The 144,179-nt window shown below is 41.7% G+C and overlaps 3 protein-coding genes across 6 annotated transcripts in view; 1 reads left to right on the top strand and 2 right to left on the bottom strand.

Annotated features, from left to right (window-relative positions):
* LOC128698332 (protein bric-a-brac 2) overlaps positions 1–25,719 on the bottom strand; it is a 38,480-nt gene extending 12,761 nt beyond the window's left edge. Inside the window, exons 1-5 of one of the 4 annotated variants that reach the window (XM_070104464.1) lie at positions 25,605–25,719; positions 21,570–21,763; positions 10,965–11,039; positions 9,194–9,321; positions 6,706–6,833 (exon numbers count right to left, since the gene is read on the bottom strand). In XM_070104464.1, the coding sequence (XP_069960565.1) occupies positions 6,706–6,833; positions 9,194–9,321; positions 10,965–11,039; positions 21,570–21,657 (419 nt within the window). In that variant the 5' untranslated portion in view covers positions 21,658–21,763; positions 25,605–25,719. Of the gene's footprint in view, positions 1–6,705; positions 6,834–9,193; positions 9,322–10,964; positions 11,040–21,569; positions 21,764–25,296; positions 25,583–25,604 lie in introns of those variants that run through there. The other 3 variants (XM_053790533.2, XM_070104466.1, XM_053790534.2) reach the window with 3 other exon arrangements.
* A 35,498-nt stretch (positions 25,720–61,217) lies between these two features.
* LOC128698333 (neurochondrin homolog) lies at positions 61,218–122,743 on the top strand. The gene is made up of 6 exons (XM_070104524.1): positions 61,218–61,358; positions 84,814–87,145; positions 98,881–99,064; positions 100,699–100,815; positions 108,255–108,391; positions 120,850–122,743. Exons 2-6 carry the CDS (start codon positions 84,848–84,850, stop codon positions 121,060–121,062), a joined length of 2,949 nt encoding a protein of 982 aa, XP_069960625.1. The 5' UTR covers positions 61,218–61,358; positions 84,814–84,847; the 3' UTR covers positions 121,063–122,743.
* Positions 122,744–122,996: 253 nt separating this feature from the next.
* LOC128698331 (uncharacterized) lies at positions 122,997–143,192 on the bottom strand. The gene is made up of 7 exons (XM_053790528.2): positions 142,923–143,192; positions 140,651–140,901; positions 139,430–139,559; positions 135,615–135,721; positions 133,751–133,897; positions 130,091–130,245; positions 122,997–123,359 (listed from the first exon to the last, which is right to left on the bottom strand). Exons 1-7 carry the CDS (start codon positions 143,094–143,096, stop codon positions 123,319–123,321), a joined length of 1,005 nt encoding a protein of 334 aa, XP_053646503.2. The 5' UTR covers positions 143,097–143,192; the 3' UTR covers positions 122,997–123,318.
* Positions 143,193–144,179: the final 987 nt, after the last annotated feature.

The following is a 144,179-nucleotide window of genomic DNA, read 5'->3' as shown; positions in this document are numbered from 1 at the left end:
GAGTTGTCACAGCTGCTTTTTTTTTGATGACATTCCCCTTTTGGGAATTCTCTGGGAGAATTTAAAATTTGGATAAATTTTTAGGGGGAAAAGAAAAAAATTTAAAAAGGTGAATAAGGAAAGGGGGTTATGAGGATAACAAAAGATTATGGATAAAAGATTGAACTTTGGGATTGGGGGGGAGAGAGGGGGGAGGAGGTGAAGATTTGATTTTTTGGGAGGCCCACAGGGAGGGGCAGAAAAAAGAGGTGTCATAAATTGATGGGGGAAAAGAGTGAGTGGTGAATTTAGAGTCTGGGAGACAAAGAATTTTGTCCTTGGAGGAAAAGGGGGGAAATGTATGAGAGAATTTTACCAACCCCTTAAGGGGAAAGGGTGGTGATAAATTTTCAGGGGGGAGAAGGAAGGAGGAGATGCCATGTCTGAGGGCAATGTGGGGGGAATATAATGCAGAAAATTTTATTTGAATTTGGGAGGGGGGGCGGGATTACCAAAACTGTTGTCCGGGAGGGCTGGAGGGGGTTGAGGTGGTTCGAAGTAAGAGAGAATGGAGGAAAACAGAATGACTTAAAGAGGTATCGTCTGAATGGGGAAGGCGGGGGGGTGGGCCCGGGAAGGGGGCTGGAGGGAGGGGTGGAGGTTTTGTGTGCGAGGGGCTTGACCCAGCAGGCATGCATGAGCTTTTTTTGATAGGGGAAGGGAGAAAAATGGTTTTAATTTGACGGGCTGTTGGAGGTGAGCAAAGTAAAATTTATGGGGTTTCGGGGAAAAGGGGCGGGCCCGGGACAAACCTGGAGAGGGGGGAAAAGGGCCGGGGCACCGAAGGAGGGGTGTTAATGTTGCTTTTTAAAAAACTGGTGAAAAGCAATTTTTCGGGCAAAAATTTTGATGGAGGGGAATGATGGTAAAATTTTTTCCGGGGCCCAACCCGCCTTTGGGGGAATCGGGGGTTAATAAAAAAAAAATAAAAATATCCTGAAGCTGGACTGGTAGGCACTAAAAGACAAACACAGGTCTGTGTTTCATCCCCAGTACAAAAGTAAAACAAAATGTGTTTTAAACCCCCCCGGTCCATGTTCATCCAGCAAAAATACAACCTAGGTTTTCCCAAACTTGTGTGGATTGCATCCGGGGGACAAAATTCACCTAATTTCCCAAAAAATGCCTGCATAAAAAAAGGCTTTTAAAGTACGCCACTGATGTCAGTTTGGTCTGTATACATTGTACAGTATTTAAAAAGTAAAACATTATTTTTAAATTTTTTTCAAAAAAAACCCAGTATCCTACCAAGGGGTGACCCAAAAAAGAAAACGAAAGTTTTTTTTTAAATTTGGGTAATTTTAGGGAGAAGGACAGCCCTTGCCCCCGGGGCATTTTAGTCCCCTTTAAAAAATGGCTTTTTGGGGGGAAGAATTCTTTTCCCATTTCATGGAGATAAGAGGAAAAAAAAAGAACAAGAATAAAAAAGAAAATAAGAAAACCCAGAGGGTGGGGATACGCTTGTACACCAAGGGTGGGACCTAAGGGGTAAGTAGAAGTGGAAGATGTACCTGAAATTTTTCATGTTTATGAGACAGAAAAAGAACACCAGCAATCCTACCATCATGTAAAAAAAACAGGCTTTCGCTTTTCACTACTTGGCAGGGCGGTAGTTCTCCTGGGGGGTTTCCATTTAACCCAAATTTCTACCTATAATTTTAATTATTATTGTTTTTAAAACCTGGGATATAATTTTTGGTGAATTTTAAAAACACAAGCAAACATCTGAGGATATGTTATTGGGACTTTGTTTACCCAGGGGGTCCAGTGGTTGGGTTGATGGCTATGGGGGAAAAGTAGACCAGGTTTTACATTTTATTTCCCCAGGAGCAAATGCCCAAAATAAAAAAGTCCTAAGGGATGCTCAATTTCCCAATACAAAATTATCTATAGTCTTTCCTGCATTATTTTACTGAGACCTGGTTAAAAGGGGCAAATAGATATCTACCCCCCCACCAGTTCCCCCAAATGCAGACCATACCGTTGGGGGGGTAGCAAATATTACTCTAACCAATATCTTGTATTAAACCCAATTTTCCTTTTGTGATGAATTTTGGGGGGGAATTTTCTTTTTCTAATTTTTCTGTAAAACCCAAGACGCTTTTAAAACCGGGGGCCATTTTTCTGGATACCCTACACAAACATCCCAAACCTTATAGAAATTAAAGGGACAAAACAAAAAGGGAAAAAGAAAAACACCACCTTTTTCTTAGCTGGAGATTTCCCAAAACAACCCTTTGGGCCCACTTTGATGGCCCAACTGATTTTATAAAAAATAAAAAAACTTCCCCATACCCAACAACAACTAAACCAACCAGGCCACTGAAACAAGTAACCCATACGGGGACATATGGGCCAAAACCCAGCCCCCAAATCAGGGGTAATCCCGATAGCACTACAGACCACTACCCTACCTTCCTCTTTTACAAACATTAAAAACCACCATTTTAATACAAAAAAGTCCCATTTAGACCCCCCATGATGGGGGGCCCCAATTTAAGGGAAATTCAAGCTGACCAGACTGGGTTTACTGGCCCCAGAAATTTTGGCCAATGGTACTGATGACTTACAGACATTTTTTTTAAAATTTTTTTGGGCTTTTACAACAAAAATTGTCCCATAAAAAATAAAAGATCAAAACAAATGGGGTTGGCTGCCCATGGGAAAACCCGCACCATTCTGAAATCCATTGATAAGAAACAACCAAATGAAAAGCAATATGGAAAATATTTTTTCAAAAAATATTCTTAAAAACCATTCATCAGTCCTCACCAAAGAAAAAAAGCCCAAAAAACTATACTACTCCAGTAGATTCAATTTACAACAAGAGGAGATATAAAAAGACCTGGAAAACACCTTCAGATTTTAGGGGCCCACAAACTGAAAAAAAACCAAGAATATTGTCCTAACTAAACCTAATGGAAACACCAATTTTCAAAACCCCCCCGACACAAACTTTAAAAAGATAAACCCCCCCTTTTCCCCAAACCAAAGGTTTTAACTGCCAATAAAAACCCATTTTTTCAATGCCCATGCCGGAGACTACCTTAGATGGGGAAATTTCCCCCAAAATTTCCCTTTTATCTTGCTCCAATGAGCCCATTTAAGTCACCGGGTTATAAAGTCCCTTAAAAAAAACTTCCAGGGGAAACTATCCCATGTCCCACCATTATTGACAAGAGGGGGGCCCATGTCCCTCACATATTATTTTTCATTATTTTTTAAAAAGTCACTAGAAACTAGCACCTTCCCAAATTATCAAGACGGAAGGGTTACAACAAACATAAAGGTAAAGGGCTCACAGATTTAAACAACTATAGGGCCCAAATAACTTACCATTGCTATCCCAAAAAACTTTGAGAAACTCCACAGGAAAAACGATTCATTTATAACGCTACAAAACATACCAACTCCCCAACAATTTGGGTTCCCGGAAAATAGGAAAAAGATAATCATAAAAAGCTAGATCTGCTTTACACAGCATTGGAAAAAAAAAGGGGGAAATCCACTAGGGAATTTTTTTTGACCCCAAGAAAAGCTTTTGACACAGTAGACCATGGATCCACTCCACAAACTTGACCATCATGGTATAAGAGGCCTCGCTTTAATTTAAATCTTACCTTATTTATAGGATCATGTTACCATTAACCCTTTGACTGTCGGGGCCGATATACACGGGGGAGGGGGCCGTGGGTTTGGGCGGGTATATACCATAAATTTAAAAGGGTTTAAATTAGGAGGAAATTTTAAACCAAAATGTGGGGAATGGGTCTGAGGGATGTGCACCCATAAAAAACCTGGGGCACGGGGTGCATAATGAGAAAAAAAAAAACCGGGGCTGCTTTTTAATTTAAAAAGTCACTTTGGGGGTCTATTTTCGATAGTATTTGTGGTTGTATTTCGTTTTCATGGTCTCATTTTTATAGGGAAAGGAAAAAATATTTATAGAAATGGAGGTGATTTTGATTAATTTTTCTATAAAAAAAAACTCTGGAAATGGAGGAAAAAAGTCAGGAAATGTTTGATTTTTCGATGTTTTTAAAAATAAACAAATGGGTGCCCTTGTCCAATAAACCAAAAGGGCCCTTCTAATACGAATATGAATGGGTTGATTTAATTTTTCAAGTTAAGTATTGCAAATCTGCATAAAGTAAAATTCTATTTTTTTTTGAAAAAATTTCAAAATAAAAAGCAAAAGTAATATCAAAGGGGCCTGGGGACATGACTGATGAACAAAGAAAATCTTAAGAGCCAGAATGTTTTGCATTTTTCTTCGGGCCTTATTTTGAAAAATTTTCGTATTTTTTTAATTTTTTGTGAAATTGGGCCCAAAATTTCAAAATTTTTGACCAATGTTATTGCAGTTGAAATCGTAAATGGGCAAATTTTTTTGTCAATCGAAAAAAAAATAGAGTTTTAAGAAATAGTTATGAGTTTGCTGATTTAAAACGGAATTAGCCAAAAAAAGGGCCTAAAGTGGGAATTGTGATTTTTTTAAAAATCGGTCCAACCCCAGAGCGTAATTCCGCCCGTTTTCCATCAAAGGTTTTTTTTGGGTTTTACAATCGGGGGAAAAAATTTCTTAACCTGAACTTCAGCACCTATATCCAACACATAACCAAAAAAGTATCCAAAACGGTTGGGATCCTCTCCAAGATACGATACTACGTGCCGCAAACTGCCCTTCTCACACTATACCATTCACTTATATATCCATACCTCACCTATGCTATCTGTGCTTGGGGTTCAACTGCAGCAACACACCTAAAGCCAATAATAACCCAACAAAAAGCCGCAGTAAGAATAATCACTAAATCCCATCCCTGGCAACACACCCCCCCACTCTTCATAGATCTAAACTTACTCCCTGTTCAGTACATCCACACTTACTACTGTGCAATCTACATCTACAGGACCTTAAATTCCAATATTAACCTTGACCTAAAACGCTTTCTTGATAGTTGTGACAGAACCCACAGGCACAACACCAGACACAAACATCTCTATGACATTCCTCGTGTCCGACTAAACCTTTACAAAAATTCAATGTATGTCAAAGGCCCTAAAATCTGGAACACCCTACCTGAAAATTCCAAAACTGCAGACACATTCATCACCTTCAAAACTACCATCAGAAAACATCTTATCTCCCTGATACACCCTGTCAACTAATAATACGAATACCACCTGGTGGTTCATACTTACACTCACTCACCCATTTGACCATAAACAGAAATATCAATCTCAATCTCAAAATAATGAATCTTAACTAGTCATAAGTTGGCCTGTGATACTCCAATACTAAAACTATGTATAGTGCCAAAACGAAAGCATTCACACTGCTAAACTCACAACTAGTATTTAGTCACTTAGCCATAATACCAACTTACCTCATAATTTTGTAATATTTTAAACTTAAGATTTAATATAAGTCTGCCCGAAATGCCTAGCCATGCTAGGTGTTCTAGTGGTACACTCTGTAATTATTATTTTACTACATGTAAACCACACAATAACCAAATTCTGTAAACTCAGCATTGTAATCCTTATAGAGAATAAACTTTGAATTGAATTGAATTGAATTGAATCAAGGTAATGTGAATTTATGAATAGGAGAGCCTGTATATACACCACCTATTTTTGGTGTTCCACATTTTTGCTGGCTTGAAAGTGAGCCATTGTTCATTTTGTTCCACCTGGTGGTGACTATGCTGTTCATTTTGTTCCACCTGGTGGTGACTATGCTGTTCATTTTGTTCCACCTGGTGGTGACTATGCTGTTCATTTTGTTCCACCTGGTGGTGACTATGCTGTTCATTTTGTTCCACCTGGTGGTGACTATGCTGTTCATTTTGTTCCACCTGGTGGTGACTATGCTGTTCATTTTGTTCCACCTGGTGGTGACTATGCTGTTCATTATGTTCCACCTGGTGGTGACTATGCTGTACATTATGTTCCACCTGGTGGTGACTATGCTGTTCATTTTGTTCCACCTGGTGGTGACTATGCTGTTCATTTTGTTCCACCTGGTGGTGACTATGCTGTTCATTTTGTTCCACCTGGTGGTGACTATGCTGTTCATTTTGTTCCACCTGGTGGTGACTATGCTGTTCATTTTGTTCCACCTGGTGGTGACTATGCTGTACATTATGTTCCACCTGGTGGTGACTATGCTGTTCATTATGTTCCACCTGGTGGTGACTATGCTGTACATTATGTTCCACCTGGTGGTGACTATGCTGTTCATTTTGTTCCACCTGGTGGTGACTATGCTGTTCATTATGTTCCACCTGGTGGTGACTATGCTGTTCATTTTGTTCCACCTGGTGGTGACTATGCTGTTCATTATGTTCCACTTGCTGGTGACTATATTATTCAATATGTTTCACCCGCTGGCGACTATACTGTTCATTATGGCTTCATCAGTCCAATACAAAGAATAATGGTGAAGATCAAAAGGAGTTGAGGTAATCAGTCTCTCAGCCTGGAGTCGACATAATCAGTCCTTCAAGACCGATGGACTGTATTGGACTGATGAAGCTACTGTGTGGCAAAACGTTTCCACAATAAAGATACCCAAGTGTTGCACATGTGACTTAATTTATCAACTTGTCAGTTCTCTGAACCATTTATCTTACAAAATACGTGCTGTATACAAATACTTGCGTATAAATGAAGCGAATAATGTTGCGCAGCTCGGAAAACTTCACGTTTCCCAAAAGGACTACACAATGCATGTTCAATTCTCGGCTCAGAACCTGGCAGAAATATGGGCTGGCCAAGCACAAGACAACCTGTTGAGAGAAATGAAGGTGTTTATTTCCTTGCAGAACTTACAATGTGTGGTACACATATTACAAAATATTAATTACAAAGAAAGCCACTAGCACGCCTAGGCATTTCAGGCATATAATTACAGCATAGAATTTCTTTCAATAGCCCTTTGATATACCTTTGAAGAATTTCGAGAGTTTATCTACTCTCTGAGCTCGGCCATGGGCCAGGCTCATCTGGTAGGTATTTCCTGCTTAGGCAGGCTGATCAATGATGCCAGTGAGGGGCTCACAGATAGGCCCGGTGGCCTGGTGGCTAAAGCTCCCGCTTCACACACGGAGGGCCCGGGTTCGATTCCCGGCGGGTGGAAACATTCGACACGTTTCCTTACACCTGTTGTCCTGTTCACCTAGCAGCAAATAGGTACCTGGGTGTTAGTCGACTGGTGTGGGTCGCATCCTGGGGGACAAGATTAAGGACCCCAATGGAAATAAGTTAGACAGTCCTCGATGACGCACTGACTTTCTTGGGTTATCCTGGGTGGCTAACCCTCCGGGGTTAAAAATCCGAACGAAATCTTATCTTATCTTATCTTAAGGTTTGGTCAGGAAACAGGATAAGTATTTCCTGATGCTGGTCTTAGTTATACGATGACCCGCAGCTGGAGCTTTTGGTCATCTGACCGAGACCTTCCACTGGTTTACCACTCCAACACTTTTAAAAATTGTGGTTATGATTATAACCATTTCATAGGTTGAGGGGCTCTTGATTCAGGGAATTGGACTTATTTTCCCCTTTGATTGAACCTGACTGCCTTCCATCTCTCCCCAGGACTGTATGACCCCTACCGGTTTAGCACCTTCATTGACTGTAACAGTAACAATACTCACTCTAAACAAATAATTTGCACCTAGGAGAATGAATCTTTTGAAGACATTTTGGTCCAACTTGCGTCATTAACTAGTCACACAAAAGCACAAAGGGTAGAGAGCCAGTATACTATATTTTGTGGCTTATTAGATACCGAGCCATTGAAACAAAAACATGTCTTATAAACCGCATCTTATAAGGCACAAAATACAGTATATACTGGCTCCCTTTCCTTCATATTTCTGTTTGATTAGTCTTTGATCCAAGTACAGTAGAACCTCCATATTCATGGGTCCAATATCCATTTTTTCAGTTATCTGCAGTTTACCATGGCCCAAAAATAACCTTTAATTTTGTTTAACCCTTTCAGGGTTTCCGACGTACTAGTACAGCTTATGCACCAGGGTTATTGACGTACTAGTACGCCTAAATTCTAGCACCTTCAAATCTAGCAAGAGAAAGCTGGTAGGCCTACATATGAAAGAATGGGTCTATGTGGTCAGTGTGCACAGTATAAAAAAATCCTGTATACTTGTGCTAGAAGTGAAAATACTACAAATACATAATTTTAAAAGAAACTCTACTGAAGAAATATATTTAGAGATGAATGTAGAAAGGAAAGTATGTATATATATATGTAGAGTACAGTGGACCCCCGCATAACGATTACCTCCGAATGCGACCAATTATGTAAGTGTATTTATGTAAGTGCGTTTGTACGTGTATGTTCGGGGGTCTGAAATGGACTAATCTACTTCACAATATTCCTTATGGGAATAAATTCGGTCAGTACTGGCACCTGAACATACTTACGGAGTGAAAAAATATCGTTAACCGGGGGTCCACTGTATTTTGGAATGGGTGTACAATATACATATATCAGCAGATCAGGTAGACTGTGGATGTGTAGGCCAGAGAGTCACTATCAACAACAGCTTGGTCGACCAGACTATCAGCAAGAAGCCTGGTTGACCAGGCTATCAGCAAGAAAGCCTAGGTGACCAGGCTATCAGCAAGAAAGCCTGGTTCACCAGGTAATCACCATGAAAGTCTGGGTGACCAGGCTATCAGCAAGAAAGCTTGGTGGCCAGGCTATCAGCAAGAAAGCCTAGATGACCAGGCTATCAGCAAGAAAGCCTGGGTGACCAGGCAATCAGCAAGAAAGCCTGGGTGACCAGGCTATCAGCAAGAAAGCCTGGGTGACCAGGCAATCAGCAAGAAAGCCTGGGTGACCAGGCTATCAGCAAGAAAGCCTGGGTGACCAGGCTATCAGCAAGAAAGCCTGGGTGACCAGGCTATCAGCAAGAAAGCCTGGGTGACCAGGCTATCAGCAAGAAAGTCTAGATGACCAGGCTATCAGCAAGAAAGCCTAGATGACCAGGTTATCAGCAAGAAAGCCTGGGTGACCACTCAATCAACAAGAAACGTGGCCTTTCACTGTGATGTGAAGGGTCAAAAGAATCCCTGAAGTCACAGATTTAACATACAAAGGTACAAAACTTAAACTAACCCTGTGTGCCTTTAGACTCTGACCCTCAGCTGTGAGGGTCACGTCTGTATAAGTGTCATCTCTCAGCAGTTGGTCCAACACTGTTATACAATGAGTTTCCTTCTTCAAAAGATAAGGTCCGACCAAACCTGAAATTTGGTATCATTGTCAGTTTTAATAAGCACAAAATATGCAGTGAAAATAGTTTACACCGAGACTCACAAAAACATAATAACACGATTGTAAACAAACCATGCAATGGCTGGCGTTCGAACCCATGGCGAGTGAATTTTAAGACTTATCATGGGTTCAAACCCCGACCTGCTCCATGGTTTATTTACATCAACTTACAACTGGCAACTCTCTTACAAAGCTCCTCTTTATAGAACAATTTTCTGTAAAGTCTATGGAAAAAAGTACATTGAAAATCGAACACCACACACGGAGATCTTCATTGTAAGTGCTATTAAATTTTGCCCCCTCAAGGGATGCTGGTGAGGGGCTCTTGATCTAGGGAATTGAATCTGTGCTCCAGTTCCCTGAATTAAGCCTGAATATCTGGGAGAGAGTGTTCCTGGAGAGAGTTCCAGGGGTCAACACCCCCGCGGCCCGGTCTGTGACTAGGCCTCATGGTGGATCAGCGCCTGATCAACCAGGCTGTTACTGCTGGTTGCACGCAATCCAACGTACGAGCCACAGCCCGGCTGGTCAGGTACCGACTTTAGTTGCTCGTCCAGTGCCTGCTTGAAGACAGCCAAGGGTCTATTGGTAATCCCCCTTATGTATGCTGGTACCTTCCATCCCCTGCATATGCACTGTATAATCCTATGGGTTTAGTGCTCCCCATGATTATAATATTAAATTTTGGATGAACTTTCTAAATCACATTCACTAAAAATCATACTATATAGAAGAACTTTTTAATTGAGATATTTTAAAATCCAAATGGGTTTCAAGCCTAAAACTTGCATATTATTAAACAGTCTTGCAGATAAATAATGACTGCAATTATTGTTCTTAATAATAAACTGATAATGTTTTAACACATCGGCCATATCCCACTGAGGCTGGGAGACCAAAACAGAAAACGAAAATTTATATGGGAGAAAGGGTTACTAGCCTTTTGCTGCCAGTATTTAATAAGGAGAGCCTCCTTCCCTTTGCTGTGTGACCTGAGGGAGAGTAATTTTTGTGTGGTGAAACTCTCCCTTGTATTACCACCATTGTAAAGATGATTCCCACAGAGGAACAAGGTGTGGTATGACCCATAGGGGTCACACTACACCTTGGGAATAGGAAGTAATCATGTGTGATCCAAAGAAGGGAGTTCTTCACCAGCATCAAGGAACTTCGGCGATGGAATGCACAATGAAGAAAGAAACTATGGTGTGTAGAAATATACCCATGTTTGATGAATCTTAATGTAGACAGCTGGCAAAGTGGTTTACGCACAGGCCTGAAGTTTTACAAATTACTCGCCATGGGTTCGATCCACACCCGTTCAGTGGTTTGATGCAATCGTGTTATTGTGATTTTGAGTCGCAATCCTAAGAGAGTCACGAACTAGAGATGGTAACAATACACAAATAACCCGTACATAGGAAAGAGAGAAGCTTATGACATTTTGGTTGCCTATAAATACTGGCTGCCTCACTCTCATGTGTTAGTATCATTTCGTAAATGGTCCGAGTTGGACCAAAACATTGTCGTGAGCTTCTCCTATGTGTGAGTTATTTGTGTATTGTTCCAGTCATGATATTGTGCCTTTTGTTCTTTAGAGAGTGTAACATACCTGTGACGTTCATCGAAGATGGGGTAGTCCTCTCGCTCTTGACTGTGCACCCCATTGAGCTGACATTCATGCCACCTGGTGAGACAAAAACCAAGCAGGTTGTTTTTGAAGGTCAAGTTATACCTGTGACCAGTGCTGGACCAGGTATACTCCAGGTATACCTGGAGGGTACTCCAGGGGTTAATGCCCCCATGGCCTGGTTCATGACCAGTCCCCATGATGGATCAGGACCTGATCAACCAGGTTATTACTGCTGGCTGCAAGTAATCCAACACACAAACCACAGCCTGGCTGGATGGTCAGGTACTGATTTTAGGTGACTGTCTAGCTCTCTCTTGTCTTGAAGACAGCCAGGGGTCTTGGAAACAGCTAGGGGTCTTGAGGACAGCCAGGAGTCTTGAAGAAAGCCAGGGGTCTTGAAGACAGCCAGAGGTTCCAAAGACAACCAGAGGTCTATTGGTAATCCTCCTCATGTATGATGGGAGGCAGTTGAATGGTTTTAAAAATATCTTCTGCTCCTACAGCCTGGCTCCCTGTCCCCAAGATTCCTAGCTGTTTCCAAGACCCCTGGCTGTCTTCAAGACCCCTGGCTGTCCCCAAGACCCCTAGCTGTTTCCAAGACCCCTGGTTGTCTTCAAGACCCCTGGCTGTCCCCAAGACCCCTAGCAGTTTCCAAGACCCCTGGCTGTCTTCAAGACCCTTAGCTGTTTCCAAGATCCCTGGCTGTCCCCAAGATCCCTAGCTGTTTCCAAGACCCCTGGCTGTCTTCAAGACCCCTGGCTGTCTTCAAGACCCCTGGCTGTTTCCAAGACCCCTGGCTGTCTTCAAGACCCCTGGCTGTCTTCAAGACCCCTGGCTGTCCCCAAGACCCCTAGCTGTTTCCAAGACCCCTGGCTGTCTTCAAGACCCCTGGCTGTCTTCAAGACCCCTGGCTGTTTCCAAGACCCCTGGCTGTCTTCAAGACCCCTGGCTGTCCCCAAGACCCCTAGCTGTTTCCAAGACCCCTGGCTGTCTTCAAGACCCCTGGCTGTCTTCAAGACCCCTGGCTGTCCCCAAGACCCCTGGCTGTTTCCAAGACCCCTGGCTGTCTTCAAGACCCCTGGCTGTCCCCAAGATCCCTAGCTGTTTCCAAGACCCCTGGCTGTCTTCAAGACCCCTGGCTGTCTTCAAGACCCCTGGCTGTTTCCAAGACCCCTGGCCGTTTCCAAGACCCCTGGCTGTCTTCAAGACCCCTGGCTGTCCCCAAGACCCCTAGCTGTTTCCAAGACCCCTGGCTGTCCCCAAGACCCCTAGCAGTTTCCAAGACCCCTGGCTGTCCCCATCAGGATAACTTGTTGAGAGACGGATGCTTCTTGTATGGGATGATGAAGTGAAGATGACTTCATACCTCTCCTTCCTCTCTCAGGGTAAACACAACGCTGCGATCCCACCGCTGCCACCAATATAACGAAAAAAGATTATTTGGTATTTGGTAGCGGGGTGTGAATGATACGTCTTCGGAGGCTTCTTTGTTTATTAATAATGTCATAGTGGGTACACAGGCTTGTGTTGTGCCCATGGCCCGGGAGGGCCATGCCCACGAGAGAGAGCTGGGAAGGTACTTGTGTCTTGCTGCTAGGCCGCTGTGAGAGTGAGGGTGAGGCAAGTCTGGGCATACTGAAGTGGCAAGGCCTATAGATGGCAGCACCTGAGTGGCGCGAAATATGAACTAAGCTGGCAGACAGCATGGGCTGTCTGTGCAGACAGTACAGGCTGTCTACACCAAGACCCCTAGCAGTTTCCAAGACCCCTGGCTGTCGGTAAGACCCCTGGCTGTAACCAAGACCCCTAGCAGTTTTCAAGACCCCTGGCTGTCTTCAAGACCCCTGGCTGTCCCCAAGACCCCTAGCAGTTTCCAAGACCCCTGGCTGTCCCTAAGACCCCTAGCAGTTTCCAAGACCCCTGGCTGTCTTCAAGACCCCTGGCTGTCCCCAAGACCCCTAGCTGTTTCCAAGACCCCTGGCTGTCTTCAAGACCCCTGGCTGTCCCCAAGACCCCTAGCTGTTTCCAAGACCCCTGGCTGTCTTCAAGACCCCTGGCTGTCCCCAAGACCCCTAGCTGTTTCCAAGACCCTTGGCTGTTTCCAAGACCCATGGCTGTTTCCAAGACCCCTGGCTGTCTTCAAGACAAGAGGGAGTTAGACAGTCACTTAAAATCAGTACCTGACCAGCCAGCCAGGCTGTGGTTTGTATGTTAGATTATGTGTAAAGTAAAAGGACACAAGTGCAACTAATGTGACATTTATTGTGGCAACGTTTCGCTCTCCAGGAGCTTTATCAAGCCATTACAAACAATACATGGACACAGAGGGTATATAAAGGCTCAGAGTGAGGTGAATACTAGTGAGGTACCATATCGATGTTCACTAGTGGTAGTAGTAGTAGTAGTAGTAGTGGTAGTGACAAAAGTAATACAATATGGTAGAGTAATTAATTCGTACATGAGTAAAAGGATATAAAAGCTATTACTTGGGTAACATAAAAATAGGTTGGACAAATATAGACTGGAATGAGGCAGCTTGTTTCAGTGTTCACTCTCTGTTCTTTGTGTAGTATAACAGGAGAGACTATGTGATGGCAGGGTTTACTGTTTTCAGGAGGATTCTTGCTAAGAATCCTCGACACCCGCCTCAATGAACACATATACGCATGTAGAAACGACAACTTAAACAACGCCTGTGTACAACACCGAAATTCCACCAATCATCTTATGAAATTCAGAGACGCCCAATTAGTGATAAAAGAAACTAATTTCCGCACACGCAAGTGCCTTGAATCAGCACTGATAGCTGTTTCGAATACAATTAAACAAAACAACGGCAGCTTCACCATCTCCGAAGTCTTAGCAAGAATCCTCCTGAAAACAGTAAACCCTGCCATCACATAGTCTCTCCTGTTATACTACACAAAGAACAGAGAGTGAACACTGAAACAAGCTGCCTCATTCCAGTCTATATTTGTCCAACCTATTTTTATGTTACCCAAGTAATAGCTTTTATATCCTTTTACTCATGTACGAATTAATTGCTCTACCATATTGTATTACTTTTGTCACTACCACTACTACTACTACTACTACTACTACTACCACTAGTGAACATCGATATGGTACCTCACTAGTATTCACCTCACTCTGAGCCTTTATATACCCTCTGTGTCCATGTATTGTTTGTAATGGCTTGATAAAGCTCCTGGAGAGCGAAACGTTGCCACAATAAATGTCACATTAGTTGCACTTGTGTCCTTTTACTTTACACATTGTCGGTAGTTCTACCAACTTTATTACTATGTTGGATTACTTGCAGCCAGCAGTAACAACCTGGTTGATCAGGTCCTGATCCACCATGAGGCCTGGTCATGAACCAAGCCATGGGGGCATTGACCCCTGGAACACCCTCCAGGTATACCTGGAGTATACCTGGTCTAGCACTGGTCACAGGTATAACTTGACCAGACTCCTCACAGGCGACCTGCTCACCCAGACCAGACTTCACTCTTGACTGCTGTTCAATCAGGCTCTCACTGCCATTGGCCTGTAGGTCATATGTAGTTACATCCTTTCATACACAGCAGCATATGTGTAGATTATCATACACAGCAGCATATGTGTAGATTATCATACACAGCAGCATATGTGTAGATTAACCCATAAACAGTCCAAACGTATACAGTGGACCCCCGCATAACGATCACCTCCGAATGCGACCAATTATGTAAGTGTATTTATGTAAGTGCGTTTGTACGTGTATGTTTGGGGGTCTGAAATGGACTAATCTACTTCACAATATTCCTTATGGGAACAAATTCGGTCAGTACTGGCACCTGAACATACTTCTGGAGTGAAAAAATATCGTTAACCGGGGGTCCACTGTACGTTTTTTCAACATTTGAAAGTATGTAAAAAAAGTAGATCTTTTTGTTTTTCTACATTTGAAAATGTGTAAAAAACCTTTGATCTACTTTTTTTTTTTGTTATACAGTGGACCCCCGCATAACGATATTATTTCAATCCAGAAGTCTGTTTGAGTGCCGTTATAGACCGAATTTGTTCCCATAAGAAATATTGTGAATTAGATTAGTCCGTTTCAGACCCCGAAAAATACACCTACAAAAGCACTTACAAAAATACACTTACATAATTGGTCGAGTTGGGAGCTGATCGTTAGTCGGGGGTCCACTGTACTTGAAAATATGTAAAAAAAACTTAGATCTACTTTTGTAGAACTACACATGTGAACGTAGATCTACTTTTGTAGCACTACACATGTGAACGTAGATCTACTTTTGTAGCACTACACATGTGAACGTAGATCTGCTTGGACCGTTTACGGGTTAACAAGGTTAACCCAAAATAAGTCAGACAAAGGTACTGGGTTCTTGAACTGAACTATGATTTTTTTACCCTATCAGAATTGTAAATGCAAAACTACTTAATATTAGTGTAAAAAAGGATTTTATTCCAAGGGAAAAATATCTACACAGAACAGGAGGACCTTCCTTATACAGCAGGTTATGCTCCAGGTTATACTTATGGTTATGTAACTGCTGAGGACCCTCCTTATACAGCAGGTTATGCTCCAGGTTACTGCTGTAAAGGAGGACCTTCCTTATACAGCAGGTTATGCTCCAGGATACTGCTGTAAAGGAGGACCCTCCTTATACAGCAGGTTATGCTCCAGGTTACTGCTGTAAAGGACCCTCCTTATACAGCAGGTTATGCTCCAGGTTACTGCTGTAAAGGAGGACCTTCCTTATACAGCAGGTTATGCTCCAGGATACTGCTGTAAAGGAGGACCCTCCTTATACAGCAGGTTATGCTCCAGGTTACCGCTGTAAAGGAGGACCCTCCTTATACAGCAGGTTATGCTCCAGGTTACTGCTGTAAAGGAGGACCTTCCTTATACAGCAGGTTATGCTCCAGGTTACTGCTGTAAAGGAGGACCCTCCTTATACAACAGGTTATGCTCCAGGTTACTGCTGTAAAGGAGGACCCTCCTTATACAGCAGGTTATGCTCCAGGTTACTGCTGTAAAGGAGGACCCTGCTTATACAGCAGGTTAGGTTCCAGGTTACTGCTGTAAAGGAGGACCCTGCTTATACAGCAGGTTAGGTTCCAGGTTACTGCTGTAAAGGAGGGCCCTGCTTATACAGCAGGTTATGCTCCAGGTTACTGCTGTAAAGGAGGACCCTCCTTATACAGCAGGTTATGCTCCAGGTTACTGCTGTAAAGGAGGACCCTGCTTATACAGCAGGTTAGGTTCCAGGTTACTGCTGTAAAGGAGGACCCTGCTTATACAGCAGGTTAGGTTCCAGGTTACTGCTGTAAAGGAGGACCTTCCTTATACAGCAGGTTATGCTCCAGGTTACTGCTGTAAAGGAGGGCCCTGCTTATACAGCAGGTTAGGTTCCAAGTTACTGCTGTAAAGGAGGGCCCTGCTTATACATGCTCCAGGTTACTGCTGTAAAGGAGGGCCCTGTTATGCTCCAGGTTACTGCTGTAAAGGAGGGCCCTGCTTATACAGCAGGTTATGCTCCAGGTTACTGCTGTAAAGGAGGGCCCTGCTTATACAGCAGGTTAGGTTCCAGGTTACTGCTGTAAAGGAGGGCCCTGCTTATACAGCAGGTTATGCTCCAGGTTACTGCTGTAAAGGAGGGCCCTGCTTATACAGGTTAGCAGGTATACAGCAGGTTCCAGGTTACTGCTGTAAAGGAGGGCCCTGCTTATACAGGTTATGCTCCAGGTTACTGCTGTAAAGGAGGGCCCTGCTTATACAGCAGGTTAGGCAGGTTACTGCTGTAAAGGAGGGCCCTGCTTATGCTCCAGGTTACTGCTGTAAAGGAGGGCCCTGCTTATACAGCAGGTTATGCTCCAGGTTACTGCTGTAAAGGAGGGCCCTGCTTATACAGCCAGGTTACTGCTGTAAAGGAGGGCCCTGCTTATACAGCAGGTTATGCTCCAGGTTACTGCTGTAAAGGAGGGCCCTGCTTATAGGTTCCAGGTTACTGCTGTAAAGGAGGGCCCTGCTTTAGGTTATGCTCCAGGTTACTGCTGTAAAGGAGGACCCTGCTTATACAGCAGGTTATGCTCCAGGTTACTGCTGTAAAGGAGGACCCTCCTTATACAGCAGGTTATGCTCCAGGTTACTGCTGTAAAGGAGGGCCCTGCTTATACAGCAGGTTAGGTTCCAGGTTACTGCTGTAAAGGAGGGCCCTGCTTATACAGCAGGTTATGCTCCAGGTTACTGCTGTAAAGGAGGGCCCTGCTTATACAGCAGGTTATGCTCCAGGTTACTGCTGTAAAGGAGGGCCCTGCTTATACAGCAGGTCAGGTTCCAGGTTACTGCTGTAAAGGAGGGCCCTGCTTATACAGCAGGTTATGCTCCAGGTTACTGCTGTAAAGGAGGGCCCTGCTTATACAGCAGGTTATGCTCCAGGTTACTGCTGTAAAGGAGGGCCCTGCTTATACAGCAGGTTAGGTTCCAGGTTACTGCTGTAAAGGAGGGCCCTGCTTATACAGCAGGTTATGCTCCAGGTTACTGCTGTAAAGGAGGGCCCTGCTTATACAGCAGGTTATGCTCCAGGTTACTGCTGTAAAGGAGGGCCCTGCTTATACAGCAGGTCAGGTTCCAGGTTACTGCTGTAAAGGAGGGCCCTGCTTATACAGCAGGTCAGGTTCCAGGTTACTGCTGTAAAGTGAAACATGTTTACACTATCATATACTAAGTGTTTGATACAGCTAGGTCTAAAAAACTGGATATACAATACACACATTACTTACCTTAAAATGTTTTCATCCTTGGCTTACAGTGAGTGGTGAACATATTTACTGTGGGAAACCTGTATGAGCAAGACCCCACCTGGGGTTGGAAAACATTTCTCACTCAACTGCATGTTGAACATACCAGACTATGTTTACCGCTGTGTTAATGTATAGATCTAAAGATCTTAAAAAAAATAAAATTATTATAAGCTTAACCCTTAAACTGTCCAAAGAGATCTACGTTCACATGCGTAGTGCTCCAAGAGTAGATCTACGTTTTTTTACAAATTTTCAAATACAAAAAAAATGTAGATCAATGTTTTTTTACATGTTATCAAATGTAAAAAAAAAAAACAGAAGATCTACGTTTTTTACATACTTTTAAATGTTGAAAAAAAAAACGCTGATCTACGTTTGGACAGTTTAAGGGTTAAACACTTGGGGCTATAATTACCCTTTTACTAGCTTGCCACTATACCATTTTCTAAAGTGCATTCTTCCTTTACAAACTGAATTTTATAAATTTATGAGGAGAGTTCATAGTTACAAAAATCAATTTATTCTCGTAATGATAAGCACTTTTGAGAACATGTCACTCAGAACAAGGAGTGGTGAAGGTTTGTTCCATAATTTTTAAAGTGGTGGAGCGGGTAAACCAGTGGAAGGCCTTGGTCAAATGTCCAAAAGCTCCAGCTGTGGGTCATCGTATGACTAAAACCAGCGTCAGAAAAAACCTGTCATGTTCCCTGACAAATCTTACCCAATTTTCATCCCACATCAATTTCTGCAAAACAGTAAATGTCTGATTTTTCTGGATTATCCTGGTGGGTAATTTAAACTATGTATGATAACTGTACAGTGGACCCTCAACCAGCGATATTAATCCGTTCCTGAGAGCTCATCGTTAATCGAAATAATCGTTAGTCAAGTTAATTTTCCCCATAAGAAATAATGGAAATCAAATTAATCCGTGCAAGACACCCCAAAGTATTGAAAAAAAAATTTTACCACATGAAATATTAATTTTAATACACACAAACTGAAGAAGACATGCACAGTTACATGACACTTACCTTTATTGAAGATCTGGTGATGATTGATGGGATGGGAGGAGGGGAGACCATTGATCTTCTTAGTGTTTAGAAGGGGAATCCCCTTCCATTAGGACTTGAGGTAGCAACTCTTTTTCTGGGGTTACTTCCCTCGTTCTTTTAATGCCACTAGGACCAGCTTCAGAGTCACTGGACTTCTGTCGCACAACATATCTGTCCATAGATTCCTGTACCTCTCGTTCCTTTATGACTTTCCTAAAGTGGTTCACAATATTGTCAGTGTACAGGCTGCCAACACAGCTTGCAGTAGCTGTGTCAGGGTGATTTTCATCAAAAAAGGTTTGCACTTCAAGCCACTTTGCACACATTTCCTTAATCTTAGAAGTAGGCAACTTCTTCAATTTATCTATCCCCTCCTCCGAAGCAGTTTCCTCAGGTGTGGCCTCTTGCTGTTGAAGATGATCTAGCAGCTCATCAGTGGTTAGTTCTTCATTGTCCTCCTCCACCAGCTCTTCCACATCCTCCCCACTAACCTCCAACCCCAAGGACTTCCCCAATGCCACAGTGGATTCCTCAACTGGCATAGGATTCTCAGGGTTAGCCTCAAACCCTTCAGAATCCCTTTTGTCTACACATTCTGGCCACAGTTTTTTTCCAAGCAGAGTTCAAGGTCCTCTTAGTCACTTCCTCCCAAGCCTTACCTATAATGTTTACAAAATTGAGGATGGTAAAATGATCTTTCCAAAACTCTCTTAGAGTCAGTTGAGTTTCTGAGGTCACTACAAAGCACCTTTCAAACATAGCTTTTGTGTACAGTTTCTTGAAGTTGGAAATGACCTTCTGGTCCATGGGCTGCAGGAGAGGAGTGGTATTAGGAGGCAAAAGCTTCACCTTAATGAAGCTCATGTCCCTAGAAAGTCGCTCTGCCAAGTCTGAAGGATGACCAGGAGCATTGTCTAATACCAGGAGGCACTTAAGGTCTAATTTCTTTTCAATTAGGTAATTTTTCACATTGGGGGCAAATGCATGGTGTAACCAATCATAGAAGAAGTCCCTAATGACCCATGCCTTACTGTTTGCCCTCCACATAACACACAAATTAGCCTTGACGACATTGTTTTTCCTGAACACTCTGGGAGTTTCAGAGTGATACACCAATAAAGGCTTCACTTTGCAATCACCACTAGCATTGGCACACATCAACAGAGTAAGCCTGTCTTTCATAGGCTTATGTCCTGGGAGTGCCTTTTCCTCCTGAGTAATGTACGTCCTGCTTGGCATTTTCTTCCAAAACAGGCCTGTTTCGTCACAATTAAACACTTGTTCAGGTTTCAGTCCTTCACTGTCTATGTACTCCTTGAATTCCTGCACATATTTTTCAGCCGCTTTGTGGTCCGAACTGGCAGCCTCACCCTGCCTTATCACGCTATGAATGCCACTACGCTTCTTAAATCTCTCAAACCAACCTTTGCTGGCCTTAAATTCACTCACATCACTAGTTGCTGGCATTTTTTAATTAAATCGTCATGCAACTTCCTAGCCTTTTCACATATGATCACTTGAGAGATGCCTTCTCCTGCTATCTGTTTCTCATTTATCCACACCAATAACAGTCTCTCAACATCTTCTACCGCTTGCGATCTCAGTTTCGGAAACATAGTTGCACCTTTGGCAAGAACAGCTTCCTTGATTGACGTTTTCTTGTCCACAATAGTAGCGATGGTTGATTGGGGTTTATTATACAACCTGACCAGCTCAGAGACACGCACTCCACTTTCATACTTAGCAATGATCTCTTTCTTCATCTCCCTAGTAATTCTCACCCTTTTTGCTGTAGGGTTGGCACTAGAAGCTTTCTTGGGGCCCATGGTGACTTATTTTGCAGGTGCAATCACTGCAAAGGCTGTGATAATATGAAATGCTCCAGTTGTATGTTTGGAAGCGACCGCGGTGGCTGGCTGCTGGCTTGTAAACACTGGCACCCACGGGACAAGTGAGCCGCACTCAGGCCAAAGTGGACGCGTCTCATACAGAATGAATAGCGCTGGTCGGGTTTTTAAGCGCTAGTCGAGGCAAAATTTTTGCGTTAAAATGTATCGCTAGTCAAATTTATCGTTAATCGATGTCATCGCTGGTTGAGGGTCCACTGTACATATCTGTAGCTATGCTTCAATAAACTTACTAGTGTTCTACAAACTATACTCACCGAGTTGTATTATCATCAGCTCATAAACGAACAACTACGATTCTAAACACACCAGCAGTAACAGCCTGGATGATCAGGCCCTGATCCACCACAAGCCCTGTTCATGGACCGGGCTGCGGGAGTATTGATCCCCAGTACACCCTCCAGGTATACTCCAACACAAGTAAGAAATATTTCCATGAATGGATACAGATGATTTACACTATTCAGAACCTACAGGAAGTTTTTAAATGGACATAGATAAGTATTTTAAGTTTAAAGTCACTGAGTAGAGAAATTCCCAAACTACCGCTCAAAATATATATAAAAAATTGTCAAAATACAGTGGACCCTCGACCAACGATGGCATCGTATAACGTTAAACTCGACTAGCGATACATTTTAACGCTAACATTTTGCCTCGACTAACGCTAAAATAACTCGACTAACGATATTCGGTCTCGGGTACCAATTAATATCGTTAGTCTAGGGTCCACTGTATATTATGTCCCTAAAATACCATAACAACCAAGAATCACAAACAATATTACTACTCATATAAAAATATACTTGGATTGATTTGAAAGACATCATTGACTTCTTTCAGCTGATTAACATCGCGGTGGCGGTTCTTAGCTCGGAGTTTGGCCATGTCCATATCTAGGTTGTGGTTATGGATGAGGTTCTTTTTGGTGATCAACAAAGTATCCAACTTGTAGCTGTACGAAGCTGTGATGAAGAACTGACAACCACAAGGCAGGTACCTGCAAAACAAAGGGTACCATAAGCAAAAAAATGACTCGGAAGTAACTTTACGGACAGGCCTTGCTTAAACAGCAGGTTAGGTTCTGGGCTACTGTTATAAAGCAAAAAAAATCACTGTAAAGCGAAACGTAGCCTTTTTTTACTTTCAAATGCATATAAAAGCCCGATATCATATACAGTGGACCCCCGGTTAACGAACTTTTTTCATTCCAGTAGTATGTTCAGGTGCCAGTACTGACCGAATTTTTTCCCATAAGGAATATTGTGAAGTAGATTAGTCCATTTCAGACCCCCAAACATACACGTACAAACGCACTTACATAAATACACTTACATAATTGGTCGCATTTGGAGGTGATCGTTAAGCGGGGGTCCACTGTATTAAGCAATAGAGTTAGGCTTTAAAAATGCATATACAGTGCACACATTATTTACACTTAAAATATTTTCATCTTTAGCTTATAGTGAGTGGTGAATACATGTATATTTAGTGCAGGAATTCTGAATAAATGAAGAATGGGGATAATTGAAAAGTGCTGTATCAGCGAAATGCCATAAAGCAAAACGCTGTAAAGTGGGGGCCTACCGTACTTAGGTACACATAAGTACAATTATTATATATAGTTTAACCCTTCCACTGTCCAAACGTAGATCTACGTTTTCGCACATAGTGCTCCGACCTTAATTTTCTCCATTTGAAAGCATGTAAAAAAAATGTAGATCTACGTTTGGAGTGCTACGCGAGCGAACGTAGATCTATGTTTGGACAGTTAACATATGTGTAAATTATTCACCAGGATAACCCAAAAAAAAAGTCAAAGTGATTTATTTCCATTGGGGTCCTTCCTTGTAATATCTTAATATTTAAATCCTAGATGTAAGGAGGGATGTTAATGTTGCAGTTTTATAACTGTACTGTCAGCATGCCTCTGACATGACAGTGATTGAGTGAATGATGATGAAAATTTTTCTTTTTCGGACCACCCTACCTTGGTGGGAAACAGCCGATAAGCTAATACAAAAAATGTAATAAGCAATAGAAATTAGTCATGATTATAACCTTCAAACTTAAAACAGCTAAGTTACAGTTAAGTTGCAGGAAATCCTCTGCCTAACCAGGGACTTTCTATTTAATATATCACTGATGTCTGCTATGGTCTGCATAAGTTTTATCATGTTCCTTGTAAATATAAAGATTATTATTATAATTATTATCATGGTATATAATTAAAATGAGTATCAATATAGTCTGAATAATTCATTACAATCACAAATACAATGAGAGAGGTTGTAAATGATGAATTGGTCGATTACACATAAATTACTTTAGTTAAAAATTACATTAGATAAATGGTACAATACTAAGTGAGTTTTAGACAATATTATATTGTGCTAATTGTTATAAATGGCATTTTTTAGTAAAGTGAATATAGAAAAAAAATCGAATTTTCAGGAAAAAGAACCTGATTTAACCTTAAAGAATTGAGAAACTGACCTAACCCAAGCTAACATAATCTAACCTAATCTGACAATCAAACAATGCAACCCATCCCAACCTAACCTAACCCAACTACACCAAGAGCAGGGACTGAACTCGCAGCGAATGAGTCACAAAATTGGAGTTTTACGACTTACTCGCCACGAGTTCAATCCCCACCCGTGGTATGGTTTGTTTGCAATTATGTCATTATGATTTTGAGTCAACCTATGTTAACCTCACCTATCCTAACCTAATCCAACCTAATGTACTTTAACCTAAGTTAACCTAACCTAAGCTAACCTAATGTAACCTAACCTAACCTAAGCTAACCTAATGTAACCTAACCTAAGCTAACCTAACCTAACCTAAGCTAACCTAAGCTAACCTAACCTAAGCTAACCTAACCTAAGCTAACCTAATGTAACCTAACCTAAGCTAAGCTAACCTAACCTAAGCTAACCTAATGTAACCTAACCTAAGCTAACCTAACCTAAGCTAACCTAACCTAAGCTAACCTAACCTAAGCTAACCTAACCTAAGCTAACCTAACCTAACCTAACCTAAGCTAACCTAACCTAAGCTAACCTAACCTAAGCTAACCTAATGTAATCTAACCTAAGCTAACCTAACCTAATGTAACATAACCTAAGCTAACCTAACCTAAGCTAACCTAATGTAACATAACCTAACCTAACCTAAGCTAACCTAACCTAACCTAACCTAAGCTAACCTAACCTAACCTAAGCTAACCTAACCTAAGCTAACCTAACCTAAGCTAACCTAAGCTAACCTAATGTAACATAACCTAACCTAACCTAACCTAAGCTAAGCTAAGCTAAGCTAACCTAAGCTAACATAACGTAAGCTAACCTAACCTAAGCTAACCTAACGTAAGCTAACCTAACCTAACCTAATGTAACCTAACCTAAGCTAACCTAACCTAAGCTAACCTAACCTAACCTAAGCTAACCTAACCTAAGCTAACCTAACCTAAGCTAACCTAATGTAACATAACCTAAGCTAACCTAACCTAAGCTAACCTAACCTAAGCCAACCTAACCTAAGCTAACCTAAGCTAACCTAATGTAACATAACCTAACCTAACCTAAGCTAACCTAACCTAATGTAACATAACCTAACCTAAGCTAACCTAACCTAAGCTAAGCTAACCTAACCTAAGCTAACCTAAGCTAACCTAACCTAAGCTAACCTAACCTAAGCTAACCTAACCTAAACTAACCTAACCTAAGCTAACCTAACCTAACCTAAGCTAACCTAACCTAAGCTAACCTAACCTAAGCTAACCTAAGCTAACCTAACCTAAGCTAACCTAACCTAAGCTAACCTAACCTAAGCTAACCTAACCTAAGCTAACCTAACCTAAGCTAACCTAACCTAAGCTAACCTAAGCTAACCTAACCTAAGCTAACCTAACCTAAGCTAACCTAACCTAAGCTAACCTAACCTAACCTAACTTAACCCAACCTAAGCTAACCTAACTTAACCCAACCTAAGCTAACCTAACTTAACCCAACCTAAGCTAACCTAACTTAACCCAACCTAAGCTAACCTAACTTAACCCAACCTAAGCTAACCTAACTTAACCCAACCTAAGCTAACCTAACTTAACCCAACCTAAGCTAACCTAGCCCTCAACTATAACTTATTAAACTAAGTAAGCCCACACAACACAGTCATCTACTGGCTATAATAGTTACTATTATTATTATCAATACTAAGAGCTAAACCCACAAGGGTCATAAGTGTATAACAGCTATACTTCTGTTTAAATCTGAGACCCTTAGACCTGATCTCAGCCTCGTCACATTAAATACATTTGATATAATATTCATTTATATATATTAATATTAGAGGTGACCCTTGACTAAAGACCATATTTACCTCAGGTCTGAGACCCCGTGGACTTGGTCTTAGACCTGAAATTATACCTGTTCTCAGCCTCATCAAAAGGAATACATTTGATATCTTTATGTCTATTAATATCCTCGTATCTATTATTAGCTGTAACCCTTGACTAAAGACCATATATACCTCTGCTTAGGTCTGAGACCCTTAGACCTGATCTTAGGCTGGCCAAAGTGAATACAACAGTAAGTAATACTGCTATATTGCATACGGTCTGGCACTGTAGTTTTCCTTCTCTTGTTATCTTTAGCTACAGAAGAGGAGTTCTTCACCCTCAGGATGCTTCCTGAAACCTCCTGGAACCTGCACAGGTCTTCCTGGAAGGCCTGGAAGCAGTCATACTGAGCAGCAGGACCAAATATATCTGTAAAACACTGAGATAGATCTGTGTACTCCATCTTGCGTTCTAATACTGTAGTCTCCCCTTAACTCACCCCTTAATTAACCCCCTAAGGGGCTCTTCATTCAGGGAATTGGAGGTCCCCTTCCTTGGATTGGATCTGATTGCTTCCAATGCCCCATGACTCGTACGGATTTAGCTCTTCCCTTGAAATTTATAATCATATATAATCTGACCTTTTCGGGGCTATCTAAAGTAAATTACACATAAGTTACTATGTATGATAATTCATATAACTGTATCTATGTATACCTCTACTTAAATATACTTTAGGGAAATGTCTGACTGACTTTTTTAGGTAATCATAGGTAATTTATACATATATTATTATATAAGACAATACTAAATCATCTGATGATTGTGTAATTATATCTGAATAAAGTGTTCTTATTATTGTTGCTATTATTATTATTATTATTATTATTATTATTATTATTATTATTATTATTATTATTATTATTATTATTATTATTATTGTTGTTATTATTATTATTATTGTTATTATTATTATTATTATTATTATTATTATTATTATTATTATTATTATTATTATTATTATTATGATTGTTGTTGTTATTATTATTACTATTATTATTATTATTATTATTATTATTATTATTATTATTGTTATTATTATTATTATTATTATTATTATTATTATTATTATTATTATTATTATTATTATTTTTGTTGTTCTTATTATTATTATTATTTTTGTTGTTATTATTATTATTATTATTATTATTATTATTATTATTATTGTTGTTGTTATTATTATTATTTTTTTTTCAACAAGTCGGGTTGGCCTGTACATTGCAGAGTCACTTGTTTGCACAGAACTGCTTAATGCCTCAAATGACGTAGTGGAAGTTTTAGCAGTAAAGGTCGAGAACCAAAACCTAGTCATTGTGGTAGTCTACAAGCCTCCGGATGCAACATCCCAGCAATTCCAGGAACAGCTGTTAAAAATTGACCACTGTCTGGAAAATCTTCCAGCTCCTGCACCCAACATCTTGCTCCTGGGGGATTTCAACTTAAGGCACCTAAAATGGAGGAATATAGCAAATAATATTGTTGCAGAAATAACACCAGGAGGCAGCTCTGATGAAAACTCACACTCACACGAGCTTTTAAATCTCTGCACAAAATTCAATTTAAACCAGCAAATAATAGAGCCTACAAGACTGGAGAATACACTAGACCTCATCTTCACTAACAATGATGATCTGATAAGAAATGTCACCATATCAAAAACAATATACTCAGATCACAACATAATTGAGGTTCAGACATGTATGCATGGAGCCCCAGACCGACAAAATGAGACTAGTCATGAGGGAGCATTCACCAAATTCAACTTCAATAACAAAAACATAAAGTGGGACCAAGTAAACCAAGTCCTAACCGATATAAGCTGGGAAGATATACTAAGCAACACAGACCCAAACTTATGCCTAGAACAGATTAACTCGGTGGCACTCGATGTATGCACAAGGCTTATTCCTCTAAGAAAAAGGAGGAGTAGATGTAAAATAGAAAGAGACAGGCGCTCCCTTTACAGGCGACGGAAAAGAATAACAGAGCGGCTAAAAGAGGTCAATATATCTGAAATGCGCAGGGAGACACTGGTCAGAGAAATAGCAAGCATCGAACTTAAGCTAAAAGAATCCTTTAGGAGTCAGGAATCGCGGGAAGAACTAAAAGCCATAAATGAAATCGAAAGAAACCCAAAGTATTTCTTCTCCTATGCCAAATCAAAATCGAGAACAACGTCCAGTATTGGGCCCCTACTTAAACAAGATGGGTCCTACACAGATGACAGCAAGGAAATGAGTGAGCTACTCAAGTCCCAATATGACTCAGTTTTTAGCAAGCCGCTAACCAGACTGAGAGTCGAAGACCAAAATGAATTTTTTATGAGAGAGCCACAAAATTTGACTAACACAAGCCTATCCGATGTTATCCTGACGCCAAATGACTTCGAACAGGCGATAAATGACATGCCCATGCACTCTGCCCCAGGGCCAGACTCATGGAACTCTGTGTTCATCAAGAACTGCAAGAAGCCCCTATCACGAGCCTTTTCCATCCTATGGAGAGGGAGCATGGACACGGGGGTCGTCCCTCAGTTACTAAAAACAACAGACATAGCCCCACTCCACAAAGGGGGCAGTAAAGCAACAGCAAAGAACTACAGACCAATAGCACTAACATCCCATATCATAAAAATCTTTGAAAGGGTCCTAAGAAGCAAGATCACCACCCATCTAGAAACCCATCAGTTACACAACCCAGGGCAACATGGGTTTAGAACAGGTCGCTCCTGTCTGTCTCAACTACTGGATCACTACGACAAGGTCCTAAATGCACTAGAAGACAAAAAGAATGCAGATGTAATATATACAGACTTTGCAAAAGCCTTCGACAAGTGTGACCATGGCGTAATAGCGCACAAAATGCGCGCTAAAGGAATAACAGGAAAAGTCGGTCGATGGATCTATAATTTCCTCACTAACAGAACACAGAGAGTAGTCGTCAACAGAGTAAAGTCCGAGGCAGCTACGGTGAAAAGCTCTGTCCCACAAGGCACAGTACTAGCTCCCATCTTGTTCCTCATCCTCATATCCGACATAGACAAGGATGTCAGCCACAGCACCGTGTCTTCCTTTGCAGATGACACCCGAATCTGCATGACAGTGTCTTCCATTGCAGACACTGCAAGGCTCCAGGCGGACATCAACCAAATCTTTCAGTGGGCTGCAGAAAACAATATGAAGTTCAACGATGAGAAATTTCAATTACTCAGATATGGTAAACATGAGGAAATTAAATCTTCATCAGAGTACAAAACAAATTCTGGCCACAAAATAGAGCGAAACACCAACGTCAAAGACCTAGGAGTGATTATGTCGGAGGATCTCACCTTCAAGGACCATAACATTGTATCAATCGCATCTGCTAGAAAAATGACAGGATGGATAATGAGAACCTTCAAAACTAGGGAGGCCAAGCCCATGATGACACTCTTCAGGTCACTTGTTCTATCTAGGCTGGAATATTGCTGCACTCTAACAGCACCTTTCAAGGCAGGTGAAATTGCCGACCTAGAAAATGTACAGAGAACTTTCACGGCGCGCATAACGGAGATAAAACACCTCAATTACTGGGAGCGCTTGAGGTTTCTAAACCTGTATTCCCTGGAACGCAGGAGGGAGAGATACATGATTATATACACCTGGAAAATCCTAGAGGGACTAGTACCAAACTTGCACACGAAAATCACTCACTACGAAAGCAAAAGACTTGGCAGACGATGCACCATCCCCCCAATGAAAAGCAGGGGTGTCACTAGCACGTTAAGAGACCATACAATAAGTGTCAGGGGCCCGAGACTGTTCAACTGCCTCCCAGCACACATAAGGGGGATTACCAACAGACCCCTGGCAGTCTTCAAGCTGGCACTGGACAAGCACCTAAAGACAGTTCCTGATCAGCCGGGCTGTGGCTCGTACGTTGGTTTGCGTGCAGCCAGCAGCAACAGCCTGGTTGATCAGGCGCTGATCCACCAGGAGGCCTGGTCACAGACCGGGCCGCGGGGGCGTTGACCCCCGAAACTCTCTCCAGGTAAACTCCAGGTAAACGTCTCCCACCGAGGCAGTGACCCACCGAGGCAGGGTGACCCACCGAGGCAGGGTGACCCACCGAGGCAGAGTGACCCACCGAGGCAGGGTGACCCACCGAGGCAGGGTGACCCACCGAGGCAGAGTGACCCACCGAGGCAGGGTGACCCACCGAGGCAGAGTGACCCACCGAGGCAGGGTGACCCACCGAGGCAGAGTGACCCACCGAGGCAGGGTGACCCACCGAGGCAGGGTGACCCACCGAGGCAGGGTGACCCACCGAGGCAGGGTGACCCACCGAGGCAGGGTGACCCACCGAGGCAGGGTGACCCACCGAGGCAGGGTGACCCACCGAGGCAGGGTGACCCACCGAGGCAGAGTGACCCACCGAGGCAGGGTGACCCACCGAGGCAGGGTGACCCACCGACGCAGGGTGACCCACCGAGGCAGGGTGACCCACCGAGGCAGTGTGACCCACCGAGGCAGTGTGACCCACCGAGGCAGGGTGACCCACCGAGGCAGGGTGACCCACCGAGGCAGGGTGACCCACCGAGGCAGGGTGACCCACCGAGGCAGTGTGACCCACCGAGGCAGTGTGACCCACCGAGGCAGGGTGACCCACCGAGGCAGGGTGACCCACCGAGGCAGGGTGACCCACCGAGGCAGAGTGACCCACCGAGGCAGAGTGACCCACCGAGGCAGGGTGACCCACCGAGGCAGGGTGACCCACCGAGGCAGAGTGACCCACCGAGGCAGGGTGACCCACCGAGGCAGGGTGACCCACCGAGGCAGGGTGACCCACCGAGGCAGGGTGACCCACCGAGGCAGGGTGACCCACCGAGGCAGAGTGACCCACCGAGGCAGGGTGACCCACCGAGGCAGGGTGACCCACCGAGGCAGGGTGACCCACCGAGGCAGGGTGACCCACCGAGGCAGTGTGACCCACCGAGGCAGGGTGACCCACCGAGGCAGGGTGACCCACCGAGGCAGGGTGACCCACCGAGGCAGGGTGACCCACCGAGGCAGGGTGACCCACCGAGGCAGGGTGACCCACCGAGGCAGGGTGACCCACCGAGGCAGTGTGACCCACCGAGGCAGTGTGACCCACCGAGGCAGGGTGACCCACCGAGGCAGGGTGACCCACCGAGGCAGGGTGACCCACCGAGGCAGAGTGACCCACCGAGGCAGAGTGACCCACCGAGGCAGGGTGACCCACCGAGGCAGGGTGACCCACCGAGGCAGAGTGACCCACCGAGGCAGGGTGACCCACCGAGGCAGGGTGACCCACCGAGGCAGGGTGACCCACCGAGGCAGGGTGACCCACCGAGGCAGGGTGACCCACCGAGGCAGGGTGACCTACCGAGGCAGTGTGACCCACCGAGGCAGTGTGACCCACCGAGGCAGGGTGACCCACCGAGGCAGGGTGACCAACCGAGGCAGGGTGACCCACCGAGGCACGGTGACCCACCGAGGCAGGGTGACCCACCGAGGCAGGGTGACCCACCGAGGCAGGGTGACCCACCGAGGCAGTGTGACCCACCGAGGCAGGGTGACCCACCGAGGCAGGGTGACCCACCGAGGCAGGGTGACCCACCGAGGCAGGGTGACCCACCGAGGCAGGGTGACCCACCGAGGCAGGGTAACCCACCGAGGCAGGGTAACCCACCGAGGCAGTGTGACCCACCGAGGCAGGGTGACCCACCGAGGCAGGGTGACCCACCGAGGTAGGGTGACCCACCGAGGCAGGGTGACCCACCGAGGCAGGATGACCCACCGAGGCAGGGTGACCCACCGAGACAGGGTGACCCACCGAGGCAGGGTGACCCACCGAGGCAGGGTGACCCACCGAGGCGGAGTGACCCACCGAAGCAGGGTGACCCACCGAGGCAGGGTGACCCACCGAGGCAGGGTGACCCACCGAGGCAGGGTGACCCACCGAGGCAGGGTGACCCACCGAGGCAGGGTGACCCACAGAGGCAGGGTGACCCACCGAGGCGGGGTGACCCACCGAAGCAGGGTGACCCACCGAGGCAGGGTGACCCACCGAGGCAGGGTGACCCACCGAGGCAGGGTGACCCACCGAGGCAGGGTGACCCACCGAGGCAGGGTGACCCACCGAGGCGGAGTGACCCACCGAAGCAGGGTGACCCACCGAGGCAGGGTGACCCACCGAGGCAGGGTGACCCACCGAGGCAGGGTGACCCACCGAGGCAGGGTGACCCAAAAAGAAAGAAAATCCCCAAAAAGAAAATACTTTCATCATCATTCAACACTTTCACCACACTCACACATTATCACTGTTTTTGCAGAGGTGCTCAGAATACAACAGTTTAGAAGTATATACGTATAAAGATACACAACATATCCCTCCAAACTGCCAATATCCCGAACACCTCCTTTAAAGTGCAGGCATTGTACTTCCCATTGTACTTCCCATTGTACTTCCCATTTCCAGGACTCAAGTCCGACTATATGAAAATAACCGGTTTCCCTGAATCCCTTCACTAAATATTACCCTGCTCACACTCCAACAGCTCGTCAGGTCCCAAACACCATTCGTCTCCATTCACTCCCATCTAACATGCTCACTCACGCTTGCTGGAAGTCCAAGCCCCTCGCCCGCAAAACCGCCTTTACCCTCTCTTTCCAAACTTTTCGAGGACGACCCCTACCCCGCCTTCCTTCCCCTATAGATTTAAATGCTATCCATGTACTCACCTAGTTGAGGTTGCAGGGGTCGAGTCCAAGCTCCTGGCCCTGCCTCTTCACTGGTCGCTACTAGGTCACTCTCCCTGAACCGTGAGCTTTATCATACCTCTGCTTAAAGCTATGTATGGATCCTGCCTCTACTACATCGCTTCCCAAACTATTCCACTTCTTGACTACTCTGTGACTGAAGAAATACTTCCTAACATCCCTGTGATTCATCTGTGTCTTCAGCTTCCAACTGTGTCCCCTTGTTGCTCTGTCCCATCTCTGGAACATCCTGTCTTTGTCCACCTTATCAATTCCACTCAGTATTTTGTATGTCGTTATCATGTCCTCCCTATCTCTCCAGTCCTCCAGTGTCGTCAGTGTCGTCTCTCTAAATGACCAAATCTCAACAACCCCTCTTCAGCCCTCTGACTAATACTTTTAACTCCACACCTTCTCCTAATTTCCACACTCCGAATTTTCTGCATAATATTTGCACCACACATTGCCCTTAGACAGGACATCTCCACTGCCTCCAATCGCCTTCTCGCTGCAGCATTTACAACCCAAGCTTCACACCCATGTAAGATTGCTGGTACTACTATACTTTCATACATTCCCATTTTTGCCTCCATAGTTAACTTTTCTTTGTCTCCAAATATACCTCAATGCACCACTCGCCTTTCTTCCTTCATCAATTCTATGATTAACCTCATCCTTCATAAATCCATCTGCTGACATGTCAACTCACAAATATCTGAAAACATTCACTTCTTCCATACTCCTCCTCCCCAATTTGATACCCTCATCACCTTACTCTTTTCTATGTTCACTTTCAACTTTCTACCTTTATACTCACTCCCAAACTCGTCTACTAACCTTTGCAATTTTTCTTTAGAATCTCCCATAAGCACAGTATCATCAGCAAAAAGTAACTGTGTCAATTCCCATTTTGTATTTGATTCCCCATAATTTAATCCCACCCCTCTCCCGAACACCCTAGCATTTACTTCTTTTACAACCCCATCTATAAATATATTAAACAACCATGGTGACATTACACATCCCTGTCTAAGACCTAGTTTTACCGCGAAGTAGTCTCCCTCTCTTCTACACACCCTAACCTGTGCCTCACTATCCTCATAAAAACTCTTTACAGCATTTAGTAACTTACCACTTATTCCATACACTTGCAACATCTGCCACATTGCAATAAAAACTTCCCTACCTTTATCTAAATACTGTTCACATATATGCTTCAAAGTAAATACCTGATCTACACATCCCCTACCCACTCTAAAGCCTCCTTGCTCATCTGCAATCCTACATTCTGTCTTACCTCTAACTCTTTCAATTATAACCCTAATGTACACTTTTCCTGGTATACTCAGTAAATTTATTCCTCTATAATTTTTACAATCTCTTTTGTCCCCCTTCCCTTTATATAAAGGGACTATACATGCTCTCCGCCAATCCCTAGGCACCTTCCCCTCTTTCATACATTTATTAAACAAAAATACCAACTACTCTAACACTATATCCCCCCTGCTTTTAACATTTCTGTCATGATCCCATCAGTTCCAGCTGCTTTACCCCCTTTCATTCTACGTAATGCCTCACGTACCTCCCCCACACTCACATCCTGCTCTTCTTCACTCCTAAAAGATGGTATACCTCCCTGGCCAGTGCATGAAATTACCGCCTCCCTTTCTTCGTCAACATTTAAAAGTTCCTCAAAAGAATCCTTTAGGAGTCAGGAATCGCGGGAAGAACTAAAAGCTATAAAAGAAATCGAAAGAAACCCAAAGTATTTCTTCTCCTATGCCAAATCAAAATCTAGAACAACGCCCAGTATTGGGCCCCTACTTAAACAAGATGGGTCCTACACAGATGACAGCAAGGAAATGAGTGAGCTACTCAAGTCCCAATATGACTCAGTTTTTAGCAAGCCGCTAACCAGACTGAGATTCGAAGATCAAAATGAATTTTTTATGAGAGAGCCACAAAATTTGATTAACACAAGCCTATCCGATGTTATCCTGACGCCAAATGACTTCGAACAGGCGATAAATGACATGCCCATGCACTCTGCCCCAGGGCCAGACTCATGGAACTCTGTGTTCATCAAGAACTGCAAGAAGCCCCTATCACGAGCCTTTTCCATCCTATGGAGAGGGAGCATGGACACGGGGGTCGTCCCTCAGTTACTAAAAACAACAGACATAGCCCCACTCCACAAAGGGGGCAGTAAAGCAACAGCAAAGAACTACAGACCAATAGCACTAACATCCCATATCATAAAAATCTTTGAAAGGGTCCTAAGAAGCAAGATCACCACCCATCTAGAAACCCATCAGTTACACAACCCAGGGCAACATGGGTTTAGAACAGGTCGCTCCTGTCTGTCTCAACTATTGGATCACTACGACAAGGTCCTAAATGCACTAGAAGACAAAAAGAATGCAGATGTAATATATACAGACTTTGCAAAAGCCTTCGACAAGTGTGACCATGGCGTAATAGCGCACAAAATGCGCGCTAAAGGAATAACAGGAAAAGTCGGTCGATGGATCTATAATTTCCTCACTAACAGAACACAGAGAGTAGTCGTCAACAGAGTAAAGTCCGAGGCAGCTACGGTGAAAAGCTCTGTTCCACAAGGCACAGTACTAGCTCCCATCTTGTTCCTCATCCTCATATCCAACATAGACAAGGATGTCAGCCACAGCACCGTGTCTTCCTTTGCAGATGACACCCGAATCTGCATGACAGTGTCTTCCATTGCAGACACTGCAAGGCTCCAGGCGGACATCAACCAAATCTTTCAGTGGGCTGCAGAAAACAATATGAAGTTCAACGATGAGAAATTTCAATTACTCAGATATGGTAAACATGAGGAAATTAAATCTTCATCAGAGTACAAAACAAATTCTGGCCACAAAATAGAGCGAAACACCAACGTCAAAGACCTGGGAGTGATTATGTCGGAGGATCTCACCTTCAAGGACCATAACATTGTATCAATCACATCTGCTAGAAAAATGACAGGATGGATAATGAGAACCTTCAAAACTAGGGAGGCCAAGCCCATGATGACACTCTTCAGGTCACTTGTTCTATCTAGGCTGGAATATTGCTGCACTCTAACAGCACCTTTCAAGGCAGGTGAAATTGCCGACCTAGAAAATGTACAGAGAACTTTCACGGCGCGCATAACAGAGATAAAACACCTCAATTACTGGGAGCGCTTGAGGTTTCTAAACCTGTATTCCCTGGAACGCAGGAGGGAGAGATACATGATTATATACACCTGGAAAATCCTAGAGGGACTAGTACCGAACTTGCACACGAAAATCACTCACTACGAAAGCAAAAGACTTGGCAGACGATGCACCATCCCCCCAATGAAAAGCAGGGGTGTCACTAGCACGTTAAGAGACCATACAATAAGTGTCAGGGGCCCGAGACTGTTCAACTGCCTCCCAGCACACATAAGGGGGATTACCAACAGACCCCTGGCAGTCTTCAAGCTGGCACTGGACAAGCACCTAAAGTCAGTTCCTGATCAGCCGGGCTGTGGCTCGTACGTTGGTTTGCGTGCAGCCAGCAGCAACAGCCTGGTTGATCAGGCGCTGATCCACCAGGAGGCCTGGTCACAGACCGGGCCGCGGGGGCGTTGACCCCCGAAACTCTCTCCAGGTAGTAGTATTCTCACCATCTACCCGGTACCTCCATCTTCCCATCTACTAACTCCCCTACTCTATTTTTAACTGACAAATCCATACTTTCCCTAGGCTTTCTTAACTTATTTAACTCACTCCAAATTTTTTTCTTATTTTCATTAAAATTTCTTGACAGTGCCTCTCCCACTCTTTCATCTGCTCTCCTTTTGCACTCTCTCACCACTCTCTTCACATTTCTTTTACTCTCCATATACTCTGCTCTTCTTATAACACTTCTGCTTTGTAAAAACCTCTCATAAGCTAACTTTTTCTCTTTTATCACACCCTTTACTTCATCATTCCACCAATCACTCCTCTTTCCTCCTGCCCCCACCCTCCTATAACCACAAACTTCTGCCCCACATTCTAATACTGCATTTTTAAAACTATTCCAACCCTCTTCAACCCCCCCCCCCCACTACTCATCTTTGCACTAGCCCACCTTTCTGCCAATAGTCGCTTATATCTCACCCGAACTTCCTCCTCCCTTAGTTTATACACTTTCACCTCCCTCTTACTTGTTGTTGCCGTTTTCCTCTTGTCCCATCTACCTCTTACTCTAACTGTAGCTACAATTAAATAATGGTCCGATATAACAGTTGCCCCTCTATAAACGTGTACATCCTGGAGCCTACCCATCAACCTTTTATCCACCAATACATAATCTAATAAGCTACTTTCATTATGTGCTATATCATACCTTGTATATTTATTTATCCTCTTTTTCACAAAATATGTATTACTTATTACCAAATCTCTTTCTACACATAGCTCAATTAAAGGCTTCCCATTTTCATTTACCCCTGGCACCCCAAATTTACCTACTACTCCCTCCACAACATTTTTACCCACTTTAGCATTAAGATCCCCCACCACAAGTACTCTCATACTTGGTTCAAAACTCCCCACGCACTCACTCAACATTTCCCAAAATCTTTCTCTCTCTCTCTCTCTCCTTTACACTTCTCTCTTCTCCAGGTGCATAAACACTTTCTATAACCCACTTATCACATCTAACCCTTATTTTACACCACATAATCCTTGAATTAATACATTTATAGTCCCTCTTTTCCTGCCATAGCTTATCCTTCAACATTATTGCTACTCCTTCTTTAGCTCTAACTATATTTGAGACCCCTGATCTAATCCCATTTATTCCTCTCCACTGAAACTTTCCCACCCCCTTCATCTTTGTTTCACTTAAAGCCAGGACATTCAGCTTCTTCTCATTCATAACATCCACAATCATCTCTTTCTTGTCATTCGCACAACATCCACACACATTCAGACTTCCCACTTTGACAATTTTCTTCTTATTCTTTTCATTAATTATTACAGGAAAAGGGGTTACCAGCCCATTGTTCCAGGCATTTTAGTTGACTTTTACAACACGCATGGCTTACGGAGGAAAGATTCTTATTCCACTTCCCCATGGATATAAAAGGAAAGTAATAAGAACAAGAACTATTAAGATAAAATCAAAGAAAACTCAGATGAGTGTGTATAAATAAACGTGTACATGTATGTGTAGTGTGACCTAAGTGTAAGTAGAAGTAGCAAGACGTACCTGTAATCTTGCATATTTATGAGACAGACAAAAGACATCAGCAATCCTACCATCATGTAAAACAATTACAGGCTTTTGTTTTACACTCACTTGGCAGGACGGTAGTACCTCCCTGGGTAGTTGCTGTCTACCAACCTACTACCACAGGATGGTAGTACCTCCCTGGGTGGTTGTTGTCTACCAACCTACTACCACAGGACGGTAGTACCTCCCTGGGTGGTTGCTGTCTACCAACCTACTACCACTGGACGGTAGTACCTCCCTGGGTGGTTGCTGTCTACCAACCTACTACCACAGGACGGTAGTACCTCCCTGGGTGGTTGCTGTCTACAACCTATTACCACAGGACGGTAGTACCTCCCTGGGTAGTTGTTGTCTACCATCCTACTACCACAGGATGGTAGTACCTCCCTGGGTGGTTGTTGTCTACCAACCTACTACCACAGGACGGTAGTACCTCCCTGGGTGGTTGCTGTCTACCAACCTACTACCACAGGACGGTAGTACCTCCCTGGGTGGTTGCTGTCTACCAACCTACTACCACAGGACGGTAGTACCTCCCTGGGTGGTTGTTGTCTACCAACCTACTACCACAGGATGGTAGTACCTCCCTGGGTGGTTGCTGTCTACCAACCTACTACCACAGGACGGTAGTACCTCCCTGGGTGGTTGCTGTCTACCAACCTACTACCACAGGACGGTAGTACCTCCCTGGGTGGTTGCTGTCTACCAACCTACTACCACAGGATGGTAGTACCTCCCTGGGTGGTTGTCTACCAACCTACTACCACAAGACGGTAGTACCTCCCTGGGTGGTTGCTGTCTACCAACCTACTACCACAGGATGGTAGTACCTCCCTGGGTGGCTGTTGTCTACCAACCTACTACCACAGGATGGTAGTACCTCCCTGGGTGGTTGCTGTCTACCAACCTGGAAACATGAACACATATGCAGTTTAATGTGATCCTTTATTGACAACGTTTCGCCCACACAGAAGGCTTTTTCAAGTCACAAGCAGATCTTTGTAGATGAATGGTTCAGAGAACCGACATGTTGATAAATTAGACACATGTGCAACTCTTGGGTATCTTTATTGAGGAAACGTTTCGCCACACAGTGGCTTCATCAGTCCATACAAAGGAGAATCTTGAAGAACAGGAGGAGAATGAGGTAATCAGTCCCTCAACCTTGAGTCGATGTGGTCAGTCCATCAATCTTGAATAGAATACGGCCTACGTGTTGAGAAGGAGCTTATAAACCGTTGGCAGGAGAGGTGCAGAAGTCATAGGTCGTGTAACATTTGTTCAATGTCGAAGTAGGTCGTGCCCAAGAATTAGGCAAGCGAAGAATTCCCAAGTATTAAGATCCCAAGAAGTTGCAGTGTCTGACAGGTTTGTAGATGAATGGTTCAGAGAACCGACATGTGTCTAATTTATCAACATGTCGGTTCTCTGAACCATTCATCTACAAACCTGTCAGACACTGCAACTTCTTGGGATCTTAATACTTGGGAATTCTTCGCTTGCCTAATTCTTGGGCACGACCTACTTCGACATTGAACAAATGTTACACGACCTATGACTTCTGCACCTCTCCTGCCAACGGTTTATAAGCTCCTTCTCAACACGTATGCCGTATTCTATTCAAGATTGATGGACTGACCACATCGACTCAAGGTTGAGGGACTGATTACCTCATTCTCCTCCTGTTCTTCAAGATTCTCCTTTGTATGGACTGATGAAGCCACTGTGTGGCGAAACGTTTCCTCAATAAAGATACCCAAGAGTTGCACATGTGTCTAATTTATCACAAACAGATCTACCTGGGGTGGAAGGTACGGGAGTATTTATAGTCAGGTTCAGAATGTTGAGGTCAGGTGGAGAATGCTGCAGTAGAAATGGATCCTTCACACAGAGAATACCTACACTGTCTACCAACCTACTGTTAATTATTATATAAATTGGTGCACCTCTGGTAAGACAGTGATAGAGTGAGTGATGGTTACAATGTTTCTTCTCTTTCAGGTCACACTAACTCGGTGGTAGATAGCCAGTATGTTACAAAAATTTATTCATCTAAAAAGAATGCGAGTCTGGTTTGGATATTTTCAGCGCGTTATCTTTATCCCCTGATAAATTAGACACATGTGCAACTCTTGGGTATCTTTATTGAGGAAACGTTTCGCCACACAGTGGCTTCATCAGTCCATACATAGGAGAAACTTGAAGAACAGGAGGAGAATGAGGTAATCAGTCCCTCAACCTTGAGTCGATGTGTTCAGTCCATCAATCTTGAGTAGATTGATGGACTGAACACATGTGTCTAATTTATCAACATGTCGGTTCTCTGAACCATTCATCTACAAATCTTTATCCCCTGTTATTAATGACAGCCCTAACATATCTTCTTGGGAAATAAAGTTATCTATGTTATCAGTTACGTGAAGTTATCTATATCAGTTATGTGAAGTTATCTTGTCTTTGTTTCCTATCAGATGAATGTTGATCAGCCAACTATAGCTACACAACAGACCGTCTAGTGAAGGTAAGAATGGTGCTATATTTGTGGATTTTAACCCAATCAGTCTAGGTGATCAGGTCCTGATCCACCATGAAGCCTGGTCATAGACCGGGCCGCGGGGGCGTTGACCCCCGGAACTCTCTCCAGGTATATAATTAGATGAACATTGAGTGGGACTTGCACATGAGTAAATAGAATTATCAAAGTTTATTGCTTGAGTTGGGCAAATATTCTGTTAGTGGGATGGATTGTGAAGGACCTGCCTAGTATGGGCCAGTAGGCCTACTGCGGTGTTCCACCTTTATGTTCCTATAACATAACGAACTCTCTAGTAAACGTACGAATGTTGTTATATTTGGGATATTTTCAGATTAGATTTGTGAACAGGGTTCCCTCATTATTATTACAATAAAAAAAGCGCTAAACCACAAGGGCCATACAGTGCTGTGGGTTTCCCTCAAGGGAGGTTCCTTGACGTTCAAATTCAAATTCAAAGTTTATTCTCTGTAAAGATTACAATCTTGAATTTACAGAATTTGGTTACTGTGTGGTTTACATGACGTTGGTGAGGGGCTCTTGATCTAGGGTACTGGATCTGTGCTCCAGTTCCCTGAATTAAGCCTGAATACCCTCCATCCCCCCCCCCCCACAGGCGCTACATAATCCTATGGGTTTAGCGTTCCTCCATGGCTGTAATAATAATATGAACAGCGTTTCTAGTAAGAGAGATAGGAAGGTGTGAGAGAGGCAGAGCTGTCCTGGTGCTGGGATGGGGATAGCGTTAATAGATTTCTTTGTAAATGAAACACCATAATGGCTACCTGGAGTTTACCTGGAGAGAGTTCCTTGTTTGCACAGAACTGCTTAATGCCTCAAATGACGTAGTGGAAGTTTTAGCAGTAAAGGTCGAGAACCAAAACCTAGTCATTGTGATAGTCTACAAGCCTCCGGATGCAACATCCCAGCAATTCCAGGAACAGCTGTTAAAAATTGACCACTGTCTGGAAAATCTTCCAGCTCCTGCACCCAACATCTTGCTCCTGGGGGATTTTAACTTAAGGCACCTAAAATGGAGGAATATAGCAAATAATATTGTTGCAGTAATAACACCAGGAGGCAGCTCTGATGAAAACTCACACTCACACGAGCTTTTAAATCTCTGCACAAAATTCAATTTAAACCAGCAAATAATAGAGCCTACTAGACTGGAGAATACACTAGACCTCATACTCACTAACAATGATGATCTGATAAGAAATGTCACCATATCAAAAACAATATACTCAGATCACAACATAATTGAGGTTCAGACATGTATGCAAGGAGCCCCAGACCGACAAAATGAGACTAGTCACGAGGGAGCATTCACCAAATTCAACTTCAATAACAAAAACATAAAGTGGGACCAAGTAAACCAAGTCCTAACCGATATAAGCTGGGAAGATATACTAAGCAACACAGACCCAAACTTATGCCTAGAACAGATTAACTCGGTGGCACTCGATGTATGCACAAGGCTTATTCCTCTAAGAAAAAGGAGGAGTAGATGTAAAATAGAAAGAGACAGGCGCTCCCTTTACAGGCGACGGAAAAGAATAACAGAGCGGCTAAAAGAGGTCAATATATCTGAAATGCGCAGGGAGACACTGGTCAGAGAAATAGCAAGCATCGAACTTAAGCTAAAAGAATCCTTTAGGAGTCAGGAATCGCGGGAAGAACTAAAAGCTATAAATGAAATCGAAAGAAACCCAAAGTATTTCTTCTCCTATGCCAAATCAAAATCGAGAACAACGCCCAGTATTGGGCCCCTACTTAAACAAGATGGGTCCTACACAGATGACAGCAAGGAAATGAGTGAGCTACTCAAGTCCCAATATGACTCAGTTTTTAGCAAGCCGCTAACCAGACTGAGAGTCGAAGATCAAAATGAATTTTTTATGAGAGAGCCACAAAATTTGATTAACACAAGTCTATCCGATGTTATCCTGACGCCAAATGACTTCGAACAGGCGATAAATGACATGCCCATGCACTCTGCCCCAGGGCCAGACTCATGGAACTCTGTGTTCATCAAGAACTGCAAGAAGCCCCTATCACGAGCCTTTTCCATCCTATGGAGAGGGAGCATGGACACGGGGGTCGTCCCTCAGTTACTAAAAACAACAGACATAGCCCCACTCCACAAAGGGGGCAGTAAAGCAACAGCAAAGAACTACAGACCAATAGCACTAACATCCCATATCATAAAAATCTTTGAAAGGGTCCTAAGAAGCAAGACCACCACCCATCTAGAAACCCATCAGTTACACAACCCAGGGCAACATGGGTTTAGAACAGGTCGCTCCTGTCTGTCTCAGCTACTGGATCACTACGACAAGGTCCTAAATGCACTAGAAGACAAAAAGAATGCAGATGTAATATATACAGACTTTGCAAAAGCCTTCGACAAGTGTGACCATGGCGTAATAGCGCACAAAATGCGCGCTAAAGGAATAACAGGAAAAGTCGGTCGATGGATCTATAATTTCCTCACTAACAGAACACAGAGAGTAGTCGTCAACAGAGTAAAGTCCGAGGCAGCTACGGTGAAAAGCTCTGTTCCACAAGGCACAGTACTAGCTCCCATCTTGTTCCTCATCCTCATATCTGACATAGACAAGGATGTCAGCCACAGCACCGTGTCTTCCTTTGCAGATGACACCCGAATCTGCATGACAGTGTCTTCCATTGCAGACACCGCAAGGCTCCAGGCGGACATCAACCAAATCTTTCAGTGGGCTGCAGAAAACAATATGAAGTTCAACGATGAGAAATTTCAATTACTCAGATATGGTAAACATGAGGAAATTAAATCTTCATCAGAGTACAAAACAAATTCTGGCCACGAAATAGAGCGAAACACCAACGTCAAAGACCTGGGAGTGATTATGTCGGAGGATCTCACCTTCAAGGACCATAACATTGTATCAATCGCATCTGCTAGAAAAATGACAGGATGGATAATGAGAACCTTCAAAACTAGGGAGGCCAAGCCCATGATGACACTCTTCAGGTCACTTGTTCTATCTAGGCTGGAATATTGCTGCACACTAACAGCACCTTTCAAGGCAGGTGAAATTGCCGACCTAGAAAATGTACAGAGAACTTTCACGGCGCGCATAACGGAGATAAAACACCTCAATTACTGGGAGCGCTTGAGGTTTCTAAACCTGTATTCCCTGGAACGCAGGAGGGAGAGATACATGATTATATACACCTGGAAAATCCTAGAGGGACTAGTACCGAACTTGCACACGAAAATCACTCACTACGAAAGCAAAAGACTTGGCAGACGATGCACCATCCCCCCAATGAAAAGCAGGGGTGTCACTAGCACGTTAAGAGACCATACAATAAGTGTCAGGGGCCCGAGACTGTTCAACTGCCTCCCAGCACACATAAGGGGGATTACCAACAGACCCCTGGCAGTCTTCAAGCTGGCACTGGACAACCACCTAAAGTCAGTTCCTGATCAGCCGGGCTGTGGCTCGTACGTTGGTTTGCGTGCAGCCAGCAGCAACAGCCTGGTTGATCAGGCGCTGATCCACCAGGAGGCCTGGTCACAGACCGGGCCGCGGGGGCGTTGACCCCCGAAACTCTCTCCAGGTAAACTCCAGGTCAACGCCCCCGCGGCCCGGTCTGTGACCAGGCCTCCTGGTGGATCAGAGCCTGATCAACCAGGCTGTTGCTGCTGGCTGCACGCAAACCAACGTACGAGCCACAGCCCGGCTGGTCAGGAACCGACTTTAGGTGCTTGTCCAGTGCCAGCTTGAAGACTGCCAGGGGTCTGTTGGTAATCCCCCTTATGTGTGCTGGGAGGCAGTTGAACAGTCTCGGGCCCCTGACACTTATTGTATTGTCTCTTAACGTGCTAGTGACACCCCTGCTTTTCATTGGGGGATGTTGCATCGTCTGCCAAGTCTTTTGCTTTCGTAGTGAGTGATTTTCGTGTGCAAGTTCGGTACTGTCTGCCTCAGTTACATAAGAAAGAAGGAGCACTGCAGCAGGCCTACTGGCCCATACGAGGCCACTAGACATTTTTTTAAGCTGAGGCATGAAAATGGAGACTTGTATACAGCCAAGGGTGAGGCACAAAAAAGTGAGCCTACTAATAAGAGTAAGAACGTATTTTTTTTTTTTTTTAAGATTCACCGGTATTCTCCCGGCCCGGGCCTTTTCCTGGTGGTGGCCCGGCCTTGACTCTCTGTCTAGGGAGTGTCTGAGACCTAAGTCTCCCATGGGAGGAGGCACAAGTACCTCCTCATTTTGGGACCAACTGTCCCCAGGCCTAGACACATTCCCCGCCCTCACGGAGCTCGTAGGGAGAAACTAGGCCTCTCTGGTCTGCCATCCCCGCCCCAAAGGGGCTAATGGGAATGACAGTCTTGCGAGCTGCAAGCTTCGGCTCAGGCACCTACCCTGCCCTAGAAGAGCTGGGCATGGTGTCAATGAGCAGTAGGAATGTAATAACTGAGAGGCAGGTAGTAAGCCTAGTGGCGGACCTTCATTTTTGGGTGTAAATTAGACATGTGCAATGTGGGTATCTTTATTGTAGACATTTCGCCAACCAGTTACTGTATAGTTCTACTGTCTTCCAATTATGTCCTTAAATTTGTATCGATCAAGTCACTGGAGGGCGAAACATCTACAGTGAAGATACCCACACATTACACATGTCTAATTTACATCTTGTCGGTATTGTCCACTATTCATGTACTATATTTTTGGGGCCCTGAAAGATATTAAACTAAAGTGTGTGTGTGTGTGTGTGTGTGTGTGTACTCACCTATTTGTACTCACCTATTTGTGGTTGCAGGGGTCGAGTCCTAGCTCCTGGCCCCGCCTCTTCACCGGTTGCTACTAGACCCTCTCTCTCCCCGCTCCATGAGCTTTATCAAACCTCGTCTTAAAACTGTGTATGGTTCCTGCCTCCACTACGTCATTTTCTAGGCTATTCCACTGCCTTACAACTCTATGACTGAAGAAATACTTCCTACTATCTCTCTGACTCATTTGTGTCTGTGTGTGTGTGTGTGTGTGTGTGTGTGTGTGTGTGTGTGTGTAGTGTGTGTGTGACTCAACAATCAATATTTACACCAATAACTCATTACAGTTGTGACCGGGTGTGGAAGTGTGAATTGCTCATTACTCTATAATTTGTTCATGATTGTAGCCAAAGTATAAACGTAAGTAACCATTCTACAGAATTCATTACCTTTGTAACTTGTGAGCTCATTACCTTTGTACCTAGTTCAGCTATCAAAACTTTGGGGGCCCAGTCCCTGGACCCATTACGTACCTCTGTAATCTGTAAATACCTTTGTAACTTGTCATGATTGTGACCAGACTTACCTGGAGTTCATTACCTTTGTAAATTGTGAGTTCATTACCTTTGTAAATTGTGAGTTCATTACCTTTGTAAATTGTGAGTTCATTACCTCTGTAACTTGCTCAGCTATCAAAACTTTGGAGTCCAGTCCCTGGACCAATTATGTACCTCTGTAATCTTTTGACTACCGCCCACAGGATGGGTATGGGGTGCATAATAAACATATTAAACTAACTAACTAAACTGTGGCCCCTCCGGGATTAGGGGCCCTGAAACTTAAGCTTTTAGTGTCATGGTAGATGGGCCCCTGATTAACCCTACACTGTCATGTGTATCTTATTCTTCAACTTGTCACTGGATAGGCACCCAAGTCGGGACCTAATCAGCCGGGCTGTGGTTCCTACGTCGGTTTGCGTGCGGCCAACAGTAATAGCCTGGTTGATCAGGCCCTGATCCACTATGAGGCATGGTCATATACGGGGCCGCGGGGGCGTTGACCCCGAAATTCTCTCCAGATATATAATCTCCAAAATTTATACCCGTGCTTCGAAGATATGAATAGTATACTCATAATTTAGGAAGTGCCGAACTGGTAAGCCAGTGGAAGGCCTCGGTCAGACTACCAGAAGCTCCAGCTGCGGGTCATATGACTAAGACCAGCGTCAGGAAACACATAAGAAAGAAGGAGCACTGCAGCAGGTCTACTGGCCCATGCTAGGCAGGCCCAAGGCACTTACCGGCCTAAGCTACTTGCCTAACCTAGGGAGGTCCAAGTCACATCCACTTAAGAAGCACTGCACGAGACCTACTAGCACAAGCTAGTCAGGTCCAACTCGCACCCACTCATGTACTTTACTTTGTATCAAGAAATATAAATAACAGAAGTCCTCAGGTTGTTCAACTCAGTATATCGTTGGTTAGGCCTCATTTAGATTATTCTGCACACTTAAGTTTATTCAGGTATACAGTTATTGATTATCATACATAACAGAATGTGCGTACAGAACCCAAGATAACCCAAAAAAGTCGAAGTGACTTACTTCCATTCTCTAGAAAGGCGTAGAATTAGGGAAAATGATTATTTCTTTGCTTCTGGCTTACTGGAAGCTGAGAGGAATAGATAAGTTTCTTCAGGTACAAGTATATATAAATATAGTTACATAAATTTTAATAAGTAAATCAGAAAGAAGGTAAATAGTGTAATAAAGTTGGTAGAATTACCGACAATATGTAAAGTAAAAGGACACAAGTGCAACTAATGTGACATTTATTGTAGCAACGTTTCGCTCTCCAGGAGCTTTATCAAGCCATTACCAGAAGGTAAATAACCATGTCACATAAACTAAACAGATCTTTATGAAAGTTAAGACACTTGTGCAACATCTGGTTATCTTTATTGTAGACGTTTCGCCCTCCAGTGACTTTATCAATACAGATCCTTGGACATAAGAAAACAGAAGAACTATATACAAAAGATGAGGTAATCAGTCCCTCAGCCTTGGAGGTGGTGTTTAGAGCACCGTGGTTGTAGAGATTCTGAAGCAGAGGCCCTGGCCTCTGATCTTGATATTACTGATTGCGAAAAGGATTTAAGAGTTCTGGTTAACAGTAACCTTAAACAAAGACAACAGTGCATTAGTGTCCGCAATAAAGCTAACAGAATTCTTGGCTTCATATCTAGAAGCATAAGTAATAGAAGTCCTCAGGTTGTTCAACTATATCCTTGGTTAGTATTGCAACCCAGGATTTCAAATGACCTGTTATCCTGGGTGTAAAGGGAGCAAAATAAGCAGAAAAACTTTTGACTTATATTATCCTTCACCAATTTAGAACAGAAGTATGTACACTATACACCATGTACAGCGATAGGTATTAGTGCCCTCCACGGTAAGCAAGGCAGAATAGAAGCCACTAGAGAGCAGACTGTGCTTCAACCAGCTCTAGAATGGGAATGACAAGGGCAGACAGGAGAGTGGTACCCACATAACCTCTGCGATTGCCAAAACCATCTTATTGGCTGGAACCTGAGTACTGGTTGAACGACGGGGCCCCATCGTCAATGCTCAGTCACCTGGTTCGCTGGTTGGGAGAGATAGCCTGTGAATGAGGGTGTGTACATGCACCGAATAAAGGTTAAGTACCCTTTGCATGCCACACCCCCACCTCGAGAAGGCTCAGGATTAGGCTGCCACCTCCCAGTGGTAACAGTGCCGCCATGGCACAAAATAATGGGACTGCGTTTCCTCTCAACCATCCAACTCTTAGATAGAGCTCAGCTTCTCGTGACAAAAAGTCAAACCCTAAACTCAGATCGAGACAGCAGACAGTCGGGCTAACAGAGGTTAAAGATACAGGCAGACTGTAGCCCCCATCCCCTCACTAACCCCCCCCACCACACCAGGGGATTAAAAAAAATGCTTTGAAGGGGTTACCACAAGTAACCGAACACATCCTAACCTAATATATAATTAAATATTGTTAGACTAGATAAAGAGTGCCAACATATTGTCTTTGCCTGCAATATATTTAATTCTGAGAGAGCCCCAGACCGACAAAATGAGACTAGTCACGAGGGAGCATTCACCAAATTCAACTTCAATAACAAAAACATAAAGTGGGACCAAGTAAACCAAGTCCTAACCGATATAAGCTGGGAAGATATACTAAGCAACACAGACCCAAACTTATGCCTAGAACAGATTAACTCGGTGGCACTCGATGTATGCACAAGGCTTATTCCTCTAAGAAAAAGGAGGAGTAGATGTAAAATAGAAAGAGACAGGCGCTCCCTTTACAGGCGACGGAAAAGAATAACAGAGCGGCTAAAAGAGGTCAATATATCTGAAATGCGCAGGGAGACACTGGTCAGAGAAATAGCAAGCATCGAACTTAAGCTAAAAGAATCCTTTAGGAGTCAGGAATCGCGGGAAGAACTAAAAGCCATAAATGAAATCGAAAGAAACCCAAAGTATTTCTTCTCCTATGCCAAATCAAAATCGAGAACAACGTCCAGTATTGGGCCCCTACTTAAACAAGATGGGTCCTACACAGATGACAGCAAGGAAATGAGTGAGCTACTCAAGTCCCAATATGACTCAGTTTTTAGCAAGCCGCTAACCAGACTGAGAGTCGAAGATCAAAATGAATTTTTTATGAGAGAGCCACAAAATTTGATTAACACAAGCCTATCCGATGTTATCCTGACGCCAAATGACTTCGAACAGGCGATAAATGACATGCCCATGCACTCTGCCCCAGGGCCAGACTCATGGAACTCTGTGTTCATCAAGAACTGCAAGAAGCCCCTATCACGAGCCTTTTCCATCCTATGGAGAGGGAGCATGGACACGGGGGTCGTCCCACAGTTACTAAAAACAACAGACATAGCCCCACTCCACAAAGGGGGCAGTAAAGCAACAGCAAAGAACTACAGACCAATAGCACTAACATCCCATATCATAAAAATCTTTGAAAGGGTCCTAAGAAGCAAGATCACCACGCATCTAGAAACCCATCAGTTACACAACCCAGGGCAACATGGGTTTAGAACAGGTCGCTCCTGTCTGTCTCAACTATTGGACCACTACGACAAGGTCCTAAATGCACTAGAAGACAAAAAGAATGCAGATGTAATATATACAGACTTTGCAAAAGCCTTCGACAAGTGTGACCATGGCGTAATAGCGCACAAAATGCGTGCTAAAGGAATAACAGGAAAAGTCGGTCGATGGATCTATAATTTCCTCACTAACAGAACACAGAGAGTAGTCGTCAACAGAGTAAAGTCCGAGGCAGCTACGGTGAAAAGCTCTGTTCCACAAGGCACAGTACTCGCTCCCATCTTGTTCCTCATCCTTATATCCGACATAGACAAGGATGTCAGCCACAGCACCGTGTCTTCCTTTGCAGATGACACCCGAATCTGCATGACAGTGTCTTCCATTGCAGACACTGCAAAGCTCCAGGCAGACATCAACCAAATCTTTCAGTGGGCTGCAGAAAACAATATGAAGTTCAACGATGAGAAATTTCAATTACTCAGATATGGTAAACATGAGGAAATTAAATCGTCATCAGAGTACAAAACAAATTCTGGCCACAAAATAGAGCGAAACACCAACGTCAAAGACCTGGGAGTGATCATGTCGGAGGATCTCACCTTCAAGGACCATAACATTGTATCAATCGCATCTGCTAGAAAAATGACAGGATGGATAATGAGAACCTTCAAAACTAGGGAGGCCAAGCCCATGATGACACTCTTCAGGTCACTTGTTCTATCTAGGCTGGAATATTGCTGCACACTAACAGCACCTTTCAAGGCAGGTGAAATTGCCGACCTAGAAAATGTACAGAGAACTTTCACGGCACGCATAACGGAGATAAAACACCTCAATTATTGGGAGCGCTTGAGGTTCCTAAACCTGTATTCCCTGGAACGCAGGAGGGAGAGATACATGATTATATACACCTGGAAAATCCTAGAGGGACTAGTACCGAACTTGCACACGAAAATCACTCATTACGAAAGCAAAAGACTTGGCAGACGATGCACCATCCCCCCAATGAAAAGCAGGGGTGTCACTAGCACGTTAAGAGACCATACAATAAGTGTCAGGGGCCCGAGACTGTTCAACTGCCTCCCAGCACACATAAGGGGGATTACCAACAGACCCCTGGCAGTCTTCAAGCTGGCACTGGACAAGCACCTAAAGTCAGTTCCGGATCAGCCGGGCTGTAGCTCGTATGTTGGTTTGCGTGCAGCCAGCAGCAACAGCCTGGTTGATCAGGCTGTGATCCACCAGGAGGCCTGGTCTCAGACCGGGCCGCGGGGGCGTTGACCCCCGGAACTCTCTCCAGGTAAACTCCAGGTAAACTCCAGTAGGGTTGTAGTCTGAGCGTCCACCTCATGAGCCTTGTATTGTGGTTCTTCATGGCTTGGAGATACACTAGAGGATTGTGATCACTGTAGACTGTGACCACCTGCGATGTCTGGCCCACAAACATCGAAATGCTCCAAAGCCAGTACCAGCACGAGGGCTTTTTTAATGGTAAAGCCCTCTGATGCAGCTGGAATTTGGCAGAGAAGGCTACAGGCTGCAACCCCTCGCTCCCGTTTTGCAATAGTACTGCCCCAACCCCAGACTCACAAGCATCAACCTGTAATGAGAAAGGTTTGGAGAAGTTTGGAGACAAAAGAATGAGTGCAGTACACAATATTTTTGCTTTGTCAAAAGCATCCTGAGCAACTGAAGTCCAGTTAAAGCTAACTGACTGGTAAGAGGGGCTACAATATCTGAAAAATTCTTACAGAATCTTCTGTAAAATCCTATCATGCCTAGGAAACGTTGAAGAGATTTCCTGTCATGAGGAACTGGATAATCTTTAATGGCAAGAACTTTAGCAAGTTTAGGAGCACCTTTACAACTACCTACTTCATGGCCTAGAAAAGTAATAGTGGCCTGGCCAAAGGAAGACAGAAATTAACAGTTAAATGGAAACTCTGAAAGGTCTCAAAAAGAGCCTTAAGCCTAAATAGGTATTGATCCCAAATATCAGACAATATCCAGGTACGCTGCCGAGCCTTCAAGTTCTTTAACCCTTAAACGGTCCAAACAGATCGACGTTCAAATTCATAGTGCTACAAAAGTAGATCTACTTATTTTTACATATTTTCAAATATAACAAAAAATGTAGATAAAAGTTTTTTTTACACGTTTTCAAATGTAAAACAAAAAAGATCTACATTTTTTTACATACTTTCAGATGTTGAAAAAACACGTTTGGACCATTTAAGGGATAATAGCCTGATGGATAAGTTTCTGGAATGAAGTGGGGAAGTTTTTCATTCCAAAGGGGGTAACTATATTGATAATGATCTCCTGGAATTACGAAGGCAGAGATTTCCTTCGCCTTATGCGTTAAAGGTACCCGATAGTAGCCTTTAAGGAGATTAACTTTGACACAAAATTAGCCTTACCCACGAAGTCGATTACATCATCCAGACGAGGAAGAGGGTAAGCATCTGTGATTGTGACCTCGTTCACCTTACGGTAGTCTGTACACATACGAAACCCTCCATCAGGTTTTTTAACAAGGATGCACGGTGAAGCCCATGGACTACATGACTGCTCCACTAACCCATGCTCTAACAGAAATTCTACTTCCTGCTGAAGTAGCCTCTGCTTTTCAGGATTAGCTCTGTAGGGGGAGAGTTTAATAGGTTTAGAGTTTCCCCACATCTACACCATAACCTAACATTTTTTCGGCACATCCGAAAAAATATCAGGGTTTGACTGTAGAGGCGCAGTTAAACTTGTTGCTGGAGTTTCAGACAGCCCCTACATTAAAGGGTTAGGGTCCTTGAGGAGGACAGTTTGAAAGTTTAACATTAAACTTCATGAATAGAGTGCAAAGAATCAGTCGTCCTCAGAGGTAGAGGACAGTCATTACTGGGACTATCTGGTGTATGAAAAAATTTTAACTGATTAATGTGGTAAGTTTTAGTTTGAGGTCTTATCAATGGGAGCTACCACAATTTACATCAGATAATTTACTTACAATGTGCATAGGTCCCGTAAATCTAGCTTTCAAGGTGTGGCCAGGTATAGGTTCCTGCACCAACACCTTGTCTCTTGGATGGAAGGAGCGGAATTGTGCATTTCTCTCATACCTCTGTTTCATCTTACTTTGAGCTGTCTTTAGGTTAGCCTTGGCTAACTGACGTGCCACCTACAACCTTGAAGACGGATTGTAGAGTGTTGAGCTAACGTCTTCTCCCATCCATCCTTCTTTGAGCACCCGAAGAGGACCTTGTACATTGTGCCCAAAGATCAGCTCAAACAGACTATACCCGGTAGACTTGCACAGTTTCACGTACTGAGAACAGCAACAAAGGTAGTGATTCATCCCAGTCTGTAGGAAAATGTATGTAAAAAGTTAATGATTTTTAACGTCTGATGGAATCTTTCCAAGGCGCCTTGGGACTGAGGATGATAGGCAGTGGATAAGTTGTGGATTATCCCTAACCTAGTTAATGCTTCCCTAAATGCTTTGGCAGTGAAGTTAGTACCTTGATCACTTTGAATAGTTTTAGGAATGCCAAAACAAGAAATAAATCTAATCAAAGCTTTAATAATTGCTTTAGTATTAATACTGTGCATGGGAATTGCTTCAGGGTATCTAGTTACTCTATCCATAATAGTAAATACTGATTTCCCGACTTCAATCTAGGTAGTGGACCTACACAATCTATAATTAAATCTGCAAAAGGTTTTCCATCAGCAGGTATAGGTTGGGGAGGTGCAGGTTTAATGGAATGTCCAGGTTTCCCTACTTTTCAACATTCTCGGCAACACCGGATATGGTTCTTCACATCCTGCTTTAATTTTGGCCAATAAACTTCTTGTGATTCTATACAAGGTTTTAGTAATTCTTAAGTGACCTAATGAAGTATTATTAGCTATATTCAATATTTGAGGTCTAAACTTTGTTGGAACTACTAACCTGTCAGACAATTGCCAGCCCTCTATCTCCTTACCAGTCTCTGTGCAGATAAAATAATCGTTTTTAAGTTCATACTTGACCGGATGATCCAAAGAGGATTTACCCATGGCTGCCTGAAAAGCGAAATTTAAAGAAGGGTCCTTTCGTTGTTCCTCCCGGAAGGGCAGTCCCTCGGGCATGGAAACATACCTGGAGTTTACCTGGAGAGAGTTCCGGGGGTCAACGCCCCTGCGGCCCGGTCTGTGACCAGGCCTCCTGGTGGATCAGAGCCTGATCAACCAGGCTGTTGCTGCTGGCTGCACGCAAACCAACGTACGAGCCACAGCCCGGCTGGTCAGGTACTGAGTTTAGGTGCTTGTCCAGTGCCAGCTTGAAGACTGCCAGGGGTCTGTTGGTAATCCCCCTTATGTATGCTGGGAGGCAGATGAACAGTCTCGGGCCCCTGGCACTTATTGTATGGTCTCTTAACGCGCTAGTGACACCCCTGCTTTTCATTGGGGGGATGTTGCATCGTCTGCCAAGTCTTTTGCTTTCGTAGTGAGTGATTTTCGTGTGCAAGTTCGGTACTAGTCCCTCTAGGATTTTCCAGGTGTATATAATCATGTATCTCTCCCGCCTGCATTCCAGGGAATACAGGTTTAGGAACCTCAAGCGCTCCCAGTAATTGAGGTGTTTTATCTCCGTTATGCGCGCCATGAAGGTTCTCTCTACATTTTCTAGGTCAGCAATTTCACCTGCCTTGAAAGGTGCTGTTAGTGTGCAGCAATATTCCAGCCTAGATAGAACAAGTAACCTGAAGAGTGTCATCATGGGCTTGGCATCCCTGGTTTTGAAGGTTCTCATTATCCATCCTGTCATTTTTCTAGCAGATGCGATTGATACAATGTTATGGTCCTTGAAGGTGAGATCCTCCGACATGATCACTCCCAGGTCTTTGACGTTGGTGTTTCGCTCTATTTTGTGGCCAGAATTTGTTTTGTACTCTGATGAAGATTTAATTTCCTCGTGTTTACCATATCTGAGTAATTGAAATTTCTCATCGTTGAACTTCATATTGTTTTCTGCAGCCCACTGAAAGATTTGGTTGATGTCCGCCTGGAGCCTTGCAGTGTCTGCAATGGAAGACACTATCATGCAGATTCGGGTGTCATCTGCAAAGGAAGACACGGTGCTGTGGCTGACCAAATTTCTGTAAACTCAGCATTGTAATCCTTATAGAGAATAAACTTTGAATTTGAATTTGAATTTGACATCCTTGTCTATGTCAGATATGAGGATGAGGAACAAGATGGGAGCGAGTACTGTGCCTTGTGGAACAGAGCTTTTCACCGTAGCTGCCTCGGACTTTACTCTGTTGACTACTACTCTCTGTGTTCTGTTAGTGAGGAAATTATAGATCCATCGACCGACTTTTCCTGTTATTCCTTTAGCACGCATTTTGTGCGCTATTAAGCCATGGTCACACTTGTCGAAGGCTTTTGCAAAGTCTGTATATATTACATCTGCATTCTTTTTGTCTTCTAGTGCATCTAGGACCTTGTCGTAGTGATCCAATAGTTGAGACAGACAGGAGCGACCTGTTCTAAACCCATGTTGCCCTGGGTTGTGTAACTGATGGGTTTCTAGATGGGTGGTGATCTTGCTTCTTAGGACCCTTTCAAAGATTTTTATGATATGGGATGTTAGTGCTATCGGTCTGTAGTTCTTTGCTGTTGCTTTACTGCCCCCTTTGTGGAGTGGGGCTATGTCTGTTGTTTTTAGTAACTGTGGGACGACCCCCGTGTCCATGCTCCCTCTCCATAGGATGGTAAAGGCTCGTGATAGGGGCTTCTTGCAGTTCTTGATGAACACGGAGTTCCATGAGTCTGGCCCTGGGGCAGAGTGCATGGGCATGTCATTTATCGCCTGTTCGAAGTCATTTGGCGTCAGGATAACATCAGATAGGCTTGTGTTAACCAAATTCTGTGGCTCTCTCATAAAAAATTCACTTTTATCTTCGACTCTCAGTCTGGTTAGCGGCTTGCTAAAAACTGAGTCATATTGGGATTTGAGTAGCTCACTCATTCCTTTGCTGTCATCTGTGTAGGACCCATCTTGTTTAAGTAGGGGCTCAATACTGGACGTTGTTCTCGACTTTGATTTGGCATAGAAGAAATACTTTGGGTTTCTTTCTATTTCATTTATGGCTTTTAGTTCTTCCCGCGATTCCTGACTCCTATAAGATTCCTTTAGCTTAAGTTCGATGCTTGCTATTTCTCTGACCAGTGACTCCTTACGCATTTCAGATATATTGACCTCTTTAGCCGCTCTGTTATTCTTTTCCGTCGCCTGTAAAGGGAGCGCCTGTCTCTTTCTATTTTACATCTACTCTTCCTTTTTCTTAGAGGATTAAGCCTTGAGCATACATCGAGTGCCACTAAGTTAATCTGTTCTAGGCATAAGTTGGGGTCTGTGTTGCTTAGTATATCTTCCCAGCTTATATCGGTTAGGACTTGGTTTACTTGGTCCCACTTTATGTTCTTGTTATTGAAGCTGAATTTGGTGAATGCTCCCTCGTGACTAGTCTCATTATGTCGGTCTGGGGCTCCGCGCATACATATCTGAACCTCAGTAATGTTGTGATCTGAGTATATTGTTTTTGATATGGTGACATTTCTTATCAGATTATCATTGTTAGTGAAGATGAGGTCTAGTGTATTCTCCAGTCTAGTAGGCTCTATTATTTGCTGGTTTAAATTGAATTTTGTGCAGAGATTTAAAAGCTCGTGTGAGTGTGAGTTTTCATCAGAGCTGCCTCCTGGTGTTATTACTGCAACAATATTATTTGCTATTTTCCTCCATTTTAGGTGCCTTAAGTTGAAATCCCCCAGGAGCAAGATGTTGGGTGCAGGAGCTGGAAGATTTTCCAGACAGTGGTCAATTTTTAACAGCTGTTCCTGGAATTGCTGGGATGTTGCATCCGGAGGCATGTAGACTACCACAATGACTAGGTTTTGGTTCTCGACCTTTACTGCTAAAACTTCCACTACATCATTTGAGGCATTAAGCAGTTCTGTGCAAACAAGTGACTCTGCAATGTACAGGCCAACCCCCTCCCTTTGCCTGCTCACTCTGTCACATCTGTATAGGTTGTAACCTGGGATCCATATTTCGTTGTCCAAGTGATCCTTTATGTGGGTCTCAGTGAAAGCCGCAAACATTGCCTTTGCCTCTGCAAGCAGTCCACGGATGAAAGGTATTTTGTTGTTTGTTGCTGGCTTTAGACCCTGTATATTTGCAAAGAAGAATGTCATCGTACTGGTGGTATTGTTGGTACTGGGGGGGATTTTTTCCGTTTTTTCTGTTGGTTTGGAGTGGAGGCCATCGACTGTGGTTCCACTCCAGGAATGACTGGATTTGGTGTACGATTTCTGCCATTTCCTGCCAGTTTTTTTTCCTTCCTGGCACTAAAAAACCTCTCCCTCTTGAGTGGCTGTGGCTACCCAGGTTTTCCCATGGCCTGGATGTTTTGTATCTTTTTGTCCCCTTTAGATGGTGTGCCTGGCAATTTAAGTTATAGCACAATCTTTCCTGTACTGAAGAGGTACACATTTCAGGGTGAAAAAGCTTACAGGAAGGGAGTTTGCATTTTCCTGTTGTCATATGTGCATGGTATTTTCTAGGGTGGTCATAGTTACACGTCCCGTCTGTTTTTCCAGATTTCCCATGTCTGCAGATACCAAGTGCATAGTATGTGCACAGGCTTGGTTTCCGTTTGCCTTGGGTTTCTGTGACTGTATTCCCTGTTGGTGCATGTTTCCCTGTCTTATTCCTATCCTCCCTAGCACCAACAATGGAGCTCCCACCAGTTGTTTTTGGTAATATATCCTCACTATTGCTAGTGGAGTCCTCTTGTTTGCTATTTCCTGTGGTATTTCTAGTTTGCAATATTGGTTTTATCTTATCTTTGACTACAAAAAGAATGCAGATGTAATATATACAGACTTTGCAAAAGCCTTCGACAAGTGTGACCATGGCGTAATAGCGCACAAAATGCGTGCTAAAGGAATAACAGGAAAAGTCGGTCGATGGATCTATAATTTCCTCACTAACAGAACACAGAGAGTAGTCGTCAACAGAGTAAAGTCCGAGGCAGCTACGGTGAAAAGCTCTGTTCCACAAGGCACAGTACTCGCTCCCATCTTGTTCCTCATCCTTATATCCGACATAGACAAGGATGTCAGCCACAGCACCGTGTCTTCCTTTGCAGATGACACCCGAATCTGCATGACAGTGTCTTCCATTGCAGACACTGCAAAGCTCCAGGCAGACATCAACCAAATCTTTCAGTGGGCTGCAGAAAACAATATGAAGTTCAACGATGAGAAATTTCAATTACTCAGATATGGTAAACATGAGGAAATTAAATCTTCATCAGAGTACAAAACAAATTCTGGCCACAAAATAGAGCGAAACACCAACGTCAAAGACCTGGGAGTGATCATGTCGGAGGATCTCACCTTCAAGGACCATAACATTGTATCAATCGCATCTGCTAGAAAAATGACAGGATGGATAATGAGAACCTTCAAAACTAGGGAGGCCAAGCCCATGATGACACTCTTCAGGTCACTTGTTCTATCTAGGCTGGAATATTGCTGCACACTAACAGCACCTTTCAAGGCAGGTGAAATTGCCGACCTAGAAAATGTACAGAGAACTTTCACGGCGCGCATAACGGAGATAAAACACCTCAATTATTGGGAGCGCTTGAGGTTCCTAAACCTGTATTCCCTGGAACGCAGGAGGGAGAGATACATGATTATATACACCTGGAAAATCCTAGAGGGACTAGTACCGAACTTGCACACGAAAATCACTCACTACGAAAGCAAAAGACTTGGCAGACGATGCACCATCCCCCCAATGAAAAGCAGGGGTGTCACTAGCACGTTAAGAGACCATACAATAAGTGTCAGGGGCCCGAGACTGTTCAACTGCCTCCCAGCACACATAAGGGGGATTACCAACAGACCCCTGGCAGTCTTCAAGCTGGCACTGGACAAGCACCTAAAGTCAGTTCCGGATCAGCCGGGCTGTGGCTCGTATGTTGGTTTGCGTGCAGCCAGCAGCAACAGCCTGGTTCATCAGGCTCTGATCCACCAGGAGGCCTGGTCTCAGACCGGGCCGCGGGGGCGTTGACCCCCGGAACTCTCTCCAGGTAAACTCCAGGTAAACACTTGTTTCCCCACTACGGCTCCTGTCCCCTATGAGGTCATTTATATGTATTCCTTCCTGCGTATAGTTCCCGACTACCTGGACAAAATCTCCAATCTGGCAATCCTGCAACCTGGGAATAGGAAGGCTTGATCGGGGTCTGTTCACTTGGTTTACGAGGCTCCGGCTGGTGTGCCTTTTAAAACAATGTGGCTATTCAGAGATCAGAGTCGTCCAAGGATAGGTCAACATTCTCGCCAGACAACCCTCGGGATGTTGCCAGAGTTATGGCCAACACCGGAGAAGAATTAATCATTATGGGTTTAAGACACTAGCAGTGGTAATTTTATTGCCCAGTAATAAAATGGTATCGTTCATGGGGAATCCTTCGGATACACCCACAGTCAAGTATCCAGTGTAATATTTGCACTGTACAGAAATTTTATGGAAAGGGACAATATATAGCTCTTCCAAATGCTTCCAATAAAACAGGAATTCAAGGAAGTTTTTCTTTGAAAGGGGTAATATTCCCTCTTATAAGCAAGCAATATGCTTCAGTATCTCTGGAGGTTTTGACTCCAGTTGTTTCGAGAGTTTCCCTGAAGGGAAATAAGACTTACAATAATAAGGGGCTATTCCTTTTTCTACTTCTCTCAGAGACATGTTACTAGGGATATTAGATTTTCCCAATGGGTTGGGGGTTTATGGGGGCAGTTGGGACGGATGCGACCTACTTTATTACAGAGGAAACAGACTACAGGCTTGCCCTTTACTCCCTGCTGACGTTGCAACTGGTGTTGCTCTGGCTGGTGTCTCTGGATACTGTTGTAGAGATGCACTATGTTGAGTAGTTTGTCTCTCACCAGGTGGGCCATAAGTTGAGAAGCGTAGCTCACCAGGTGACTTAGTTGGCTGACGTAGACGTTCTCCCTCCGGCTGGCACTTCATTCTCCAAGGTTGACGATCTCTGCTCATGCCAGGCTGTTGAAAAAGAGACGGGACCGCTCGGACAAGGAGCGGTTAGTTTCAAAAGTATCAGCCAACCTGGCTGCCTCCAATGCAGTGGTTAAGTCACGATCCTGCAGAAAGACTAATTTCTGGTCCCACAGACTCCAGCAGGTTGTCAATCAGAATAAGCTGCACAAGATCATCGAAGGTAGCAACACCACTTGCTTTATACCAGCTGGTAAAAGCTTTGGTCTGCTGTGGCAGACAATCAACCAGGGATTGACCAAGCTGTCGCCTGCTTAATTTAAACTTCCGATACTTAGCTGGGATACAAGTATATGTTCCCAACACTGGTCTTCACTACTTTATAATCGGAAAATTCAGTGTCATTTAACACTGACGTAAATTCCTGTGCCTTACCAAACAATGCTGTGTGAACCAACGATGTCCAATGCTGTTCCGGCCACCTCAAGGCTCGAGCCTGATCTTCGAAAGCTTCGAAAAAATTTTCTGGTTCGGCCTCATTGAAGCGGGGAACAAGCTGTACTGCTTTCTATAAACTAAAGTCTTTTACAGAATGCGAAAACTGCCTCCTTTCTTTTTCTCTATCAAATTCTTTTGCAAATGGTCTGTTCCCTAGTCTGCTCAAGATTGATTTTTGCCAGCTCAAGTGCCAACGCCGCTGATTCACCTTGAGACAACCCTGCTGCACTATACTGACGATTTTGCTCCGTTGATATATCATCTTCCTCCTGCGAGAACATAGGAGTTTTGTTCCTAGCTCCCGTAGAGGGAGGAGTCTGATGTGCCATTTCTTCTCTAAGTTTGTCAGTGATCAGTGAACGCAGTTGCGCAGCTGTGAAAATGCGTTCGTAATCATTGCCAATGGAACGAGCAATTTGCCAACAACGCTGTAGGGACAATTTAGGTAGGTTAAACAAAGTATATGCCGACACCAGTCTTCTGACTCGTCTAGGCGGCATACCACAATGTAAAAGTTATTTGTTATGCGCAGTAAGATTGCATAATACCCCAACGTAACACGTTATTTGCAGAACACTCTTAGCTATGCACAGTACGATTGCAGAATACGCATACAAGGTGGATACGCAATAGCAAAGCTGACTGCAAAATCTTCACATCGAACAGGCTAGTAGCGAGCTGTTGAACGATCACACAATAGGAAGGCTGACCATAGCAAAGCAATTGACACGCAAAGTTTGTAAAGCGTTGGCAAAGCTAATACAATGCCAGACAGCAAGCTACACTGTACAAAGGAGGATGACAAAGATGATCCCATGTATCAGAAATCTTCCCTATGAGGATAGACTGAGGCCCTGAATCTGCACTCTCTAGAAAGGCGTAGAATTAGGGGTGATATGATCGAGATGTATAAATGGAAAACAGAAATAAATAAAGGGGATGTAAATAGTGTTAGTTTAATATGTTTATTATGCACCCCATACCCATCCTGTGGGCGGTAGTCAAAAGATTACAGAGATACATAATGGGTCCAGGGACCGGGCCTCAAAGTTTTGATAGCTGAGCAAGTTACAGAGGTAATGAATTCACAATTTACAAAGGTTATGAACTCACAATTTACAAAGGTAATGAACTCCAGGTAGGTCTAGTCACAATCATGACAAGTTACGAAGGTATTTACAGATTACAGAGGTACATAATGGGTCCAGGGACTGGGCCCCAAAGTTTTGAACTATTTCCAGCCAAGACAGGACTCGTAGCAATGGTTTTAAGTTAGAAAAATTCAGATTCAGGAAGGATATAGGAAAGTACTGGTTTGGTAATAGAGTTGTAGATGAGTGGAACAAACTTCCGAGTACAGTTATAGAGGTTAAAACGTTGTGTAGTTTTAAAAATAGGTTAGATAAATACATGAGTGGGTGAGGGTGGGTGTGAGTTGGACCTGACTAGCTTGTGCAACTAGGTCAGATACCGTGCTCCTTCCTTAAGTGAATGTGACCTGACCTAACTAGGTTAGGGCATTGGCTTAAGCCGGGGAGTTAGTTAGTTTAATATGTTTACTATGCACCCCATACCCATCCTGTGGGCGGTAGTCAAAAGATTACAGAGGTACATAATTGGTCCAGGGACTGGACTCCAAAGTTTTGATAGCTGAGCAAGTTACAGAGGTTAAGCCGGGGAGAGACTTGGACCTGCCTCGCATGGGCCAGTAGGCCTGCTGCAGTGTTCCTTCTTATGGTCCTTGTAATACCTTATTATTAAAATATTAAAAGGAGATATATTAGGAATAAGGTAAACTGAGTTATTTACATAAACATCAACAAGAGGATGTAAGAATTACAATGCAAATATAAGTATTTAAGTCTTAAATAATAATATACTACAAGGACTCCAATGGAAATAAGTCACTTTGACTTTTTTGGGTTATTCTATGTAATTTATGCTATGTATGATAATTGTAATCATATGTATCTATGCCTAAATAAAGTTACTAAGTTACATACTAGAAAATAACTAAGTTAGAGGTTAAAATAGAGAAAATAGAAGACGTTCCTGGAGGACCTGAGAGGCTCAGCTGATGCTGTTTGCTGCTCATTTACACTGCTTTTCCTGAGCTGTGAGACACATCCCTGCTGTTTAACACCGCTGCTGTGCCACACTGGGGTATGCTGTGCCACCTGGGTGATGTTATATTAAAGGAATTTCAGTAATATGGATTTTTGGGGGGGTTATTTAGGGCAGGTTTGGGGGTCTGGGGATGACCATGCTGGCGGTCGTATGATACTCACATTTCTTTACTGTTTTTTCACTTTATTTTACATTATTTGTATTAAAATCACATGGATTGGTAGCCTGGGAAATGGTTTTTGAGATGGGGTAAGTGGGGGAGAAATGGGGAATGGGATAATGGGTTAAATAAAGGGGAACGTTGGTAAAGGTGACGCAAACGCAGTTACCTTGAGTAAGTGTCCCGTTGTAAGTGGTGTAAGTTATAAGTAGGTTTATGGTCAGTACTCAGTGTTGTGTACTCTAGTGCACAGTGTTCTGTACTCTAGTGCACAGTGTTGTGTACTCTAGTGCACAGTGGTTACTCTCAGTGATGGACCACACCAGTGTAAGGACCATCACCACCATACTTTTTGACCTTGATAATACATTACTCTACACAAGGGAACTCGATTGTGCAACTTGTACTGAGGTAGGTACATAATTACTTGTACTGAGGTAGGTACATAATTATTGTACTGAGGTAGGTACATAATTACTTGTACTGAGGTAGGTCCATAATTATTGTACTGAGGTAGGTACATAATTATTGTACTGAGGTAGGTACATAATTACTTGTACTGAGGTAGGTACATAATTATTGTACTGAGGTAGGTACATATTTACTTGTACTGAGGTAGGTACATATTTACTTGTACTGAGGTAGGTACATAATTACTTGTACTGAGGTAGGTACATAATTACTTGTACTGAGGTAGGTACATAATTACTTGTACTGAGGTAGGTACATAATTATTGTACTGAGGTAGGTACATAATTACTTGTACTGAGGTAGGTACATAATTATTGTACTGAGGTAGGTACATAATTACTTGTACTGAGGTAGGTACTGAGGTAGGTACATAACTTGTACTTAGGTACATAATTACTTGTACTGAGGTAGGTACATAATTACTTGTACTGAGGTAGGTACATAATTATTGTACTGAGGTAGGTCCATAATTACTTGTACTGAGGTAGGTACATAATTATTGTACTGAGGTAGGTACATAATTACTTGTACTGAGGTAGGTACATAATTACTTGTACTGAGGTAGGTACATAATTACTTGTACTGAGATAGGTACATAATTACTTGTACTGAGGTAGGTACATAATTACTTGTACTGAGATAGGTACATAATTACTTGTACTGAGGTAGGTACATAATTACTTGTACTGAGGTAGGTACATAATTACTTGTACTGAGGTAGGTATATAATTACTTGTACTGAGGTAGGTACATAATTATTGTACTGAGGTAGGTACATAATTATTGTACTGAGGTAGGTACATAATTATTGTACTGAGGTAGGTACATAATTACTTGTACTGAGGTAGGTACATAATTATTGTACTGAGGTAGGTACATAATTACTTGTACTGAGGTAGGTACATAATTACTTGTACTGAGGTAGGTACATAATTACTTGTACTGAGATAGGTACATAATTACTTGTACTGAGATAGGTACATAATTACTTGTACTGAGGTAGGTACATAATTACTTGTACTGAGGTAGGTACATAATTACTTGTACTGAGGTAGGTACATAATTACTTGTACTGAGGTAGGTACATAATTACTTGTACTGAGGTAGGTACATAATTACTTGTACTGAGGTAGGTACATAATTACTTGTACTGAGGTAGGTACATAATTACTTGTACTGAGGTAGGTACATAATTACTTGTACTGAGGTAGGTACATAATTACTTGTACTGAGGTAGGTACATAATTACTTGTACTGAGGTAGGTACATAATTACTTGTACTGAGGTAGGTACATAATTACTTGTACTGAGGTAGGTACATAATTACTTGTACTGAGGTAGGTACATAATTACTTGTACTGAGGTAGGTACATAATTACTTGTACTGAGGTAGGTACATAATTACTTGTACTGAGGTAGGTACATAATTACTTGTACTGAGGTAGGTACATAATTACTTGTACTGAGGTAGGAACATATTTACTTGTACTGAGGTAGGAACATATTTACTTGTACTGAGGTAGGAACATATTCACTTAACTTGTACTGAGGTAGGAACATATTTACTTGTACTGAGGTAGGAACATATTTACTTGTACTGAGGTAGGAACATATTTACTTGTACTGAGGTAGGAACATATTTACTTAACTTGTACTGAGGTAGGTACATAATTACTTGTACTGAGGTAGGTACATAATTACTTGTACTGAGGTAGGAACATAATTACTTGTACTGAGGTAGGAACATATTTACTTGTACTGAGGTAGGAACATATTTACTTATACTGAGGTAGGAACATATTTACTTAACTTGTACTGAGGTAGGAACATATTTACTTAACTTGATTTAGGCACAAGTACATATAAGTATAGTTATATCTGGAGTTTACCTGGAGAGAGTTCTGGGGGTCAACGCCCCCGTGGCCCAGTCTGTGACCAGGCCTCCTGGTGGATCAGAGCCTGATCAACCAGGCTGTTACTGCTGGCTGCACGCAAACCAACGTACGAGCCACAGCCCAGCTGATCAGGAACCGACTTTAGGTGCTTGTCCAGTGCCAGCTTGAAGACTGCCAGGGGTCTGTTGGTAATCCCCCTTATGTGTGCTGGTAATATATCTGTAAATTATCCAGGATAACACAGAAATATCTGGAAAAGTTATTTCTGTTGGGATCCTTGAGTTATTTCCATTGGGACTCTTGAATTATTTCCATTGGGATCCTTGAATTATTTCCATTGGGGATCCTTGAATTTTCCACTGGGATCCTTGAATTATTTCCATTGGGGTTCCTACCACCAATGGAAATAAGTCTGACCTTTTTTTGTGTGTTATCCTGGGTAATTTACAAATATGTTACAAGGTATAATTGTACTTGTGCCTAATTAAATTCACCACCTTATTTGCTTTTAGTATCAGCTAAAAAACTGCAGTAAGTTATATTTGTTCAAGTTATAGGAATGTAAGAACAAAGGAACACTGAATAGGCCTACTGGCCCATAATAGGCCTACTGGGCCATAATAGGCCTAATGGCTGGTGACTTTCTTTGTGCTTTAAAAATACTTAATGACATGTAAACTACAGTTTGTGTACTACACAAAGAAAAAAAATTGATTTTAATTACAAGGAGCCCAGTGGAAATAAGTCACTTTGACTTTTTTGGGCTATCCTGGTGGGCAATTTACACATTTTTATGTATGATAATTGTAATTACCCAAATTTGTGTAACTATACTTGTGTACCTGAGCCTAAATAAACTTCTAGCTTCTATTTGGCAAATTGTTACAGTTGCTTATGGCATTTTTATTTCTAATCTGATACTTTCCTATATCCTTTCTAAATTTAAATTCCTGAACTTAATTTATTGTTTACAATTCTTATATAGTAATCCCCCTGTATCCGTGGGGATACATTCCAAAACCTAACATGGATACCCAAAACAACGGATAGCGGGAAACCCTATACATATACAGTGGACCCCCGGTTAACGATATTTTTTCACTCCAGAAGTATGTTCAGGTGCCAGTACTGACCGAATTTGTTCCCATAAGGAATATTGTGAAGTAGATTAGTCCATTTCAGACCCCCAAACATACACGTACAAACGCACTTACATAAATACACTTACATAACTGGTCGCATTCGGAGGTGATCGTTATGCGGGGGTCCACTGTATATCATTTTTTGTTTAAATACATATCTTTGATGAAATGAATTAAAATTGAGACATGAGCAACATCTGGGTATCTTTATTATAGACATTTCGCCATCCAGTGGCTTTATCAGTACAGATTCTAGGAGATTACTTGAAGACAGTAGAACTATGTACAAAAGATGAAGTAATCAGTCCCTCAGTATTGGGGTTGGTGTGAAGAGTAAGTTTGTTCAAGTATACACAAATACAATCACATAGATTATTATACATAGCAGCATATGTGTAGAGAACCTGGGATAACAAAAAAAAAAGTCAGATAAAGTGATTTATTTCCATTGGGGTCCTTTGAGCACCGTAGTCATGAAGATTCTGGAGCAGAGGCAAGGTGGCTGGCGCTTATACGTATATACTAGCATCAGGTGGAAAGGGATGGGTAGCAGACAAGGGCATAGTCACACACACCTATGATAAAGTTAATTAATATATTACGCACAATAAGTCGAGAATTAGCAATTTTTCACCGATGAGAAGCACTTCACTGTTTCTTGTAGGCTTTTAAAAACTGCCGCTATCACTACTTTTACAGTTTGGGGTCGCTAGTAAGAAAAATTAAGGGTTATTCTTGGGCCACAGTAAGCTGTGGATAACTGAAACTACGGAAACCGAATCTCCAGATACGGGTTCTACTGTACGGACTTTGTTATATATCTTCTTGTACATTTCAATTGTATCTCCTTGCATGCTTTGTCTTTAAAGAGAGTGTAAGTTTAAGGTTCTCATTCTATATATTCACCAAAAACCCACACTTAGAATTACTTGTAATAATGTTGGTAGAATTACCAACAATATGTTAGGTAAAAGGACACAAGTGCAACTGTGACATTTTATTGTGGCAACGTTTCGCTCTCCAGGAGCTTTGTCAAGTTATGGCTTGAGCAAAATGTTGCCACAGTACAATGTCATATTAATTCCACTTGTGTCCTTTTATCTAACTTAGAATGGCATTTTGGGACATCCTGGATTGAAATGCCATCCTAATGTTCCTCTCCAAGGTGTGAATTTCTGGTGAATTGTTTCAGCTATGGTATTGTGACTTTTTATTCTTTCTAATCTATAAATGAAAACTGACGGATGATACAGTAAATTAATTCTTATCTTGAGATTGTCAAAAGCCTCGCTGAGGTCCAGGTAGGTGATGTATTCTTTATCTCCAAGGCCACATATTCTTTATTGTATTGTGAAGGTGAACATATTCATTATTGTGGAGGCAGCATATTCTTTATCATTGAGGTATCATATTTTTTATCGTGGCGGTGATATTTTTTAATAGTGGAGGCGACATTCTTTATCATGGAGGTGACATATTCTTTAATGTAGAGGTGATGCATTTTTTATCGTGGAGGTGGCATATTCTTTATCATGGACTATTGCCTCAAATACTTTACTTGTGAAAGTCACTAAGTTTGTTGGTGAAGAACAGGCGCTTGTGAATTCACGTGGAAACTCATGGAATACAGCGCATTATGCAGTTAGGGTGATTGACATACAGTTTACCCCCGGTTTACGATCAGCTCCCAATGCAACCATTTATGTAAGTGTATTTATGTAAGTGCATTTATGTAAGTGCATTTGTATGTGTGTGTATGGGGGTCTGAAATGGACTAATCTAATTCATAATATTCCTTATGGGAACAAATTCGGGCAGTACTGGCACCTGAACATACTTCTGGAATGAAATAATATCGTAAACCGGGGGTCCACTGTATATCATGACTATAGAAAGCCTTTTAATATGTGAAGAATTTGGGCAGTTGAAAGAGAAGGTAATGCTACAATTAGTGGAAATTAGAAGAAATTATACAATTACTATATTAATGAAGACTGGACAACATAAGCATAGTTTAGCTGTTGTAGCATCAAATACAGGATGAAAAATAGGAAATTCCATGACTTGGCAAATGTATGCTGACCTATATCCTTTGAGAGTAGAGCATACTGTATACACAAGACATTTGTGTCCTGGTATATTTACTGTGTGATTACTTTTGTATTGTAGGAATTAAAATTCAGTATTTTTTTTTTTTTTATGTTTTATTTAAAAAAACACAGTATACATGTATGTTATACATAATTGACTTAAAACGCAGTATACATGTGTGGTATACAAAATTGATTTTAAAACAAGAACCGTGAAAACTTTATGTAAGACAACAACAATATATATAACTAAACAGAGAACTACCGGAACATACCTTAAACACCAAATAAATATATAACCAAACCTGACAGTCTTATTCATATTGTGTATGAAATTTTATATACAAAAGAATGTCATATAAACTAATGCATTGCGCATTCAATGGTACTATGGATATATAAAAATTTTATATACAAAAACAATATCATATAAACTAATAGATTGTACACTCAATGGTACTATGGTTATATAAAATAACTATCAGAAACCCACCTGACTCTTGAAATTGAAACCTGGTGTTCTTTATTTTTGGTTTTGCATGTATTGAAAAAGGAATCAAAATATGCAAAAAGCCTTTAATAATTAACATAAGACTTTTACAGATCTAACATGTATAATTACATATGAGGAAACACTAAGACACCTAATACCCCGACCAGCCCCCTATTTAGTTTCTCAAACTAATTATAAACCCACAAAAAAAAAAATACCTTGTATACAGTGATTAAAGGTGCTTATTTGAACATCAGCTGACTATATGCACCATAAATTATAAAAAAAAAAAAATACGTGTGATATCACTGGGTGTCAGAACAATATATCCCACAAAAGCTGCTGCCCAAGGAACTTAAATGCCCAAAGATTACAATATATATAGGACATTATACATCTCAACCCCCCCCCCTCACATAGGTGACCGCTACTACATATACAAACACAATCTTAGGCCAATGAAACTTTTTGCCCTTCATCAAAAGTTTACAACCATCACCAAAGTTCTGCTTATGAACATTCCCCTTAAAGGCCAGTATAACGTTGTACTTTTAGCGGTGATATCAGCGAGGCTTCCACTTACAAATAACTAAACTAAACCTAACGGGAATCCCAGGAAAGACCCAACATACTTCACCAAGCCCCGGCCATAGTCGGGAACCGGTTCAGCCTTGCAGAGGCTGGAACATATACTGAAATATTGCTTTTTATCTGTATTATCAAGATGCATGACCATATTAGGATTAATCCAAGATCTCAGTGCCACACAACGCCACAACCATACACACACAGACGCACGGAACCATTCATAATACATACACGTCACTCCCCAAAACCCGCCCTCTACCCTGAAGTCCCGAACCCACCGCTTGGTGCTACCACGGGGGGAGTCCAGCCCCCCGTTGCCTTACCCCACCCCCAGTTGCAGCAACCTTTGAACAGTAAGACTTCGATAGTTTGCAGGAAAACTATTATCCCAACTTCTACCATATATGAGTTTATTTCTGCAATACGTTCTGTAGATACCTGCCGCAATTGCCCTGATCCTAACTGATCCCCCGGTTTCCCGCATACCCCACGATATTTATTATTTTTTATTATCACACTGGCCAATTCCCACCAAGGCAGGGTGGCCCGAAAAAGAAAAACTTTCACCATCATTCACTCCATCACTGTCTTGCCAGAAGGGTGCTTTACACTACAGTTTTTAAACTGCAACATTAACACTCCTCCTTCAGAGTGCAGGCACTGTACTTCCCATCTCCAGGACTCAAGTCTGGCCTGCCGGTTTCCCTGAACCCCTTCATAATACCCCATGATATACAGTGGACCCCCGCATAACGATATTAATCCGTGCATGAGAGCTCATTGTTATGCAAAATTATCGTTATGCGGATGAATTTTCCCCATAAGAAATAATGGAAATCAAATTAATCCGTGCAAGACACCCCAAAGTATGAAAAAAAAATATTTTTACCACATGAAATATTAATTTTAATACACACAAACTGAAAAAGGCATGCACAATTACGTGACACTTACTTACGTGATGATTGATGGGATGGGAGGAGGAGAGAGTCTTAATGTTTAGAAGGGGAATCCCCTTCCATTAAGACTTGAGGTGTCAAGTCCTTTTCTGGGGTTACTTCCCTTCTTCTTTTAATGCCACTAGGACCAGCTTCAGAGTCACTGGACTTCTGTCGCACAACATATCTGTCCATAGTGGCCTGTACCTCTCGTTCCTTTATGACTTCCCTAAAGTGTTTCACAACATTGTCAGTGTAATAGTCACCAGCACGGCTTGCAATAGCTGTGTGAGGGTGATTTTCATCCATAAAGGTTTGCAGTTTCAGCCACATTGCACAGATTTCCTTAATCTTTGTAGTAGGCAACTTCTTCAGTTTCTCTCTCCCCTCCTCCGAACCAGTTTCCTCAGGTCTGGCCTCATGCTGATGAAGATGATCTATCAGCTCATCAGTGGTTAGTTCTTCATTGTCCTCCTCCACCAACTCTTCCACATCATCCCCACTAACCTCCAACCCCAAGGACTTCCCCAATGCCACAATTGATTCCTCAACTGGCATACTCCTCTCAGGGTTAGCCTCAAATCCTTCAAAATCCCTTTTGTCTACACATTCTGGCCACAGTTTCTTCCAAGCAGAGTTCAAGGTCCTCTTAGTCACTCCCTCCCAAGCCTTACCTATAAGGTTTACACAATTGAGGATATTAAAGTGATCTCTCCAAAACTCTCTTAGAGTCAGTTGAGTTTCTGAGGTCACTACAAAGCACCTTTCAAACAGAGCTTTTGTGTACAGTTTTTTGAAGTTTGCAATAACCTGCTGGTCCATGGGCTGCAGGAGAGGAGTGGTATTAGGAGGCAAAAACTTCACCTTAATGAACTTCATGTCTCCATAAAGTCACTCTGCCACGTCTGTAGGATGACCAGGGGCATTGTCTAACACCAGGAGGCACTTAAGGTCTAATTTCTTTTCAGTTAGGTAATCTTTCACATTGGGGGCAAATGCATGGTGTAACCAGTCATAGAAAAAGTCCCTAGTGACCCATGCCTTACTGTTTGCCCTCCACAGCACACACAAATTAGCCTTGAGGACATTCTTTTGTCTGAACGCTCTGGGAGTTTCTGAGTGATACACTAATAAAGGCTTCACTTTGCAATCACCAGTAGCATTGGCACACATCAACAAAGTAAGCCTGTCTTTCATAGGCTTATGTCCTGGGAGTGCCTTTCCTCCTGAGTAATGTAGGTCCTGCTTGGCATTTTCTTCCAAAACAGGCCTGTTTCATCACAATTAAACACTTGTTCAGGTTTCAGTCCTTCACTTTCTATGTACTCCTTGAATTCCTGCACATATTTTTCAGCTGCTTTGTGGTCCGAACTGGCAGCCTCACCATGCCTTATCACACTATGTATGCCACTACGCTTCTTAAATCTCTCAAACCAACCTTTGCTGGCCTTAAATTCACTCACATCATCACTAGTTGCAGGCATTTTTTTAATTAAATCCTGATGCAACTTCCTAGCCTTTTCACTTATGATCACTTGAGAGATGCTATCTCCTGCTACCTGTTTTTCATTTATCCACACCAATAAAAGTCTCTCAACATCTTCCATCACTTGCGATCTCTGTTTCGAAAACACAGTTGAACCTTTGGCAAGAACAGCTTCCTTGATTGCCTTTTTGTTGCCCACAATAGTAGCGATGGTTGACTGGGGTTTATTATACAACCTGGCCAGCTCGGAGACACGCACTCCACTTTCATACTTATCAATGATCTCTTTCTTCATCTCTATAGTAATTCTCACCCTTATTCCTGTAGGGTTGGCACTAGAAGCTTTCTTGGAGCCCATGGTCACTTATTTTGCAGATAAAATCACCAAAAACACTGTAATAATACGAAATATTCCGATTGTATTCTTGGATGTTACCGCGGAGGCTGGCTGGTAAACAATGCCACCGGCGGAACATGTGAGGCTGGCTAAGGCCGCACATTAGACGCGTCTCGGACGAACAGCGTTGAGCGGGTTTTTTAGCGGTATGCGAGGCAAAATCTTAGCGATAAAACGTATCAGTATGCGGATTTAACGTTATGTAAGGCCAACGGTATGCGGGGGTCCACTGTATAAAGAAAATCAGCCACCACGTACATTATTGCTTTTCGTACCTCACTTGATACTCCGCTAATGTCTAATGTTAAGGCTCGTAAGGTTGAGATAGTTCCCCCACTAAGAAAATCGAAAACCCGCCCCAACCACGAACGAATTTTGTCCAAGGTATCACAAAAGTAGACAGCATGAAAAGCTGTTTCTTCGAGACTGCAACGTAAGCAATCCGCCTCCCTTACCAAACCCATCCTATTTAAGACCGATTTTGATGCTAAAATCCCCATGACAAATCTGTACACCAATTCACGAACCCTTGGTGCCAACTTAAGTTTACAAAATCCGTCCCATATTTCCCCCCAATTATACAGCGGAAAAACAGACAATCCCTGTACAATTTCCGTACGACAACATATGCTGACCATTTGCCCCACCCGAATCCGTTGCGCATTTCTCAACTTTAATAACAAACGTAGCATGTCCTCACACTCGATTAATCCCCTGCCGCTCCACCATTTACGCATGTCGATTACCCGACCCACCCGGATGCTCTTTTCACCGCCCGCCCTGAGGAACCGCTGCTTAACATAGAGGGCCTTCACCCGTGGCCCCAAAGCCAGGAGACCTAAACCCCCACGGCGAACATGGGTCATGACAACCTCCCGGCTTAACCAAGCCCTCCCGAAACCCCAAACATAATGTAAGACCCTTCTCTGCAGTTCCTGAATATCCACATCTCTTAAGGAGTACACCTCAGCCACACCCCATACTTTACTATAAACAAGTGTATTAACCACTGCTGTCCTCTGCTGCAAAGATACATCCCTAGCTCTTAGCCCCTGAAGTCGATCTAAAGCCTTATTAACCACCAATTCTGAGTTCACCCTTCGGCCCTCCCTCTCATCTGCCATGTACACGATACCACATATTCTAAGTTGCACCACGACTGACCACCCATACTTTTCGGCCAACCCCCCACCCACCCATGTACCCACCTCCATTAATTTCGATTTTGCTTTATTGACGCACATGCCAGACTCTGTCCCAAAAAACTCAACAATCCATCCCACGATCCGCAAATCCTCCTCCCCTTTTAACAAAATCGTGGTATCATCTACGTACCCTACCACACGTGCTGCATGGTCACTGCTCCGCATCCCACGCCTCAAACCACCATCCACCAGCTCATAAAAGGGGTTTTGCATACAAGCAAAAAGCAGCTGGGAGAGGGGGCACCCTTGCCTCAAACCCCATTCCATACGGACCGGCTGCCCCAATTTACCGTTTACCTGTACGCGTATCATAACCGAGACATACAAGGTATCAACCCATCTTACAATCTCCTCTCCAAAACCCTGCTTCAATAAAATAAGCCTCAATAAATCTCTATCAACACAGTTGTAAGCATTTTGCCAGTCAAGCCCGAGGACACCACCCCCTTGACATTCCTCCAAATATTCCCTAATACGTACATGCCTGTCCCTCATGCTCCTACCTGGTATGCCTAGCTGTCCCTCGTGAATAACAGACCCCATAACCTTCCTCATTCTATTTCCTAAAACTTTTGCAAAGATTTTATAGTCCGAGCACATAAGAGATATAGCTCTATATGCACCCAGACCCCTCCCCCCTCCCTTTTTGGGCACCAACACAACTACCCCCGTACTTTGTGACATACCTAACCTCCCCTCCGTGAGCATGCAATTCAATACATCAACCAAACAATGCTTTATACTTCCCCAATGCGCCCTATAAAAATCATTCGAAATGCCATCTATACCTGGTGCCTTTCCTTTACTCATACTAAAAATCGCCTCCTCTACCTCCTCCACTCGAAATCTACCTTCTAGTACCATCTTATCCTTGTCACTTATTACTTTTCAGAAATCCCTCCCCACCAGGCCACCTGCATGGACTTCCCCCTACTCATTGCCGTAGCTTTTCCCCAAACCAAAGATCAACATAAAAACTCATGCTGTCCGTGGTGAGGAGTACTTGACCCGGCAGGTAACCACCCAAACCCGTGCATACTTCCAATTGCAAGAGGGACATCGCCTGTTGTCTGACCCTGAACTTGCGCAAGACACAACCGGAAGGTTTGTCACCCCAGAGCACTTCTTCCATACCTGCTCTGACTCGAACCGCATTAAAACATTCATTGTGAATTTCTGCAAGTCGACTACGAAGATGTTCAATGTCGTCATACCTACTACTTCCACCCTCCACATAGTAATCATCAAGCTGCCCCTCCAAATAGTTTTGTAGCCCAAACCTCCACCTTGCTTCCTCCTTTCTCCGCTTCTTATAATAACGAGCTATTCCGGGTTTGGCACGTGTTTCCCACCATTCCAACAAACATTCATCTGCCCTCCGCGTTTCCCAGATATTTTTCCACCAATCCTGAAAAGCTGACCCATCCCCTTCCCCCTCCAAGAGCCGCCCATTCAGTTTCCAATACCCTGAATAAACCCTGATCATTCCATCCCAGTCCAAGTCCGCTAGCACTGCACGGTGATCGGAAAACCCCAGATCAAGGGTCTGCACGCGCCCAACTCGAATTACTTGTGTTGCATAAATCCTATCCAGTCGGGCCGTGTAACCTCTGCGCACAAACGTATGTTCCACCCCCACCCACCCCTCCCCACTACATCATAAACCCCTACATCCCCCAGTAGATTTCTTAGGACAGGTAGAACGCACCCCGCCCCCCTTGGCTCAACATCCCCATGGCGGATAATGCAATTCCAGTCCTCACCTAAGACCGAAATTAAAGGTAAACCCTGGATGCGAAACGTTAAAACCTCCCTCACAAAGTCTATTTTAACTTTAGAGTTACTGTCCGCTGGCATATAAACTCCGATAAAACAAACTCTAACCCCACCCCAATACCCATCCACCCTTACCACCCTTCCATCTCCCCCCTTCTCCCATCCCAAGACGCTCCAAGGGCTGGACTCCTTCACCGCTATAGCCACCCCACCCTTTAATTTTAAAGAATTACTCGCATACATTCGGTAGCCTTTCAAGCGTAACTCTCTACCAAATTTATAATTATGTTCTTGCATAAAACATACATCCACATCGTAACGACGCAAAAACCACTCCATCCACACTTTTTTAACTTCAGCCCTTAAGCCATTGGCATTGATAGTAACACACTTGAATTTACAAAAAAGGTGGTTTACCTCTGTTTTTGGGTCTTTCCTGTTCCCACTCGCACATTAGACTGCCCGTATTTGTCATTCGGCTTCTCGAGACCCCCCTCCCCCCGTACTCTACCCTTATGCTGGGACCTTGAAACTATCCCTTCTGTGACAGGCAGCTCAGCCACTTTCGCCCACGATTTCCTCCCCGGGCGCTGTCCTGGTGTCAAGACGTCGTCCATATCCGACGCTCCTGCCGAACGTTTGCAGGAGCTGCCATCCACATGCATCTCCTCGCTAGACGAAGCCTCCTGGTGAACCTCCACCACCACCTCATGTGTCCGTACGAACGTGGTTTTATCCTGCATTTCCATGTTAGGGGATTCCTCAGTCGTTAACTCACGACACGCCGTCGAAACAACAGGACCATGTTCTGTTCCATCTAGAAGGTCCTGCAACACGTCTTCCAGCAACTTATCCTGTGGCAAAACCTCAGGCCCCACAGGATCCACTGTAAGCATGGGCACGGTCGATGCATCCACAGACAGGGTGGCACACATCGTAGACTGCGTGTCCTCCTGTTGCATCTCGTCACTCCAAAGCTTGGGAACTTGCCCAGCTGAGGTACCAGTCATGAAAGCCTCAGCCCGTAGGCCCACAGGTGAATGGTCCTGGGAGTGGCCAACCAGTCGACGGGGGCACTGGGCAGCCATATGCTCAAAAGAGTTGCATAGTCTGCAAGTCTTCCTTTAGCCTGCATAATGAACAAACACCTGGGTCCTATATTTCTCCAGACGTACATAAGAGGGAATCGACTGGCGGAGTGTCATCTTGATGGTGAAGGAGCCCTCCAGGAACCCCTCGTATGGGCCCTCTCTCCACACTCCCTTGGTCGCTGCATGCACCGTTCTGTATCTGCCGAAAACATCCCGCAGATCGTACTCCTCTGCCTCGAAAGGCACATTTCTCACCTTGACCCAGGTGACATACGTCGACACGTCATGTAGACACACTTCCACAGCCGAATTCACTACCATTCTCCTTTCTTGAAAAGTTTCCACAATCTTGTTGTAGAAGCCGGCATTCACGAATTTTATAAATATCCTTGACATCCCATTCAAAGCTATGCCATATAATTCTTCATTGGGGATGCCGTAGACGTCTCGTATAATGCTTGGCATTAATGTGTGCATTGTAGAAACACTGAGGGAGCCTTGTGTGAATGCAACACAGACCGTGTTAACTCTCCTGCCTTGTCGGTCTGCCATCTTGTGACTTGTAGTGGTCTGTGAAAACTGCGCAGAAATCAGTTGAATCAGGAGCTACTGCGCAGCCTGTCTGCACGGCCCGGGAGCGATGTGGACAATGAAATTCAGTAGTATTGCATTCTTGATGTTAGTGTGACTGTTTAGGCTTATCCTAGGGTTAACTGACCTATAATTCAACCTGTATTCCTTACAACAGTTAAACTCGATAAATGTTATATACATAGATGTATTAATACGGTAATCAGTTCTCTTGTGTTGCTTGTAATTCGTAAATTTAGAGAATATACAGTGTGTGTGTGTGTGTGTGTGTGTGTGTGTGTGTGTGTGTGTGTGTGTGTGTGTGTGTGTGTGTGTGTGTGTGTGTGTGTGTGTGTATGTGTGTGTATGTATGTGTGAGTGTGTGTGTGTGTATATATATATATATATATATATATATATATATATATATATATATATATATATATATATATATATATATATATATAAATAATATATATATACAGTGGACCCTCGCATAACGATGGCATCACATAGCGATTTTTCCGCATACCGCTTACTTTTATCGCAAAATTTTTGCCGCGCATACCGATTAAAAACCCGCTCACCGATTTTCGTCCGAGACGCGTCCAATGTGCCCTCACATGTGCCGCCCGTCCCATTGTTTACCAGCCAGCCTCCGCGGTAACATCCAAGCATACACTCGGAATATTTCGTATTATTACAGTGTTTTCGGTGCTGTTTCTGGAAAATAAGTGACCATGGGCCCCAAGAAAGCTTCTAGTGCCAACCCTGTGGTAAAAAGGGTGAGAATTAGTATGGAAATTAAGAAAGATTTTGAAGGGTTTGGGGCTAACCCTGAGAAGCCTATGCCAGTTGTGGAATCCATTGTGCCTACTTCAAAGATTAAGGAAATGTGTGCACAGTGGGTTGAACTGCAAACCTTTATAGATGAAAATCACCCTGACACAGCTGTTGCAAGCCGTGCTGGTGACTATTTCAATGACAATGTTGTGGCCCATTTTAGACAAATCGTAAAGGAACGGGAGGTACAGAGCTCTATGGACAGATTTGTTGTGCGACAGAGGTCCAGTGACTCTCAAGCTGGTCCTAGTGGCATTAAAAGAAGAAGGGAAGTAACCCCGGAAAAGGACTTGCTACCTCAAGTCGTAATGGAAGGGGATTCCCCTTCTAAACAGTAAGAAGATAATGCTCTCCCCTCCTCCCATCCCATCAATCATCACCAGATCTTCAATAAAAGTAAGTGTCATGTAATTGTGCATGCCTTTTTCAGTTTGTGTGTATTAAAATTAACATTTCATGTGGTAAAAAAAATTTTTTTCATACTTTTGGGCGTCTTGCACGGATTAATTTTATTTCCATTATTTCTTATGGGGAAAATTCATTCGCATAACGATTATTTCGCATAACAATTATCCCTCTTGCAAGGATTAAAATCGTTAACCGGGGGTCCACTGTATATATATATATATATATATATATATATATATATATATATATATATATATATATATATATAGTGTGTGTATGTATGTATGTATGTACTTATGTGTACCTGTGCCTAAATAAACTTAAGAGTGAACTTCAGCCTTAATGATCCATGAGCAATTGATAGTCATTAAAGCTAGCACATTAATGATCATTCTGTAATGTGGAGATCAAAAAGAGTCACATAACCTAAATGAATCCTTGCCAGTGATATATATAGTTATAATATAACCCTGAGGCTGTGATATTTATATTTCTTGATACAAAGCCAAGCATTTCTGGTTACTCTTTTTGTCTTGTGAACATGTAGGATGATGAGTGAACCTTACACACCTCTGCTTGTGTACCTTACACACCTCTGCTTGTGTACCTTACACACCTCTGCTTGTGTACCTTACACACCTCTGCTTGTGTACCTTACACACCTCTGCTTGTGTACCTTACACACCTCTGCTTGTATACCATACACACTTCTGCTTGCATACCTTACACACCTCTGCTTGGATACCTTACACACCTCTGCTTGCATACCTTACACACCTCTGCTTGCATACCTTACACACCTCTGCTTGCATACCTTACACACCTCTGCTTGCATACCTTACACACCTCTGCTTGTGTACCTTACACACCTCTGCTTGTGTACCTTACACACCTCTGCTTGTATACCTTACACACCTCTGCTTGCATACCATACACACTTCTGCTTGCATACCTTACACACCTCTGCTTGGATACCTTACACACCTCTGCTTGCATACCTTACACACCTCTGCTTGCATACCTTACACACCTCTGCTTGCATACCTTACACACCTCTGCTTGCATACCATACACACTTCTGCTTGTGTACCTTACACACCTCTGCTTGCATACCTTACACACCTCTGCTTGCATACCATACACACTTCTGCTTGTGTACCTTACACACCTCTGCTTGCATAACTTACCTCTGCTTGCATACCTTACACACCTCTGCTTGCATACCTTACACACCTCTGCTTGCATACCTTACACACCTCTGCTTGCATACCTTACACACCTCTGCTTGCATACCTTACACACCTCTGCTTGCATACCTTACACACCTCTGCTTGCATACTTTACACACCTCTGCTTGCATACCTTACACACCTCTGCTTGCATACCTTACACACCTCTGCTTGCATACCTTACACACCTCTGCTTGCATACCTTACACACCTCTGCTTGCATACCTTACACACCTCTGCTTGCATACCTTACACACCTCTGCTTGCATACCTTACACACCTCTGCTTGTGTACCTTACACACCTCTGCTTGCATACCTTGCACACCTCTGCTTGCATACCTTGCACACCTCTGCTTGCATACCTTACACACCTCTGCTTGCATACCATACACACCTCTGCTTGCATACCATACACACTTCTGCTTGCATACCTTACACACCTCTGCTTGCATACCATACACACCTCAGCTTGCATACCTTACACAGCTCTGCTTGTATACCTTACACACTTCTGCTTGTATACCTTACACACCTCTGCTTCCATACCTTACACACTTCTGCTTGCATACCTTACACACCTCAGCTTGCATACCTTACACACCTCTGCTTGCATAACTTACCTCTGCTTGCATACCTTACACACCTCTGCTTCCTTACCTTACACACTTCTGCTTGCATACCATAAACACTTCTGCTTGTATACCTTACACACCTCTGCTTGTATACCTTACACACCTCTGCTTGTATACCTTACACACCTCTGCTTGTATACCTTACACACCTCTGCTTGCATACCTTACACACCTCTGCTTGCATACCTTACACACCTCTGCTTGTGTACCTTACACACCTCTGCTTGCATACCTTGCACACCTCTGCTTGCATACCTTGCACACCTCTGCTTGCATACCATACACACCTCTGCTTGCATACCATACACACTTCTGCTTGCATACCTTACACACCTCTGCTTGCATACCATACACACCTCAGCTTGCATACCTTACACAGCTCTGCTTGTATACCTTACACACTTCTGCTTGTATACCTTACACACCTCTGCTTCCATACCTTACACACTTCTGCTTGCATACCTTACACACCTCTGCTTGTATACCTTACACACCTCTGCTTGTATACCTTACACACCTCTGCTTGCATACCTTACACACCTCTGCTTGCATACCTTACACACCTCTGCTTGCATACCATACACACTTCTGCTTGCATACCTTACACATTTCTGCTTGTATTCAGTATACATTCAGAGCACCTATACATTCCTGTGTAGGTTTTAATTCTCTAATATTTATTTTCAAATGTAGGAGGCCTAAGTTAAGACCAAGTCATGGCCAAGATTCCCAAAACTATTAATGGATATAACATATGTAACAGATATAAGATACGTATCACATTGGCTGCCTTCCACATTTCTGGTACGAAATCCACTCCTCTTGACATTTCTTAAAAACTGCTGGTCATTGTCCAGGGACTGGCTGGTTTGACTTACATAAATTTTCAAATATTCTCTCCCTATGAATTGGGATCTTGCTTAAACTGATATGAGATTCCATTTACATCTTTCATTTTTTTTTTTTTTTACAAAAACGAGAAGTTTTTTATGTGTAAGTTGTCCTGAAATATAGTTCAAAGGTCTTATTTTTCTCTTGTTCTTACTTTCATCCATAAGGTAACCTTTTCCGTTTTGTTGCACCTGTATGCCTGGAGTATACCTGAAGGGTGTTTTGGGGGTCAAGCCCCCCATGGCCTGGTTCATGACCAGGCCTTGCAGTGGATCAGGGCCTGATCAACCAGGCTGTTACTGCTGGCCACATGTAAACCAACGTGGGAACCAAAGCCTGGCTGGTCAGGTACTGACTTTAGGTGCCTGTCCAGCTTCTTCGTGAAGACAGCCAGGGGTGTATTGGTAATCCCCCTTATGTATGCCAGGAGGCAGTTGAACAGTCTTCGGCCCCTGACAGATTCTTTGAGAAATATGCAATACATGTATTTGGACTGTTTGTGCAACACTGGAGACTGTCGGTGGCAGCTGTCTTTGTTACTGTTTGTTTTACTATTTTGTAGTAAAATTTATATAAGCATTAGGCAATGTAAAATGTCTTAAATATTTACATTTTGATTTGCACTCTCAACTTATGGATTAGACCAGGGGTCGGCAAACTGCGGCCCACCAAGATCAAGTCGTATACTCACATGTAGCTGAATGGGCAAAACTTTGTTCATTTTCCTCTGTTGAAAACACTAGCTGTTACACAAGCATTATCAGACAAGTACAGTTCTCAGTTGATGGCTTTATATGTTTGCCCATCCCTGGATTAGACACCTCAAAATACCCACAAAACTCTCCAGTTTATTTGCCACACACAAATATAGTGGAACCTCAAAAATCGAACTTAATCTGTTCCAGGAGCTAGTTCTAAATTCGAAAAGTCTGAAATTCGAAGCAATATTTCCCATAAGAAATAATGGAAATACAATTAATCCGTTCCAGAAACCCAAAAATATTCACAAAAAAATACATTTTATAGAGATTAATTACAGTTTTACATACACACAACAAATGCTATAGTCTTTAATTATGTATAGTAAAATAAAATACCATTTTTACTTACCTTTATTGAAGATTGGTGATGGCATCTGGAAGATAGGAAGGAGGAGAGAGGGAGTTGGGGTTATTGTTTGGAAGGAGAATCCCCCTCCATGAGGACTTCCGTTATCAAAGCTCTCTCTGGGGTTGCTTCCCTTCTCTGTATTTTAATGCCACTAGGACCAGCTTGAGAGTCATTGGACCCCTGTCTCACAAAATAACTGTCTGTAGTCCTCTGTTTCTGTCTCACAAAATAACTGTCCACAGTCGTCTGTTTCTGTCTCACAGAATAACTGTCTACAATCGTCTGTCTCACAAAATAACTCCACAGTCGTCTGTTTTTGTCTCGCAAAATAACTCCACAGTCATCTGTTTCTGTCTCACAAAATAACTGTCCACAGTCCTCTGTACATCCTGGCAAGCTCAACAAGTCTCACACCACTCATATTTCTGTATTATTTCCTTCTTCACATCTATGGTGTTTCTCACTTTCTTTACCACAGGGGTATCACTAGCAAGTTTCTTTGGGCCCATGGCAGCTTATTTCACAGCCCCACAAGCACTAAACACAATTAAATAATCGTAAAATGTGTGAAAGAGATCGCAGGTTAGTGTTCGCTCAAGCATAAACAAAGCTAGACTGCTCACGGCGCCTGCGCGGGGACACGGACAGAGCGGGCCAGCGGACAGGTCCCGTACCTGGCGGTCCGAAAATAGGGGCGCGTTCGATAATAGGGACACAGTTTGTCCAAAAAAATGGTCTTATTTTCGAAACGTTCGATATGTGATACGTTCGATTTTTGAGGTTCCACTGTATATGGTGTATTAGTAAATACAGAAGCTGTGAATATTGAAGGAGTACTATTGTACATAGAATCTGTGTACTGTACTGTTACTGAGCAAGGTTTTAATTACATTGCATTATTAAAAATAATTTACACACGGGAAAACAGATGTAATCTTAAAATATATAAAAGCTTTGATTAGCTTTTATATGTATAAATATATACATATAAACTCTATAGAAGTTGTAATAAATGACTGTCAGTAAATAAACAGAAGAATGGACGAGGGTTTGAGTTATGGTCGTGGTGGTCATAGGTCCAACACTTGACTTCTGTGTCTGAAATCATAAGATTTTTGTTGCAATTTTTAACCCAGAGGGTTAGCCACCCAGGATAACACAAGAGAAGCGGTGTGTCATTGAGGACTGTCTTATCTCCACTGGGGTGCTTCATTCTTGTTGCCCAGGATGTGACCCACACCAGTTGACTGACACCCAGGTTCCTACTTGCTTGCTAGGTGAACGAGAACAACAGGCATAAGGAAACGCCCAACGTTTCCACCCAGCCGGGGATTGAACCATGGACACTCAGTGTGTGAGTGGCCACAGTTTGATCCATTGTCCATTTTTCTGCTTATTCATTGACAGTCATTTATGACTTACATTGAGTTTATAGACTATATAGCTTTGAGGAGATGAGAATAGATTTAGCTGCAAAAATCTCTTGGGCTGTGGGAAGAGAGAGTAGGATCACTGGTGGTGCTGCGGCTGATGGAAAACATCAACACAAGTTGTGTTTCTGAAATCTTCCTACTAAAGCTTGTAGTTTAATGTTAAAAGCATTGCACCTGCTATCCCTCATCCATACTTCTCATTATTCATATACTGTGTGTGTGTGCGCACGCGCACGTGTGCGTGCATGTGCGTGCGTGCATGTGCGTGCGTGCATGTGCGTGCGTGCATGTACGTACGTATGTACCCATTTGTGGTTGCAGGGGTCGAGACATAGCTCCTGGCCCTGCCTCTTCACTGATCGCTACTAGGTCCTCTCCTTGCTCCATGGGTGTGTGTGTGTGTGTGTGTGTGTGTGTGTGTGTGTGTGTGTGTGTACACACATATATACAACTCTTATACACAGTATGCTGGTGCATCAAAGTGCAACGAACACTGATTGTTGAGATATGAAAATGCACATGAAACAGAAATGAGGACGAATGATTGTATATTTTGACCTCCAACTGAGGTCCTCTTCAGCAGACACAAAGGAATGAGGAGAGAGACCAGGTATTTATAGGTGTAAGAAGAGTGGGCAGTTCCTCGTTCCTTGCCCAAAATATATTGCATGTTAGTGGCTTTCTTTTGTGCTTAACAGTATTTTCTTATATGTAAACTACAGTGGAACCTCAAAAATCGAACTGCTCCCAACTCAACCAATTATTTAAGTGTATTTTTGTAAGTGCTTTTATAAGTGTATTTTTGAGGGTCTGAAATGGACTAATCTAATTTACATTATTCCTGATAGGAATAAATTCATTCGGTAACGGCACTCGGACAGCCTTCTGGACTGAAGAAAGTTCGATATTTGAGGTTCCACTGTACTCATGAATACAGCATAAAGAAATAAAATTTGTTTGAGTAGAGCATCATAATAGGGCAAAGGCTGCCCCCATATTTTTATTGGCATGAAGATGTTTGGATTATGAGAGTGGGTAATTGTTGTCATAAGATGCTGTCTTCATAAGAACAAATGGGGTGGTACTGTAATATACCTGCTGTCCAGCCTGGTTGACCAGGCTATCACCAGATGAGCCTGCCCTACGGCTGGGCTCTCGGAGTGGAAAAACTCTTGGAACTCATCAAGGGTATATCAGAGGCAAAGGTATTATCAAGAGGTAACTGTTGTCCAGAGGGCTGAGGAAGGGTTGTTGAGGTGGTTCGGACATGTAGAGAGAATGGAGCGAAACAGAATGACTTCAAGAGTGTATCAGTCTGTAGTGGAAGGAAGGCGGGGTAGGGGTCGGCCTAGGAAGGGTTGGAGGGAGGGGGTAAAGGAGGTTTTGTGTGCGAGGGGCTTGGACTTCCAGCAGGCATGCGTGAGCGTGTTTGATAGGAGTGAATGGAGACAAATGGTTTTTAATACTTGACGTGCTGTTGGAGTGTGAGCAAAGTAACATTTATGAAGGGATTCAGGGAAACCGGCAGGCCGGACTTGAGTCCTGGAGATGGGAAGTACAGTGCCTGCACTCTGAAGGAGGGGTGTTAATGTTGCAGTTTAAAAACTGTAGTGTAAAGCACCCTTCTGGCAAGACAGTGATGGAGTGAATGATGGTGAAAGTTTTTCTTTTTCGGGCCACCCTGCCTTGGTGGGAATCGGCCGGTGTGATAATAAAAAAAACTTGACAAGTTCCTATAATTGGTACCTGAACTCCTGAGCTGTGGTTTGTGTGTTGGACTGCATGCTGCCAGCAGTAACAGCCTGGTTAATGAGGGCTTGATCCACCAGGAGGCCTGCTTTGTGACCAGGACATGGAGGGGAGTTGACTTCCCCTCAGTTATTTGAGTCTCAGGATTCTTAGGTTAGGTTGGGTTGGGTTGGGCTAGGTAAGGTAAGGTAGGGTAAGGTGTAAGGTTTGTCAGGAAACAGGACAAGTGTTTCCCGATGCTGGTCATAGTCATATGATGACCCACAGCTGGAGCTTTTGGTCATCTGACTGAGGCCTTCCACTGGCTTAACACTCCACCACTTTAAAAATTGTGGTTATAATTACAACCATGACACAAGTCTTCAGGGTCCTGGATGGTGTCTCCTATGCTTACTAAATCACAGGACCTTCTTAACAACACATCTTTAGGCCTAACATGAGAAGCCATTTTAACACTATGTTGATAATAATAATAAAGCAGCAGCCTACTATGATATATTAAGCACCTTGAGGTTGAGTGAAGCTCTGTCCCCAACAACATTGTTCTTGACCAACTGCTCATTATTCCTATCCCTACAAATATCTGGTGTGTTTACCCCTTTCCTTTGTGTCTGCTGAAGAGGGATTTTCTCTTACACAAACAATATGAATATAGCTACAGTATATATAATATCTCCTATTTTTCCCTTCCTAAAAATGCCTTAATTTTTAAATTAATTTATAGTACTATGTTAGTAAATAACCAAAAAATTCAGTTCTTGAAGTCTATAATTTTTCATTTGTTCTGTAATGAATTGTTTTGTAGTTTGTTTTAAGGTGATGAAATAATGTTCAGATAAAGGAAGTGGTTGAAGTTGAGTGTTATGTATACTGAAACATCCCTTTGCTTTCAGTTAATGCAAAGACGTTGATACGTAATTGGCAAATATGGCCAGCTGTGGACGCAGCCGGTCTTCGACTCCTGGTGCCGACCAACCCGAGGCTAACAGTGAATCAGACCAGATGGATATGGAAGATGGCAAGGAAGAAAGGTCGGCCAGGGAGCTTCCACTGATGCTTGGCCCAGTCGAGCGTGGTATTATGATTCTGAGGAGAGCAAGCTCTGATACTGAGAGATTTGCAGCACTGTTAATGGTAACAAAGCTCATCAAGGCTGAAGAATTAGATGATGTAAATAAGAAAAAACTCATGGAGGCAGTGGGCTTGTCATTTCTTGCTCGACTGTTGCGGACCAATGAAGTTCCAGAGGGTTGCCCACCATTTATGTTTAAGTCCATTGCACTCACTATTTTGTCTTGTTTTATTTCCTCTTGCTTAGGAAATCCCACTTTGTATGGACTCATTCCTGTACTGAGCGAGATCATTGCCAAGCCAGAAATGCACGATGACGATCTGACTTTAATTAAAGATTCTTATCAATGTTTAAAGAGCATAGCTTCTGAAAAAGTTGGAAGGAAAGCGATAATTGATTTTGAAGCGGTAGGATCACTTGTAGATGCTTACATAACTGAGAGTTACTGCTATGAAGATGCACTGGAGATTCTGTTAATGGTTTTCAGCGAGGAAGGTTCACGAACTTGGGAAGATGAGCCAGAAGCATTTACAAAACTCATGAACCACATTGCTCGTGAATTTGCCCTAGATCACGGGGAACACAAGTTCACCCTATGTGACTTTCTTACTGAAATGTTACTAAGCCTTCCATTACCTTCTGTTGAAATTGGTCAAGCAGAGTGGAAGTCAAATTTACATAAAGGTCTTTGTGATATCATATTCAGTAAATTAGGCCGTGAGCATCGGGATAGTGGCTTAAGGTTAGCAGGGACAGCAATGGAATGTCTTGGGGTGAGCTGGGTGTTACACATGGAGACTGGAACAGGGGAAACAAAGGGTAGACAGTTGCTCTTAATGCTGGTTCATCTCGCATGCATTGAAGTTCGTATGAGCTTGGAAGATAAGACATTTGAAGAAGCTGTTGCTTTGGCATCCCCAACAACTTCTTGCTACACGATCTTAGAGCTTGCTATAGTCTTTCTTGTCAACGGTGCTGTTAATTTTGAGCAAAAACAGAAGCAGCAGTTATATGCAGCCCTGAAAGGAGCCTTTAAAGCAGTTCTTATATTCCTTAATGGAACTTCAGTTGATGATTCACTTCTGGAGAATTCTAAGAACCATTTGTTTGTATGTGCAACTATTCGGGTGTTGGGTGCATGGTTGGCAGAGGAGACAGCAGCCAACAAAGAAGAAGTCTACAAGACTATACCTTTTATTATCAAAATCTGCAAGTATAACTTTGAGCACAACAAAAGAAAAACAGTAACAAAGTCACGGAAAAAGGGCCAGTCTAAGGTTAATTATAAAGACGACAGTAAAGTTAGACTTCCAGATGTTCTTAGGTTCTTACTTCCTGGCTTATGTCATCTAACTGCAGAAGATGTTCCCAGACATATTCTCATAGAGTTGGAAATAGAAAATTTGTTATTTGAGTACTTCAACTATCACTGGAGTAGCATAAAAGGTGTGTTTGGTCCCCAGAGTAAAGAAGATGAATTGGAAGTTCCTTCCGATCGAATTTATTCTGCTTGTGAAGCTATGGATACTATTAGCAATATATTCATGAACATAGTTGTGCAAGAACCAGAGAGAGTTAAAACTGACCACTTTTACTACACCCTTCTGAAGTTAATCTTTACAAAAGTGCCAGAAATACCTTTTGAGGATCGCTATCTCAGATTGTGTGGAAATTCATCCACGTTGGGACTCATGATACTGCGTCATCAACACATTAACGTTAAAAGTACAGACTTTACAATATTTAGATTTGTGCAGACCATAGTACGCTTTCTTTGGGATGCACACAATATTGAGGAAAGTCGGGACTATGCAACGTTAGTTGTATCCTCAAGGTACGAGTTACACTGGTGCAACCTTATTGACCTTTGGTTTTTAGGTATGCATACCCTTAGCCTTCTCCTCCCAACAATTCCATGGCTGTGTGATTTTTTGATCGAGAGTGAGTGGCCACAGACAATTATCACAACTTTATTGTCTGTTCGTGAAGGAGGATTGGATGTTGGCCTTAAAGGTGCCTTTGAAGATTTCCTTTGCCTACTTTCAAAATCATCTAAGCCTGCTTTTAACATCTTAAAAGAGAAGGGAGTAGAACAAGTTTGTCGTAATCACAAACTTGAAGAGTTATCAAAATTGTTTAATGTTAAAGTATCATAACTCTAGAGTTAAACTTAGGTTGAAATGGTAATAGAAATCTGGTTTATATAAGAATGTGGTTCAGTTACATGAGTCTTGAGGAGAGTTATATTCACATATTTGTGGTTGCAGGGGTCGAGTCATAGCTCCTGGCCCCAGCGGTTGAAACTCCATATTATTTAATGCTTTATTGTGATGGATTTAGTAATTTTATTTTGGTTTAGAGAAAGTTAGTTATGAGTAAATAATTACACAGGAGACTGTGAACTTATAAATGTGACGTTTATGCATTTTCACTTACAAATAGGCCTATTGGAATCGATTAAAATTTTATAGCAGGCGAGTTTCAGTACAAATGTGTGACTATAACATCATTTGTACAATTTATAGATAAACAATTTGTAATTGAAAAACTAGAACTGTAACTTATTTGTGAAGATGTCTTGTACTATATATATAAGGCATTGGACAGTGGTAAAGAAAAAACTCAAATTTTAACAATGGAGAAAAATTGCATGATTGGGGGAAACTGGAATTATACAGCTTAAGTTACCATACTTTATTATGGGACTCTAATCCTAACTTACAGAAGACACTACGTATCTATATATCCCCACAGTGAAAGTATTAAAGAAGTGTTTTTTTCACTGGCCTGGATTTTGGCCATGGTAATGCTTATTCTTTTCCGCTGTTTAATGCCTCTTATATACGGTAGTACATTTTCAGTTTGCAAGCTAAATGGTCTTAAAAAAACACAGAATGGGTGGGGTTTGAACCCATGGCAAGCGAGTCTTGAAACTCCAGGCCAGTGCATTCAAACCATGAGTTCAAATCCCACCTGTTCCGTGGTTTGCAATCATTGTTATACAAGTGCCGTGATACTGACTTCATAATCAAGCAGTTAGTGAAGTTAATTTTCAAGTTTGTAATTATTGTTTCTCCATATAGATTTTGATTTAGCACTTTGAAGATGTTTAGAGAAGTGTGATTAAAAATGAACAAAATATCTAATGATTATACAAGAGTACAGATTCATACTGAGCTTCATAATTTTCTCAGTGGTTTGGCCAATTATTTTTAGGGAACTGATAGTGGCATGATGACCATCACTCACAACTTAATAATGGTCAAAAATATTCCAAATTCCCTTTCCAAAATTTTGGTTAACTGTGAAATTTTCCATCCATGGCATTGTACCTTTTATTCATGATAACCTTGTTATATAAAAAATCACTTTAGTGTAGTCATTACTGTATTTTCTGGCATACGAGGCGCTCATTTCTTCCCTCGCAAAAAGTCTAGGAAAATCAGCCTGCACCTTATAAGCTGAACATCATGGGCCTAGAGTAGGCCTTGTGTTATGCTTTGACATAAAGTAAGAGGGTAATTTACTCTTGAATATGATTACAGTAAGTCTTTGACTTATCAACACATTGAGAATCTGCATTGTGTATAATATCATACAATACTCCTCTGAAGGAGGGGTGTTAATGTTGCAGTTTTAATAACTGTAGTGTAAGTGCACCTCTGGCAAGACAGTGATGAAGTGAATGATAATGAAAGTTTTTCTTTTTTCGGGCCACCCTGCCTTGGTGGGAGACGGCCGATGTGTTAATTAAAATACGTATATAATTATTATTATACACAGTACAGAAGGTCCCCAATGTGTTCGTAAGTTGAGGACTTCCTGTATTATGAATTATGTACACAATTCAAAAGGTCGCCAGTGTGTTTGTAAGTCAAGGACTTACTGTATTGATTTACCGTTGATACTTCTGTTGTGTGCCTTATATGCCAGATAATACAGTATGTTTTCAAACAAGATACTGTAATTGTTTATTTTTTGGGGGGTTTTCATTAAAGCTATAGGAATAAAATTCATGAAAATATTTTTTTTAATGGTAATTTTGAAAGTCATTATGTTTCTGTCTCTCTTTTCTGATGTTCAACATTGAAAACTTAAGTATCCATGGAAGTACTCCAGTGATAATGATCCTCAATACGTAGGTGGTTTCAAGTGAGGAAAATGAATGTGTATATATGTAAGATTTTTGAAACAGGAAAAATTAGATGTTATAGTGATGAATGGTAGTGTGTGAGGCCTTTATTTGGGTTTCTCTGACTTGGCACTTGGTCAGATTTTTTTTTCTTTTTGACATTTGGTGAATGACTCGAGTTCTTTTAAGTATGCATTATTTGTCAATAAATTCTCGATAGTTATACAACAGAAATAATTGTATGTGTTATGCAACAAATGCTCTACATTTTTATTTTTCCGTTTAAAGCTTTAGTTGTATTATTACTGTATAAACTTTATCAGTTGATGTAGATAGTCTGTTATTAATTTGCTAGTTATCTATGCCCTCTTTTTTTTATATTCTTCTGAAACTGGTCACATTTATTGTATATCAGGTGTAACACCAGTTATGTTACTGTAATACTGTGCATGAGATTAGTACATTTTATTTGTATTGTACATGTTTACAACTAACCCACAAACTTATTATAAATTTGGATGGTATTTTGGTTTGTGTTGGAATATTATCTGGTTATGACCTGATAATGGTTCAGGTTGGACTGAAATTTTACCTAAATTTTCTAACATGGCACAGATATGTGGAACACTTGGGTATCTTTATTGCCGGAACATTTCTCCTGCACGACAAGCTTCTTCAGTCGACTACAGGCGACTGCAACACTGGAGACAAGAGTAGTTTTGAAGTGATCAGTCTGTCAGCCTTGGAAGATGGTCAGTCCCTCAAGTATTCAACTGAAGAAAGCTGTTGTCCAGTCAAAAGATTTCATCAATAAAGATAACCAAGTATTGCACGTGTCTTATTTTAAACGAATAATATGATGGTAGAAAGACTGTGTGCAGTGTAAAGTCATCTTTAATAAAGATTTTCTCTGCACAAAGCGACTCTCAGCTATATTTGTTTGTAATGTCAGTAATCCTACCTTCATCTCTGAATTGTGAGTTATTTGTGAATTGTGTAAGCCATATTTATGTGATTTTTATTCTACACTAATATTGTTTGCATTTGGAGGAATTGTTTATAGTATAATTTGAGTTCTAATTTGCTCCTTGCATTGGCATGTTAATAAGACATGATATGCGGTTTATGGCATTCTATTAAGAAAACTTTTCATTCTTCGGGACTTTATCAATCGGAGACTTATAAGTCAAAGAATTGATAAAGTCCCTGGTGGCTTGGTTGGCAACACACTTGCCTCTATACACTGAGTGTCTGTGGTTCAATCCCCAGCACAGGTGGAACATGTTTCTCACTGTTCACCTAGTAGTAAGTAGGTACCTGGGTGTTAGTGGACTGGTTTGAGTGGCATCCTGTGGGACAAGATTGAAAGACCACAATGGAAATAAGACAGTCAGTCCTTGAAGACACATAACTTTCTTGGGTTATCCTGGGTGGCTAACCCTCCCAACCCCAGGTTATCCTGAGTGGCTTACCCTCCCTACTCTGGGTTACCCTGGGTGGCTAACCCTCTGGGTTAAAAATCCCAACATATGTTATCTTAATGAATCATTTTCAGTAATAGAGCATAGACCACGTAGTTTCTTATTAACATATTTGTTGGTATATAATAACCAGTGATGTATATTACAGTGATATATATTAAATATTACATTGTCATGGTCTTTGTATAGGTTTGCTTAATATGGCTGTGGTTATATAACTTGTGTATATTATAAAAAAATGATTTTCAAGAAATTTTGACTTGCTCAGCAGTGAGATGTTTTGTTTATACGAAATATGAACTGCAGATAATACGTATATGTGTGAACCTGTGATGCTTTAATTTGTAAATATGTACCTAATATGATAGTTAATAGGTGTGGAGCAGTCATGGTAGGGGGGCAGAGGCCCCCTCCCAGGTGCTTTTTTTCGATTAGTGACTAACTTTTGCTATATTGACTAGTGACCACAGAAATATGATAGTTTTAGAAATTTTATATACATACTGAAAATCAAATATTTTTCAAGATGCTAAAAAATCAAAGAAATGGTGAGTTTTAAGTTCCAACTTCTCCCCAGGTGGAGGCACTGGCTTAAGTTCCAACTTCTCCCCAGGTGGAAGTACTGGCTTAAGTTCCAACTTCTCCCCAGGTGGAGGCACTGGCTTAAATTCCAACTTCTCCCCAGGTGGAGGCACTGGCTTAAGTTCCAACTTCTTCCCAGGTGGAAGTACTGGCTTAAGTTCCCCTGATTCATAGACTGGTTGTGGTACGGAGTAATCGTGACACTTTTGCCGTGATGTTGAAAATAGTCGGACAGTGGTACAGGCTACAGGCTGACCAGTGGTAATTCAAAGATGTTTTTAGCAGGGAGAACCTGCTTATAAAGTTGTTTATAAGCAGGTTCTTCCTGCTTAAAATTTTCTTTGAGCCAGGAGAACCTGCCTGTAAAGTTGCTTTAACTAGGGAGAACCTACTTACACTTGCTTTAAGCACTCTTAGCAGTGGCACTGTATAAGACACACACCACTAGATTCAGAATATCAGTTTGTTGGATAATTGTGTCTAGGGAGAACAGAATATTCTCTGCTGGTATATATGTATGAAATTAGAATAATTATTAAATCAATATTGATATTAACACATTAATGAAAATATGTTTGAGCATTGTGGAAGGCTCCATCAGGTTTGGTGCCCATGAATTGCTTGTAACCTTACAACCTCCTTCAAGGTTGGTGCATTGATGCTAATAAAGGACTCTTGTTCCAAAGAATAGGAGCTGGCTTTTCCTATCTTGAATCATGCCCTTTCACCTTCCATTCGCTATGCACTGTATACCTGGAGAGGGTTTTGAGGGGTCAACGCCCTTGCGGCCCAGTCTGTGACCAGGCCTCATGGTGGATAAGGGCCTGATCAATCAGGCTGTTACTGTTGGCCGCATGCAACCCGACATACGAACCACACCCCGGCTGGTCAGGTACTGACTTAGGTGCCTGTCCAGCGCCTTCTTGAAGACAGCCAAGGGTCTATTGGTAATCCCCCTTATGTATGCCATTTGTGTTTAGCACTTCCCCCATGAATGTAATTGTTCTGTACAGTGCAAATGAACTTCCAAATTCAGATTTGGGCCCTTCGATTATCCAACTTTTTTAACAAGGGTCTTTATTAAAGACCAAAATGGCACAATACCATGACAGGAACAACACACAGATAACCCTCACATTCTCCTATGTAAACCGAGTATAGGTTACTGGCCGTCTTCTTATCACCAGTGTCGAGGTTGGGAGACTACTCTCTCCCGTCTTCGCATTGGCCATACTCGTCTTACTCATGGATATCTCATGGAGAGGCGTCTTGCTCCTCTCTGTGAGAATTGCCAAGCTCCATTATCAGTCAGCCACATTCTGTTGGACTGCCCACTTTATCAACGAGCACGCAGAATTTACCTCTGTCGTCGTCTTCGCCCCGCTGCTCTCTCTTTACCTTCCCTTCTCGCTGATGGACCCACCTTTCATCCGGACTCTCTCATTGACTTTTTGACAACGACTGACTTACTACACAAATTCTGATACTTTCAGCCCTTTCTACTTGAATCTCTTGCTACCCTCTACCCCCGTACTATCCCCTGCCCCGCTGTTTTCTGTAACCTGCTGATCATCCCCCCTCCCTTCTGCCATCCAATTCCCTTGCTTCCTTCCCTACCCTGCAGCGCTGTATAGCCCTTGTGGCTTAGCGCTTCTTTTTGATTATAATAATAATAATCAGGTTATTTGTGTATAGATTTGACCCTTTCAGGTTTAGTGCCCAGTTATGATTATAATAATGTGCATAGATTTGATTAGTCGGGGTATTCCCTGTATCCATTATGTTTTGACTTGGTATGCAATCTTAGGATTGACAATCAGACATAAGGTTTTATTCAAAATGTGTTTTATGGATTATTCTTCCCAGCCCCAAATTTTTTTGTTTGTGGACATTTCTATGAGTGTCATTATTAATGTCAAAAAAATATTTAAAGAAATGGCCGGTGAGAAACACCGTGAATCCAATTCTGAAATCAAATTTATTATAGAAGATTTATTGGTACAGTAATCTTTCTTAAAGCTCCTCTATATTGTGTGATTTTTTTGTAAATGTAATTGAAAAAAGTTCACTGAAAAATTGTATGTGTGGAAGGGCCTTCATAGCATATGCTTTTCAATTTTGGAGGAATTTTTTTAATTGCATTTACAAAAAAAATTCTATAAAGGTCAGCCATTACTAATCCGGCATCATTGGGACCTGTAGTGTGCCGGATTAGTGAGTTTGCCAGATTACAGAATGGTTAGGTTAGAATACACTTAATTAACCTATCAATAGACTCTTTCTGCTATATTCCTCATTTTCACCACTGCTTTTCTCCTCCACTGGCTTGCTGCTGTGGGTTTACAACCATCTGCACAATTTCTAAGACAGTATAATGATGAAATTTGAAATTGTGCTAGCCAAAATTAGTGCTGGATTACTGATGGAACCGGATAACTGATTGCCGAATTAGTGATGGCCGACCTGCATATGTAGAGGAGCTTTGTGACAATGTACTGAATCTACAGTATTGATATCTGGGAGCTTGACTGCACTTTGAAGTGGAGTACAGTGGTAGGTAGGCTGTACACAGATGTAATTACATAAAACAATTCATGTTGAAATCAAAGGCTTATGCAAGCTGGGATGAGTGTCATGAGTGCTGATTAAAGGTGAAAAATTCACTTATTTGACAACTGAAACGGGTCTGTGTTTTTTGGCCCGTGAATAAAGCATGTCGAGATTCATAAATATTTTTACACTTGCATTTCATTTTTCGGTCCAAGTGGTTTTTCACTTTTTATGCACGCTTACAAAAAAAAAAAAAAGTGGGCTCTGTATAAAAACATTCATGTGATGCTTTTGTTTAAATGGAATTATTGTCAGTTTTCTTGTCAGAATTAGTTGTTTATACAAGGCTAATTTTTGTCGAGGTCTTTTTTTTTTTGTGCTAGTTTTGTACACTTGTTAACAGTGTAATATATGTAGTATAGTGTTGCACGGTGATGGAACCATTTATAGTCATGGTCCCTTGCTATGCTGACGTCACGGGGTCCCCCTGCCAGCCGAGGAGCCCGTGACATCACTACCCAAAATGCTCAGGCATGCTAATGGTTTTCTTTATGCTTAACAATATTTTATAACGTGTAAATCTGACATTGTATACTTTGTCAAGAAATAAAATTTGTATTTGCATAGCAAGGGACCATGACTATAAATGGTACCATGACCTGTGTAACACTACACAAGTGTTACACTGTTAACACATTACAGTGGACCCCCGGTTTATGATATTATTTCATTCCAGAAATATGTTCAGGTGCCAGTACTGACCGAATTTGTTCCCATAAGGAATATTGTGAATCAGATTAGTCCATTTCAGACCCCCAAACACATACATAGAAACGCACTTACATAATTGGTCGCATTGGGAGCTGATCGTAAACCGGGGGTCCACTGTACTTGTACATTGTTTTGTAAATACAGCAGGTTTTTCATCAGAGTATTATTACCTTTCATTGTCATAAAATGTAAAACTTATTGACGTAGCGCTGTATAACCCTTGTGGGTGTAGCGCTTAGTTATAATTATAATAAAAATAATATTGACATTTGTTCAATATACAGTAGTAAAAGTTTAAGGAAAAAATATGTAAGGGAAAAGTTGTACAGGCACAAGTTGAACAAAATGTAACGTAGCTCCATCGTGAGAATCATTGATGTATGACCCATACAGATTTAGTGCATTTTTGTGAATAAAGTACTGAATAAATAATTTGTGAAAGTGATGCTACTTGCTTTTAAAACTTCTACCTCTCTTATGTCAGTTGCCTCATCCTCACTGTAGAGCAGTAAACTGCCCACATGGGTTTAGTGCTCTCTGTCTACTTTAAATGTCTCTTTGGGTGCAGTTAGTGTGAAAATTAGCAACCAGTCCTTTTTCTACTCTGGCAGTCGACCCTGGTAGGTTTAGCACTTAGTTCTGATTATAATGTAATACAGCTTTGATGCCATTGAGGGGGGGGCTCTTGATCCAAGAAACTGGACTTAGCCTATTCTGTTGGACTGCCCACTTTATCAACGAGCACGCAGAATTTACCTCCGTCGTCGTCTTCGCTCCGCTGCTCTCTCTCTCTCTACCTTCCCTTCTCGCTGATGGACCCACCTTTCATCCAGACTCTCTCATTGACTTTTTGACAACAACTGACTTACTTCACAAATTCTGATACCTTCAGCCCTTTCTACCTCAATCTCTTGCTACCCTCTACCCCCGTACTATCCCCTGCCCAGCTGTTTTCTGTAACCTACTGACCATCCTCCCCCCTTCTGCCGCCCAATACCCTCGCTTCCTTCCCTACCCTGCAGCGCTGTATAGCCCTTGTGGTTTAGCGCTTCTTTTTGATTATAATAATAATGGACTTAGCCTTCCATGCTCTTCATAACTATGACCCCAGGTGGTTCAGTGCTTAGTTTTGATTATAATTATAATAATTTGCATAAATATATGGTTTCTGCATGCATATCCAAATGTATAGATAAATAGTTCAGAGAACAGACAAGTTGATATATTAGACACAAGTGCAAGGAGGGGTGTTAATGTTGCAGTTTTATAACTGTAGTGTAAGTGTGCCTCTGGCAAGACAGTGATGGAGTGAATAATGGTGAAAGCTTTTCTTTACTGAGGCAATGTTTTGTACACACCGGCTTCATCAGTCCTATACATAGAAGAATAAGACTGATGAAACCACTGTGTGGTGAAACGTTTTCTCAGTAAAGATATCCAAGTGTTGTACATGTCTAATTTACCAATTAAATGTCACCCTTCTTTGTACAAGCACTAGCCCTTGTGGTTTAGTGCTTCTTTTTGATTATAATAATAATCTGTACAAACTATCATGTGGGAATAAATCTTTGACTTTATCCTTGCATTGGACCTGAAATGCTACCCATTTCCCAGGTACTACATGACCCTTATGGGTTTAGTGCTTCACCCTGATTAAAATATATATAAAAATCAAACCTGCTATTAGAAGCTAATTTAATATCTTTATTAAGCACCTCATACCCATCCTGTGGGTGGTAGTCAAAAGATTACAGAGGGACATAATGGGTCCAGGGACTGTACCTCAACATTACAGAGGTACATAATGGGTCCAGGGACTGGGCCACAGAGTTTTGATAGATGAATAGGTTACATATTAGAAGTCATTCAATTTATGTAAATATTACTATTTTTTTTTGTTAATATAGTAATAGTGATATACGTACGTATAGTAAATTAGAAACGAATGCAAACACCGCTGCTTACAGCACTGTGTTGGTGACCAATACCCCAGGGAGACATATTACTTCTTATTCAGGAGGGCCCCATTTGTGTGGCTCTCGGTTTCCTGACCCTGTGTGGCAACGAAAATGCAAATGGGTGGAAAAGAGTGTTTTTTTTTTTTCATTATCGAATGCATCAAAAATGCCTGATAGCATGTTTACATGTTGCAGTTTTTAACTGTAGTGTAGGCACACCTCTGGAAAAACAGTGATGGAGTGAGTGATGATGAAAGTATTTCTTCTGTTTCGGGTCACCCTGCCTTGGTGGGAAATGGCTGATGTGTTAATAAGAAAAAAGTTTATCCTACCCTTCCTCAGATCTTACCTGATAGCTCATGGCTCGGGTGTGGTTGCCTCAGCTTGCACAGTTACCTTACACCTGCTGTCATTGTTCACCTAGCGGTAAGTAGGTACCTGGGTGCTAGTCACCTTACACCTGCTGTCATTGTTCACCTAGCGGTAAGTAGGTACCTGGGTGCTAGTCACTTTACACCTGCTGTCATTGTTCACCTAGCTGTAAGTAGGTACCTGGGTGTTAGTCACCTTACACCTGCTGTCATTGTTCACCTAGTGGTAAGTAGGTACCTGGGTGTTAGTCACCTTACACATGCTGTCTGTTCACCTAGCAGTAAGTAGGTACCTAGGTGTTAGTTAACATGTGGGTTGCATCCTGGGGAAGATTAAGGGACCCCAATAGAAATAAGACAGTATCCTCAATAACAAACCGAGTTTGTTGGGTCATCCAGGGGTAAATAATAGAACAAAATCTATTTGATTTCCCAGCTGCTGTATCTATTGCTTACCTGAATTCCCCCCCCCCCCCCCCAAAAAAAAAAAATGGTAATAAATTAAACAAAAATCAAGTAATTTCCTGCTGGAAACTAAGATATTTAACCTTAATTAATGTTGATTTAATGGGAGTTTGTTTTTAAAATTATGAGCATCGCTGTATGACCCTTATGGGTTTAGCACTTAGGTATGATAATAATTAAAATTATGAGACTGAGTTATTGAAATCCAGGGACACTTACCTTAACTGCTTTAATGTGATCAGTCGACTATGTAGCCTATGGATCTTCTCTTCTAGGGAGGAGCCTTGATGCTGGCAAAGGCTCTTGATTAAAGGAATTGGAGCTACCCTTCCATTCCTTGGACCATTCCAGATTGTTGTATAAGTTGTATCATGTACCTGTAGAAAAGAAGATTATTATTATTGTTGCTCTATGACATGGGTTTTGGGCTCCTCGTTTGTAGTGTACAGATCTTCCTGACTTGTGTCCGAGTTCCATCCTGACCAATCGGTCGGATCTGGAAATAGACAGATGTTAGAATTATACACAAATAACTCTCACATAGAAGAGAGGAGCTTACGACGATGTTTCGGTCCAACATGGATCATTTACAAAGTATATTTATAAATGGTCCATGTCGGACCGAAACATCGTCGTAAGCTCCTCTCTTCTATGTGTGGGTTATTTTTGTATTGTTCCAGTCACTGTATTGTGCCTTTTTTTGTTAGAATTATGTTAGCATGGCATGTAGAAGTGGTATACCTATCTGTACAGCATTCTTTTAACCTAATAAATTTCTGTTGTGATTATCTCTCTTTTTTTTTATCAACCTGCATTGTTACCTTAAGTTTCATTACTCACAAATTGATGTTCCTTATTTGTAGGTATCATTCACAGACGTCACAAATAAAACACTGTATGGAATGTAGCATAGGCTAGGTCAGATCTGGGTCACTATTGTACGCATGCAGCTGCTAGCACTGGCGGATGTATGACCAAAGGTAACTTCTGTATTTACAGTACAATTTTTATTTCTTTGCAAAGGTTAGTGTGTGATTTACATACTACAAAATATTAAGTACAAAGAAAGCCACTAACATGCCTGAGTATTTTTGACAAACTAATCCTAATGCTTACGGACTACATAAAAACTACACATGGGTTATAGGGTGGTAAATTTTATTTATTAATTATTTTACGTGTTACTAAAGTGAGGTAGCCAGAAATTTATTATATATATTTTTCATTTTTCTAATTTATAGTGTATTATTTTGATCGTATGTGCGGATGGATGTAAGTCGCATGGGTCAGAGGTCGGGATCTGTATTTCAGTCGCCCCTCAAGGAAGGTTCTTTGATGTCGGTGAGAGGCTCTTGTTCCAAGGAAATGACTGTTCTCCACTTGGATTGTGCCTTGCCTTTCATTTCCCAGGTGCTGTAAGTTTTTTTAGGCACAGGCTCACATAAGTACAAGTATCACACACTGTAAATTACCTAGGATAACCACACAACTCCTACAGGTTTAGCACTTCCTTCCCACCCTAAGAATGAATGTACACCCAAATCATTTAAATTTTTTACAAAATTTAATATCTTCCAGGTTAAATCATGGTTGGAGAAGCAAGAATTTTCCCGAGAGGAGAGCAAGAAGATCACCTCCGAGTTTCTCCAGAGGTACCGAGAAGCTCCAGCCCCAGACTACTCAACGGATGAAGAGGGACTGGAACAGTGGAGATTGAACATCTGGGCATCAGTTTTACCTGAGAAGTACCACCATTACATAGGTGTGTGAGAGATAAACATAGTGTGTTATCAGGCTTTTATTTTTTTATTAACATCGGCTGTTTCCCACCAAGGCAGGGTGGCCTGAAAAAAGAAAAAACTTTTATCATCATTTACTCCATCATTGTCTTTCCAGAGGCATGCTCATACTACAGTTATAAAACTGCAACATTAACACTCCTCCTTCAGAGTACAGTCACTGTACTTCCCATCTCCAGGACTCAAGTCTGGCCTGTCAATTTCCCTGAATCCCTTCATAAATGTTACCTTGCTCATACTCCAACAGCATGTCAAGTCTGGCTTTTAAATACATCTTAAAGTGTTAAAAGGCTATGATTCACTTTACAGCAATTTTTGCTTTGCAGCAGTAGCCTGAAATCTAACCTGCTGTATAAGTGGGGCCCTCCTGTATGATACAAAATATGATTGATTAATGGAAAGTGTTTTGTGGTTCAGTTGGTAGCACACTCAGCTCACACTCTTGAGTTTACTTGGTTTGATCCCCGGCCAGGTGGAAACGTTGGGTATGTTTCTTTACACTTGCTGCCCCTGTTCCCCTAGCAGTAAGTAGGTAGCTGGGTGTTAGTCATCTGGTGTGGGTGGCATCCTGGGGTGGTAGTATACCTTAGCTAGGGCTTGACTTTCAAATGAACTGAGGGAGGATAACAGCTCTTATTATTATTATTATAATCAATGGGGAAGCGCTAAACCCGGAGGATTATACAGCGCCTGGGGGGGGGGGATGTGGAAGGCATTCAGCCTTAATTCGGGGAACTGGAGCACAGATCCAATTCCCTAAATCAAGAGCCCCTCACCAACATCAAGGAACCTTCCTTGAGGGGATAACAGCTCTTAGCCTGTAAAATTTATGTATAAAAAAAAAGGAAATATTTAAGACATCTAGTTGAGTACAAGTGGGAAGCACATTGTACTCAGCAGACGGAGGATCAAGCCTCCATCACATCTTGTATTGAATAATCCACATGGATTTAGCACTTAGCAGTAATTATTATTCATGATCATACATGCACACCTAAATGTCACCCATCTCTGTACAAACATTGTATCATGCTGAAATAAAAATTATTATATAAGTTGTCACATGTCCATTTTTGCTTTAAGTATAAACTTCATTTTGCTCACATTTTAAAACGATTTTATCACTGTTTCATTTTAAATCCCCTTACTACTACTAATAATAATAATAATAATAATACATACTTTATTTCAGCATGATACAATGTTGTACAAAGGTGAATTATATTTCTTTGTGCATGCAGAAAAACCCTTAATATGCAGAGCATTTCGGGCAAACTTAAGATTAATAAGGCAATAACAATATGAGTAATTTTGAATGTAGTCTCAGGTGAGTGTAAACATAAATTTAGGAGTTACAATGAATACAAGAGAATTGAATATCCTATTAGTTCATGCAATGTTGTTTTATCAAGTTTAATTCACATTCAGCGTTTTAATGTTGAGAAAATCGGGCAAAATTTTTGACCTCCAAGCCATGAGCCACATTATAATTTTTTTCAATGCACTGGCCATCTCCTATTGAGGCAGGGCGACCTAAAAAGAAAAATGCAAGTTTTTTTCCATTTACATATTGTAATATATCGCTTTGTTATTTCAGATGATGTGTATTCATTATGGAAATCTGAGAGGCTGAAGCGCCTCTCATTGAAGCAGAGTGTTGCACAGATGCTGGATGAACTGGCTTCTGATTTTAACCTTGGCCTCATTACTAATGGTACGTAGGTACAGTAAGTCCGCGACTTGCAAACACATCGGGGACCTTCTGAATTGCGTATAATATTCATAATACATGAAGTATTATGTAGTAGGTTGTAGTAGGTTGGTAGACAGCAACCACCCAGGGAAGTACTACCGTCCTGCCAGATGACTGTGAAACAAAAACCTGTAACTGTTTTGCATGATGGTAGGATTGCTGGTTTCTTTTTCTGTCTCATAAACACGCTAAGATAACAGGGATATCTTGCTACTCCTACTTACACTTTGGTCACACTTCACAGACACGCACATGCATATATATATATACATACATCTAGGTTTTTCTCCTTTTTCTAAATAGCTCTTGTTCTTTTTTATTTCTTCTATTGTCCATGGGGAAGTGGAAAAGAATCTTTCCTCCGTAAGCCATGCGTGTCGTATGAGGCGACTAAAATGCCGGGAGCAATGGGCTAGTAACCCCTTCTCCTGTATACAATTACTAAAAAAGAGAAGAAGAAAAACTTTATAAAACTGGGTTGCTTAAATGTGCGTGGATGTAGTGCGGATGACAAGAAACAGATGATTGCTGATGTTATGAATGAAAAGAAGTTGGATGTCCTGGCCCTAAGCGAAACAAAGCTGAAGGGGGTAGGAGAGTTTCAGTGGGGGGAAATAAATGGGATTAAATCTGGAGTATCTGAGAGAGTTAGAGCAAAGGAAGGGGTAGCAGTAATGTTAAATGATCAGTTATGGAAGGAGAAAAGAGAATATGAATGTGTAAATTCAAGAATTATGTGGATTAAAGTAAAGGTTGGATGCGAGAAGTGGGTCATAATAAGCGTGTATGCACCTGGAGAAGAGAGGAATGCAGAGGAGAGAGAGAGATTTTGGGAGATGTTAAGTGAATGTATAGGAGCCTTTGAACCAAGTGAGAGAGTAATTGTGGTAGGGGACTTGAATGCTAAAGTAGGAGAAACTTTTAGAGAGGGTGTGGTAGGTAAGTTTGGGGTGCCAGGTGTAAATGATAATGGGAGCCCTTTGATTGAACTTTGTATAGAAAGGGGTTTAGTTATAGGTAATACATATTTTAAGAAAAAGAGGATAAATAAGTATACACGATATGATGTAGGGCGAAATGACAGTAGTTTGTTGGATTATGTATTGGTAGATAAAAGACTGTTGAGTAGACTTCAGGATGTACATGTTTATAGAGGGGCCACAGATATATCAGATCACTTTCTAGTTGTAGCTACACTGAGAGTAAAAGGTAGATGGGATACAAGGAGAATAGAAGCATCAGGGAAGAGAGAGGTGAAGGTTTATAAACTAAAAGAGGAGGCAGTTAGGGTAAGATATAAACAGCTATTGGAGGATAGATGGGCTAATGAGAGCATAGGCAATGGGGTCGAAGAGGTATGGGGTAGGTTTAAAAATGTAGTGTTAGAGTGTTCAGCAGAAGTTTGTGGTTACAGGAAAGTGGGTGCAGGAGGGAAGAGGAGCGATTGGTGGAATGATGATGTAAAGAGAGTAGTAAGGGAGAAAAAGTTAGCATATGAGAAGTTTTTACAAAGTAGAAGTGATGCAAGGAGGGAAGAGTATATGGAGAAAAAGAGAGAAGTTAAGAGAGTGGTGAAGCAATGTAAAAAGAGAGCAAATGAGAGAGTGGGTGAGATGTTATCAACAAATTTTGTTGAAAATAAGAAAAAGTTTTGGAGTGAGATTAACAAGTTAAGAAAGCCTAGAGAACAAATGGATTTGTCAGTTAAAAATAGGAGAGGAGAGTTATTAAATGGAGAGTTAGAGGTATTGGGAAGATGGAAGGAATATTTTGAGGAATTGTTAAATGTTGATGAAGATAGGGAAGCTGTGATTTCGTGTATAGGGCAAGGAGGAATAACATCTTGTAGGAGTGAGGAAGAGCCAGTTGTGAGTGTGGGGGAAGTTCGTGAGGCAGTAGGTAAAATGAAAGGGGGTAAGGCAGCCGGGATTGATGGGATAAAGATAGAAATGTTAAAAGCAGGTGGGGATATAGTTTTGGAGTGGTTGGTGCAATTATTTAGTAAATGTATGGAAGAGGGTAAGGTACCTAGGGATTGGCAGAGAGCATGCATAGTTCCTTTGTATAAAGGCAAAGGGGATAAAAGAGAGTGCAAAAATTATAGGGGGATAAGTCTGTTGAGTATACCTGGTAAAGTGTATGGTAGAGTTATAATTGAAAGAATTAAGAGTAAGACGGAGAATAGGATAGCAGATGAACAAGGAGGCTTTAGGAAAGGTAGGGGGTGTGTGGACCAGGTGTTTACAGTGAAACATATAAGTGAACAGTATTTAGATAAGGCTAAAGAGGTCTTTGTGGCATTTATGGATTTGGAAAAGGCGTATGACAGGGTGGATAGGGGGGCAATGTGGCAGATGTTGCAAGTGTATGGTGTAGGAGGTAGGTTACTGAAAGCAGTGAAGAGTTTTTATGAGGATAGTGAGGCTCAAGTTAGAGTATGTAGGAAAGAGGGAAATTTTTTCCCAGTAAAAGTAGGCCTTAGACAAGGATGTGTGATGTCACCGTGGTTGTTTAATATATTTATAGATGGGGTTGTAAGAGAAGTAAATGCGAGGGTCTTGGCAAGAGGCGTGGAGTTAAAAGATAAAGAATCACACACAAAGTGGGAGTTGTCACAGCTGCTTTTTGCTGATGACACTGTGCTCTTGGGAGATTCTGAAGAGAAGTTGCAGAGATTGGTGGATGAATTTGGTAGGGTGTGCAAAAGAAGAAAATTAAAGGTGAATACAGGAAAGAGTAAGGTTATGAGGATAACAAAAAGATTAGGTGATGAAAGATTGAATATCAGATTGGAGGGAGAGAGTATGGAGGAGGTGAACGTATTCAGATATTTGGGAGTGGACGTGTCAGCGGATGGGTCTATGAAAGATGAGGTGAATCATAGAATTGATGAGGGAAATAGAGTGAGTGGTGCACTTAGGAGTCTGTGGAGACAAAGAACTTTGTCCTTGGAGGCAAAGAGGGGAATGTATGAGAGTATAGTTTTACCAACGCTCTTATATGGGTGTGAAGCGTGGGTGATGAATGTTGCAGCGAGGAGAAGGCTGGAGGCAGTGGAGATGTCATGTCTGAGGGCAATGTGTGGTGTGAATATAATGCAGAGAATTCGTAGTTTGGAAGTTAGGAGGAGGTGCGGGATTACCAAAACTGTTGTCCAGAGGGCTGAGGAAGGGTTGTTGAGGTGGTTCGGACATGTAGAGAGAATGGAGCGAAACAGAATGACTTCAAGAGTGTATCAGTCTGTAGTGGAAGGAAGGCGGGGTAGGGGTCGGCCTAGGAAGGGTTGGAGGGAGGGGGTAAAGGAGGTTTTGTGTGCGAGGGGCTTGGACTTCCAGCAGGCATGCGTGAGCGTGTTTGATAGGATTGAATGGAGACAAATGGTTTTTAATACTTGACGTGCTGTTGGAGTGTGAGCAAAGTAACATTTATGAAGGGATTCAGGGAAACCGGCAGGCCGGACTTGAGTCCTGGAGATGGGAAGTACAGTGCCTGCACTCTGAAGGAGGGGTGTTAATGTTGCAGTTTAAAAACTGTAGTGTAAAGCACCCTTCTGGCAAGACAGTGATGGAGTGAATGATGGTGAAAGTTTTTCTTTTTCGGGCCACCCTGCCTTGGTGGGAATCGGCCGGTGTGATAATAAAAAAGAAAAAAAAAAATATAAAAATACATGAAGTCTCCAATTTACGAACACATTGAGGACCTTCTGTATCGAGTATAATGATGACATAATAATGATATTATACATAATACAGAAGATTCTCTGTGTTTGAAAATTGAGGACTTGCTGTATTTACATTTTTTTTAACACAGCAGCCATCTCTCATTAAGGTCAAGTGACACAAAGAAAAGCAAATGCAATCACCATTCACACTCACTGTCATTATTACTTAATTATTACTTAATAATGGGTATTACCCATGAATTTAAGGCAAGAAGGTTATTGAATGAGTGATGGTGAAGTTGCAAGAAGGTTACTGAATGAGTGATGGTGAAGTTGCAAGAAGGTTACTGAATGAGTGATGGTGAAGTTGCAAGAAGGTTACTGAATGAGTGATGGTGAAGTTGCAAGAAGGTTACTGAATGAGTGATGGTGAAGTTGCAAGAAGGTTACTGAATGAGTGATGGTGAAGTTGCAAGAAGGTTACTGAATGAGTGATGGTGAAGTTGCAAGAAGGTTATTGAATGAGTGATGGTGAAGTTGCAAGAAGGTTATTGAATGAGTGATGGTGAAGTTGCAAGAAGGTTATTGAATGAGTGATGGTGAAGTTGCAAGGTTATTGAATGAGTGATGGTGAAGTTGCAAGGTTATTGAATGAGTGATGGTGAAGTTGCAAGAAGGTTATTGAATGAGTGATGGTGAAGTTGCAAGGTTATTGAATGAGTGATGGTGAAGTTGCAAGGTTATTGAATGAGTGATGGTGAAGTTGCAAGAAGGTTATTGAATGAGTGATGGTGAAGTTGCAAGGTTATTGAATGAGTGATGGTGAAGTTGCAAGAAGGTTATTGAATGAGTGATGGTGAAGTTGCAAGAAGGTTATTGAATGAGTGATGGTGAAGTTGCAAGGTTATTGAATGAGTGATGGTGAAGTTGCAAGAAGGTTATTGAATGAGTGATGGTGAAGTTGCAAGAAGGTTATTGAATGAGTGATGGTGAAGTTGCAAGAAGGTTATTGAATGAGTGATGGTGAAGTTGCAAGGTTATTGAATGAGTGATGGTGAAGTTGCAAGAAGGTTATTGAATGAGTGATGGTGAAGTTGCAAGAAGGTTATTGAATGAGTGATGGTGAATATTTGGTTTGCATCACCCTGCCTTAATGCAAAATAGTCCATTTATGAGAAATTTATAATAAAGAGTACATATTCCAGTAACTACAAAGGAGAGTTTGACAAAAGTTAAGTTCCATGATTCATGAGTTCATTCCAGTGCCTGGCCATCACTGTTTTGATAATTTATTGGCAAAGGAAGGTCCTGGGAATTATGATGTTCTTATATTTTTGGCAGGACTGGCTTAGTGGGCTAACCTGTTCATGATAGCTTCAGAAACTTAAATAAACTTAGTGTCCCATCATCAGTATGTTACGCCTAAGCTTAAAAATCAGTAAATACAGTGGTACCTTGGGATACGAACAGCTCAAACCACGAAAAATTGCGTGAGTGTATTTATGTAAGTGCTTTTGTAAGTGTATTTTTAGGGGTTTGAAACAGATTAAGCTAATTTACATTATTCCTTATGGGAATAAATTCGTTCAGTATCAGCACTCGATCAGCCTTCTGGAACAAAATAAGTTTATATCCCAACGTACCACTGTATTACCTTTATATGGGATTCAGGCACAACAATTTGGACAGAGAGTTTGGGATAGAAATAAACTTGTGCAAGACAGATATACAATACCGACAAGATGAAAGTTAAGACACATGTGCAACATCTGGTTATCTTTATTGTAGACGTTTCGCCCTCCACTGGCTTTATCAATACAGATTCTTGGACATAAATGGAAAAGAGAAGAACTATATACAAAAGATGAGGTAATTCTGTTTTCCATTTATGTCCAAGAATCTGTATTGATAAAGCCACTGGTTGGCGAAACGTCTTCAATAAAGATAACCAGATGTTGCACAAGTGTCTCAACTTTCAGAAATAAACTTCAAATAAAATCTCAGTTTAATGAAGTAATTTCATAGATATTATAAAATGTCAGGCATGTAACTTTACATATTTACTGTTTATACGGATAAGAAGTATATACAACAAGGAATCTTTTAAAATACTTTCCCTTATGATGTCTTGAAGTTTTGTTTCCCAGAGAGGCTTTATATCAGAATAATTACACACACAAATACAATCTTCCTCTCTGTAATTAACTAGTTTGATAACTAGAAGAATCAGATAGAGTACAAGTATTGCCCAGAATATACTGTGGTGAAGAAGTTCAATCAACAACAGTCTAATAAGACCAATGAAGGAGTGCTGACTGGTTGGCTGGTAAATTCACACTGCTCCAAGCCGAACACGTAGCTTGGACATTGGGTAGGTCATGTGACTTTGACCTGGCAAACACCTAACCAGATAGAAAGGGAGGGGGAGGAAGTAACAACAGCAGAAAAATATGTTTAGCCGTACTCTTGGAGGATTGGATTATTTTATATTAATCTACCTCCTTTACATAAAACACACACAGTAAAGCTACACATATACAGCGAGATATAAATACATAGTGGCCACATACAGAAATAATTGTGCAAACAAGTAATAATAATACAAAGACGTTCATTTCCAATTTAGCTAATAAAGGAAATGAGCGCAATGTACTATTAAAAGAATAAAATTTGACAAAGGGGGTATAGACGGCACAACAAGTATGTATTTAGTCTATAATAAAGCTTTTACAGCTTCCAGTTCAAGTTCAGATTTTTATTTCTTTTATTCGGTACAAAAATAATATTTCTTCTTCTTTCAACACACCGGCTGTATCCCACCAAGGCGGGGTGGCCCAAAAAGAAAAACGAAGGTTTCTCTTTTTAAATTTAGTAATTTATACAGGAGAAGGGGTTACTAGCCCCTTGCTCCCAGCATTTTAGTCACCTCTTACGACACGCATGGCTTACGGAGGAAGAATTCTGTTCCACTTCCCCATGGAGAAAAAATAATATTTATATGTAATAAAACAGTGTTAAGCACAAAAGAAATCCACTAACATGTGGTGCATTTCAGGCAGACTAATCGTAATGCTTACACACTACAGCCACTCCTCACTTAATGACTGAGTTCCGTTCCTATGCCTAGGTCGTTAAGTAAGTTGGTCGTTAAGCAAGGAACATACTATACTGGTAGTGAGTGTGTGTCAGACATTTTTTATATTGTTTTAAATGTCACCTTTGCACCATTTATAACATTTTTAATATATTTTTAAGTGTTTATACAGTAGTGTACTGTCTATTGTAATAAACAGAATAGAGGAAATCAGCTCTAATATAAGATAAGATAAGATAAGATTTCGTTCGGATTTTTAACCCCGGAGGGTTAGCCACCCAGGATAACCCAAGAAAGTCAGTGCGTCATCGAGGACTGTCTAACTTATTTCCATTGGGGTCCTTAATCTTGTCCCCCAGGATGCGACCCACACCAGTCGACTAACACCCAGGTACCTATTTGCTGCTAGGTGAACAGGACAACAGGTGTAAGGAAACGTGTCGAAATGTTTCCACCCACCGGGAATCGAACCCTGGCCCTCCGCGTGTGAAGCGGGAGCTTTAGCCACCAGGCCACCGGGCCACTATTTAGGTTTACTTACTGGTTGGAGAGCTGGTCGTAAGTCTGAGTGGTCGGTAAACGAGTACAGTGCTAAGTGAGGAGAGGCTGTACTGTGAATTTTCTGAAGTTGCATTTATATTTCAGGTCCATCTACTGCCCAGTGGGAGAAAATCAATAATACTGGCTGCCAGAAATATTTTGGTTCTATAATTGTGAGTGGAGACTTGGATTTTGAGAAGCCCAGTAAAGATATTTATTACCTAGCTTGCCGTCAACTTCAGGTGAGTTTATACCATAAGTTTGTTAAAGAGCAAGTAGTGCTCTGCAATAGGCCTAGTGGTGCATGCAAGGCAGGTCATTCTTACACCCAGTCATTCTTATACTTTATAACAAAAATATGGGAATGCTACTGTAGCCCTATTTGTCCATGGTAGGCAGGTCCTTCTCACATCTAACCACTCTTATGCTTTGTAACAAGAATAAAGAAATGCAGTTGTAGGCCTACTTGTCCATGCTAGGCAGGTCTTATCCACACCTAACTGTTCCCACTGATATGCCTAATTTATTTTTAAAGCTATCCATTGTATTAGCTTCATTAACACTGCTTACCAGTTTGTTGCATTTTTTCCTAACTGCTTATCTAGATGTTATCCAACTTTAGTTCAAGTTTTGTCTTGGCTACATTTCTCAGCACCCTAGTGTGAGACCTAACTTATGTGAAGTATGAGACACATGTGTCCCATTCTTCAACTTGTTGGCTTTGTAAACCATTTACATCACCTAACTTATTTGTATAGTTGTTCCTGCCGACCTCCTCTAACCTGTTCTTTATTTCCAATCACTTCATTTGCAAAATATACAGTAATCAATAATCTGAAGCCCTATAGGTCAGTAATGAGAAAGCCTATAGGTCAGTAATGAGAAGGCCTATAGGTCAGTAATGAGAAGGCCTATAGGTCAGTAATGAGAAAGCCTATAGGTCAGTAATGAGAAAGCCTATAGGTCAGTAATGAGAAAGCCTATAGGTCAGTAATGAGAAAGCCTATAGGTCAGTAATGAGAAGGCCTATAGGTCAGTAATGAGAAGGCCTATAGGTCAGTAATGAGAAGGCCTATAGGTCAGTAATGAGAAAGCCTATAGGTCAGTAATGAGAAAGCCTATAGGTCAGTAATGAGAAGGCCTATAGGTCAGTAATGAGAAGGCCTATAGGTCAGTAATGAGAAAGCCTATAGGTCAGTAATGAGAAGGTCTATAGGTCAGTAATGAGAAGGCCTATAGGTCAGTAATGAGAAAGCCTATAGGTCAGTAATGAGAAGGCCTATAGGTCAGTAATGAGGCCTATAGGTCAGTAATGAGAAAGCCTATAGGTCAGTAATGAGAAGGCCTATAGGTCAGTAATGAGAAGGCCTATAGGTCAGTAATGAGAAGGCCTATAGGTCAGTAATGAGAAGGCCTATAGGTCAGTAATGAGAAGGCCTATAGGTCAGTAATGAGAAGGCCTATAGGTCAGTAATGAGAATGCCTATAGGTCAGTAATGAGAAGGCCTATAGGTCAGTAATGAGAAGGCCTATAGGTCAGTAATGAGAAGGCCTATAGGTCAGTAATGAGAAAGCCTATAGGTCAGTAATGAGAAAGCCTATAGGTCAGTAATGAGAAAGCCTAAGGTCAGTAATGAGAAGGCCTATAGGTCAGTAATGAGAAAGTCTATAGGTCAGTAATGAGAAGGCCTATAGGTCACTAATGAGAAGGCCTATAGGTCACTAATGAGAAGATCTATAGGTCACTAATGAGAAGGTCTATAGGTCAGTAATGAGAAGGCCTATAGGTCACTAATGAGAAGGCCTATAGGTCAGTAATGAGAAGGCCTATAGGTCAGTAATGAGAAGGCCTATAGGTCAGTATTGAGAAGGCCTATAGGTCACTAATGAGAAGATCTATAGGTCACTAATGAGAAGGTCTATAGGTCAGTAATGAGAAGGCCTATAGGTCACTAATGAGAAGGCCTATAGGTCACTAATGAGAAGGCCTATAGGTCAGTAATGAGAAGGCCTATAGGTCAGTATTGAGAAGGCCTATAGGTCAGTATTGAGAAGGCCTATAGGTCAGTATTGAGAAGGCCTGTAGGTCAGTAATGAGAAGGCCTGTAGGTCAGTAATGAGAAGGCCTGTAGGTCACTAATGAGAAGGCCTATAGGTCACTAATGAGAAGGCCTATAGGTCAGTATTGAGAAGGCCTATAGGTCAGTATTGAGAAGGCCTATAGGTCAGTATTGAGAAGGCCTGTAGGTCAGTAATGAGAAGGCCTGTAGGTCAGTAATGAGAAGGCCTGTAGGTCACTAATGAGAAGGCCTATAGGTCACTAATGAGAAGGCCTATAGGTCACTAATGAGAAGGCCTATAGGTCACTAATGAGAAGGCCTATAGGATGCACAGACTGTAAGCAAGGGAGTGCTCAGGGGAGTGCTCAGGGGACAGCTCAAGGGAGTGCTCAAGGGACAAGGATGTACAAATATTGTACTTCAGTATTATCTAACACTTGTCATGTTAAATATTATTTTATAATTAAGAAACAAGTATATCCCCCATTAACTCATAAATATAAATTTATTATTACATTCATGGGAGTGCCAAACCTGTAGGGGTCATGGAGCACCTGGGTGAGTGGCAGATAATCTGGTGTGATCCAGAGAAAGGGAGGATAGGTCCAGTTCCTTGGATCAAGAACTCCTCACTGACATCAAGGTGACCAGATAGAAAGTATCGTCTCTGTTGTGTTTAATTTTCCATCTATGTGGGATTTACCTGTTTGTTGATCAATGTTTGACATAACATCAAATTTATGTGTAGTTTTTGCAATGTGTATATGTAGTAAGTCCTCGACTTAAAAACACATTGGGGACCTCCTGAATTGTGTATAATAATACATAATTATGGTATATACACATTAATGATATGATGATATTAATACACAATACAGAAGATTCTCAACGTATTCGCAGGTCGTGGACTTTCTGTGGTTATTTTCTGTCTTGATGTAGAGAAAGAGCTTTGTGTTGTGAGCTTCTTGTGGTGGTGCAGCTCGTCTTCACTCCGTACCTGGCGCATGTTTTTAACATTGCTGAACTCTTGGCAAGTGCAACCTTGGTGCCAGATGTTTACTGCCTCTGTTTCCTTACTGCTGGTCATTATATGTGCATAACTATACAGGAAGGCCCCACTTATACAGCAGGTTAGGTTCCGGGCTACTGTAGGGCCCCGCTTATACAGCTGGTTAGGTTACAGGCTACTGCTGTAAAGTGAAACATAGCTTTTTTTTTTTTTCACTTTCAGATGCATATAAAAACCAGATACAGTGGAACCTCAAATATCGAACTTAATCCGTCCCAGGAGCTAGTTCTAAATTCGAAAAGTCTGAAAAGCGAAGCAATATTTCCCATAAGAAATAATGGAAATACAATTAATCCGTTCCCGAAACCCAAAAATATTCACAAAAGAATACATTTTATAGAGATAATTATAGTTTTACATACACACAACAATTTTTTTTTTTTTCCAACAAGTTGGCCGTCTCCCACCGAGGCAGGGTGACCCAAAAAAAAGAAAGAAAATCCCCAAAAAGAAAATACTTTCATCATCATTCAACACTTTCACCACACTCGCACATTATCACTGTTTTTGCAGAGGTGCTCAGAATACAACAGTTTAGAAGCATACACATATAAAGATACACAACATATCCCTCCAAACTGCCAATATCCCAAACCCCTCCTTTAAAGTGCAGGCATTGTACTTCCCATTTCCAGGACTCAAGTCCGACTATATGAAAATAACCGGTTTCCCTGAATCCCTTCACTAAATATTACCCTGCTCACACTCCAACAGATCGTCAGGTCCCAAGTACCATTCGTCTCCATTCACTCCTATCTAACACGCTCACACATGCTTGCTGGAAGTCCAAGCCCCTTGCCCACAAAACCTCCTTTACCCCCTCTCTCCAACCCTTTCGAGGACGACCCCTACCCCGCCTTCCTTCCCCTATAGATTTATATGCTTTCCATGTCATTCTACTTTGATCCATTCTCTCTAAATGACCAAACCACCTCAACAACCCCTCTTCTGCCCTCTGACTAATACTTTTATTAACTCCACACCTTTTCCTAATTTCCACACTCCGAATTTTCTGCATAATGTTTACATCACACATTGCCCTTAAACAGGACATCTCCACTGCCTCCAACCGTCTCCTCGCTGCTGCATTTACCACCCAAGCTTCACACCCATATAAGAGTGTTGGTACTACTATACTTTCATACATTCCCTTCTTTGCCTCCATAGATAACGTTTTTTGACTCCACATATACCTCAACGCACCACTCACCTTTTTTCCCTCATCAATTCTGTGATTAACCTCATCCTTCATAAATCCATCCGCCGACACGTCAACTCCCAAGTATCTGAAAACATTCACTTCTTCCATACTCCTCCTCCCCAATTTGATATCCAATTTTTCTTTATCTAAATCATTTGACACCCTCATCACCTTACTCTTTTCTATGTTCACTTTCAACTTTCTACCTTTACACACATTCCCAAACTCATCCACTAACCTTTGCAATTTTTCTTTAGAATCTCCCATAAGCACAGTATCATCAGCAAAAAGTAAATGTGTCAATTCCCATTTTGAATTTGATTCCCCAAAATTTAATCCCACCCCTCTCCCGAACACCCTAGCATTTACTTCCCTTACAACCCCATCTATAAATATATTAAACAACCATGGTGACATTACACATCCCTGTCTAAGACCTACTTTTACCGGGAAGTAGTCTCCCTCTCTTCTACACACCCTAACCTGAGCCTCACTATCCTCATAAAAGCTCTTTACAGCATTTAGTAACTTACCACCTATTCCATATACTTGCAACATCTGCCACATTGCTCCTCTATCCACTCTATCATATGCCTTTTCTAAATCCATAAATGCAATAAAAACTTCCCTACCTTTATCTAAATACTGTTCACATATATGCTTCAATGTAAACACTTGATCTACACATCCCCTACCCACTCTGAAACCTCCTTGCTCATCCGCAATCCTACATTCTGTCTTACCTCTAATTCTTTCAATTATAACTCTACCATACACTTTTCCTGGTATACTCAGTAAACTTATTCCTCTATAATTTTTACAGTCTCTTTTGTCCCCTTTCCCTTTATATAAAGGGACTATACATGCTCTCTGCCAATCCCTAGGTTCAATTATGTTCAATTATGTATTAATAAATTTAAATAAACATGGAGTGTGAGCAAAGTAACATTTATGAAGGGGTTCAGGGAAACCAGCAGGCCGGACTTGAGTCCTGGAGATGGGAAGTATAGTGCCTGCACTCTGAAGGAGGGGTGTTAATGTTGCAGTTTAAAAACTGTAGTGTAAAGCACCCTTCTGGCAAGACAGTGATGGAGTGAATGATGGTGAAAGTTTTTCTTTTTCGGGCCACCCTGCCTTGATGGGAATCGGCCAGTGTGATAATAAAAATAAAAAATAAAAACATATAAAATGACATTTTACTTACCTTTATTGAAGATTGGTGATGGCATCTGGAAGATAGAGAGGAGGAGAGAGGGAGTTGGGGTTAGTGTTTGGAAGGAGAATCCCCCTCCATGAGGACTTCAGGTATCAAAGCCCTCTCTGGGGTTGCTTCCCTTCTCTGTCTTTTAATGCCACTAGGACCAGCTTGAGTCACTGGATCCCTGTCTAACAAAATAACTGTCCACAGTCCTCTGTTTCTGGTGTCTCTTTAAGATTTCCCTAAAGTGGGACATGGTTCCATCACTGAACTTGTTGCAAAGATGCTTGTTGCAGCTTGGTCAGGGTGATACTTCTCCACAAACATTTGGACATCATTCCACTTCTGTATTATTTCCTTCTTCACATCTATGGTGTTTCTCACTTTCTTTACCACAGGGGTACCACTAGCAAGTTTCTTTGGGCCCATTGTAGCTTATTTCGCAGTCCCACAAGCACTAAACACAATGAAATAATCGTAAAATGTTTGAATGAGAGCACAGGTTAGTGTTCACTCAAGCATCAACAAAACCAGACTGGCTCACGGCGCCTGCATGGGGACGCAGACAGAGCAGGCTGCCAGACAGGTCCGGTACCCGGTGGTTCGAAAACAGGGGCGAGTTCGATAATAGGGACAAAGTTGGATCGAAAAAAGCGTTCTGTTTTCGAAGAGTTTGGTAAGTGATACGTTCGGAATTTGAGGTTCCACTGTAACATGTTTACACTGATATATTAAGTGAGCAATACAGCTAAGCCTAAAAAATGTATATACAGTTACACACATTACTTAAAATATTTTCATCCTTAGCTTATAGTGAGTGGTGAATATATTTATCGTAGCAAGTCTGAGTAAATGAAGAATGACCATAAGTGAAAACCGCTGCATTTGCGAAACACTGAAGCGGAGCACTGTAAAGCGGGGCCTTCCTATAGTATGATATGTAAGACACGCCACAGGGGATGGAAGTCTTCAGATGAAGATTTTCATCCCCTGTGGCTTGTCTTGCATTGGTAAGATTGTCTGTCTGTGATTGTACAGTCTCTCCTCACTTAACGACGGAGTTCCGTTCGTAAGACCACGTCAGTAAACAAATTCATTGCTTAGCAAGGAGCATACTATAATGGTAATGGGTTTGTGTCAGCCAGCTTTGATATTGTTTTAATATTATCTTTGCACCATTTATAATATTTTTAGTAGATTTTTAAATTTTTCTACAGTAGTGTACAGTATATTGTAGTAAACATAATAAAGGAAATCAGCTCTAATATACTACATTATTTGGTATGCATAGTGATCAGAGAGTCCATTGTAACTTCAAGTCGTTGGTAAACAAGTACGTTGCAAAGTGAGGAGAGGCTGTATTGCATATATATGATAAATATATATATATATACATGCCGTATGTAATAGATTTGATCATGTTAAGTTAAACTAACATAATTTAAGGTAACCTAACTTTAAAAAAAGTGTACTGAAGTTTAAAAACATTCAGAATTGTGAGAACAGTTTCTTATACAGTAGACCCTCAAGTAATGGCAAATTCGTCTAACGGCACATTTTGGCGTAAAATAAATGGCTCTACAAATGGCAAAAAGCTCGTCTAACGATGTTTGTCCCGAACTTGTCCATGGGGCCTGAGCGGGCCCAGCCACTCCAAGACACCATGTACAGCCAGTGTGCAGTGTTTACAAGCCGTTTCGGTCAATTCCAAGTGTACCTGCAATATATTTTGTATTATTCCAGTGTTTTTAGTGGTTATAACTGCTAAATAAGGCACCATGGGCCCAAAGAAAGTTTCTAGTGCCAGCCCTGTGATAAAGAAGGAAAGAAACACAATAAAATTTAAGAAAAAAAATTGTAGCAAAGTTCCAGAGTGGAGGAGGAAGAGAGAGGGGAGAATGTGCCTCCTGCAGTGATTCATTGATTCTACGATATGTACGATATTAAAGCAGCAGGCATCGATAAAGGCTATAATGCCAGCCAGTGATAGAGTGTAGAATTAAGAGTGTAGCAAGCAAGTTAAGCAAGTAAGCGATAGAAAAATGACACAAAAGTAACTCTCCAATGTTGTTGGATGTGTGTACATTCGCTGAACATACAGCAGCCTGCTATCTTCCACTACCCTAAACCTCTGCCAGCATCTCCTCCATCAAACGAACTAATTAAACTAACATCTCCAAGGTAAGTGTAAATATAAAAGTGTAAGCATAAAAGTAAATATATTAAGTGTAAATATAAAAGGACCCCAATGGAAATACACAAGTCACTCTGACTTTTTTAGGTTATCTTAGGTACTTTACACATACGCTGCCATGTATGATAATCTTTGTAACTGTATTTGTGTATACCTGAATAAACTTACTTATTTATAAATTAAAATGTAAATATTTCTTATTTATAAATTAAAATGTAAATATTTCTTATTTATAAGTTACATACATTGTTTAAGTGTGATGGTGGTGCTGGCAAAATCCTCCATCGCCACCAACACGGCTTCTCTCAGTGGCGGCCCTTAAACCCAACAACAACACTTACACCATTTACTCCTCTCAAACATTATGACATATTTTATTCATTCTAGAGTATATATCATGTTTCTGTGTTATTAATAGTTTATAATGTCATATTAGATGAATTGTGATGGATGAGTAAGCCATAGAGTTATTAGTGTCATATTGAAGCATAATAAACTTGTTCATTTATCCATTTTATTTGTGCTTTATATTTATTTGTCATTGTTTTCTGTATGTATATTTAATCTTTAAAAAAAATATTTTTTGTTAACACTTTTGGCTGTCTGAAACGGATTAATTGGATTTCCATTATTTGTTATGGGGAAAATTAATTCGACTAACGGCAAATTCGACTAATGGCTAGCTCTCTGGAACGGATTAATGCCATTGGTTGAGGGTCCACTGTATGTGGTTGTATTGTAGGTAAGTCTTTAAAAGGAATCATAATCTTTAGTTCACTAAATATTTACATTAGATTCATGGGAAAGCATAAACACTTAAGGGTTATACAGCACCTGGAGAATGGGAAGTAATTGGCTTTGATCCATGGAAGGGAAGAGTAGCTCCAATTTCTTGACTTAAGCGCCCTACACTAACATGAATGGTGGTGGTGGTTTGTTTGTCAGGAAACACAGTCTCCTGTGGTTTATCATCTGGGGTACCAGAGCAGTCTTACTCTCCATTCAAAAATAAAGGATCACTTTATAATAGTGTGTCCTAAGATGATACAGAACATACATTTACAATATAATTTTGTCCCCATGGAGAAGTGGAAAAAAATCTTCCTCTGTAAGCCATGAGTGTCGTAAGAGGAGACTAAAATACTGGGAACATGGGGCTATTAACCCCCCTCCCCTTCTTTTAACATATTAGCCATTTCCCACCAAGGCAGGTGACCTGAGAAAGAAGAAACACTTTTATCATCACTCCATCCATGTCTTGCCAGAGACATGCCAATGTTACAGTTCAAAAACTGCGTTGTCTCTCCTCCCATCCTTCACAGTGCAGTAACCTGTTCTCCTGTATTATTACTAAATGTAATAATGAATAAAACTTTACATTCCCTGTTTTTTTTGGGGGTCACCCAGCCTCGGTGGGAGACTGCTGTTGTGTTAAAATTAAATACATAATTTTGTAGTGTTTTATTCACTGTAAATTATTTAAGTAATTGTAATTTCACATGTAAGATGGTAGACTTGCCTATGTCTGAGTATCCTTGTTTGTGTGATGTATAATACATCTTAGGTTGTAAGAGTGGCAGCTGTAGGGTGGCTCAAAAAGAAAAGGGAAAGTTTTTCTTTGCATACAGAAGGGGTTACTAGCCCCTTGCTCCCGGCATTTTAGTCGCCTCTTATGACACACATGGATTACAGAGGAAGAATTCTATTCCACTTCCCCATGGAGAGCTGTTGATTTTATTTGACTCTAACCCTTTAAGGTGAGGTGTCTTGGTGCTGGCCAAGGACTGTGGAGTCCAAAAATTGGCACTACCTTTCCTTTGCTTGGATTAAGCCTAATTACTTCCCATTCTCCATGGCTGTATGACCATTATGGGTTTAATGCTTGCCTACAAATATAATTTAATTACTATAGTATAAATGTAATGGTGATACTATGAACCAGCTGTATATGAGGAGCTATTGAAATGATCAAGAGGCTGTTCTCTTAAAGTGAGGTCACCTTAATACACAATACAGTGCATATTTTCTTTGCATGCCGGGAAAAAAAAATGTTGAGAATATTGTGGTGGTTCTTTATTTGTGGGAAAATATTGCAAGAGAGGAAAATAGTGTCTGATTTTGATGCAGGATTTACCGTGATGAACTCCAGCAGCAATCTGGCCACCACAGTCATGCTGGCTGCAGCTGGTGAGTATAATTTTTCAAGTTGGTCTCCAAGACATAATTTGGGCACCATTGATGGCTTGCAGATTTGAAAATTTAGACGTGATGTGCAGTGGAGTGTTTGTGATGGCTTCTATCAAAGTTTGTAGAATTATTGACAGTACTCATTGCTTTGGGGCAGTAGTTCAACAATGCCTAATTTGTTCCAAATTTTGACCACTTACATCTTGACATTATGTATTATGCTTACCATATTTTGGACTTTACAACATTGTGGTTTTTTTGGAAATATATTTCAGATTATAATAAAAGGGTCATTGTGTTTTAAGGATAGCTTGACATGAAGAATCATTATGTTTTAAGGATACCTTAACAACTGGTTCTTTCTTTGGATTTTACTACCTTCACTGTGGTTGTTTTGGAAACATATTTCACCTCATAAAACAAAGGAGTATGTATTATATTTTAAGGATGGGTTTGCAGTACGTTCCTTGGCAGTGTGTGATGTTTTATTTGTCTTATTTATTTGTTCACTATGGCAGTGTTGAGATCTGGTCAGTTTCTGTGTACAGGGGGCGCGTGCATTCTTTCCGCATGCACTGTCAACATCTCAGCCAGTTCTCTGTCGAGTTTAAAATGCATATAGCTAAAATGCAATTTTTTTTTCTTTAGTGACTTCTTTTTTTTTTCGTCAAGAAGCTGTGTTATGATGCCTCTCTCTTCAAGGCATCATATCATTGTGTTAAAAATTTTACGTACTTGCAGTGCACTTGCCTTTGTATAATAAGATTGAGTAATGGAGATAGGAAGTGTATGCTTTGGAACTTGTGTATAGCAGGATTTAAGTTGATGGCTTGTGTTGGAACTTGTGTAGTGAAGATAAGATTTGTATGGTGGAGAAAAGATTTATAGGTAAAAGGACACAGGTGCAATTAATGTGACATTTTTAATTTTGGCAGCATTTCGCTCTCCAGGAACTTTGTTAAGTCATTACACGTTAGTTAGATGTGTCTTTTTACCAAACACTTTGTCAGTGTTTTGTCAATTATTACGAAAATATTTGTAGTTGAATAAGACCTGTAAGTTTCCCTAGAGGATGTTTGCCTGGGGGGTGTTGTGGGGGTCACCACCCCCTTGACCTGGTCCATGACCAGCACTTGTATATTGAGGGTAAAAATCATGCAGTTATATTACCTAATGGAGAAAAAGGATGTCCTCATCTCACAAAAAACTACAGTTACATTTATCCACTTACAAATTGGGTATTTATTAATTAATGTTTTATAACTGCCGAGCTGCAGCTTGCGAGTGAGTGAGTGAGTGAGTGTGTGTGTGTGTGTGTGTGTGTGTGTGTGTGTGTGTGTGTGTGTGTGTGTGTGTGTGTGTGTGTGTGTGTGTGTGTGAGAGAGAGAGAGAGAGAGAGAGAGAGAGAGAAACATAACCATCCTCTGTAATATTTTCTTTACAAACAACTCATTTGTAAGTTGAAAAATCAGGATCAGTGTGTGTGTATAAAATTGAGAAGCTATACATTGGTACATATGTAGTAGAGGTAATGCCTCTGCCTTTTCTTGGATTAAGCCTGATTACCTCCCATTCTCCATGCACTGTATGACCATTATGGCTTTAATGCTTGCTTTGAAAATATATTTCCAGGGCTTGTGTTGATACCTCTGTGGGGGAGGTAGCAGCCCAGGAAGGGTAACACGGGTCCTTAACTTCCAAATGACTTGCTGTGCTGGATTTTCAACTTGCAAACATGTTTATATAGAAAATAAGCATGAAAGATTGTTGTAATAAAGTTGGTAGAATTACCGACAATATGTAAAGTAAAAGGACACAAGTGCAACTAATGTGACATTTATTGTGGCAACGTTTCGCTCTCCAGGAGCTTTATCAAGCTGTTACCTATGGTAATGGCTTGATAAAGCTCCTGGAGAGCGAAACGTTGCCACAATAAATGTCACATTAGTTGCACTTGTGTCCTTTTACTTTACATGAAAGATTGTTATTTTTCATTCGTGTTTGTACTGTGATCTGGTGGTTTCAAAACATTATTTTGTAAGTGTGGATGTGTAGCATTTGTAAACTTGCAACGTCCTTTAGTTAGAGTAAGAAAATGACTGCAGTGAAGTTCTAACTTAAGTAATACTTGATGCAAAACAGTCACAGGGGGAGTTGAATGATAGCTTTAGGCCTTTTGTGTTGCAATCAGTGCATCATCAGGAACTTGCAATGGTGCAGAAATGAGTAGGAAGTCGAGGTAGATTTGTTCAAGGGAACTGTTCTGTCTAGATAGAGGTTTTACCCTGAATGAATCAACCTGGACTTCCTACTCATTTCTATATCATTTCAAATGCCTGTTGATGTGTTGATTGCAACACAAAAGACTTAGAGCAATCATTTAACTCCCACTGTGGCTGTTTTGCATCTTGTATTGCTGGTCTGTGATTATTGCATAATTAACGCTTGTTTTAAATGTTGCAAGTTGTGCAATATTATGAAATTGCTTGTGTTTCAGAGCAGATATTTAATGTAGGATCTCTGACTGGTTCTGAGAGTTGTTGCCTCGCAGCCCAGCCTGAGGCTAGGCCTCCTTGTTGACTACATGCTCAACTAAACTGTTACTGCTAGCAACCTGCAGGCCTACACATCACTGAAGAACCCATGTGCATTTTTATTTTTTGTGAATATAGTAATTTAATTGGGAAAAGGGAATTAGGCAGTTACATTTGACAAACTCAGTTTTTCAATCTTGCAATTTTTACTCAAGTGTTACTTTGTAAAACTAATACACATTTCCCTTTTTGTGTAGGTGAGCCCTTCCGAGTGCATTATGGTCGGAGATAAGATTGAAACCGATATCAAAGGCGGAGTGAATGCTGGTGTCGGAGCAACTGTCTGGGTCAACGCCAGGAATAACACTGCTCCGGGTGACATCCAGCCGGACTTCACCATTAGTAAGGTGACTGAACTCCAAGATATTCTTTCTGACTTAACTGCTGCCTCCCACACTGTCGAAAGTTGATAAAGGAGTAACTTGGCCTGTACAAATTGTTATCCCTTGAGTAAGGTAACGTTTTCACAAAATATTGACTGAAATTATTAAATTGTTATCCCTTGAGTAAAGGTAACTTCTTCATGAAAAACAACACAAATCATTAAAATCTAAGTTAAATATAATTATTTTAATATGTAATTGATTGTGTGATAAATGTAAATTTTAAACTGTTAATAATCTAAATATTTTGCATCTTTTAATTTACACAAAATATAATACAGTGGACCCCCGCTTAACGATCACCTCCGAATGCGACCAATTATGTAAGTGTATTTATGTAAGTGCGTTTGTACGTGTATGTTTGGGGGTCTGAAATGGACTAATCTACCTCACAATATTTCTTATGGGAACAAATTCGGTCAGTACTGGCACCTGAACATACTTCTGGAATGAAAAAATATCGTTAATCAGGGGTCCACTGTAATTGCTTATTTCCAGTAAAAATATATTTCCAATGCAGTAAGTCGACAATTTACAAAATGAGAATCTCTGTATTGTGTATTTCATTACAATAGGACCCCTGTATCCGTGGTGATACCTTCCAAGTACAGTCAACCCCCGGTTAACGATATTTTTTCATTCCAGAAGTATGTTCAGGTGCCAGTACTGACCGAATTTGTTCCCATAAGGAATATTGTGAGGTAGATTAGTCCATTTCAGACCCACAAACATACACGTACAAACGCACTTACATAAATACACTTACATAATTGGTCGCATTCGGAGGTGATCGTTATGCGGGGGTCCACTGTACCTGCCAGGGATACCGAAACCGTGGATAGTAGCAAACCCTATATACAAGTCCTGTACATACCTATTATAAAGTTTAATTGATAAATTATGCACAATAAGTGGAGAATTATCAATTTTTCACTGATGGGAAGTACTTTATGACTTCTTTTAGGCTTTGAAGAACTGCCACCATCACTACTTTTGTGCTTTGGTGTTGTTATTATGCAAAATTAACCCTTAAACTGTCCAAACATAGATCTACGTTTTTTTTACATTTTTCAAATATAACAAAAAAAAAAATGTAGATCAAAGTTTTTTTTACACGCTTTCCAATGTGAAAAAAAAAGGAGATCTACGTTTTTTTTACATACTTTCAAATGTTGAAAAAACGTAGATCTACGTTTGGACAGTTTAAGGGTTAAGAGGTATTTTTGGGCCACAGTAAGCCATGGATAACTGAAACTGTGGATACCAAATCAGTGGATACAGGGGTCCTACTGTATTATGAATATTATACACAATACAGGAGGTCCCTAGTTTGTATGTCACAGACTTTAGTTGAAAATTATATGTTCACTAGTAAATATAATTCCCATTAATATTCCAAGCGAATAAAAGATAATGTTTATAATTTTAATCACTAGTACTATTGTTGTACAATAAATACAGCAAACTTATTTTATGTTATTATATAGGCATTCATAAAAAAATTTTGTAGTGTCTGAAGTTAACCCTGAAACTGTCCAAACATAGATCTACATTCACGTGCGTAGCGCTCCGACCTTTATTTTCTCCGTTGGAAGGCATGTAAAAAAAAAAGTAGATCTACGTTCGGGCAGTTTAAGGGTTAAGGATTAAAGGAAAAAAATTACATTTTAGTTTATATTGTGTAGGAAATGTACATTATTATTTGCATGTCGTTATGTTAGGTAAGACACATATGCAACAGTTAGGTATCTTTATTTCGAAACGTTTAGCCTACACAGTAGGCTTCTTCAGTCGAGTACAGAAAAGTTGATAGAAGAAGAAGAGACTTGAAGACGATGTAATCAGTCCATCACAATGTTCTTCTCCAGACTGAGGGACTGACCACCTCAAAACTTTAAGGGTGATGGACTGATTACATCGTCTTCAAGTCTCTTCTGCTTCTATCAACTTTTCTGTACTCGACTGAAGAAGCCTACTGTGTAGGCGAAACGTTTCGAAATAAAGATACCTAACTGTTGCATATGTCTTACCTAACAACCTGTCGGTATTTTATACCATTTTAATGTTCACATGTCATATAGGAAGTGTACAGTATTGTTTACTTGTCATAATTTTGTTCATTGTCATTCACTGATTGATCAATGGACCATCATTTTATGTTAATTATTGTATTTAGCAAATAATGTTAGAAATTTTTTTTATCTTGTGCTTAGCTTATAATGAAAGAAATGCTGATCTAGGGGACTGTCGGTTCGCTAACTCCTGAGCTGTAAACATCCATACTTACGAACACGTAACACAACCGTCCTTCACTCTCTTGTTTTCTGTTGGGAAAATTACTATTATCCAGCAAATAAGGCATGCTTTCTTTTTAAACAGTGTTGTGAAATCAGCCTGCCCGTTGTATGCTCAAGGTCAGGGTCAAACGTAGGCTTTGGGTTACATTTTAGCATTTGTTTACTAAAGTTAGGTTATAATTGCTTGGAAACATTGTCTTATATGCTGGAAAATACAATACTGTACTTCACGCCTTGTTTGTGTGACTGAACACTTATGAGCACAATGTGGTTGTTAGCTGAGCACCCCTGTGTGTACAGTACCAGGTTATATTGTACAATGTTTACTAGTTTACCTACTTGTAGTCTACCTGTTGATTCCAGGGTCATTGCCTCTATGGCTTGGTTGATTACCTGATCAGTCAGGCTGTTTGTGAAAATGGCAATATGCATACAGCATATGAAAAAGGCTCAGATGCCGAGATCTTAATATAACAACATTTCACCAAACACTGATATGAGAGAATGTCTTGTATGGTATCCCAGGGAGATGCATCACATATTGGGTGTCATGGGTTTAGGTGTGAGTGAGGCTCCACTGTGAATTTGTGCATTGGAGGAGCCTACTGGCCCCTGCATGGCTTGCTATGTTTTGTACATGTGTTATGGGAGTAAACATCACATTGTTCTGGTTGATAGTGTTAGTTTAATTACCAATGACTTCAGTCATTTTCACAGTTTGTATTCCTGGTGGAGATAAATGGTATAATACCAACACAGTGGAAAAATGGACACACATGCAGTATAATGTGATCCTTTATTGACTGTTTCACCCACACAGTGGGTTTTATCAAGTCACAAACAGCTCTACCTGGGAAGACAGTAAGTATATATAGAATAATAGTAATATGAAGGGTCAGGTGAGGAATGTTAATGATGATTGCTGAGAAAAGGTTGGTTTTGGGGAGGACCTGCCCAGGATGGGCAAGTAGGTTTGCTATTGTATAGGGTAATGAAGAAATTTCCTGGGATTCAGCTATGTTGTAAAAGCCATTTTTCTGGATGAAATTGTTGGATATACAGATGAGTGATGATTCCAAGATCCTGCAGTACTGAGCGTCTTCCTCCCTGGTGATGAATCTTGCTTCTCTTTAGTTGATTAAATGATTGTGGAAGTTTCAGTATAAAATACAGACATTCCTCAAGTCGTCTGTTCTGCTGGCGTATTGGTATTCTGAAATACATGTTTGGAAGTCTCGGGATGTCTTGTCCATGTATAATTGTTTGCAATCATTGCAAGGTGTTTTGTATACACCTGCAGAGGATTGAACCTGCTGGTGATGTCTTTGATGGTGGTGGATGTGGAGGTAGATACTTGGAATGTAGCATTGAAAAAGATGTTGGATATGTATTTGACAACAAAGTTGGCGGGGAGGACTATGTATCTCATCTCTGGGTGAGTTAGATATTATATGCCTAGTGCTGCAGTCTCTAATGAAGTGATGAGGATAGTGAAGTTTAGGAAATACTTGTTCAATAAAAGAACATTCTTCCTTAAGAAATTCACTACAGATTCAGAGGGCTTGATAGAAGCTTGTGATTGCACCATGATCTTCTCCACTGCTACTCTCACCACAATACCAAAACTAAACATGGTGTAATCACAGGCTTCTTCTGTCATGCCCTCTGAATCTGTAGTGAATTTCTTAAGGAAGAATGTTCTTTTATTGAACAAGTATTACCTAAACTTCACTATCCTCATCACTTCATTAGAGACTGCAGCACTGGGCATATAATATCTAACTCACCCAGAGACGAGATACATAGTCCTCCCCGCCAACTTTGTTGTCAAACACATATCCAACATCTTTTTCAATGCTACATTCCAAGTATCTACCTCCACATCCACCACCATCAAAGACATCACCAGCAGGTTCAATCCTCTGCAGGTGTATACAAAACACCTTGCAATGATTGCAAACAATTATACATGGACAAGACATCCCGAGACTTCCAAACATGTATTTCAGAATACCAATACGCCAGCAGAACAGACGACTTGAGGAATGTCTGTATTTTACACTGAAACTTCCACAATCATTTAATCAACTAAAGAGAAGCAAGATTCATCACCAGGGAGGAAGATGCTCAGTACTGCAGGATCTTAGAATCATCACTTATCTGTATATCCAACAATTTCATCCAGAAAAATGGCTTTTACAACATAGCTGAATCCCAGGAAATTTCTTCATTACCCTATACAATAGCAAACCTACTTGCCCATCCTGGGCAGGTCCTCCCCAAAAACCAACCTTTTCTCAGCAATCATCATTAACATTCCTCACCTGACCCTTCATATTACTATTATTCTATATATACTTACATACTGTCTTCCCAGGTAGAGCTGTTTGTGACTTGATAAAACCCACTGTGTGGGTGAAACAGTCAATAAAGGATCACATTATACTGTATGTGTGTCCATTTTTCCACTGTGTTGGTATTATACCATTTATCTCCACCAGGAATACAAACTGTGAAAATGACTGAAGTCATTGGTAATTAAACTAACACTATCAACCAGAACAATGTGATGTTTACTCCCATAACACACAAAATACAAGGCATTTCAAATTGATGGACCCACTTTCAAAGGAGCTGCTTTGAAATTGGGTCCCAAATTTTGAAACACCCATTGAGCCAAGCATGGGGCAGTAAACTCCTCCAATGCACAAATCCACAGTGAAGCAGCTTCACTATGCTCTTGACACCCAACACTTGACATCAGTCCCTGGGGGACTATACATAAGTGCCTATAGTAATAATATCTATTTCTACATGTACAAGGTACACAGGCCTAGCCAACATCAATTATATATTGCTATATAGAAAGCCACTTTTTATGGAGAGCATTTTGGGCAAAATAGGTCAGTTTTGTCCCAGGATGCCACCCACACCAATGTTGGGTGAAATGTGGTTAAATAAAAGCCTCTACACTTGTCTTTCAGCAGTGAGGCTGTTGTTGCTAGCACAACATAGACACATCACAGCCTGATTGATTAGGAACTATAGAAACTTAAGTTTCCTCATTAAGACATCCAAGGGCCTCTTGGTAATTCCCCTGTTGTATGAAGGTTGTATAATTCTTCAACTAATTTTATCATCTAGAGTAATTAGTGTACTTATATTGAGGCTTCTGTAATCCCCATTAAGATTGTGTAATCCCCACTAAGACTGTATAATCCCCACTAAGATTGTGTAATCCCCATTAAGATTGTTTGAACAGTCTCTTCTTGTGGGAAGGTGTTATAGATGCCTTAAAGCTGAAGGGCTCTTGATCCAAAGAAATGGAGCTGCTTCTTCCTTCTATCAAACCTGATTACCAGCCATTCATAGAGCACTTTATCTCATGAAGATAAACTAATTTTCATGGGTTATACAGCTCCTGGAGAATGAGCAGTAATCAGGTGTGATCCAAGGAATGGAAGGGTAGATAATTCCTTGGATCAAGAGCCCTTCACCAGCATGAAGGGTGCTCCTGGAAGGGCAGATGTCTACAATAACTCAGGATATTTCTTAACGACTCTTATGTTTTGTCCAGGAGATGTAATTTTTATATTATTTATATATATAAATGCCATGTGCAAGTTCCTGCAGATTTTTAATAAAAAGATGAAATTTTGCTTGTGTTAAAGACTTATATTGGAAATCAGGTAAAAACATTTGTGTGGTGCTGGATCTTAGTGTTGAACTGGGGACGCCTGGGCAGTACAGCCTCTCCTCACATAGCAACAAATTCATTTACCGAGGTGGTCTTAGGAACGGAACTCTGTCGTTAAGTGAGGAGAGGCTGTATTATTACAATCCAAAAAATTAGCACTAAACCCACTAGGGTCATGTAGATGAAGCGTTACAGGGTGTGGAATAAGTTTTTATTGGGACATTGTTTTTGCTCTGGGTAGAGTCTTAACAAGTTCTATGTAGAGCTTTATCGGGTCATATTATAACTAAGTGCTAAACATTATTGGGTCATAAAGCTTTACACAGAGCTCTAGAGATTTAATAAAGCTCTATACAGAGATTTAGGAAGTAAAGCTGTACATGTGTAGTGCTTTAACAATAAAGCTCTACACGTGTATAGAGCTTTATCAAATCATGATCAAACTCTACACAGAGCACAATGTTACCCCTGGTTAAAACTTACTCTGTAACCTCTCTCTTTTCTTCACCTTAGTGGAGAAATGACTTATACTACAAAAAAATATAGGTCGTCCTAGTTTCATGCGACAAATGTGCCCCTGGCCGGCACATAAAACTAATAAATCTTTTCCAAAAGCTAAGAACTGCACTCTGTATATCACAAAATTATGTGGTCAATTTGCTTTAAGCCTCGTTAAGAAACTTTCAAAATTGTGGAGAAAAAATTCTACGAAACTTATTTTTGCCAACACAATACATGTAACAGCATATCAGATGGACAACAAACAGCCATATACCAAAATAAATGCAAATGAATAAATAAGAAAAAATTAATTTTAAATTCAATTATAATTCCCCCTCACTACACAAATAACCCACAAATAGGAGAAAGAAACTCATGATGATGTTTCGGTCCGACTTAAACATTAACACAACATTTCGGTCCACACTGGACCGAAAAATCATCATGAGCTTCTCTCTCCTATGTGCGGGTTATTTGTGTACTGTTCCAGTCACGGTATTGTGATTTTTTTATTCTTTAATTCCCCATCCCTGTCTGAATCTAAACAAATGTTATGAAACTATGAATGTACATCTTCCTCCACTCCTGGTCCAGACTTAGTCTGGTTGGCTGTTCATTTTCTTTTGACTTGATACAAGACACTTAAACTGATAACTAACCTTAGGATTTCATTCAAGATGCTCATTGGATTTCCCATGCCTAACTCTTGTTCTTTCTATTAGATCTTTCTTATGAATATCAATATAAACTAGTTTAGAATATAGAGATATAAAAAAATCAAGTGGTGTCGAGTTTGGGTGATTGCATTAAGAATAAATTTATACATATGAGGTGCTATCAAAAAGTTCCTGCACTGCCATTAAAAAATTTATAGATATATATATGCTTACCTAATCATCTAGTTCAAGGTGTTTCCTCTGAAGTGCTCTTCTTCGGAGGCTATGTAGGCATACGGATCCCAGCACCTTTGTCACTTCTCAAACATTTCTGGAACTCTTCTTTCCTAACTAGCATGGCTGCAATTCTGCTTGAATCATCTCCAGGTCATTAAATTGCCATCCTCTCATTGTCATTTATACTTATAGGAAGAGAAAGACATCACAGGGCTTGACCTGGGAAGTAGGGATGGTGCTGGATGGCCATCATGTTGCTTTTGGCCAGAAAACGATGGTCTCGAGTCAGGTGGGATATAAATTTCATGGCCACTCGCCTCACATTCAAATTTTCAGACAGAATGCTTTGACACGACTCAAGAAATTCCCGCAGCACTTACAATGTCCTGAATACCCTGATAATGATCTCCATGAATCATCTTACTCACTTTTTCAATGCTGGCAGGTTTTTGACATTGATGGATGACCAAAGCATTCATCATCCTCAACTGATGTTCATCCTGCTATGAATTGAGAAAAACCATTGAAAACACTGTGTTCAAGTGATGGCCTTGTTGCCAAATGCTTGCTGAAGCACTTGTGACTCTCACTAGACATTTTTCTGAGCTTGTAACAGAATTTCACACACAACACACTGTTCTTCCTTTTAAAGATTCTGTTCTGTTACACAAAAAATCATAGCAAAGCACTTACAATATGACAAAAAATGCCCTTCTGTCCTCAATGTAATGACCGACCGCACTGAAACTCGCCATGTTACTTCACAAGGAGTGTGCTGTACAGTGCAGTCTATGTCGCAGCCATATTACACCCAGGAAGCATGCAAACATTCAAGTCCAGAAATTTTTTGATAGCACCTTGTGTAGTGAATTAACAGAGGAGCTGGGATTTCTGCATACAAGTGAACTCTCACAGGCAAGGTGAATTGGTAATATGACATTTTAACAGCTAAAAGTCAGTTCTGTGCTGTATAGTGTATGCGAGAACTTTGAACTATAAAGAACTTACTGAATTTTTGGAAAGTGCTAAACCCATAAGGATTATACAGCAGCTGTGAATAAAAAGGAGAGTAATCAGGGTTGATCAAAGGAAATGGTGGGTAGCTCCAATTTCTCATATTAAGAGACTTTTACCAACATCTGGGCAGTCCCATTAAGATTAAAATGTATACTCTCCATTTCCTGGGTACTGTATGACCCCATACAGGTTTAGCACTTGTAAATAAATCATAAGAATACAATACTACGTTTACAGATAAGCTGAAGAATGGACAAGGCCTTGAATTGAGCTCCATGGGACATTTAGGGGGAAGCACTAAATCTGTAGGGGCCATACAGCTCCTGGGAAATGGTAGGCAATCTGGTTTGTTCTGAGAAAGTGGAGGATAATTCCAGTGCCTTGAATCAAAAACCCCCTCACCAGCATCAAGGACTCTCTTGAAGGGATCACTGCATATAACAGACCCAGTGTGGTCTAAATCCCAGTCCATTCTTCAGTTTATTAGTTGGCAGTTGTTCATTATGACTATCGTTTACACTATAGTTATCTTCAACGCTCCCCTTCCTCCTTTCAACACTGCTTAAAGTTTCAAAATAACCGTCTGTCACTTTCTCGTATTTTTGATATATTTTCGAGAATTTCTGTGACATTAAGTTGTGCGTCTTTACCTTGGGGTCTGTACGTGTGAGTGACATGTGAGGTTGCACGACAACCAGACTCCACCATCACCAGGTCCTGAGAGCGACCTCCACCAGAGTACGAAGACACAAGCAAGCTTAATGGCAGGTATTCTTGGATACAAGCACCATATGCTTGTTGACTCCTGTAGGAGAATATATTGATAAAGTTTAGTCATATATGATGCAAAATAAATTTGTCAGAATTAGAAACTATCAATGAATAAACAGGAATGGACTAGGATTTGAACCATAGTCCATGCATACAGCAAGCCCAACACTGACCGCTCACCAACAGAGCCTACAACATGATTAAAAGTAGTTTGAATCCCTGTCCATTCTGCTCTATAATACCTGGAGTATACTTAGAGAGTGTTCCAGGGGTCAATGCCCCCATAGCCTGGTCCATGACCAGGCCTCATGGTTGATCAGGACCTGATCAACCAGGTTGTTATTGCTGACTTCATGCAAACCAACATAAGAACCACAGCTCGGCTGATCAGGTACTGACTTTAGGTGCCTGCCCAGCTCCCTCTCTAAAACAGCCAGGGGTCTATTGGTAATCCCCATTACGTATAAGGAAAATAATTACCGTATTTTCCGGCATATAAGACGCACTAACATATAAGACGTTTCCAAGCAGTCGTAATGTAACATTAGTAAATAACTGCTACAGTGTAACACAGAGTCTACCCTTGATCCTGACCTTGAGGATATAAGGCACAAAATGATTTTCCAAGACTTTTTGTGGGGAAAAAAAGTGGCCTTATATGCCAGATAATACAGTAGTTGTATAGAATAATGACTTAGTTATTGATTTCTAAGTTTCTCAGCTGTATGACCTTTAGGAGTTTAGTGCTTTCCGTGTAAACAATAAGAACATTAAATCTCTTCCTGTAGAAATACTTTGATACTGGAGAGTGGGTTTTGATTCTAGAAATCTGACCTAAGCTTTCCTTGGATCAAACATGATTACCTCCCATTCCCCAGGTGCTGTATGACCCAAATGGGTTTAGCACTTCCTCATGAATACAATAATTTACTTAGAATAGTTGAATTCAGAACAATTACTGGAGAATGTCTTTTCTAATATATTAGGCTTCAAACTTTCAGTGTTTACCTGGAGTACCTGGAGTACTCCAGGTAAACACTGAAAGTTGGTGTTGGTCGGCTTTACAGAAAGAAATCTCGGTATTCACTTTGAACAGTGTCAATTTTCATTTGTCAATTGTATTTTAGAAATTGGTTTCTACGGCACAGGAAAAACAATATACAGGTGAGACCTGCTTTACAGTGCTTTGCTTTATGGCAGTTCACAAATTCAGTGGTTTTCAATTTATACTCATTCTTCATTTATTCAGACTTGCTACAATATATTCACCACTCACTATAAGCTAAGGATGAAAACATTTTAAGGTAAGTAATGTGTGTACTGTATAAGCATTTTCTAGGCCTAGCTATATTGTTCACTTAATACATGATAGTGTAAACATGTTATCTGACTCGTATACATTTGAAACTGAAAAAAGGCTATAATTCACTTTACAGCAATTTTTGCTTTACAGCAGTAGCCTGGAACCTGACCTGCTGTATAAGCAGGGCCCTCCTTTACAGCAGTAGCCTGGAATCTAACCTGCTGTATAAGCAGGGCCCTCCTTTACAGCAGTAGCCTGGAATCTAACCTGCTGTATAAGCAGGTCCCTCCTTTACAGCAGTAGCCTGGAATCTAACCTGCTGTATAAGCAGGGCCATCCTTTACAGCAGTAGCCTGGAATCTAACCTGCTGTATAAGCAGGGCCCTCCTTTACAGCAGTAGCCTGGAATCTAACCTGCTGTATAAGCAGGGCCCTCCTTTACAGCAGTAGCCTGGAATCTATCCTGCTGTATAAGCAGGGCCCTCCTTTACAGCAGTAGCCTGGAACCTAACCTAGGTCCCTCCTTTACACCAGTAGCCTGGAATCTAACCTGCTGTATAAGCAGGTCCCTCCTTTACAGCAGTAGCCTGGAACCTGACCTGCTGTATAAGCAGGGCCCTCCTTTACAGCAGTAGCCTGGAACCTGACCTGCTGTATAAGCAGGTCCCTCCTTTACAGCAGTAGCCTGGAACCTGACCTGCTGTATAAGCAGGGCCCTCCTTTACAGCAGTAGCCTGGAATCTAACCTGCTGTATAAGCAGGTCCCTCCTTTACAGCAGTAGCCTGGAATCTAACCTGCTGTATAAGCAGGGCCCTCCTTTACAGCAGTAGCCTGGAACCTGACCTGCTGTATAAGCAGGGCCCTCCTTTACAGCAGTAGCCTGGAACCTGACCTGCTGTATAAGCAGGGCCCTCCTTTACAGCAGTAGCCTGGAACCTGACCTGCTGTATAAGCAGGGCCCTCCTTTACAGCCTTTACAGCAGTAGCCTGGAACCTGACCTGCTGTATAAGCAGGGCCCTCCTTTACAGCAGTAGCCTGGAACCAGACCTGCTGTATAAGCAGGGCCCTCCTTTACAGCAGTAGCCTGGAATCTAACCTGCTGTATAAGCAGGGCCCTCCTTTACAGCAGTAGCCTGGAACCTGACCTGCTGTATAAGCAGGGCCCTCCTTTACAGCAGTAGCCTGGAACCTGACCTGCTGTATAAGCAGGGCCCTCCTTTACAGCAGTAGCCTGGAATCTAACCTGCTGTATAAGCAGGGCCCTCCTTTACAGCAGTAGCCTGGAACCTGACCTGCTGTATAAGCAGGGCCCTCCTTTACAGCAGTAGCCTGGAATCTAACCTGCTGTATAAGCAGGGCCCTCCTTTACAGCAGTACCCTGGAACCTAACCTGCTGTATAAGCAGGGCCCTCCTTTACAGCAGTAGCCTGGAACCATACCTGCTGTATAAGCAGGGCCCTCCTTTACAGCAGTAGCCTGGAACCTGACCTGCTGTATAAGCAGGGCCCTCCTTTACAGCAGTAGCCTGGAACCTGACCTGCTGTATAAGCAGGGCCCTCCTTTACAGCAGTAGCCTGGAATCTAACCTGCTGTATAAGCAGGGCCCTCCTTTACAGCAGTAGCCTGGAATCTAACCTGCTGTATAAGCAGGGCCCTCCTTTACAGCAGTAGCCTGGAATCTAACCTGCTGTATAAGCAGGGCCCTCCTTTACAGCAGTAGCCTGGAATCTAACCTGCTGTATAAGCAGGGCCCTCCTTTACAGCAGTAGCCTGGAATCTAACCTGCTGTATAAGCAGGGCCCTCCTTTACAGCAGTAGCCTGGAATCTAACCTGCTGTATAAGCAGGGCCCTCCTTTACAGCAGTAGCCTGGAATCTAACCTGCTGTATAAGCAGGGCCCTCCTTTACAGCAGTAGCCTGGAATCTAACCTGCTGTATAAGCAGGGCCCTCCTTTACAGCAGTAGCCTGGAATCTAACCTGCTGTATAAGCAGGGCCCTCCTTTACAGCAGTAGCCTGGAACCTGACCTGCTGTATAAGCAGGGCCCTCCTTTACAGCAGTAGCCTGGAACCTGACCTGCTGTATAAGCAGGTCCCTCCTTTACAGCAGTAGCCTGGAACTTGACCTGCTGTATAAGTGGGGCCCTCCTGTAGAATGAGACACAAGTGCCTCATTCTTTAACATGTCAGTTTTCCAGATCATTTACAAGACAACAGTACAATATACGTATTGACCTGCACTTCCTGAAGAACACTGGCTGGATGAGGTCAGGGAACGACTGTATGATGGTAACTGTCGTGTTAGAGATCGCTGACCGACCCACCACAGGGAATATGAAGTCCTCAAAACTGTCGCACCTCGCTGCTCCATGTCCAGAACACCTGCCGAAGTCCACCATTAGATTATCATTGGATATGACTCCCATCATAATAATAATCATTATATATTTTTTTATTAACACACTGGCTGTTTCCCACCAAGGCAGGGTGACCCATAGGCACATAGGCAACTAACATAGGGTGACACATAGGCAACTACCTGTTGCCTATGTGTCTTACCTACCAACCTGTTGGTATTGTATACCATTTTGATATTCACTCTGTCAGACACTGCAACACAATGGCATCTTGGTACAGAAGAGAATTGTTTGATTTGAGAGGGACATGACCTCTCAGTGGCTACATTCTCTCTACTACTACTCTGCACCTCTCCTTCCAACAGTATGTAAGTCTCCACCCTGTCGCTCGATCTTCAGATAGCTCGAGACTATGGAGCAGAACTCTTCTCCAGGCTGAGGGACTGATAACCTCAAATCTATGACTTCAAGAGTGATGGACTGATTATATCATCTTCACATCTCTACTGCTACTGCCTACTTTCTGTACTCGACTGAAGAAGCCTACTGTGTAGGCGAAACGTTTTGGAATAAAGCTGCCTAACTGTTGCCTATGTGTCTTACCTACCACTAATAATCATCACAATAAATAATACACAAATAACCCACACATACGAGAAGCTAATAATGACATTTCGGTCCAGCGTGGACCATTAATTATTCACAGTTAATGGTCCACGTTGGACAGAAAATGTAGTCATGAGTTACTTTCTCGTATCTGTATGACCCTTGTGGGTTTATTGCTTGGTCATGGTTATAATAATTCTGTCTCGTATGTGAGGGTTATGTGTGTGTTGTTCGTGTCATGGAACAATAGAACAGAAACCAAGGAACAATAATACTGTTATTAGGGTGAAATTTACTGAACAATTTAAATTTTAATATCCTTCAACGTGATGGCTGGATGCCACTGATTTTCCTCCCATTACACAGGAGCTGTGTGCCCCTGTGTGTTTAGCACACTACCATAAATATAATTCCTATTCTCTAAGCAGTGTATGGGTTTAGAGCACTTCCCTATGAATTGCTTCTAGTCGTGTATGTAAGTTCTGACTGTGTTTATACTGTAGGCTGAAGGACTGACTATGTCTTACCAAGGTTGAGGGACTGACCACCACTTACCAAGGCTGAAGGACTGACCACCTCTTACCAAGGCTGAGGGACTGACCACCTCTCACATTACCAAGGCTGAGGGACTGATCACCTCTTACCAAGGCTGAGGGACTGACCACCTCTTACCAAGGCTGAGGGACTGACCACCTCTTACCTTACCAAGGCTGAGGGACTGACCACCTCTTACCTTACCAAGGCTGAGGGACTGACCACCTCTTACCTTACCAAGGCTGAGGGACTGACCACTTCTTACCAAGGCTGAGGGACTGATCACCTCTTACCAAGGCTGAGGGACTGACCACCTCTCACCTTACCAAGGCTGAGGGACTGACCACTTCTTACCAAGGCTGAGGGACTGACCACTTCTTACCAAGGCTGAGGGACTGACCACTTCTTACCAAGGCTGAGGGACTGACCACCTCTTATCAAGGCTGAGGGACTGACCACCTCTTATCAAGGCTGAGCAACTGACCACATCAAAACTCTACTACTACTATTATCTTCAGTGATATATTCACCTATATTTAACTGAAGAAGCCTGTTGTGAAGTTGAATCATTTATGACAAAGATACCATTGGTCAGTACTCACCCTCCATGGCTACACTCTGTTGAGAAGATGACAGTACTGTCATCCACTACACTGCTGTCATCCAGGACACTGCTGTTGTCCTGGTCACCACTGGAGACAAGCCGAGCCTGTCACCAAGTATTAGAGAATTAAACACTGCAAAAGAGTGACTTATTGGTGGTGAAGGGCTTTTGATGCAAGGAACTGGGGCAACCTCCCCTTCAGATATTATAATCAAAACTAAGCACTAAACTAGCAAGGTCATACAGTGCTGTTTCTTCCTCAGATAGAGCCTGATTGATTACCTTCCATTTCCCAGGTGCTGTATGACCCCTATAGGTTTAGTACTAGTACTACTACCATACTCCCAAAGGGGTGCAGATACCCCCAGTTAAGAACCCCTGGTTCAGGTGATCCTTTGAACAGTTACAATCTCCATCCCTCCTTTAGAATGCTGGCACTAAACTTCCCACCTCCAGGACTCAAGTCTGGCTAACCTTTTTTCTTGAATCCCTTCATAAATGTTACTTTCCTCACACTCTGACAACACATCAAGTTATAAAAACCACCTGTCTCCATTAACTGTAATATGCACACACAAGCCTGATGGATGTTTTTAAGTTTCTTGTAAAACTTCCTTTACCCTCTTCCTGGGACAACCCCTACCCTTTCTTCCACCCTAGATTTAAATATCTATAATCATTGTGAGTCCTCTCTAAATGCCTAATAGAAATAAATAACTGACTTTTTTGGGTTATCCTGGTGGATGTTTTACACTATGTATGATAATTGTATTTTTGTGTATATGTGCCTAAATAAACTTACTTAACCACCCCTAAAATTTCTATTCAATCCTCACGTTCGTGTTTACGTAGGTTTTCCAGGACGGGTCCTGGCCCAGGTCCACAATTATACCTTTAGTAAAGGGCTTTCTGCATGCACACCTAAATGTCATTCACCTCTGTACAAACATTGTATCGTGCTGTAATAAAGTATCTTTAATCTCCAAGCTACGAATTCCCTGCATAATATTCACACCACACATCTCTCTTAAACATGACACCTCCGCTGCCTCCAGCCTCTTCACAGTAATGTTTACAACCCATGTCTCATACTTGTATAAATAGTAAACAGGGTTAAGTTTGAGGCTGCTACAGCGAAAAACTCTGTTCACAAGATACAATACTCGCCCCCATCCTTTTCCTCATCCTCATATCAGACAGAGATGGAAACCATAGCACTATGTCATTTTTTACAGCCAATACTAGAATCTGCACGAGACTGTCTGAGAATGTTGGTACGACTATACTCTGGTTCATTCCTCTTTTTATTATTCCCACCGAGGCAGGGTGATCCAAAAAAGAAGAAATACTTTCTGCATCATTCACTCCATCGCTGTCTTGCTAGAGACACCTTCACTAGTCCTCTTTTTACCTTCATACATAAACTTTACAGAGATGCCTTGACACTATCTACTTTTTTCCCTTCTCTATTGTTGGTGAGGGGCTCTTGATTTAGGGAATTGGATCTGTGCTCCAGTTTCCCAAATTAAGCCTGAATGCCTTCCAACCCCCCCCCAGGTGCTGTATAATCCTCTGGGTTTAGCGCTTCCCCCTTGATTATAATAATAATAATAATATTGTATGGTTCACCTCATCTTTCATAGACCATCTGCTGACAAATTCACTTCCAAATATCTCAACACATTCACTTCCTCCACACTCTCTCCCTCCACTCTGACATCCAGTCATACATTATCTAGACTTTTTGTTACTCTTATCACCTTGTTTTGTCTAAGTTCACTTTTAATTTCCTTTTTTATATGCCCTCCCAAAATCCTCTACTAACTTTTAAAACTTCTCTTCAAAAATCTCAATATAAAACTGTCACTGGCAAAGAGCAACTATAATAACTTTTATTTTTGTATCAAATTGAGTAGTTGATGGAGGACGATGTCATCAGTGGGTAAGAGTGAAGTTTGAGATGAATGAACTAAAGAGACATTTAGAGAAAGATATAAATAATTACTGGGAGAAAGGTGGAGTGGATAGAGTACAGGTGCTAGAGTGGACAACAGATGATGGTGAGTGTAGGAGAGTGGACAACAGATGATGGTGAGTGTAGGAGAGTGGACAACAGATGATGGTGAGTGTAGGAGAGTGGACAACAGATGATGGTGAGTGTAGGAGAGTGGACAACAGATGATGGTGAGTGTAGGAGAGTGGACAACAGATGATGGTGAGTGTAGGAGAGTGGACAACAGATGATGGTGAGTGTAGGAGAGTGGACAACAGATGATGGTGAGTGTAGGAGAGTGGACAACAGATGATGGTGAGTGTAGGAGAGTGGACAACAGAAAATGGTGGGTGTAGGAGAGTGGACAACAGATGATGGTGAGTGTAGGAGAGTGGACAACAGAAGATGGTGAGTGTAGGAGAGTGGACAACAGAAGATGGTGAGTGTAGAAGAGTAGACAACAGAAGATGGTGAATGTAGGAGAGTGGATGCAGATAAAATGAGGAGTTAGTGGAAGAATGAGATTAAAAAAGGAAGGTAAGGAAAAGTCAAAATTACCACAAGAGATTTCATAATGTAGAAGTGATATACAGAGAGTAAAAGAAAGATAAATAAGAGTGGTAAGTGAGTATAAAAGGAGAGTCAATGAAACAGTGGCAGAGAACTCTCAGTTTAGTTTGCTGTGAATAAGAAAGTTGAGAAAGCATGGGAGCAAATGATTTTGGCAGTTAAAACAAGAGAGGGGAGATGTTAGATGACATGGTGGAAGTACTGGGAAGATAGAGGTAATAATATGCTGAGTTGTGAAATGCTGATGAAGAGAGGAAGACAGTGACATTGTGCAATAGCCAGGGAGGTATAGTATAAGAGTAAGGAAGAGAAAGATGTGAGTGTGGGGGAGATGTGTGTGGCTGTGGGTACAATGAAAGGGAGTACAGCAGCTGGGGACAGATGGGATCAAGACAGAAATGTGGGGATATAGTTTTGGAGTGGTTGGTGCTTGTTCAATATATGCATGAAAGAAGGAAAGGTACCTAAGAATTACCAAAGTAAGTTTATTCAGGTATACACAAATACAGTTACATAGATCATCATACATATGTGTAAAGAACCTGGGATAACCCAAAAAAGTCAAAGTGACTTATTTCCAGAGCATATATAGTTCCTTATGTAAGAGAAACATGGGAAGCAGTGTAAAAATTATAGGGAAATAAGCCTGGTGAGTATACGAAGTAAAGTGTATTACTGAAAGAATTATGGGTATACCAGAAAGCAGAATTGTAAATGAACAAGGAGGCTTTAGGAAGAGTAGGGGGTGTGTAGACCAAGTGTTAACATGGAAACATATGGGTGAACAGTATTTAGATAAAGTTAAGGAACTCTTCATTGTTTTCATGGATTTAGAAAATCAAATACAGTAAAATGGACAGGGAAAGTTAGTTAGTTTAATCTTTCATGCGAAACATGTTATAAATGTTTGGAATATGTAGGCAGTAGGTTACTTAAAGCAGTAAAGAGGTTTTATGTGGGTAGTGAGGCTCAGGGTAGAGAACATAGGAGAGAGGGAGATTATTTCCCAGTAAAAATAGGCCTTTCAATACAAGTTTACTTCAAGACTACATTTTGTATACAGAAATGTATGACACTTGAGAAAATATTGAAAGCCTACTGTTATACAGGGCTGTGTTCTGTCACCATGGTTGTTTAATATAGTTATAGATGGAGTTGTATAAGAAGCAATGTTAGGGTGATGGAGAGAAGTGTACGATTAAAAGATAATAAATAAATAATAATAATAATTCCAGAGTCTATGACATTACCTGTGTGGGTGTGTGGGTAGAGGTGCGTCCTGTGGGTGTGTGGGTAGAGGTGCGTCCTGTGGGTGTGTGATAGAGACTGGTATTACCAATGAAGGACTCTGTCACATCTGCCTCCACCATCCTATGTCTCCTGGAAAGAAACAGTTTTATGGCATCTCTGTGACTAGTAATGGTAGTACTAGTACTACTAGAAGTAGTAGTAGTAGTATAGTACTAGTAGTAGTAGTGGTCAGTGGTACTGGTGGTACTAGAAATAATAATAATAATAATAAATAATAAAAAAACCATCTCAGACCACTAATTACCCAACAAAAGGCTGCAGTTAGAATGATAACAAATTCTCACTACAGGCAGCACACTCCACCAATATTCAATACACTCAACCTACTCACCATACAAAACATCCATACTTATTATTGCACTTATTACATACATAGAACACTTAACTCTGATATTAACCCTCCCCTCAAACATCTCCTTGCCAACCTCAACAGAACACATGACCATAACACAAGGCACAGATCACTCTTTGATGTTCCTCGTGTCCATCTCACACTATGCAAAAACTCAATGCACATAAAAGGCCCTAAAATCTGGAATTCATTACCTGTAAATATAAAAGAAACACTACCTGTTTATAAATTCAAGTCTCTTCTCAAAGATCACTTACTCACCCAAAACCAAATAAATAATGAATAACTGAACCTTATAAATTGTATATCTTAAATGTTTCTCACAATTATATCACACAAATGTTAAACCTAACTTTGTTATTTTTTTAAATTCACTACCTAACAGAATACTCCATTCTACTGAATGTACAACAATACATGCAACCATATGACCTGTCTTTGTAATACTCACTTGTGCTTTATAGTTATCTGTTTACAATAATGTTTTATCACTGATTTCATCATTGCTTAGTTAATTTTAAGTTAATTTTAAGCCAGCCCGTAATGCTATGCATAGTATAAGTGGCTTTGGCATGCTGCTCTTATCTGTATTTTTTTGTACCTCGTATGTATGCTCAAATTGTTAATAAATAAATAAATAAATAAATGACAGTGTCCAAAACCTCAGGCTAATCAAGGATGGTGATCCTGATGCAGGGCTCTAGATCCAAGAAATTGAAGTTATTCTCCTGAATCAAATCTGATCACCTCCTAGGTGACCCCCTCCTGATTTAACACTCCCAATGTTCATAAAATAAATACAACTCACCGCTGTCGACCCATGAGCTGGCAAATTTTGGGAACTTTGGAGCACACGGAGTAGTAGGTGTGTGGGCCCTGCCCAGTGCCCTGGGCAGTGTTCCTGAAGGTGTAGACCTTGGCACCTTCAGGAGTGATACAGGGACCAACAGAATGGAAGTAATCCACGTAGAGATTATCCAGGAGCTGTTCTTGTGGGAGAGTGCAGGAGTGATGGTGGTGAGAGACCTTCCCAGGGCTTCTACCCACAGACAGACCAATCTGTGGAGAAGTGGATAAAGTTACCTGGAGGGTGTTTCAGGGGTCAGTGCCCCTGAGGCCTGACAATGGTCCAGTACCTAACAATGGACCAGTACCTGACAATGGTCCAGTATTGGACAATGATCCAGTACTTGACAATGGACCAGTACCTGACAATGGTCCAGTATTGGACAATGGTGGAGTACCTGACTATGGACCAGTACCTGACAATGGTCCGGGACTTGATAACAGTCCATGAGAGACAGAAACATCGTCACAAGCTACCAGTGGACTGATAACTTAGTCACACAGCACACACTCTCGCAAATTATTTACGTTGATGGTTCTGTTCACCAATCCACTGGTGCAGCTGGTAGTGCTGCTGTTGTCGTACAGAGTGATGGCTCTCTTAAAGAAATTGGAGCACGCATCAATAATTGGGCCTCTACCCTTCAGACAGAACTGTTTGCCATACTCCTTGCACTGAAATGCATCTATGTATCAAAGATTGACAGTTTAATTGTAACTGATTCTCTGTCATCCATAAATGCTCTCAACTCATTAAGCATAAATTGTGGCATGCTTGTGTCAGAAGCCAGACACAGGTATGGTAGGATTGTGGACAGTGGAGTCAGAGTGCACATGCTGTGGATTCCATCTCACATTGGTCTTCAGATGCATGATAGAACTGATAAATTGGCTAAGCTGTATGCTTTCAAAGAGGGAGTAGATTACAATCTTGGCTTGTCAGGTAGTAGTTTGAGAACAATAATACGAAAAGAACTTCAGCTGAATTTTATGGACTTAAGGCTCAGGGAGATTGACACCAGTGAGTCCATCTATCATCATTCTATCATGCAGGAGGAGCCACATGTCTATGGTGCATCCAACAAAATAAGCAGACTCTTGGATGTCACTACCGCCCGGCTCCGGCTGGGTTACAAGTATCTTTGGCAGGTTAAATCACCACCACCAGATGTAGACCAAACGAAATGTAAACTTTGCCAGATGGATTATTGTCACACCCTGCGTCATTATGTACTGGAGTGCGATAAAATTAATGAATTTAGAAACAACTCACTCAGAAGTGTTCAAGAAATGGCTAAGTATTTTATCCACAGTGGTATATTACAGACCATTCTGGAGAAATACCCTGACTTTGCTAGCTGTAAATAAAGCATTACCACATGTGTGCATGTGTGTGTGTGTGTGTGTGTGTGTGTGTGTGTGTGTGTGTGTGTGTGTGTGTGTGTGTGAGTATGAGTGTGTGTGTGTATGAGTGTGAGTGTGTGTATGAGTGTGTGTGAGTATGAGTGTGTGTGCGTGTGTGTATGAGTTTGTGTGTGTGTGTGTGTGTGTGTGTTTATGTGTGTGTGTGTATGAATTTGTATGTGTGTGTGTGTGTGTGTGTGTGTGTGTGAGAGAGAGAGAGACTCAGCAATCAACATTTGCACCAATAACTCACTACAGTTGTGACCGGGTGTGGAAGTGTGAATTGCTCATTACTCTAAAATTTGTTCATGATTGCAGCCATGTATAAACGTAAGTAACCATTCTTACAGTATTCATTACCTTTGTAACTTGTGAGTTCATTACCTTTGTAACTTGTGAGTTCATTACCTTGTACCTAGTTCAGCCATCAAAACTTTGGAGCCCGGTCCCTGGACCCATTGTGTACCTCTGTAATCTGTAAATACCTTTGTAACTTGTAATGATTGTGACTAGACCTACCTGGAGTTCATTACCTTTGTAAATTGTGAGTTCATTACCTTTGTAAATTGTGAGTTCATTACCTTTGTAAATTGTGAGTTCATTGCCTCTGTGGCTTGCTCAGCTATCAAAACTTTGAGGCCCAGTCCCTGGACCCATTATGTACCTCTGTAATCTTTTGACTACCGCCCACAGGATGGGTATGGGGTGCATAATAAACATATTAAACTAACTAACTAAACGACCATCATAGTGGTGGTGACCACACGACTGACCAACCATAAGTTTGAACCCGATCCACTTAATTGTACCGGATCAGACTTGAGTCTTACCAAGAGATGTCTGGCGAAGGCTGAAGACTTGCCCAGGACCACCTGTGTCAGACATAAAGTCTTATTTAGTACTAAATAGTATACAGAATAGTCTACATGATACAACACATATATTATTATTCTCACGAAATGCTCCAAACCCGTATGAATTATCCTGGTGGGTAATTTACACATATGTTACTATGTATGATAATTTAGGTAACTGTATTTATGTACCTGTACCTAAATATTCTTAGAATAGAGATGAGAAAATACAGAACGTACTGGACTTACCAGGAGTAGAACTGCCAGATGTCTTACTGGTGCCATAGCTGGTCCAGGATAGTAACTGGTCCAGGATAGTAACTGGTCCAGGATAGTAACTGGTCCAGGATAGTAACTGGTCCAGGATAGTAACTGGTCCAGGATAGTAACTGGTCCAGGATAGTGACTGGTCCAGGATAGTAACTGGTCCAGGATAGACCCCTGGCAGTCTTCAAGCTGGCACTGGACAAGCACCTAAAGTCGGTACCTGACCAGCCGGGCTGTGGCTCGTACGTTGGATTGCGTGCAGTCAGCAGTAACAGCCTGGTTGATCAGGTTCTGATCCACCAGGAGGCCTGGTCACAGACACGGCAGCGGGAGCGTTGACCCCCGGAACTCTCTCCAGGTAAACTCCAGGTCCAGGATAGTAACTGGTCCAGGATAGTAACTGGTCTAGGATAGTAACTGGTCCAGGATAGTAACTGGTCCAGGATAGTAACTGGTCCAGGATAGTAACCGGTCTAGGATAGTAACTGGTCCAGGATAGTAACTGGTCCAGGATAGTAACTGGTCCAGGATAGTAACTGGTCCAGGATAGTAACTGGTCCAGGATAGTAACTGGTCCAGGATAGTAACTGGTCTAGGATAGTAACTGGTCCAGGATAGTAACTGGTCCAGGATAGTAACTGGTCCAGGATAGTAACTGGTCTAGGATAGTAACGTTCACTATTTCAACACTCATTTGCAGATTCTTCCAGGAACACTAAGACTATATCTCATACAGGATCCATACATAGCTTTAAGAAGAGGTATGATTAAGTGCATGGAGCATGGAGAGAGTGGACCTAGTAGTGATCAGTGAAGAACCGGGGCCAGGAGCTGTGACTCGACCCCTGCAACCACATATAAGAGGACAGAACCCAGCAGTGATACAGTGAGAGGTCACAGCACTTCCAGGACCCAGCAGTGATACAGTGAGAGGTCACAGCACTTCCAGGACCCAGCAGTGATACA

The sequence above is a fragment of the Cherax quadricarinatus genome, chromosome 92, assembly GCF_038502225.1.
Source record: "Cherax quadricarinatus isolate ZL_2023a chromosome 92, ASM3850222v1, whole genome shotgun sequence".
Taxonomy (NCBI): Eukaryota; Metazoa; Arthropoda; class Malacostraca; order Decapoda; family Parastacidae; genus Cherax; species Cherax quadricarinatus.
The sequence above is the reverse complement of the archived record's forward strand: the minus strand, read 5'-3'. Positions and strand labels throughout refer to the sequence as shown.

Bases quoted from the DNA above. Each gene is read 5' to 3' on its own strand.
- LOC128698333 (XM_070104524.1), top strand. From the start codon at position 84,848: ATGGCCAGCTGTGGACGCAGCCGGTCTTCGACTCCTGGTGCCGACCAA. The intron at 99,065-100,698 runs GTGTGTGAGAGA...TTGTTATTTCAG, and splicing joins GAAGTACCACCATTACATAG to ATGATGTGTATTCATTATGG. The intron at 108,392-120,849 runs GTGAGTTTATAC...CTTTTTGTGTAG, and splicing joins TAGCTTGCCGTCAACTTCAG to GTGAGCCCTTCCGAGTGCAT.
- LOC128698331 (XM_053790528.2), bottom strand. From the start codon at position 143,096: ATGTGTAAATTACCCACCAGGATAATTCATACGGGTTTGGAGCATTTC. The intron at 139,560-140,650 runs GTGAGTTGTATT...GTTTCTTTCCAG, and splicing joins CAGCTCATGGGTCGACAGCG to GAGACATAGGATGGTGGAGG. The intron at 135,722-139,429 runs GTAATGTCATAG...ACTTGGTGACAG, and splicing joins CTACCCACACACCCACACAG to GCTCGGCTTGTCTCCAGTGG.